The sequence below is a fragment of the Salvelinus sp. IW2-2015 genome, linkage group LG9 (genome assembly GCF_002910315.2).
Source record: "Salvelinus sp. IW2-2015 linkage group LG9, ASM291031v2, whole genome shotgun sequence".
NCBI classification, from domain to species: Eukaryota; Metazoa; Chordata; class Actinopteri; order Salmoniformes; family Salmonidae; genus Salvelinus; species Salvelinus sp. IW2-2015.
The window spans coordinates 15,251,133-15,395,311 of record NC_036849.1 but is presented as its reverse complement, the minus strand read 5'-3'; the positions used below and the strand labels follow the sequence as shown (position 1 = coordinate 15,395,311).

The window sequence follows — 144,179 nt, the reverse complement described above, 5'->3', positions numbered from 1 at the left end:
GAAGATCTGGTTGGAGAGCTGCACTACTGTCTGCTTCCCATGTTGAAGGAGTACGTTATGGTTTCCCAGGTGCGTATTTTCACATTTAAAGTGAATTCTAAATTCCTTTTGGATAAAAAAAAAATGATATACTAGGCCTACTCTCTAGGTCTCATCAGTTGGAAGGACATATAAGCAGAGCATTTGCCCTTAACTGCAAACCATCTCTCTGTGTGGTCATAAAATAGTCTAATTTTCCTTTAACGTGACATAATTAATTTACAGGACAGCCAAACCCTTGTCCACAAGCTGCATGACAAGCAGCTTGAAGTGATCACCACTTTCATGGCATGCTTCCTCAAGGCTGAGCATCACCACACCCAAGAAGCTCATGGAGATGGACTTCATTGACAAGATGCTTCTTTCCAGAGAATTGTATGTTGGACCAGTGTCTGAGAAACTTAAGGCAGAACATCCAGGACACCCTGTTAGTAAATTTATAATAATAATGAGAAATTCAACTTAAAACACTTTTTCGCTAGGTAAGATGTTTTCATTTACAATCTATTTTGTCATAATGTTTTCCAGATTGTGCAGAAGTTTCTTAACGCGGTGAAGACCGCATACATGACAACTGCAGCCTACATGCAGAAGAAAATGCCCCTGGACAGCATGACCCTGCAATTGCTCTCTGCACAGGACCCAGTGGTGAGAGGCCATTCACAGACTGGCATCCTGTTGAAGCGGCTTGCTAGGATGATGTTCCATCCGGATTTCAGCTTCCACTGGAAGTCGTGAAGTTTAATGTGGACTCTACCCTTCCCCCTTACAAGGATGGTGAGGACAACATGGTCAAGTGTTGGGGCCTGAACCAGATTATACTAGTGTCTCCCTCAATCTTCCATGGTCCTATGGTGGAGTCTTCGTTTAATGTGATCAGAGACATCATAGATCAAAAGAGCATGAACATGGCTACCTTCAATGCAATTCATACCACCAAATAAATCCACAGGTCCAGGAGTCTGACAGTCTTACAGATGTTCCAGAGAGATGATGTCAAGTGGAGCAAGGGACTCTAAGAACATCCGCACTGCAGGAATGAAGGATAAAGCTCAGAGACAGGAGAACCTGATGAAGAGGGAGGGGTATGGTTGCTAGCCAACATCCAGTGCCCAACAGACCAGGAAGACTGCAGTGGAGGAGGAGAAGCAGGCCAGACAGGACACAGCTAAACAAAGAAAAAGAGCAAAATAAGTTTTAGTCGAAGCTAAAAGGAAGGAAGCTAAAATGTGGACTGTAGGTGAGAGTAGGCTAGATGTGAGTGATAACCTGTTACTGTTTATTTTGAGCTTCAAAATAAAATAATTTCTTAAAAATGAGTTGTGTGTGAGTTATACTGACAGGTCAGATTTTACTAAAAGGAGACTGAGTTGTGCTTAATGTTGGCTAAGAATTTATTTAGCAGATGGGTAGGCCTTGACCTTCACCTTGCAATGCTTCATTAAACCCACTGGAAAATGTATTTCCTCAAGAAAATAAGCAAATCCTAACTCTGTCTGGGGAGACTGAGATTTATCATGTCATGATAAACCATAAACCAAGACCAAAGAGCACAACCCACTTTTCTACCCCAGGACACTATGTTCTCTGTCTATTGTGATTTGGAAAGTTAGGAGTATTGACAGTATTCCACTATGTATTATGCACTTGATACTCTCTGAGAATATGCAAATTATATGCAACTGGACAGTCACCAGTTTGCATCCCTGCTCTATGCTCGTGTGGCGTATACGCCAGTGTGTATGCATGCTGCTGGTTGTATGTGAACTGCATGCCCAGACAGGGAGGCAGCCTGTTGCTGATTCACAGGTGGGGTCAGTCCTCTGCTGCCTGCCTGGTTCTATACAGAGAGGTTGAGACTAGAGTGACGGACGGAATGCAGCCTGACAGGAACCAGAGCCTCAGCCAGGGTGTGTCCCTCCCTCCTGAAGGTCTGTCTGCCACGCGAGTGCCCTATTGGGCGTGGGTGGCATCACTTCACTGTCCTCTCTCTTCTCCACTCAGGGCCACTCTTTAGTTTGCTTGCCTGCCCGTGAATGAGTCACACTTTCACCATTACCAGCCAGTGCCGCTGCAGAGCAGAACACAGCAGAGCTCTGGGCGAGCAGGGTGCAGTAGTCCGCTCAGGTTATGTTCTGTTCTTCCTCTCTCAGGACGAGGTGAGTTGCTGTCTGCTGTTGACGTCCTGTAGTTCGAGCGTGACTGGCCTTTTATCATTCTGACTATGTTCTGCCTGTGTGTCTTGCTCTGCATTCAGGCCCAAGTGAGGAGGATGTGGTCGGGCAGCACTACTGTGCCCTATGTGCACTATATTCCATCCATGTTCTTATATAAACACCTGCATAATAAAAGGCGCAAATCTGATCTGACATACTGTGATTTCCTCATATTGGACACCATTTTAAATGGTTAAACCTAAATATTGTTGTCTTTGTAAGTGCCTTTTTAAACTGTGATTCCGTTTTAGTGACAGCTTTTTACCTGTAATCTCCTCTTTAATTAAAGGGGATGAGCTCTGCTCCCCTCCCCGAGTCCGACGGACCCCGACATCATGCTAGGGCCAGGCAGGGCCTGTTATTTTCTTCAATAACAACAGTACGGGCAGGGCATGGGTATACTAACATTTTGAAGCTCAGCCATTTGCGTGTGCTGTGCTGTACAGTCATATCTGTTTAAGATCATAACATGGTGTCAGAAGTGATTCAACCTCACGACCAGAGAGATTATTTCACAGAAAATAATAATGTTCCTTGAGTTTCGTAAGAGTTTAGTGTGACAAAGTAGCTAACAGCTAACTGCTCTCTCATGTCTCTTCATTGAGCAGAGCAGCCCAAGCGGAGCCGTTACTATGGATACTCAGAACCGCCATGAGCAGAGCACAGGGAGCGAGTGACAGAGAGGAGCAGCAGCAAATGGATTTACTAACAGAGGAAGTTATTTCTGGTTTCGGGCAGGGCTGGGCCTTAAATTTGGTAGAAGCAATCAGGCCTGAACGTTGTGGCCATGGGTAGGTGTTCGGGCTTAAATTCATGCCCGTTCATTGCTCTAACGAGCACATCACCACATTGAAACGCAGAGCCTTAATACATTGAAATGGTATCTACCATCCTGTGACGTGATCACAGATCTGACATGACTGGATTGATGAAAGCTTTGTGAAACCCTTCTGATTTCACCTCTCAATTCATGTTGGATCTTTGCACACTTGGAATACTTACAAGGAGTAGAGGAAGGATGCATTTTCAAATGATTGTAGTCGCGTCTGGGACCATGTAGACAACAGGAGGAAGTAGCTGTTGGCTGACTGAGGAGGTGTGTGTAGTTGCCTGGTGTTAGGTGAGCTGCACTTATTCTATCCAACCATGTGGTGGCGACTGGCGATTCCTCAACCCTCCGTGCGGCACCACACGCCCTCATCTATCATCGACTGACTGACCTCTGACCTCTGAGGAGCACTCTATGTACGCAGTCAGTGAGAGTGAAGAGACTGAGGGTGGCCTTTCAGACTTCACCTGCTAGTCACAGCCAGGGAAATATGTTTTTCCTGTAACTAACTAGATCTGAGCCTCCTATGTTGATTCAGTTTGTTTAAATTCTTTTGCTATTTCTTGAAGGTGGAAAGGGGACAGATTTTCACCCCATGTCAACAAAGACAATAGAAATAAGCATTCATAGTTTGCTAGGCTGCAGAGCCCATGGTCCCAACAAGGGAGACTTTTTATTCCTAAATGTTTCAGGTAGTTGTTCCAGGCCTGCGTGGATGTCTCCCTCAGTGTGCAAGTCAAGAGTTGTTGTGGTAGCTCTTTAAGAGTCTCCACAGGAAGTTAGAGGGATGGTGAGAGTGACAGAGAGAACGAGGGAGTGGTGATGAGTCTGGCATGGAGCCTGAAGAAAGAATTAGTGTCCTAATGCTTCATGGCAGAGGAAGAGGAGGACGAAGAGGATTTTCCAACGCTTGGCCAGGTCATGGCAAACCCTTTCCCGTCCTTCCACATCTACTAGGTGGAGTGGAGACTCCCTCTGTTTACCGGAATCTTCAAGGTGGAGTGATGCCTACGTTAAGGATGTGCGCTGGCGAGATGCCTGTTTTTTAGGACCACCTCTGTGTAGTACGGAAGACAGATCGCTCTCTCTGACTTCGTGAGCCGAATTAAAAAAAAAAAAGAAAAGAAAAGAGGGGAGTAGAAATAGAATGAAGACCGGGACATGGTGAAAGGGGAGTTAGGGGAACAGCACTGGCCGTAGAGCTTCTGCCAGCCCCTCTGTCTGGTGGTTCCTGGTCTCTGTTTGGTCAGTGCGGCCCCCCCAACGCTCCCTCTCCCCCCTACGCCCTCCCCTCAGGGGTAACCTGATCCACCAGTTGTCTCTTTATAGATTTCCAGTCCCACTCGCTCCAAACAAGCAGCATAGGGGGGAGTGTGTGCCCACTACAACAAACTACTATTTTTCACACCATCAATATTTGAATAATTTTGCCCCAACAGAATATTTTTTGGGGCTGGTGGACTCTACAGAGGAACAGAAACCAGAGAGTGAGTGTCCGTGATTCTGCTGGTGGTGGAGGAGTGTTATAATTAACCTACTAAGGGCCCTCTCGGAGGCATGGCTGGCTGTGTTGGTATGTCTGTCTGTGGGGCTGAGTGGAGAGTATATAAATGGAGTGGTAATGGCAGGGGGACATGGAAAGACGGTTTGACTGAGCTTTTGAAGTCAGATGTAGGATAAGGGTGGAGCGGCCTGTGCAGCAATCATCTCTAAGGAGTGCTGCTGTAGAGATGTGCAGTACTGTGGATGAGCAGTGCAGTAGCTTCGCCATACAGCAGCCTTCCTTCTGTTGGCTTTCTGTCTGCCAGAGGATGTTGTGGTAGCCAGGCAGGTGTTACAGCAGGCAGCATATTGACTGTGTTGTCATGGTCAGTGCCACTGATTGCAGGGGTTTTCAGAGTTATGCTTGTTAAGGGCGTGGTGTGGTGGCTATTGCTGGTGGAATGCTTGCTATGTGATTCACCTGCGCACGCTGCTGCTGGCCCTCTCTCACCTGACCCTGTGTGTGAAGAGTGCCTTTGTATGGACAGCCCCAGATTACCCACACTGCCTTTGAAAGGAGGCACACGGAGAAAGACTCTGCTCTCTGCTACCAAGAGGTGACCGTAGCTGTACAATGCCTGGGAGGCTTTCAATGTCCAAAGTTAAAATGACTTGTATGAACTCCGTCGGCCTTGTTACTATAGTGGAGAGCAAAGTTAGCACAGTGTGATTACATCTGTCAATGATTGACAGTACATGGCAGTGTAGTTCATAATGAGGCTCCTTGAAGCTGCCATATGAGAACACAGAGAGAGAACAGAAAATAATGTCAACTTCTTTCATGGTGTCATTCCATTGTATAGCATACTGGTTGATTAAATTAACAAGTAGTAGGAACTTGTTTTTAAAGGAATTAAATATTTTGATTATAGAAAAGTCTGAATGATGAGATGGATTCAAAGATGGGCACACAAACAGGAAGTGCTCAGGTGGGAATTTAATCCCTGTGGTCCAGAGTTGGTTGCGTTTCTGCCAGACCATACTCCGACCAACCATTACCTGGTTTGTTGTCTAATCTTCAGCTCAGAGACGATGTAGACGGTGTGTGTGGTTCTCCATCTCTGACACAGTGTTGATGTGATGGTCTGCCTCCCTGTGTATACATACAGTACATATCATACATATCGACCTTCAGTCTCTGACAGTGTTGGCCTGGTCACCTGCTGAGCCCATCTGTTGGAACCGCTCACTCTCTCCTGCAACCGTAACCCAAGCCCGCCAGAGTGTATAGTGTGGCCGGGATTTTCCCCTTAGACAAGCAAGCAGGCAGACTGTGTGTGTGTGTGTGTGTGTGTGTGTGTGTGTGTGTGTGTGTGTCGGCTGCTCTGAGGGACGTAATTGTTACTCTATACCTACACTCACTTCCTGGATTTGTGTTTCCATCTAAAAATGGTGACCACTAAGAATAAATAGTCTGCTACGTTCTGAGTAAACTCCACGGATGATGGGTTTTTATTAAGTCCTGAAGCAAAGTACTTGGTTTGAGTCTTACGACCTGGCAAAGTGTCCATTTGCGTTACTTCCATGTGAATTTCAACTCATAGTGTCTGTTAGCTTTAGCATCACATGACTAACACTGCTGGTCGTTCAGTTACAGGGATGGCCTCCCAGTTACAGTATTACGGAGTACTCTGTACGGTACTACGGAGTACTCTGTACGGTACTACGGAGTGCTCTGTACGGTACTACGGAGTGCTCTGTAACAGGGTACTACGGAGTGCTCTGTACGGTACTACGGAGTGCTCTGTACGGTACTACGGAGTGCTCTGTACGGTACTACGGAGTGCTCTGTACGGTACTTAGAAATGTTGCTACTGCCGTTGCTATTGGATTTTCTCTGCCTGCAGGTGTCGTTGTTTAACCTATCTTTTTCAGTCAGGTAAAAAAGGTGACTGTTGGGCAGGACAAGGGGACTGCGACACATTGGGCTGAGATGGGTATGTCAATCATGACTGATGTCATATTACCATGCGGTAGAGCAGCATTGCACAGCAAATCCAAGTCTCCACATAGGGCTCAGACACCAGTAGTGTTTACTGGCCGAGAGTACTTGGCACATCTGGATGTCATTTGTGAACCGAGTGGGCACCAATTTTACATATAGAATCGTGGGAAAATGTCGCCAGTCAGACGTCTACCTCGGGTGGTCCTTAAAACACAGCGCGCTGAACGATCGGCAGACGTCCGCTGGATCCACATTGGGTGAAATGTGTGCGAGCTTTTAGAGTACGTGATGTTCCTGAGGCTCCAGTCTCTCATCAGTAGATGTCCTATGAGAGGACCCTGGTTATCTGGATATGACGAGAGGCTTGCTTGCACCCTGCTCAACAGCTTTAAGTGATTATGAAATTGACTTTGAACATTTCCTGTGGTGAGCCATTAAAAGACTCTCTCTCTCTCTCTCTCTCTGAGAAGCTCAGCTTTCTGCACATTAATTAAGCAGCAGTGTCTTTATTTAGTCTGCCAGGGGAGCTGTGATGATGCTCCCATCCCTGTGCTGAGGCTTGTCAGAGTGTGCTAGACTGAACTATTCTGTGCAGAGTGCTGACCTAGTCTGGGGCTGGGAAGGGTGATGTGGTTTGCTGTGCTCAGTTCTGCTGGTATGGGCTTAGCATCTGAATTGTAGATGTCATTATTTTAGATATGAAGGTAAATGTTAGGGAATCAGGCTAGATTACATGGTGCTGAATGCTGATCTTTCCTATGTTGTTTCTTTGGGACAATTGGGATTGAGACCTGCTGAATGCTTCTTCAGTGGTTTGAGTCTGGGCCCAGCAGCCCAGGGTTGTACTAGGGTAGTCTAACAGGGATGGGTTGGACTCTCACCTATTTTCTAAACTATACATACTTTATTACACATTGGAATTGTGGACTTTACTTGTGTTGGTGTGTGCCAGGGGCTGGGCAGAGAAATGTACTCGGTATTGTGATGAACTGGTATCTCAATTGTGTTGTCCAAGACTGGGTGCTCCATGTCGTTCTAGGACATGCTCCCTGTCATGGTCTGTCGTGGTCAACTGAGCCGTGTGCTCACTCCTGGTTGGGCATTGTATACTGTATTGTTATGGATAGGGCTGTCGTGTTCAGTGCTGTTTAAAAAAATATTTATTAGGATTTTTATTATTTTCACCCTACCACCCCTTCCCTGATTGGAGTAAATTAACGGACAACAACACTTCTGGTACTTACAGCGATTTTCGCTCACATGTACTGTACATGTAGATAAATAATTATACATATATTCCTCATTTCCTCTTTCTGCAAGTCTTAGATTTTCACCGACTGGCCAATCCACCATTTATTTTGATCTTAACCCCAACCCTCAGATGTCCACAGACAGGTTCATCTTTCCCAGTACACTACCATTTTGCTATTTCCTTTTGCATCCCTCCATTTTACTGTGATGTCTTACGAGGGCCCTGAACCTTCCTATTTGTAACATTTCTACTGATATTGCCCCAAAGATAAGTGCTTTACCCCAGGAGCATATTGATATTTCCCATTGACTGATCGTGGGTTTTCAGATCCCCTAACAATACAGTTTGCAGGTCCATCTAAACCCTGATATTATGACATAAAAACCATTCCTGGATCTGACTGCAAAAGCGAGCTATTAGATAAAAATGTTGCTACAAAAATAATGCTCAATATATGGGGAATTGAACAGTCAGCCTTGTGCAGACTCTGCCACGAAGAAACACTCACTAGAGCATCTTTAATGCTCCTGTCCATCGGTGGCTCGCTTTTTCAGTCAGATCCAGGAATGGTGGTTTTATGTCATATCAGGGTTCAGATGGACCTGTAAACTGAGTAGCAGAAAACATGCTCTGGTGAGTCTGTTTCTTCATAGCAGAATCTGCACGCGGCTGACTGTTTAATTCCCCATATGTTGAGCATTGTTTTTGTGGCAAGTTTATCTAATAGCTTAAATTTAAATGAACGGATTGATGTCGATTGTTGTTTTATATATCAGTTCATAAACCTGATGCCAAGGTATTGGTAGATCAGAGACCTGTTTCCCAACGGACTTGGATTCTATGCGGCACTGCGGTCAAACCTGTTGACTTCGATTTATACTAATAAGTATAAGCCATTTGTTTTTTAATGGGTGGTAATGCGTAGTAGACAGACTCATTCTTTCATTTCTTCTTTAAGTAAGTGCCTCTTAGTTGCTTTTGTGAAAATGTTACTTGTTTACAATGTCCTTCATGAATATTATACCCTTGAAAATGTTTTCAGTAAATTGGAGTTTAGCCATATTATTTGCTGTAATATTTGATCTGCCTTTTCTGGAGGATGAAATGTAAATTGTAGCCGACTCTGTATGGCTTCATTTAAAAGGAGGATACTTCAAACAGGGATCCTTTGTCAATCTTCAAAAAGGCAAAGAGCCAAATCTTAAACAGGATGGGCCTCTTTTAGTAGCCTGCTGGAAAACTAGTTTGGATTAGGATATAATGTTGGTATAATGGAGGCTTTAAAAGGGGTTTAATGACTTAATATTTAATTGTTTTAACCCTCCAAACCCATTTTCGTTATAAACAGTGCATCTGCAAAGTATTCAGACCCCTTGACTTTTTCCAAATTTTGTTACATTACAGCCTTACTCTAAAATGGATTTAAAAAAAATTGCCCCCCATCAATCTACACACAATATCCCATACTGACAAAGCAAAAACAAGTTTTTAGGAAGAAAAACAACTGACTAATCACATTTAAATAATATTCAGACCCTTTACTCTGAAGCACCTTTGGCAGCGATTACAGCCTTGAGTCTTCTTGCGTATAATGCTACAAACTTGGAACACCTGTATTTTGATATTTTTTCCCATTCTCTGCATATCCTCTCAAGCTCTGTCAGGTTGGATGGGGAGTCGCTGCACAGCTGTTTTCAGGTCTCTCCAGAGATGTTCGATCGGGTTCAAGTCCGGGCTCTGGCTGGGCCACTCAAGGACATTCAGAGACCCGAAGCCACGCATGTGTTGTCTTGACTGTGTGCTTAGTGTTGTTGTTCTGTTGGAAGGTGAACCTTTGCCCCCAGCCTGAGGTCCTGAGCACTCTGGAACAGGTTTTCATCAAGGATCTCTCTGTACTTTGGTCCGTTCATCTTCTCCTCGATCCTGACTAGTCTCCCAGTCCCTGCTGCTGAAAAATATCCCCACAGCATGATGCTGCCACCACCATGTTTCACCGTAGGGACGGTGCAAGGTTTCTTCCAGACGTGACGCGTGGCATTCAGGCCAAAGAGTTCAATCTTTGTTTCATAATACCAGAGAATCTTGTTTCTCATGGTCTGAGAGTCCTTTTTGATGCCGTTTGGCACACACCAAGCGGGTTGTCATATGCCTTTTACTGAGGAGTGGCTTCCACCTGGCCACTCTACGATAAAGGCCTGATTGGTGGAGTGCTGCAGAGATGGTTGTCCTTCTGGAAGGTTCTTCCATCTTCTCAGAGGAACTCTGGAGCTCTGTCAGTGACATAGGGTTCTTGGTCACCTTCCTGACCAAGGCCCTTCTCCCCCGATTGCTCCGTTTGGCAGGCGGCCAGCTCTATGAAGACTCTTGGTGGTTCCAAACTTCTTCCATTTAAGAATGATGGAGGCCACTGTGTTCTTGGGGACCTTCAATGCTGCAGACATTTTATTGGCACCCTTCCCAAGATCTGTGCCTCGACGCAGTCCTGTCTCCGAGCTTTACGGACAATTACTTCAACCTCATAGCTTGGTTTTTGCTCTGACGTGCACTTTCTACTGAGGGACCTTATATAGACAGGTGTGTGCCTTTCCAAATGATGTCCAATCAATTGAATTTACCACAGGTGGATTTACCAAGGATGGTCAATGGAAACAGAATGCACCGGAGCTAAATTTCGAGTCTCATAGCAAAAGGTCTGAGTATTTAGGTAAATAAGGTTTTTATGCTATTTTTTATACGTTTGCAATAATTCTAAAAACCTCTTTTCAATTTGTCGTTATGGGTTATTGTGTGTACATGGATGATGAAAAAAATATTTGATCCATTTTAAAGTAAGGATGTAATGTAACAACATTTGGATAAAGGGAAGGGTTCTGAATACTTTCCAATTGAATCTGTAAATGTGCCTGTAGCTTTATCTGGTTTGCCATTCCAAATATTTTTTCCTTGCATTTCAAAAAGGATTCTCCTGGATTTGGTAGAGCAATGAATAATTATCTAGAAATTTTGCAGTTGAGATATTTAATCAGGGTGATTTTCTTGTAGATGGACAGGTGTTTCACTCTCCATGCTTCCAAGATCCTATCTATTTTGCTGAGTTTTTTATCAAAGTTAATAGTTGCAAGATCGCTCTTCTAGGAGACTTTCTCACATCAACTGATGAATAACACTTGGATTAATGGCACCACAAGAGCGTTTGTGTGTTGGCTGTGTGCTGGGCCCGGCCGGGCGCTCCTTCTCCCTGGAGGGATTACTCTCTCCTGTGTGACTCTCTGCTCTATTAATAGCTCCCTTTAAGGCCATTCACATGCTACTCCTCTCCTATATACCCAGGGGTTGGATGGAAGACCATCACTGACTGTACTGGTGCACTAATTATATGAACCAACCAGGAACGGGACAGGCAGCAGCCACAGACCCTACACCAGACCCTACCACAGACCCCTCCACACACACACACCACACACACACACACACACACACACACACACACACACACACACACACACACACACACACACACACACGGTGGGGCAGACCTAACAGGAGAGGCATTGTACTAGACTAACCACGCACTCACCCTGATGGTCCTAGCTATCTGTGATTTAAACTTGGATTGGTATAGGAACAAGAGCATTAGGCCAGGGGGTGATGTCTGATTCTCTTGGAAATGTCGAAATCGGACAAAATATTGTTCCAGGGAGGGTCGCCATCAGACCAACAACTCTCCCAGCAAATCAAGATTTGGGGTAGGCGGGGCAGGAATACAGGCAGAAATTTTGCTCATGTTTAGCTAGGGCATTTAGTGTATATGGCAGCAACGTCACCGGTGACACGCGTCCCATTTTCGACTCGTACTCTATCCCAACTGACGCCGGAACTTCTACAGACGTGTAAGCTGGTGCATTGGTACATTGTCAGAGGCAACCTGTCCAAGTCAGACACCTGTTTGGATATGTAAAGCTGGGTGATATGGACAAATATCAATTTCGAGATAAATTGCCTGAATTGATGCCCTAACGATAAGTTTATAACATTAATGTGCACCGTTTGTTTTGTCCTTTTTAAATGTGCTCCTGAGTGGCACAGCGGTCTAAGACACTGCATCTCAGTGCAAGAGGTGTCACTATAGTACCTGGTTCGAATCCAGGCTGTATTACATCCGGCCGTGATTGGGAGTCCCATAGGGCGGCGCACAATTGGCCAAGCGTCGCCCGGAGTAAGCCATCATTGTAAATAATAATTTGTTCTTAACTGAATTGCCTAGTTAAATAAAGGTTACAAATGCTCAATGCAGCCATTTTTATATCGATGTCAAATAATTTCTGGGTAACAGTTAAGTACGTTAATGTAATAGATTTCCATTCAAATGGGCAAAACTAGCTTTTTACTAAAATTATTTATCACGCAATAATTTTGCTAGGGCTGTCAAGGGAGTGGGAAGGGGAAACTGAAAACTAGCTGTTATTGGCAGAGCGGTTTGGAACTCTTTGTTATCGGTCTAGTAACCATTTTACCGTATGGTTATGTCACCGTTGAAAGCCGACACTCCCACCCATGCAAAACTGCTGATTTTTTAGAAGGTCCTGTGTAGATTTATATTTTCAACCATCAGCTATCAGGAAGTAACTCTGATTTTTTAAATTTAAAAAGTCACACTTTTACACTTTTTAGTTTCATCGGCTGTTGTACAATATGATAGAAAACACAGAAACTGAATTTGGACTCCACTGGGCATTTAAAGACGTCCAGCAATTTTACTTTTACTGTTGGAAACGATATTCCAAGTATAAATACAGTAAACACACTAAAGGATTACAAGGCTACTATTCTTTTACAGGCCTGGTAGACTTGTTCTGTAACACTGGCCTCTCCTGTGCTCTGTCTTACCCATGCTGCTTGGCTGGCTGAGATATTGCCCTGTGTAATGTCATGTTGACAGAAGCTTGGCCGAGGAAGTCCGGGTAGATAGTTGGTGTCTTAGCGATGGTCCATGATAAGGTCACTTTTAATAATACTGCCTGTGTGTTTTATACCACCTGTTTAAACTGCAGGAACAGACTAATGCACTATGTAGGAGACTCAGAAGACTAGACTACCTAGATATAAGTACTAGTACATATAGCCTTGGTTGAAGCTCTTGGGCAAACTGGTCTCTGATGGAAACCTCTTTACATGATTAAATTTTTATTGATCAGTTTCCCATTCCTCTGGTCTGTATGGTCTTTGTTCTTCTACCTGTGCTACACTGTTTACTGTGGATGTTACTCTTATACATGTTGACTAGAGCCACATTCTGCAGTGATGAGTGACCTGTAGGGTCAAGTGGTGTGTGCATGCGTGTGGGCACAGAGATGATCAAATGTTATTTGTCACATGCTTCATTAAAGGTCTCCATCTCTACTCCAGCTTTCTTTTATTATTGGTTTCAGGGCTCTGTTCAGGTATCCTCTCATGTGATTGCTCTGTTTTTGCCATGTTGTCCTCTTCCTCTCTGCTAGAAGTCTCCCTATTCTGACATCTCTTTCTCTCCCTGTGTGTAGACGTGCCGGCATCGGAGCAGCCGGAGCTGTTCCTGAAGAAGCTGCAGCAGTGCTGTACTGTGTTTGATTTCATGGACACGCTGTCTGACCTGAAGATGAAGGAGTACAAGCGCTCCACGCTCAACGAGCTGGTGGACTATGTCACCGTCAGCAGGGGCTACCTGACAGAACAGGCTTACCCGGAGGTGGTCAAAATGGTGAGGCTACAACACACTAAACAGAACATGCACTCATGCCATAAATATACTCGCTTCCAGCCAATTTAAGTTAATATTTATCATATTTATCAACAATGAACCTTAATCAACGTTTCTGTTTCACATCCATGTTGAAGTGCCTGAGTTGCCTATAAAACAGATTTTCATATTACTCACTCCATTCACATGTCCACTGCCTTAATCTTCAGGGAAGTCAGTTGATTGTGTATTGTTCTCTGTCCTGTCTCCCAGGTGTCTTACAACATATTCCGGACCCTTCCACCCAGTGACAGTAATGAGTTTGACCCAGAGGAGGATGAACCCACACTGGAGGCCTCATGGCCACACTTACAGGTAACACTGAGGCTACAATTGATGTGTGTGTGTGTGTGTGTGTGTGCGTGTGTGTGTACTGCCTTCTATTGGAGACTGAGTGTCGTTCCCCTCTGTAAAAACCTACCTGGAGTCCTTGGTATCTTGATGTTTATCTTTAATGCATGATGATGTGGCCGGTGACACTTTGCTTCTTGAAAGTCCAATATCTAGAAAACTTGACTGCTGACAGGCATAACATTTTGGGACTGTATCAACAGTGGACCAATAAAAAAAAAAATATATATATATCGTTTTTGAGTTGAGTTCCCCTTTAAGTCCTGGCTCTGACAGTCCCTTGTATGGTTAAGGTATGGCTACAGGTCTAGTGTCAGGGGCTCTATCTCTCACCCCCTTTTCTGTGTACCTGCTGCTGTGCCTCCCAGGACTCCTTTAGAAATGAGATGAACATCTCAAGGAGATTCTTCCTGGTAAAACTTTTCATTTAATTGTATTTATCTTATAACATTTCCAAAAACAGCCAAATTCATTTAACCAGTTTAAATAATATTTATATTAACCCGCCCAGTCATAAGCCCCTCCCCCCCTGGCCATCATGTAACCCTGGTTACCACTAAAGGTAATAAGGACCCTACCCAAGGTGTGCCTCTGACCTTTGACCTCCTGTGACCTATTGACCTCCCAGTCTGTCCTGCTCCAGTCTCTCCATAGCCTTACCTTTGCGTTATGAAGACTCCGTTCCTTAACCTCTTCCACCGCTCTTTCGCTTTCTCTGTGTCATAGCTGGTGTATGAGTTCTTCATACGATTCTTGGAGAGTCARGAATTCCAGCCCAGCATTGCCAAAAAGTACATAGACCAGAAATTCGTCCTACAGGTGAATGATGTTTTAAAATTATTATTATTTTACATTGGAGATGCTGTAGAGATGCACTTCAAAAATGTAGACTAATGTTGTACAAGTTTGAGTAGTTTGTAGTTGTTTAATCTCTCGTTCTCTCTCGCTCTCTGTAGCTCTTGGAACTCTTTGACAGTGAGGACCCTCGGGAGAGAGACTACCTGAAAACAGTCTTACACAGAATMTATGGGAAATTCCTGGGGCTGAGGGCTTTTATACGAAAACAGATAAATAATATTTTTCTACGGTAAGACGGCGCTCTTCATTCTCACTATATTCATACTGACATGGTACTTTCACGGATGTTTCACTAAGGTTTATTCTCTCGCTCTCTCTCTCTCTCGTAAAGTTTTGTTTATGAGACTGAGCACTTTAACGGGGTTGCTGAGTTGCTGGAGATCTTGGGAAGGTATGTGACACTGGTTTGACCTGTGGTTAGTTCTGACGCCTTTGTTCTCTGGCGCTGTCTTAATGGAGTAAAACATGTTTTACTTCTTCATCCTCCCTGGGCACTGTAGTCAAGGCTAAGGCTTGTTGGTTACCTTGCATAAAGTAGCTACAGTACCTGTGTAATTTGTTGGCCCATGTAAAGCGATTGATCGTTAATGTATGTTGGCCTCTGTCTTGGTAACATTTGATTCTCCAGTAGACTCAATAGTATATTCTGGCCTCTTTGTATGGACATGTATAATTTGCCTTACTGGCTTAGCTCTGCTTTTCTCCTCTCTCTCTCTCTCTTGCAGCATAATCAATGGTTTTGCCCTGCCGCTCAAAGCAGAGCATAAACAGTTCCTGGTCAAAGTGTTGATCCCCCTCCACACTGTCAGGAGTCTGTCCCTCTTCCACGCACAGGTAGTGTCTGTGTGTGTGTGTGTGTGTCTGTGTGTGTGTGTGTCTGTATGTCCAGGTGTGAAATCATGATAGTGTTGGTAATGTTCTACATGATTGAGTCTGTCTCCCAAATACTGTACGTCTCTGTCCAGTGAGTTGATCCTAATTAGTATTTTCCAACTATAACATTGACAATGTGTTCACATTCTTTTCTTTATTGTGACCTCCTATTTCCAGTTGGCGTATTGCATTGTACAGTTTCTAGAGAAAGACCCAGCGTTAACAGAACCAGTAAGTGCCCCCCCATGGTCACACCAACCCTCTAATCAGAAGGAACTTTGAATGATCAGGATTTCTCACTGTCTCCATTCATTCATCTACTTCCCCCATCTCTCGCTCTCATCACAGGTCATCAGGGGCTTACTGAAGTTCTGGCCAAAAACCTGCAGTCAAAAAGAGGTAAGAGCCCTGGCCGTTGTCCTAACTGGGGCTGGAGCAGTCACCTGCTGCTGCTGCTGCTGGGAAGTGTTAATGGGAGTTTAGATGTGGTACCTGGATAGTAAGGATGTGTGTGTGTTGTCCTGCTCATGTGTGTATGTAACTGTGTATGTTCTCAGGTGATGTACCTGGGTTAGGGTGTGTATGTAACTGTGTATGTTCTCAGGTGATGTACCTGGGTTAGGGTGTGTATTTAACTGTGTATGTTCTCGGGTGATGTACCTGGGTTAGGGTGTGTATGTAACTGTGTATGTTCTCAGGTGATGTACCTGGGTATTAAGTGTGTTTTAACTGTGTATGTTCTCAGGTGATGTACCTGGGTTAAGTGTGTGTTTGTAACTGTGTATGTTCTCAGGTGATGTACCTGGGGAGCTGGAGGAGATCCTAGACGTGATCGAGCCGACACAGTTCGTCAAGATCCAGGAGCCGCTCTTCAAACAGATATCCAGATGCGTGTCCAGCCCACACTTCCAGGTCAGTCAGTCTACACAGAAGAACACATCTTGTCAGTTTTTTAGGGTTCATCTCAGTATATCTATGACTGTTGTGCTGTGTAGCCTACTCCTATGATTGTTATCTTGGCATGACAATGACCATAGGAGTTTGCTCGACAGCACAACACTGATGATGGTGAAGACATCAAAACTATTAAATAACACACATGGAATCATGTAGTAACCAAAAAAGTGTTTAAAAAAATCTAAATATACAGTGGGAGACAAGTATTTGATACACTGCAGATTTTGCCGGTTTTCCACTTACAAAGCATGTAGAGTCTGTCAGAATCGGAATCTAAAACAAAAACAGAAAATCACATGTGTATGATTTTTAAGTAATTAATTAGCATTTTATTCCATGACGTAAGTATTGATACATCAGAAAAGCAGAACTTAAATTTGGTACAGAAACATTTGTTTGCAATTACAGAGATCATACGTTTCCTGTAGTTCTTGACCAGGTTTGCACACTGCAGCAGGGATTTTGGCCCACTCCTCCATACAGACCTTCTCCAGATCCTTCAGGTTTCGGGGCTGTCGCTGGGCAATACGACTTTCAGCTCCCTCCAAAGATTCTATTGGGTTCAGGTCTGGAGACTGGCTAGGCCACTCCAGGAACTTGAGATGCTTCTTACGGAGCCACTCCTTAGTTGCCCTGGCTGTGTGTTTCGGGTCGTTGTCATGCTGGAATACCCTGCCACAAACCATCTTCAATGCTCTTACTGAGGGAAGGAGGTGTTTGGCCAAGATCTCGCGATACATGGCCCCATCCATCCTCCCCTCAATACGGTGCAGTCGTCCTGTCCCTTTGCAGAAAAGCATCCCCAAAGAATGATGTTTCCACCTCCATGCTTCACGGTTGGGATTGTGTTCTTGGGTTGTACTCATCCTTTTTCTTCCTCCAAACACGGCAAGTGGAGTTTAGACCAAAAAGCTCTATTTTGTCTCATCAGACCACATGACCTTCTCCCATTCCTCCTCTGATCATCCAGATGGTCATTGGCAAACTTCAGACAGGCCTGGACATGCGCTGGCTTGAGCAGGGGGACCTTGCGTGCCCTGCAGGATTTTAATCCAGACGGCGTAGTGTGTTACTAATGGTTTTCTTGAGACTGTGGTCCCAGCTCTCTTCAGGTCATTGACCAGGTCCTGCCGTGTAGTTCTGGGCTGATCCCTCACCCTTCCTCATGATCATTGATGCCCCACGAGGTGAGATCTTGCATGGAGCCCCAGACCGAGGGTGATTGACCGTCATCTTGAACTTCTTCCATTTTCTGATATTGCGCCAACAGTTGTTGCCTTCTCACCAAGCTGCTTGCCTATTGTCCTGTTCACCTACTCTGCGTCTCACAAAGACACAGCGGTTGGAACCAAAAACCTCAAATTTGGACTCATCAAACCAAAAGGGCAGATTTCCACCAGTCTAATGTCCATTGCTCGTGTTTCTTGGCCCATTTTTTTGGCTTTAATCTGAGGTGCAGTTAACTCTAATGAACTTATCCTCTGCCAGCCAGCAGGTATGCTCTGGGTCTTCCTTTCCTGTGGCGGTCCTCATGAGAGCCAGTTTCATCATAGCGCTTGATGGTTTTTGCAACTGCACTTGAAGAAACTTTCAAAGTTCTTGAAATGTTCCGTATTGACTGACATTCATGTCTTAAAGTAATGATGGACTGTTGTTTATCTTTGCTTATTTGAGCTGTTCTTGCCATAATATGGACTTGGTCTTTTACCAAATAAGGCTAACTTCTGTATACCAACCCTACCTTGTCACAACACAACTGATTGGCTCAAATGCATTAAGAAGGAAAGAAATTCCACAAATTAGAGGACAAGTAGAGAGGACAAGTACATTAGAATGTCTAGTTTGAGAAAGACGCCTCACAAGCCCTCAACTGGCAGCTTCATTAAATAGTACCCGCAAAACACCAGTCTCAACGTCAACAGTGAAGAGGCGACTCCGGGAGGAGTTTTCCCCCGTCAATCTACACACAATACCCCATAAAACAGGTTTTTAGAAATTTTTGCAAATGCATAAATATTATTTTACCTTATTTTACATACAGTTAGGTCCATAAATATTTGGATATTGACCAAGTTATTATTATTTTAGCTGTCAACCACAGCATATTGGAGTTTAAATGAAATAATGAATATGAGCTGGAAGTGCAGACTTACAGCTTTAATTTGAGGGTATTTACATCCAAATCAGGTGAACGGTGTAGGAATTACAACATTTTTTATTTGTGGTCCCCCTCTTTTTAATGGACCAAAAGTAATTGGAAAATTGGCTGCTCAGCTGTTCCATGGCCAGGTGTGTTATTCCCTAATTAGTTAATTTACAAGTAAGCAGATAAAAGTTCTAGAGTTGATTTCAAGTGCAGCATTTGCATTTGGAATCTGTTGCTGTTAACCCTCAATATGATGTCCAAAGATCTGTCACTGCCAGTGACGCAAGCGATCATTAGGCTGAAAAATCCAAACAAACCCATCAGAGATAGCAAAATCATTTGGTGTGGCCAAATCAACTATTTGGTACATTCTTAAAAAGAAAGAACGCACTGGTGAGCTCAGGAACAACAAAAGGCCCAGAAGACCACGGAAAACAACTGTCGTGGACAGTATTCTTTACCTGGTGAAGAAAAACCCCTTCACAACAGTTGGCCAGATGTAAACCATTGGTATGCCTCATAAACAGTAAGACCAGATTAGAGTTTCCAAATAACATCTCAAAAAGCCTGTACAGTTCTGGAACAACATCCTATGGACAGAAGAGTATGGAGAAGGGAATTAATTGCTCATGATCCGAAGCATACCACCTCATCTGTGAAGAGTGGGAATGTATGGCTGCCAATGGAACTGGTTCCCTTGTATTTATTGATGATGTGACTGCTGACAAAAGCAGAAGGATGAATTCTGAAGTGTTTTTATAGCTATATTTTCTGCTCCGACTCAGCCAAATGCTTCAAAACTCATTGGATGGTGCTTCACACTGCAGATGAACAATGACCCGAAGCGTACTGCGAAAGCAACCCAATACTTTTTTAAGGCAAAGAAGTGGAATGTTCTGCAATGGCCAAGTCAGTCACCTGACCTGAATCCAATTGAGCATGCATTTCACTTGCTGAAGGCAAAATGCCCCAAGAACAAGCAGGAACTGAAGACAGCTGCAGTAAAGGCCTGGCAGAGCATCACCAGGGAAGAAACCCAGCATCTGGTGATGTCTATGGGTTCCAGACTTCAGGCAGTCATTGACTGCAAAGGATTTGCAACCAAGTATTAAAACTCAAAATTTTAATTTATGAATATGTTAGTTTGTCCAATGACTTTTGAACCCCTAAAATTGGGGGGCTATGTATAAAAATTGTTTTAATTTCTACACGGTTCATACAATAATTTTGACAACCTTTAAATTGAAGATTAAAGTCTACACTTAAAGCACATCTTGATTGTTTCCTTTCAAATCCATAGTGGCGGCGTACAGAGCCAAAATTATGCAAATTGTGTCACTGTCCAAATACTTATGGACCTGACTAAGATCCAAATCAGAGCATGACAGACGTAGGTTTACCATGTTGAGAAATAAGGTGATGAAAGAAATCAGACAGGCCAAGGCAAACTTTTTTATTAACATAATTGGTGAAGCAAAGGGAAATTCTAAACTGATCTGGGAGAATCTAAAAAAGTTAACAGGGAAAGACCATAGTAACACTGCAAAAAGACTAGAAATCATGGTGAATAACAATCTAACACAGGATGCAGTTGAAATAGCAATAGCCTTCAATTCCTACTTTATTGACTCTGTCAGGGTACTGACACAGAACCCCTCCACTGGTTTCTTGGGCTCAGTGCGAGTAAATGATGCTCAACCTGTCTTCATCATAAGGGAGGTTTCTGAGTCAAAGGTGGACAAGGTGATTAGCTCACTAAAGAACTCTAAAGCTAAAGATGTGTTTGGGATGGACTCTACCTTTCTTAAAAACTACAAAGAGTCACTCATTGGCCCCATTACTAAGGTCACCAACACATCTATTGGTCTCGGTGTGTTTCCAAGGGTATGGAAGTCGGMYATAATAACGGCCATCTTTAAATCAGGCGACCCTGCTGACGTGAGTAACTACAGGCCCATTAGTATACTACCTGTGGTGTCAAAGGTTGCTGAAAAGTGTGTAGCAGAACAACTGATTGCCCACCTCAACAACAGCCCCTTCACATTACATTCCATGCAGTTTGGCTTCAGAGCGAAACACTCCACAGAAACGGCCAACTGCTTTCTTTTGGAAAATGTGAAGTCCAAGATGGACAAAGGGGGCGTTGTTGGGGCTGTGTTTCTGGACCTAAGTAAGGCTTTTGATACTGTTAACCATGAGATTCTCATCACAAAATTGTCCAAGTTCAACTTTTCCCCCGATGCCTTGAGATGGATGAAATCATACCTTGAAGGCAGAACTCAGTGTGTCAGAGTGAGCAATGAGCTGTCGCCCACTCTTAGCTATGATGTGGGCGTGCCCCAAGGGTCAATACTGGGGCCCCTCCTGTTCAGCCTGTACATTAATGATCTGCCTTCTGTCTGTACTGGGTCTGAAGTTCAAATGTATGCAGATGATACAGTGATATATGTGCATGCAAAGAGCAAACAACAAGCTGCACAAGAACTCACTACTGTACTGGTCCAGGTTACAAAGTGGCTCAGTAACTCGTGTTTGCATCTCAATGTGAAAAAAAATGTTTGCATGTTCTTCACAAAGAGGGCAACAGATGCTACTGAGCCAGATGTCTATGTGTCAGGGGAGAAGCTCCAGGTGGTATCTGATTTTAAGTACCTTGGCATCATACTTGATTCCAACCTCTCTTTTAAAAAGCATGTGCAAAAGGTAATTCAAATAACCAAATTCAACCTAGCTAATTTCCGATTTATACGAAATTGTTTGACTACAGAGGTAGCAAAACTGTACTTCAAATCTATGATACTCCCCCACTTAACATACTGCTTGACTAGTTGGGCCCAAGCTTGCTGTACAACATTAAAACCTATTCAGTCTGTCTACAAACAGGCTCTCAAAGTGCTTGATAGGAAGCCCAATAGCCATCATCACTGTTACATCCTCAGAAAGCATGAGCTCCTGAGTTGGGAAAATCTTGTGCAATACACCGACGCATGTCTTGTATTCAAGATCCTAAATGGCTCACAGAGAATCTGCATTCTCTGTGAGAGCTTCCCATGTCTGGAATACACTGCCATCAGACACACATAACTGCACCACATATCACACTTTCACAAAATGCTTGAAGACATGGCTAAAGGTCAATCAGATTTGTGAACATGGTCCCTAGCTGTGTGTTGCCGCTTTCCATGTCTGTTGTCTGTAACTTGTGAGGTGTGGAAACACTTTGTTGCTTTTATGAATTTTGTCTTGTTGCTTTTTGTTCTATGTTGCTCTGTCTGTATGCTACGTCTTGCTTGTCCTATGTTTCTATGTCTGTATGCTATGTCTTGTTCTATGTTGCTATTGTCTATATTGTAATTGTTTTTAATAACCTGCCCAGGGACTGCGGTTGAAAATTAGCCGGCTGGCTAAAACCGGCACTTTTACTGAAACGTTGATTAATGTGCACTGTCCCTGTAAAAATAAAAATAAACTCAAACTCAAACTAAGGATTCATACCCTTTGCTATGAGACTCCAAATTTAGCTCAGGTGTATCGTGTTTCCATTGATCATCTTCGAGATGTTTCTACAACTTGGAGTCCACCTGTGGTAAATTCAATTGATTGGACATGATTTGGAAAGGCACACACCTGTCTATATAAGGTCCCACACTTGACAGTGCATGTCAGAGCAAAAACCAAGTCATGAGGTCAAAGGAGTTCGTAGAGCTCTGAGACAGGATTGTGTCGAGGCACAGATCTGGGGAAGGGTACCAAAAAATGTCTGCAGCATTTGTAGTGCTATCTGCAGAGTTTGCTCGGTACATGTTGCAATTCTTCAGCCATTCCTGGACCTGTTCTTTTCTGCAGATCCTCTCAAGCTCTGTCAGGTTGGATGGGGAGCCATGCTGCACAGCTATTTTCAGGTCTTTCCAGAGATGTTCGATCGGGTTCAAGTTCGGGCTCTGGCTGGGCCGCTCAAGGACATTCAGAGACGTGTCCCGAAGCCACTCCTGTGTTGTCTTGGCTGTGTGCTTAGGGTCTTTGTCCTGTTGGAAGGCGAACCTGAGATCCAGTCAAGGATCTCTATACTTTGCACCGTTCATCTTTCTCTCGATCCTGTTTAGTATCCCAATCCCTGCCGCTGAAAAACATCCCCACACCATTATCCTTCACCGTAGGAATGTTGCCAGGTTTCCTCCAGACGTGACGCTTGGCTTTCAGGCCAATCTTGGTGTCATCAGACCAGAGAGTCTTGTTTCTCATGGTCTGAGAGTCCTTTAGGTGACTTTTGGCAAACTCCAATAGGGCGGTCCTGTGCCTTTTACTGGGGGGCTTCCGTCTGACCACTCTAACATAAGGGCCTGATTGGTGGAGTGCTACAGAGATGGTTGTCCTTCTGGAAGGTTCTCCCATCTCTACATTGGTACTCTAGAGCTCTGTCAGTGACCATTGGGTTCTTGGTCACCTCTAACCAAGGCCCTTCTCCCCCGATTTCTGTTTGGCCGGGCGGCCAGCTTTAGGAAGAGTCTTGTTGGTTCCAAACTTCTTCCATTTAAGAATGATGGAGGCCACAGTGTTCTTGGGGACCTTCAATGCTGCAGAAACGTTTTGTTACCCTTCCCCAGATCTGTGCCTTGACACAACCCTGTCTCGGAGCTCTATGGACAATTCCTTCGACCTCATGGCTTGGTTTTTGCTCTGACATACACTGTCAACTGTGGGACCTTATATAGACAGGTGTGTGCCTTTCCAAATCATGTCCAATCAATTGAATTTACCACAGTTGGACTAACATTTAAGTCATTTAGCAGACGCTCTTATCCAGAGCGACTTACATATTGGAACGTTCATACATATTCATCCTGGTCCCCCCGTGGGGAATGAACCCACAACCCTGGCGTTGCAAGCGCCATGCTCTACCAACTGAGCCACACGGGACTACAATCAAGTTGTAAAAACATCTCATGGGTGATCGATGGAAATAGGATGCACCTGAGCTCAATTTCGAGTCTCATAATAAATGGTCTGAATACTTATATAAATAAATTATTTGTTAAAAAAAATATATATAAATGTACAATATTTCTAAAAAAATGTTTTTGCATTGTCATTATGCGGTATTGTGTCTGGATTGATATCCAGACACAAGGTATAATTTAAATGGAAAAATTCCAATGTTGAATCCAGTGTTGTTTTGCATATCAGTTCATAAACCATGTGCCATGGAAACTCTTTTTCAATCTATAGTGCACACGTACATTTTTTGGTAACTGGTATACTTTTTTACTCATCACAATTTTCTTTAACCAATTTTGGTCTTTAGCTGCATATGTGACAACTCCACAAGTCCTATTCATGAGATAATTTACAAAAAAATTGTTGTTGAGTTGAACCACAATATTTGTTTGTATTATTTGTTCTGTCTTTTCTGGTGGATTAAACTGAAATTGCAACCATCTTTCAATGGCTGTTTGTATTCAATCTCTGTGTGTTTCTGTCCCTGGCAGGTGGCGGAGAGGGCCCTGTACTACTGGAACAATGAGTACATCATGAGTCTGATCGAGGAGAACTCCAGCGTCATCCTGCCCATCATGTTCGCCAGCCTCTACAGGATCTCCAAAGAGCACTGGAACCCGTGAGTCCACCTCAGCACACCCCTCACACATAGATTTATCCAATCAGAAAACTTGATTTATCTTCTTGTATTTATTTGGTTGTATATTGTTTAGACTCTTGGCTCATTATAGAAAAAATGAAGTGTAAAAGAGTTCATGTTGGCTGTGTTTTACATGTTTTACATTTTTCTTGCAGGGCGATAGTGGCGTTGGTGTACAACGTACTAAAAGCCTTCATGGAGATGAACAGTACCTTGTTTGATGAACTCACAGCTACTTACAAGTCAGACCGCCAGCGGTAAGATATGCAGCATCACTAAAGGATCGTATGTGGTGTGGTCAGAGCACTGTTGTAGTTTTTTAAACACCCACTCACTCGTATAGGCCATGCTCACTACACGGGTTCATACCAAACATTTACAGTTTTTTATATACAGAATCTCACTTTCTCTCATATACTGTGTGTGTGTGTAATATTGTGATTCTTAACTCTGGCAGCATAAGACATTTTGATTGGGTGGTACTTGGCCAAGAGTTGTTGTGGTGGTAAACCCAGTAGTAATCTCTCAGTAATCTGCAGCTAGTCCCCCCTCCCCCCCTGTGTGATCTGTACTGTCTGCAGTGAGAAGAAGAAAGAGAAGGAGAGGGAGGAGCTTTGGAAGAAGCTGGGGGACCTGGAGCTGAAGAGGGGCCTTAGGAGCGATGGGATCATTCCCACTTAACGAAGCGCCACACTCCCCTCCCATCCATGTCCACCGGAGCGCGCCCTCTGGAACGACATGGAGCAACCGTGGTTTTTTTCTTTTTTTTCCCTTTTCTGTATTGTGCGACTTACTTTACGGTAGATTCACACGTCTGTTTCATTATTTCAACATCACTGTAAATAACTTTTTCTTTTTCCCTTAAACTGATATTACTGCGAAAAAAATTATTAAAAAAAGGAAGAAAAAACGAGAAAAAGAACTTGTGTGGGAAAAAAAGACATTGGACAGTAGGACTTGAAATGAACTCTTCTTGGAAAAAAATCTACAGCGAAAGAAAAGATTGTTTTAACCTTGCCCTTTGAGAACCCCACTTTCCCTGAATACAAACCCATTTTCCATCTCTACAAACCCATGCTCTTTCTCTCTTTCACTCTGTCTCCTGTGGTGCTTCTGTACCTCTCTCCCTGTGTGGGACGTCCTGACTGAGTGAGATACTTGGGAGGCTCCGCCCTGACCAAGAGGACACCCCTTCCCTCCGTAAGGACCAGCCTCTGACCCCTCCTGACCTGCCTCTCTCCATGCTCAAGCTAAGCTAGTATTATGGACCCATTAGCCATGAGGAAATGAATTGAACCCCTCGTCTTTCTCGACCCTTCCTCCAAGAGGCAAACATGTTAAGGGCCTGTATGTACAGGGAGTTAAAAAGAAACGGTAAAGGGAAGGTCTTCATACACACACTTACATCCACCCTCTCGCACCATTTTCTCCCCACTTCCACATTTTGTTTCTGTTCACTTATCTGTGTGCATCTGGCTCCCCAATGATTGATTGGTTTCTGTCAGTTCAGTTGTCTCTCTTTGGGTTTGTGGACTTTGACGCTGCAGTACCAGGCAGCCTGGTATCAGTCTGGCACTGGTACCCTCCAGCCACACAGCAAATACGAAAAAAGTAAAACGATTGCGAGCTGTAGAGAAGCGCCAAACTCTCCTATTGTGAAAAGGAGCATCCGTCCCGGGTGTACTCTTCACAGTATTTCAAAATTGTATATTGTTATTATATGCAGTACACTGATATCTTGTATCTTGTAGTAATTTAGCATATATTTTTGCTTAGGAACAGTCGAGGAGTATCCAGTATATAAGAGGTATTATAAAAGGTAAGACTTACTGGTATTTATGATAGTGTTTTCCCCTCTTTCTTTTTTCTCTTTTTGTTTCCTTCTTGGTTTTTAGCTCTCATTTTTGATTTTTTTGATTAAGCTTCTTTGACCATCAGATCTTTTTTTTAGTTGTGGAGTGAGGGCAGGGCAGAGAGAGGAAAGGCAGGGAGCAGTTGATATCCTGTTCAAATTTACAGTAAGTTCAGCATTGTTGACCCCATTGTTGACAGAATTAATGTGTGCTTTAGGATGGCCAAGATATATGATTAAAATGAAGAAAAAAAAGGGTTGGAGAAATACAAATGTTTAATTATTTTAAAAAATAAAGAGATATTAAATTAAACCTGTTTTGTGATAAAGCCCAGATGCTGGATTGCCTTATTTTCAGACCGTAGACTGCTGTTTGTTTTGTGTCTGTGTTTGATGGAGAGGTGAAAGGATGAATGAAGGAGTCTTGTGCTTTTGATTGTTGCTAAGCTACTCTGAAATGGTGCTGTGCAGTTCATGACTAATTGATTCTGCTTGTCGCTTGGATAGTCAAGCGACAGCTGTAAAGCGGCCTGCAGTCAACGAAGAGCGTCTCAATATCCTTTGATATGACGAATGATCGATTAGAAGAGTTTACTTATTGTTTGTGTTTAATTGACTTGTTCAACAACAATTAGCAGAACATATGAATTTTGTTTTTCCATTTTCAAGTAAAGATCATTTTACTTGACCACAAATGTAAATCTATCTTGGAGTGCCACAGGAGGGCAGCAAGACTTCACATCTGATGGACCCCATAGCAGCCATTGAGTCACTATGTAGTTGATCGTATCTGCTATGTCATTTGTGAGCCTTTTCAGCCCTGTTACAATATCAGTGAATAGTGTAGATTTCTGCACCAAAGTTATCAAAACACTTAACTAGGTCTGTATTTAATTTGTCGTTTAAGGTGTAATGTGATCTGACCTGTGTGGAAGGTGGTTGTAATGTTGACCTGGTGCGCGCACACCATCACACTCAGACTAGTCACTAGTGTATTGTCCTTGGGTAACCACTGAATGTTTTGTTGTAGATAGCTGGTAGGCAAAGTTTTACGAGGACAATGGAGCTTTACTTTTTAGATTTTCTGCCAAGATCATCCCCAAGGAAAATGCATGTGTGGTGTTTTCATCTACAGGTAAGAGATGATCTGTCCAGTGTTCTATATGAAAATGAGAATAACAAATTATTATTACATAGGAGCAACCTTTCTCTATTGTCAATGGCAATTTTTCTGGGGAGTTTTTTAGGCAGTCTGATTGGTTTAGCGTTATTTTGGTTAGATTCTACTTTTATTTAGGGTATTTTTACTGTGTGTCTAGTGGTGTTTATCTTTTCCACCGCTATCGAGGCAGAGCTCAGAGTACACCTTAAAAAAAAAAAGTCTTAGTCCCTAGTTCTGACTGCTCGGTTTGAAAGGGCCAAGCGGCGCTGCTGTGATTGTGATCTGCTCTAAGTGTGGCTCTTGTTTTTCTACTCCCTGTCATTTTGACTGTGTTCCTAACAATGTTCAACATGGGAACTGGATTCTCTTGGCTTAATCTGCCTGGAATTAGATGGATTCTAGTAGGATTTGGCAGCTGTAGACGGAGAGGACTGTTTTGGCTTAATAACCAGGGACAGTGCATTGTCAAAGCCCCGCTCCCATGTTTGGGCACAAGGTAATGCCCTGGGAAACAGTAGCAGGCCAATTAGGAAAGGAAGGGTGACAACGCTTTATCTCATTACCGTCACCCAACGGGCACACATCTGGACATGGGGGGGGGGGGGGGTCTTGAAGGTCCAATGCAGCCATTTTTATTTCAATATCAAATCATTTCTGGGTAATAATTAAGTACTTTACTGTGATTGTTTTCAATTAAAATTGTCAAACATGAACAAAAATGTAATCTTACAAAGACCAATTTCTCAAGCAAGAATTTAGCTTGGGCTGTCTGGGAGTGGTCTGAGTGGGGAGACTGTTATTGGCAGAGGTTTAGAACTATCTTATTGGTCTGGTAACTAATTTACTGCCTGGTGATGTCAACAGGCTGTCCAAAACTCCATCCCTCCAAAACAGGCAGAAATTTCAGCCGGTCTTTTCAAAAAGCTCTTACACTTAAAGGGCATTATCATTTGAACAATTTCACAGAATTATTCCAACCTCAGTGTGGAAACATAAAACACTTATTTATATATAACACAGTAAAATCACGTTCTGACTGCACTGGGCCTTTAAAGACTGCCACCTTTTTCTTATTTTGTCAAAGCAATTACTGGAAGTCATTTCCACTTCTCAACCCTTGAGTGCACACTTGGCCTGAACTGGGGTGAGGCTGTGACACACTGAGGGCATTGTCATAATTAATTATAGTGCTGATAATTCAGATTACTGATTTGCCCCCTCTTTCTACACACCCAGCTCATTATTACTCTGTCTTGCTCATCAAATGCATGCATCAATGCCCTCTCCTGCAGGCTGTAGGGCAACACCCTCATAAATGAATAAAAACAGAGTAGACTAAAAGCATTATATTGTTTACTTCAAACATCCCTTCCTGAGGTTGTTTAACTGGTGATTGTATCTCATTGTTGACTTTTGGAACTCCGCCTTTGTTTCCTACAACTATAGATGAGTTTAAATCAGGCAACATCAGCACAGACCTGCGGTGGTGTGTCTTCACCAGGAGGGGGAGTCCCTACTTTACACAGACTCAGGTATGCCAGGTGTCACTCAGAGCCTGTTCAGCCCAAGTGGCAGAGGAGCTAGACGGAGCTCAGACACAGATAGATAGGTTGAGGGTTTTTCCTGAGTCATATTTCCATGGATTCACGCCCTTCCTAGACAAGGAGGACATTTCTGCCAATAAACAACAAGGTATACAGGTGTAAGTAAGATCTAACCTTTTTCTGATGTTCTGTTTGAGCTTTCTGTGTTTCTGTCAAGCCGTCACTCAGCCCTCCCTCTCTTTGCTTAAGCATTACTGGCCCAGTGTATCTATATCATACAATAGGATCTCCATGAGTAATGTATGTAGCCTATTATAATCCCATTCATCCCTTATTGTTCTCACTTCTCAGCTAATCTCGGTCTTCTGCTGTAATGCATGTAGGAGGAAAATAAGTCAAAGATTTAAATCCACATTAATATTCAGTGTAGAGGTATTATGGGAATCTAATGCCATTGATTTCACACTGGGCAGTATATCAATCAAATGTATTTATAAAGCAACTTTAAAATCAGCAGATGCCACAAAGTGCTTATACAGAAACCCAGCCTAAAACCCCAAACAGCAAGCAATGCAGATGTAGAAGCATGGATATCATGTCTGGGAAATAAAATCTGTTTTTGTAAAGATTTGAAAGTAACAAACCTGTTGGTTTATTTGTGTTTCAAACCATTGTGTAGGTGCTCAGATAATGCAACATAACAAACCCTTACCGTCTGTGTCCAGGCTTTGTTTCATAATATTTGGTGTTTTAAACTCATCTTCATACAGGAGATTCAGATTATAGCTTTGCCTTTGCTTTCTCAATAATAAGAAAAATAATGCATGATGCGCAATCACCACCCACTTGGGTACCAGAAACAATACAGAGGACCTCGTGCGCCACACCTTCCTACTGCTTATCCATGAGGTAAGTATTGTAGAGAAACTCAATAAACTACTGCTTGTGCAGGAAGGGCCACGATGTGCTGTAAAACTACTCATCATAGTGTTTATAGAAGTCACCCTGTTACCATGACAAAACCATGTTAAGAAAAACAAGAGCTGCTTTTGTCTACAGTCACTGTTGGGTTTGGCTGAGTCTAGAACATTGTGGCCTAACTCAACTGCAATACCCCCCAGTGAAGAGACTTCTATCTGCACTATTTTCAAAGATACATATTTTATGTTCCTGGCAGATTTATACACAAACCGAGTCAAACAAGGGATGAAAAGTGTCAACGCCAGCAGTAGAGACATTAAGTTTCTCTGTTCGATCCTTTGATGTTAACATCATCCCATTGTATTTGATGTCAGGTATCCCAGGGACTCTCAGGAGATGGTATCCATTTCCATTCATCACATAATGTAGTTGATAACATGTGTTCAGTGAGGTGGTCTGAATGGCTTGCTCTTTTAACTTCATCCCGTAAGCATAACATATTCACATAGTTTCCTCTCTATGGGCGCAGATGGAATTTATATCTGATATGTTCTTATCAACAGGGGGGGGGGGGGGGGGCTACCGGCATCATAGCATCTGGCTCCGAGGATCATCATCCCTTAGAGACGAGGTCCCTCCCCAAACTATTTTAATAAACGTTCATACTTTCATTTAGTCTTTGTTGTTCATTCAGTTAGCCTGTCATTGATTGAAAGTATGTTAAACATGTAGAGGTGGGTATTGGATACTGTCTGCTTAGTAGAGGTGAGGGGAATTATTTACTTGTGTTAGGTAGGTCATAATTCACATGTAGTAAATGTTATTCAAGTATTTGTAAGGTGGTAACTGTATAATTGATGCGTGTACATAGCTCTGAAAGGAATGCTGTGAAGTTGTAGGACCTAACCAGGCCAGTGGAAGTCACAGTGCTACTGTGGCTTCTTTAAACATCTGATTGGTTCCTCAAAATAAATATTTCAAGACACTAAATGCACAGTGCGGAGGTACAGCCTGTCAGAATATGCTAAATGTTTTCTCTCCCCCCTGTTTACCTTACTATCTAACCAAGTAGCCAGTTATTCAATTGTTTTTCCTAGGGAAAAGGAAGATCCCGGTAATTTCTCACTTAATCACTTAACTCACCACCAGTGGTTGAAGGAACACGCACCACAAAACACCTCCCACCCTGCCCCATACAGCTCTGTTTTCATGTTGTGCTGATGAGATCTTTGCTTTGAAGACTGTTGGCTACACAGTATGTGACGAAAGGTGTGATTCATATTGCATCTTCTAGATCAAACTTGTGCTCACCGTGACTACTGGCATATGCTTATGCTGCTGTTTCACTGACAGACTTCAGAGTCTAGTTCCCTAGCAGCTGTAGACATGATCCCCAGAATACGCCTCTATGTTGTGGGGTGGAGTTTGACTCAATTAAAGCTGCTACATCATGACTCCAATTAATTAATTATGTATTGTATTCTGACTGGCACAGGGAGGCATGTAAGTCTTTAATACAGACCCACAGACTAGTAGCAGTGTAATTAGCACTAATGAGAAGACATGATATTTGGCAGGTTGCTCTCAAGTAGCACATCCAGTGACAGCTTGCGGCTCAATCTGAAAATTCTCGGTTGTAGTCCTATCAAAGTAGTGATGTTTACAATTGCAGCTGAAGTAAATACGTTTGAAATGCCATGAACTATGTTGTTATTCAAGGAGCGACGATCTGCGGTATCTGGCACACACACACTTTACAGCGAGGAAGCAGAGACATGGGTCATCTGTACACAGTGTTTGGAGCACATCTCTTACTGACTAATGCAGCAATTTAGACCCATTCAGACTCTGAGGGCATAAATGGCAATACTACAGAGAGAATAGTCAAGTTAAACAGTTTGTCTTTCTGATCAATTTACTACACCTACTTTCTGAACTGTTCAGGGAAACCGTTGCATCTTGGGACGTGGGCATTGACTTCTCAATTGAATTGTTTTTCATGGTCTATTTTAGCTTTGATGGAGCTGCTGGCACTCCAGTAGAAGGAAGCAAAAGGGGCCTTGATATCCAATCCTCCTTTTAGCCCAGAAAGGACCAACGAGGGGACCATGGAACAGCTTAATTAATTCTCAGATCAATGAGGAAGAATGGAGACAGATTTCACCAGATGTGCTGCATTGATTAGGGGAGAAGTTTGATATTTTTTCCCAGTCCCCAAATGAGGCATCAATGTCATCTGCTTTTTGTTTTAATTTGTCTGACATTTACAGCTTGTATAATACAATCGAGGGAATCTTGAATCTCTCACACCTGGAAGGGATTTCTAGAACAATGTTTCTCGCTTAATTCATATCTTCCTGACTGTGGTCGGATAACTTTGTGCTTTGTGTGCAGCTTCCTCCTGGGGAGGACAATGATAAGTCCAGAAATAAATTTCTCAGGCACATACAGTACACGGATGTATGCCTTGTTGTGTGAGTGGACTTTCAAAGATTTTTTTGACTCTTCCCACTGAACAATGTTGAATCCTGTTGAATGCTGATTGGGTGTAATTGGTGGTTAGTGAGGCATGGTAATTAGTGTGATTACAGTAATCAAGTCCCTGCAGAGATGTCCAAGTGCCCGACACATGTGCCTCTGCACTCTCCCCAGCTTTTTCAATTCAGTTCACTGTAAGAAACTTTTATCAAAAAAGTGTTACATCGGAGTCAAGAGGTAGAGTTGAATAAATAGTGCATATTCGGTAAGAGGTGGATTTTTAATCTGGATTTTCCTTGTTTCTCCTGACAGGTTCTTACTGTCTTGCTTATATCTTACAGTGACGTTTGGACTCCTCTCCACCTCAATCACATGTCAACGTCTCAGAGCCACTCAGAATTGACTTGAGGGCTGAGAGCTGGCTATGCAGCATGTTCAGCTGCATGGTGGTGGCACACATTTCATTTCTGAGTAATAGGGTTGAAGAGATGATCCATTCCTGTACGACTGCCTGCCTGTGAACAGGATCCTAGGTCTATTAGTATTACAACTCAGGAAGGCAGCTGTCCAACCTGCACTGTCACATATGTCTGATACTCTGTGATGCAAGTGGGCCAATTAGAGACGTCCTGTGGGAACACTTGGCAGTGCACACACTCCCACCCCTACCCGCTTTCTCACACATATTTATTTGGATATCTCTTCTGAAGTGCTTCTGCTTCTGACATTCTGTTTGACAGATTGAAGATATTCAGGCGTCTGCTGTTGAACAGACAGGGGATTTCTATGAAGATGTATATAGCCTTTGTAGCCTATAATAGAATGAAAAAATTGGCATAAACCTTTTAGTTTGCCCTGTATGTATTTTATATTCAGCCTGAGCCATATTGAAAGACCAACCTGCGTCATGGCATGAAAAACAGAAACAAAACACTGTCACACTGACTGTCACAAGTGACAGTCCATACAGTGCAAGTCCCTTATGCAACACCTGTTGCAGTTATGTGTTTCTTGGTGGGGGACTCAGTTCCCCTGGGTCCTATTACCAAGTACCAATTGGGGACTCAGTAGATACAAGACTTCTAATGTGTTTTCTGCGTTCACTGGAGATGACTCACCGTTTCAAAGCAGTCTTCTCAGTCAACACAATCCAATGTCTCTTAGATCATCTTCATAACATCTATTAAGTTGTTTACACTGTATTGTCTGGGCTCCCGAGTGGCGCAGCGGTCTAAGGCACTGCATCTCAGTTCTAGAGGCATCAACCGGCTGTGATTGGGAGCCCCAAAGGGCTGCGCACAATTGACCCAGCGTTGTCCGGGTTTAGCCGGGGTAGGCTGTCATTGTCAATAAGAATTTCTTCCTAACTGACTTGCCTAGTTAAATAAAAAAAATACATTTTTGTCTAGTTTGCCTATTTAATGTTCTCCACATGGAGGCACATTGTTTTGTGGATATGTTGCAGTAATTGTTTGAAAAGGTGTCAGCGCGTCAGTGAAAATAGTTCGCCAAAAAGCAAGTGTGTTAACCGTTTCCCCCTGCATACTGGGAAACCTAGATGTACACCGCAGAGATCCCCCGACGCCTATATTAAGGAGCGTGTTGTGTGTGGTGATACGCATGCGTTATCACACCCCGGGAGCCTGCAGAATGCAGCGCTTCGGAGGCGCGCGTCTGTGCCACAGTGCGCTCTCAGCAGCTGAAGCGCAGTGTTACAATGAGCTTCTCCATCCCACCGGCTAATACCCACCCACACTGCCGTCCTCCGATAAGCAGCATCAAAACCGCCCACCACCTCACAACCACCGCCTGGCCCCAGGATGCCCGGGGGAAAGAGAGGGCTTGTGGCACCGCAGAATACTTTTTTGGAAAACATTGTCCGGCGCTCAAGTGGTAAGCAATGTACCTGTTCGTGGGTTTCCATAACAAACAGCTTTAAATAGTTTGGATGATTGCCTTCCTTTTTTTGTTCAAAAGATAATTCTAGTCTATTCATAATCTAATCATTGTTTTTTATATGACTTGCCTTTATTGTTAAAATTATCTGGTAGTTTGTTTACAAAGTTTATTCGATGACGTCATGCCAAGGCGATTTGGTGTTCATCATGGTAGTGCATAGGCTGCTGAATTTGATATACTGCCAGTCATGTTGCACGGAAATTATATTTCATTGAGGTCAATATAAAATATATTTATTTTCAGATATCATGTAAATTGTTTTAGTGATTATTTGTAAGTTCAATTGTAGGCCATATCAAAAATAGATAACAATAGCTTAATTTGCAATCCATTTAGCAATCATTAGACTACTCTCTTATATTTATTTGGCTATTTGTGGTGTGTGTATATCACTTCTTGGCAAAGTGTTCAGCTATAGGCTTTATACATTTGCAGTAAAAAGAATCAGCATGCAGGATGCAGTAAAATTTATGTCATTACTTAGGGGCAATCTGCAATTGCTACATACATTTTGGGATTTATAAATGAATGATTTGTACTCATTGATTCTTGAAGAATATAACTTATAAATGCCGCATGAGCTTAGTTCAACTGTTGTACCCCATCACAACCCAAAATATAAGCTTGTTTTACTCCAATGTTTCTAAACAAAGTAAATGTAAACAAACATTTACAAAGTAAATGTAGCCTCAAAACATGGTTAAAACTATAATTATGAAATCATGGATGATCAGTCCTCGCATGCTTTGCTCTGTCTATAAATTGTTATTTCTCTCCAAGTTTCTGCGTACAGAAACGTGATGATCCATATTGTGCTATTAACAACCTGAGAAATGAATCACTCTCTTGTCTATCAGCGAAACGCCAGTGAAACTGCAGCAGCTGAGGTATAGAATCTCTAATGCAGAGAAGCTGCTGTGGACTTGGCAGCAGAGTTAAGACATATGTGCTGTAAACTCTCCCTCTGATTAACTTATGGTTGTTGTTGTGGACGTAGGACAAGCTACTGAGTGTAGTGTCATAATTATATGGACCACAAAAGAGCGAGACATTTGATGGACACGTCATCACTGTGTTAGGCTTCATTGTGTGGGGTCACTCTCATCACGCATCGCCAATGGGTTGTGACAGACCATCTGAGTGTTTGCAGACATTTTACACCAGAGCCATCCCCCTCACCACACACCTGTTTACTTCGACCTTTCCTCACAGAGACCAGCTTCCTCCTGGGGAACGCCCAGATCGTGGGGTGGCCTGTAGTATACAGTAATGATGGATTCTGCAAGCTCTCTGGGTTCCACAGGGCTGAGGTTATGCAAAAGAGCAGCACTTGCAGGTAAGGATGGTTGTTGTATGGTAATATAGTAATTATTTTATTATGCCCCTTTGTATGTGTACTGTATCTGCCGTTATAGATGACCACTAAACCACTGTAGAATACTTTGAAAAGTGCCTTCATTAAAGTGAAGTAAGTCAGTTTATCACCTGAGCTGTCTGAACATCACATTGCAAGAGACTCACTGAATCTGGTGTTCCACTAGTACTGAATGAGTCCATGTACTGCCTGCTGCTTATAGAAAGAGTTTCAAATGGAACAAATGACTGTTGCAAAGGGAAACCAGTCAGTCCCCCCAAGGTGAGGCCATCTTTAAAATACAACTCCAAAAGCTTCACTTGAGGTTTTCCTGGCCTTCGACCAGGGCTAAGGGCTTGTTAAGCCTGGGGCTAAAGTCGTCCTTAACATGTGATTCTATGGGAGTGGAGGAGCATTGGCCTTAAAGGGTAGGTAGCATAAATGTAACCACATGTAACATATGGATTTTCATTAAAATACACATCAAAGGACCTCCCGAGTGGCGCAGTGGTCTAAGGCACTGCTTCACAGTGCTACAGACCCGGTGTCATTCCCGGGCTGTGTCACAACCAGCTGTGATCGGGAGTCCCATAGGGCGGCGCACAATTGGCCCAGCATCATACGGCTTAGGGGAGGGTTTGGTCATTTATTTGGCTCATCGCGCTCTAGCGACTCCTTGTGCCGGGCCGGGCGCCTGCAGGCCGACCATGGTTGTCAGTTGAAAAGTGTTTCCTCCGACACATTGGTGCGGCTGGCTTCCGGGTTAAGCTGCAGGTGTTAAGAAGCGATGTTTGGCGGTTAATGTTTCAGAGGACGCATGACTTGACCTTCGCCTACGATCCTGTTAGGGAGTTGTAGCAATGAGACAAGATCAAAAAAGGGGGTACATTTAAAAAAAGAATAATTAAAAAAAGAATTTGCATCAAAAGTCCCAGCGCAAAGTTACACCTCACTTTTTTTACCCCTTCTAGTTATTACATAAAACTGATCCGAATGATGAAGAATGACGAAATCAGTCTGGAAAAAACATTTGTGGGGTGTGATGTAATATGGAGGTCCTGGCAAGCCAGCCTATTCCCTATAATGTAAACTCCAACATAAATAACTTTGTTTGCACTCTACAGCCAACTTAAAAGCAAATATTGTATGAATACATTGTTACAAGTCAGCTTGTAAGATTTCTAACCAACTAGCCTGCTAACATTAGCCCTACTAGCCTTCTAACGTTATCCCTACCAGCCTCCTAACATTAGCCCTACTAGCCTTCTAACGTTATCCCTACCACCCTGCTAACATTAGCCCTACTAGCCTTCTAACGTTATCCCTACCACCCTGCTAACATTAGCCCTACTAGCTTTCTAACGTTATCCCTACCAGCCTGCTAACGTTACATTAGCACTTCCTGAGTCAGCAAGTTGCTATCAACAACTAGCTCACAGATACATTAAAATAAAACCAATGTTTTTGAAATACATAACCACAGCTAACCAGTTATCAGAGAATTGTAAGGGAGTGTGTACGCTTATTACTATGAAATTATTAACGGGGCTATAAATCAGCATGAAACTGTAAAATAGTTACAATTATAACTACGATCAACTTATGGGCAATTAAGTTCTCAAAATATCAGGCAATGTATTCTTAGAGACAGTAGATATCTTTACAAAACAAAGATATATTTGTTTGCAAGTGCATCGGTCATGTTGTACCGACGGTGACTATTAAAACCTTCCCCAACCAGAAACCATGGATTGATTGAACTGACAGCGTGAACCACTGCTTTTAATCATGGCAAGGTGACCGGAAACATGCCCGAATACAAACAGTGTAGCTATTCACTCCGCAAGGCAATCAAACAAGCTAAGCGTCAATATAGAGAGAAAGTAGAGTCGCAATTCAATGGCTCAGACACGAGACATGTGGCAGGGTCTACAGTCAATCACGGATTACAAAAAGAAAACCAGCCCCATCGCAGACACCGATGTCTTGCTCCCAGACAAACTTAACAACTTCTTTGCTCRCTTTGAGGACAGTACAGTGCCACTGACACGGCCCGCTGCCAAAACCTGCGGGCTCTCCTTCACCGCAGCCAATGTGAGTAAAACATTTAAACGTGTTAACCCTCGCAAGGCTGCCGGCCCAGACGGCATCCCGAGCCGCGTCCTCAGAGCATGCGCAGACCAGCTGGCTGGTGTGTTTACTGACATATTCAATCAATCCCTATCCCAGTCTGCTGTTCCTACATGCTTCAAGAGGGCCACCATTGTTCCTGTTCCCAAGAAAGCTAAGGTAACTGAGCTAAACGACTATCGCCCCGTAGCACTCACTTCCGTCATCATAAAGTGCTTTGAGAGACTAGTCAAGGATCATATCACCTCCACCCTAGACCCACTCCAATTTGCTTACCGCCCCAATAGGTTCACAAACAACGCAATCGCTATCACGCTGCACACTGCCCTAACCTGTCTGGACAAGAGGAATTCCAAATGTTCATTGATGACAGCTCAGCATTTAACACCATAGTACCCTCCAAACTCGTCATTAAGCTCGAGAGCCTGGGTCTCGACCCTGCCCTGTGCAACTGGGTCCTGGACTTTCTGACGGGCTGCCCCCAGGTGGTGAGTGTAGAAAACAACATCTCCACCCCGCTGATCCTCCGCACTGGAGCTCCACAAGGGTGTGTTCTCAGCCCTCTCCTGTACTCCCTGTTCACTCATGACTGCGTGGCCATGCATGCCTCCAACTCAATCATCAAGTTTGCAGACGACACTACAGTGGTAGGCTTAATTACCATCAACGACGAGACGGCCTACAGGGAGGAGGTGAGGGCCCTCGGAGTGTGGTGTCAGGAAAATAACCTCACAGTCAACGTCAACAAAACAAAGGAAATGATTGTGGACTTCAGGAAACAGCAGAAAGAGCACCCCCCCCCTATCCACATCGACGGGACAGTAGTGGAGAAGGTGGAAAGTTTTAAACTCCTCGGCGTACACATCACGGACAAACTGAAATGGTCCACCAACACAGACAGCGTGGTGAAGAAGGCGCAACAGCACCTCTTCAACCTCAGGAGGCTGAAGAAATTTGGCTTGTCACCAAAAACACTCACAAACTTTTACAGATGCACAATCGAGAGAATCCTGTCGGGCTGTATCACCGCCTGGTACGGCAACTGCTCCGTCCACAACCGTAAGGCTCTCCAGTGGGTAGTGAGGTCTGCACAACGCATCACCGGGGGCAAACTACCTGCCCTCCAGGACACCTACACCACTTGATGTCACAGGAAGGCCAGAAAGATCATCAAGGACAACAACCACCCGAGCCACTGCCTGTTCACCCCGCTATCATCCAGAAGGCGAGGTCAGTACATGTGCATCAAAGCTGGGGCCGAGAGACTGAAAAACAGCTTCTATCTCAAGGCCATCACTGTTAAACAGCCATCACTAACATTGAGTGGCTGCTGCCAACATACTGACTCAAATCTCTAGCCACTTTAATAATTAAAAAGTGGATGTAAGAAATATATCACTAGTCACTTTAAACAATGGCACTTTATATTTGGCTCATCGCGCTCCAGCGAGTCCTTGTGGCGGGCCGGGAGCCTGCAGGCTGACTTCGGTCCTTAGTTGAACGGTGTTTCCTTCGACACATTGGTGCAGCTGGCTTCCCGGTTAAGCCAGCGGGTGTTAAGAAATGCGGCTTGGCGTGTCATGTTTTGGAGGACACATGACTTGACCTTCACCTCTCCCGAGCCAGTTGGGGATTTGCAGCGATGAGACAAGATCAGAAATCACAAAATTGATTACGTTGGATTATGTTGGAGAGGCTTCCATTGTGGGGTATGCATGGATGTCCGAGCTGTTTGCTACTGGTTTAAAAAGACAGCTCGGTGCATTCGGCGTGTCAATACTTCTTACAAAAACAAGTAGTTATGTTCTGTTCTGTTAGACAGGTAACTCTTTATCCACAATATAGCATGGGGATGTAAAGCCATAACACATACTTTTTTCCAGCAGCAGACTATGATCGATAATGTCAAAAGCTGCACTGAAGTCTAACAAAACTGCTCCCACAATCTTTTACTATCAATTTCTCTCAGCCAATCGTCAGTCATTTGTGTTTGTGCCGTGCATTTTGAATGTCCTTCCCTATAAGCATGCTGAAAGTCTGTTGTCAATTTGTTAACTGTAAAATAGCATTGTATCTGGTCAAACACAATTTTTTCAAGAAGTTTACTAAGGTTTGGGACAGGCTGATTGGTCGGCTATTTGATTAACTTAGGCCAGGGCAATTGTTCACACACAGTGCATTCCAAAAGTATTCAGACTTCTAAAAACCTGGTTTTGCTTTGCCATTATTGGGTATTGTGTGTAGATATATGAGGGGGAAAAAACAATTGAATCCATTTTAGAATAAGGCTGTAACAACAAAATGTGGAAAAATTCAAAGGGTCTGAATACTTTCCAAATGCACTGTATTGTGCACATAAATGGAGGGTACTTTGTACACTCTCATAACATCTTCCACTGCATGTGTGAAGATTGTGATCGCACAGATCAAATCAAATAAAGTTTATTTGTCACGTGGGCCGAATACAACAGGTACAGTGAAATGCTTACTTACAGGCTCTAACCAATAGTGCGGAAAAAAAAGGTGTGTGTGTAGGTAAGTAAAGAAATAAAACAACAGTAAAAATACATTTGAAAATAACAGTAGCAAGGCTATATACAGACACCTGTTAGTCAGGCTTATTGAGGTAGTATGTACATGTAGGTATGGTTAAAGTGACTATGCATATTTGATGAACAGAGAGTAGCAGTAGTGTAAAAAGAGGGGTTGGCGGGTGGTGGGACACAATGCAGATAGCCCGGTTAGCCAATGTGTGGGAGCACTGGTTGGTCGGGCCAATTGAGGTAGTATGTACATGAATGTTTAGTTAAAGTGACTATGTATATATGATAAACAGAGAGTAGCAGCAGCGTAAAAGAGGGGTGGGGGGGGGGGACACAATGCAAATAGTACGGGTAACCATTTGGTTACCTGTTCAGGAGTCTTATGGCTTGGGGGTAAAAACTGTTGAGAAGCCTTTTTGTCCTAGACTTGGCACTCCGGTACCGCTTGCCATGCGGTAGTAGAGAGAACAGTCTATGACTGGGGTGGCTGGGGTCTTTGACATTTGACATTTTTAGGGCCTTCCTCTGACACCGCCTGGTGTAGAGGTCCTGGATGGCAGGCAGCTTTGCCCCAGTGATGTACTGGGCCGTACGCACTATCCGCTGAAGTGCCTTGCGGTCGGAGGCCGAGCAATTGCCGTACCAGGCAGTGATGCAACCGGTCAGGATGCTCTCGATGTTGCAGTTGTAGAACCTTTTAAGGATCTCAGGACCATTGCCAAATCTTTTTAGTTTCCTGAGGGGGAATAGGCTTTGTCGTGCCCTCTTCTCGACTGTCTTGGTGTGTTTGGACCATTCTAGTTTGTTGTTGATGTGGACACCAAGGAACTTGAAGCTCTCAACCTGCTCCACTACAGCCCCGTCGATGAGAATGGGGGCGTGCTCGGTGCTCCTTTTCCTGTAGTCCACAATCATCTCCTTAGTCTTGGTTACATTGAGGGATAGGTTGTTATTCTGGCACCACCCGGCCAGGTCTCTGACCTCCTCCCTATAGGCGGTCAGTTGACTGTTGTGTCATCAGGAAACTTAATGATGGTGTTGGAGTCGTGCAGTCATGAGTGAACAGGGAGTACAGGAGGGGACTGAGCAAGCACCCCTGCACACACCCCCGTGTTGAGAATCAACGTGGCGGATGTGTTGTTACCTACCCTTACCACCTGGGGGCAGCCCGTCAGGAAGTCTAGGATCCAGTTGCAGAGGGAGGTGTTTAGTCCTAGGTTCCTTAGCTTAGTGATGAGCTTTGAGGGTACTATGGTGTTGAACGCTGAGCTGTAGTCAATGAATAGCATTCTCACGAAGTGTTCCTTTTGTCCAGGTGGGAAAGGGCAGTGTGGAGTGCAATAGAGATTGCATCATCTGTGGATCTGTTTGGGCGTTATGCAAATTGGAGTGGGTCTAGGGTTTCTGGGATAATGGTGTTGATGTGAGCCATTACCAGCCTTTCAAAGCACTTCATGGCTACGAATGTGAGTGCTACGGGTCTGTAGTCATTTAGGCAGGTTGCCTTTGTGTTCTTGGGCACAGGGACTATGGTGGTCTGCTTGAAACATGTTGGTATTACAGACTCAATCAGGGACATGTTGAAAATGTCAGTGAAGACACCTGCCAGTTGGTCAGCACATGCCCGGAGCACACGTCCTGGTAATCCGTCTGGCCCCGCAGCCTTGTGTATGTTGACCTGTTTAAAGGTCTTACTCACGTCGGCTACGGAGAGCGTGATCACACAGTCGTCCGGAACAGCTGATGCTCTCATGCATGCCTCAGTGTTGCTTGCCTCGAAGCGAGCATAGAAAAGATTTAGCTCGTCTGGTAGGCTCGTGTCACTGGGCAGCTCGCGGCTGTGCTTCCCTTTGTAGTCTGTAATAGTTTGCAAACCCTGCCACATCCGACGAGCGTCGGAGCCGGTGTAGTATGATTCAATCTTAGCCCTGTATTGACGCTTTGCATGTTTGATGGTTCGTCGCAGGGCATAGCTGGATTTCTTGTAAGCTTCCGGGTTAGAGTTCCGCACCTTGAAAGCGGTAGCTCTACCCTTTAGCTCAGTGCGAATGTTGCCTGTAATCCATGGCTTCTGGTTGAGGTATGTACGTACAGTCAGTGTGGGGACGACGTCCTCGATGCACTTATTGATAAAGCCAGTGACTGATGTGGTGTATTCCTCAATGTCATCGTAAGAATCTCGGAACATGTTCCAGACTGTGATAGCAAAACAGTCCTGTAGTTTAGCATCTGCTTCATCTGACCACTTTTTTATAGACCGAGTCACTGGTGCTTCCTGCTTTAATTTGAGCTTGTAAGCAGGAATCAGGATGATAGAGTTGTGGTCGGATTTACCAAATGGAGGCCGAGGGAGAGCTTTGTATGCGTCTCTGTGTGTGGAGTAGAGGTGATCTAGAATTTTTTCCCCTCTGGTTGCACATTTAACATGTTGATAGAGATTTGGTAGAACTGATTTAAGTTTTCCTGCATTAAAGTCTCCGGCCACTAGGAGCGCCGCCTCTGGGTGAGTGGTTTCCTGTTTGCTTATTTCCTTATACAGCTGACTGAGTGTGGTCTTAGTGCCAGCATCTGTTTGTGGTGGTAAATAAATATCCACGAAAAGTATGGCTGAGAACTCTCTAGGCAAGTAGTGTGGCCTGCAATTTATCACAATATACTCTACTTCAGGCGAGCAAAATCTAGAGACTTCCTTAGATTTCGTGGACCAGCTGTTGTTTACAAATATGCACAGACCGCCCCCCCTCGTCTTACCGGAGTGTGCTGTTCTATCCTGCCGGTGCAGCGTATATCCCGCTAGCTGAATATCCATGTCGTCATTCAGCCACGATTCCGTGAAACATAGAACATTACAGTTTTTGATGTCCTGTTGGTAGGATATTCGTGATCGTACCTCGTCTAATTTATTGGCCAATGATTGCACGTTGGCAAGTAATATTGACGGTAACGGCAGCTTTCCTACTCGCCTTCTGCGGGTCCTGACGAGGCATCCGGCTCTTCGTCCTCTGTACCTGCGTCGCTTCCTCTTGCGAATAACTGGGATGTCGGCCCTGCCGGGTGTTTGGAGAATATCATGTGAGTCTTGCTTGTTGTTGAAAAAATCTTTGTCTAATCCAAGGTGAGTGATCGCTGTCCTGATATCCAGAAGCTCTTTTCTGCCGTAAGATACGGTTGCAGAAACATTATGTTCAAAATAAGTTACAAATAACCCGAAAACCCCCCCACATAATAGCACAATTGGTTGGGCGCCATTTCTTCAGGCGCCATTTAAGCGATATCAAACAGTATCCTTTTTGTGGATACATTTTTGGTAATAACTGTACACACACATCTCAACACATTTAACCATGTCATTTTCAGTCCGTTTACGCTGTTTGCTTCATCAGAATCCTGCTCTGTTCATGTCTCCAGCAAAAGTTGGAGTGCTCTTTGGTTCAAACCTGCCACCCTTGTTGCTGATAGTAGAAGCTTTGATGAAGACTAGAGGCACAGATAGAACAATGAGACAATGAGATATTTCACCAGATGTATAAATGTGAAGCATCCGCTTGGCGTTTCCACTCACTACCAAATATGGTGGTGAGAAGAAGCCTAGTGGCTGGCAGTTGGAGAAGATGGAACGATATGGATTTTGGCTGACATTCTGCAAATGTTCTCATCGATGAAACATTTGATCTCAATACAGTTTTCTGTTCCCAAAAGTATAATCTATTATGAACAGAGTGGACTACGTTTTGTAGAATTTTTACTCTTTGCCAAAGTTTCCAAAAATTGCTTGTCTAGAAGGAGTACAAGGGCGAATTTAGTTATTGCACACGCTCACTTCAGAGTAGGTGTTCCCTACGGAAATATGCAAATAAATGCTAGAACGTGCCAATAGGATCTCGCTAGCTCGTGCTTAGCTCTGCCCCCCTCCTTGCTTGTTCTGCCCACTATGACCAATTTGTTCCTATTGGAAACGACAGGCTGTGGTCTTTCTTGGGTTAGTTATAAACATCTTTGCTAGAGGTGTGAGATGAGCAAAAGAGGAGAAGGCCGACTCCTGCTGTGAGCTTGCTGAGAGTGGCCCTCCATCTTCCTTTGTTCTCTGGCCAGTGAAGAGAGGGAATCCTTGTGTATTGTTATTGTGGTTGGCATCTGGCCTGGATGTGTTAATTTGACGCTTCTCTACAGAACTGTATATGCAGTTAACGTTATCTTAGCCAGCGAACTAGCCAGCCAGTTAACATTATAAAAATGAAGACCAGCGAGCACAGGCAGTAACCCACAGAACATGACTAAAACAAAACCCGTCAACAGATAAAAAAAACAAAAAAAGCTAAGACAGAGTGGAGACTTACATATTGACGGCTGTGGCCCATCATGGCAAGGACTGCAGGCTGAGTTAGCAAAAACAAAGAGAGAGCCAGCGAGAGAGAGGCACTTCTGGTGTGATAAGTCTAGCTAGCTTTTTAGCCAGCTAACTAGTCTTGCCAGCTAGCATATCCCTGCAGAGGAAACTTCCACCAGATATGAAATGTCAAGATGTCTGACAAAAGCAGCGACTCCGAGCATAGCAGGAACTCTGTTTCCCTTGGGCCTGACCATTTTGGAGAACCTGATGAAGATGAGGTGGTGGCAGAGCAGGCAGGGATCACTTTCCCGTTTCGATTTGACCCTGAAGCATGGCACAGAGAGCTTGCTGGTGCTGAACTTGTAGTGCGCGATGCGGCTCCACGTGTAGGGAATGTTGATTGGTAATATGGCTTGCTAGTTTGCTACTGAGAATACACCCTATAATATCACTTATTACGTAACTCCTAGTGGGTGGTATAATGCAACATTCTGGCTTCCCCACAATCTACTTGGATGTCAATGTGCTGCGCACGGCCTACAATACTTATTGGCAGGACCATATGCTGACACCGAGTCCATACTCAACACGAGTTAGCTAATCTTTAAATAAAATCATCAATCGAATGCAATCAAGTAATGTTACACCACTCCCCCTACCAATAGTAATAAACTTTTTCCCTTTATTTTTTAGAAAGTTCAGACACAGGCAGTTGATCAGCTGGATTTGGAGCTATCTGGGGCGGCACAACCGTGTGCCACTTCCAGCGTGTGCAGTCAATGGGATAAGAAATAGGTTCACAAAATGAGGAGAACATGTCCTACACAGGCTTCAAGTGCCCCCCACTTGGGGCTCCCGAGTGGTGCAGCAGAAATCAGCTTAGGGCTAGATGCAGGTGTGTTGATGGCAGCGTGACATTAGAAGGCTGATGTTGGACTGAGGTGGTAATCAGTTTCCTAGAGAAAGAGACAGGGAGAAAGACAGAAAATTATTCTGAAGTTACTCAAACATTTAGACTTTGAATCAACTCCACATCAAGTAACTGATGCAAGCAGTAAAATTAGATTTAGAAAAACACCTTATGGAACAGAGGGGACTGTGAAGCAACACAAACATAGGCACAGACACATGCATACAAACACACACACAATAGCATATGTACTATACACATGGATTTAGTACTGTAGATATGTGGTAGTGGTGGAGTAGGGGCCTGAGGGCACAGTGTGTTGTGAAATCTGTGAATGTATTGTAATGTTTTTAACATTGTATAAGCTGCCTTAATATACAAATATTACGACACCGTATTTTACCAATGAGATAACAATACTTGCTGCATGAGTACTGTCTCAAGTCATTCCAGAGCAGGCTGGAGAAGCTGAGGCACGAGGAGAGCCACCCGCATGTAAAAAAAAAACAAAAAAAAAAACATTATATAATCCCTCATTGCCTGGTCCTTCGTGGGATGCTGAAACTGGCGTACAGAGTGGTGGAGGTGATTCCAGGATCCTGGTGTCTGACTCGTCCTCCGGGAGTAGGGGGGGACAAACCACAGCTTTCACTATTTTGGCAGCGTAGTCTGTAAATACACAAATAATAACAGGCATTTCAACATTTATATAATTTGACTTAGGTAGTTTTGGTCTTCATTGGCCTAATTGTGTATCCAAAATTCTTGGCCATTGGGAAGGAGAGGGAGTACCTCAGCAGGTTGTCTTTTGTCACTGCCTGCATCCGTCCACTGTTCTCATTTTAACGCAAGGCTGGGGCGGCAGGTAGACTAGTGGTTAGAGCGTTGGACTAGTAACCAAAAAGTTGCAAGATCAAATCCTCGAGCTGACAAGGTGAAAATCTGTCATTCTGCCCCTGAACAAGGCACTGTTCCTAGGGCATCATTGTAAATAAGAATTTGTTCTTAACTGACTTGCCTCGTTAAATAAAGGTTCAAAAAAAGAAAAAAGGCTGCAAGAGCTAAAACAAAAAAGGATAAAAAAAGAAGCACAGGAAACATTTGAGTTGGGTTCCAACTGAGAGACACAAACAATGGAAAGGGTTTTGATACACTTGACTGTAATAATGACAGATTCAGTAGTATTGCTTTACCAACACTGCATGCATTCCCTTGTGGGAGAAGGTAGCGCTTCGACAGGAAGTGTAGCATCAGAGAGTGGTACTCCTCTAGCCCTGATGTCTGGTAGTCAGTGGATAGTTGCGAGATGTCCTTCAGGATCAAGGCCACATGTAGAATCTTCTCCAAACCCATTGAGGTCCCAGAGTCTGGAATTTGATTTAAAAACAGAATGAACTATTATATTGTAAGATCATAAGGTGAATGCAAATGTAAGATTGGCTGTTCTGTAAAAATCCATGTACTACACGTAGGATATGTACACTGACTTAGTTCCAGCCACTCGTTTGTCCGTTCCTCTGCTTGCAGTGGTGTATGATGACACAAAGGCATGAGTGGCATCAGTAGGTTGGTATGCTGGTTCTGAATGTGGTACAGCGTAACGTTTCCATTTTGGCACAATAATTCCCCTGCTTTCTTCAGGAGTCATGACCAGTAGGGGTGGTTGATAGTGGAGTTCCGCCACTGCCCAACATCAGCACACCCTCTCGAGTGGTGTCAATTTTCTTGTATAGAGCTAATCACAGTAGAAAACGGGTAATAAAAATGTACACATGGATGAGTAGAATAGTCATACCCACTTATACAGTATAATGACACAAAGTTAAATATTTCTTACATTTAGCCAAATATCAAAGCGATGCTTTGTATCTGGCATGTTCTCCCAGATCCATTTAACGATCTGTCTGTTTGGGTCAGTGATGAGGGTTCCAACCACCAGCTCAGCACTGCTTAGTCCTCTTCAACCCCTCCAGTTCACACCACGTGGCGCTCTTCACCTCATTACTCTTAGATACAAACAAAAAAATAAATGCACTTCAATGCAATTAAGCAAATCAGATTTGACACATCAATGTAACAAATTGTTGCATGATTTTACAGTATAAAAATAGACAACATACGGTGCATTTGGAAAGTATTCAGACCCCTTGACTTTTTTCACATTTTGTTACTTTACAGCCTTATTGTAAAATGGATTACATAGTTTTTTCCCCCTCATTAATCTACACACAATACCCTATAATGACAAAGCAAAAACAGGTTTAGAAATGTTTGCAAATGTATTACAAATAAAAAAAACAGAAATAAGACATTTACATAAGTACTCAGTACTTTGATGAAGGACTATTGGCATTGATTACAGCCTTGAGTCTTCTTGGCTATTCAGAGACTTGTCCCGAAGCCTCTCCTGCGTTGTCTTGGCTGGGTGCTTAGGGTCGTTGTCCTGAGGCCCTGAGCACTCTGGAGCAGGTTTTCATCAAGGATCTCTCTATACTTTGCTCTGTTCATCTTTCCCTTGATCCTGACTAGTCTCCCAGTCCCTGACTCTGAAAAACAACCCCACAGCATGATGCTGGCATGACCATGCTTCACCGTAGGGATGGTGCCAGGTTTCCTCCTGACGTGACGCTTGGCGTTCAGGCCAAAGAGTTCAATCTTGCTTTTATCAGACCAGAGAATCTTGTTTCTCATGGTCTGAGAGTCTATAGGTGCCTTTTTGCAAACTCCAGCGGGCTGTCATGTGCCTTTTACTGAGGAGGGTTTTCCGTCTGGCCACTCTACCATAAAGATCTGATTGGTGGAGTGCTGCAGAGATGGTTGTTCTTCTGGAAGGTTCTCCCATCTCCACAGAGGAAATCTGGAGCGCTTTCAAAGTGACCATCGGGTCACCTCACTGATCAAGGCCCTTCTCCACCAATTGCTCAGTTTGGCTGGGCGGCCAGCTCTAGGAAGAGTCTTGGTTGTTCCAAACTTCTTCCATTTAAGAATGATGGAGGCCACTGTGTTCTTGGGGACCTTCAATGCTGCAGATATACCCTTGACACAATCCTGTGTCTGCGCTCTAAGGACAATTCCTTCCACTTGGTTTGGCTTGGTTTTTGCTCTGACATGCACTGTCAACTGTGGGACCTTATATAGACAGGTGTGTGCCTTTTGAAATTATGTCTAATCAATTGAATTTACCACAGGTGGACTCCAATCAAGTTGTAGAAACATCTCAAGGATGATCAATTGAAACAGGATGCATCTGAGCTCAATTTCGAGTCTCATAGCAAAGGGTTAGAATACTTTTGTAAATAAGGTATTTCTGTTTTTTATATTTAATACATTTGCGAATGTGTCTAAAAACCTGTTTTCGCTTTGCCATTATGGGGTATTGTGCGTAGATTGATGAAGGGGAAAAAAAATATTTAATACATTTTAGAATAAGGCTGTAACGTAGCAAAATGTGGAAAAAGTCAAGGGGTCTGAATACTTTCCGAATGCACTGTAAATGTATTAGATTAAAACCTCTTAGGGCTAGGGGGCAGTGTTTGGAAGTTCGGATGAATGATGTGCCCAAAGTAAACTGTCTGTTACTCAGGCCCAGAAGCTAGGATATGCATATAATTGGTAGCATTGGATAGAAAACCCTCTGAAGTTTCTAGAACTGTTAAAATAATGTCTGTGAGTATAAAATAACTGATATGGCAGGCGAAAACCCGAGGAAAATCCATCTGGAATTTTCTTTTTAGGTCTGTCACGTAGAGTAGGCCAGAAGGCTAAACTGGAAAACCTAACCTCTATCAAAATAAAAAGATGGCGGAGCCACAAAGTTCTTCTGTGCAAAGGTGTTAATTTACAAGGTGATTCCGGAACAAAAACAACAGTACTGCCATCAAACGTCTACCTTATGGTACAGCTTAAAAACAATGCTGCCCCATCCACAGCTCGAACCAAAATGCCTCTCCATGAACTGAAAGAGAGGCTCCTTTTGTAGGGCTAGCCCCTCCCCTCAGAACAATTAACACTGATTAATTAAGCAATTAACTATACAAACCTACATTTTCCATGAACTAAACATTCTAAAGGATATACATTGCAACACGGTTTTAAACAATATCACAACATAACATTTACAACATTACATCACTACTGACAGTATCTTTCAATATGCCCATATGCCCATTTACATTAATGAGCCATTTGGGACAGGCACTATAAAGTCAGCCCAATCCCTTAGCCCGGGTCCTTTTCCAGCATACCCGGAAGCTACAGAGATGGAAAGAGAGAGGAACAGAACGAACAAACAAAGCGCTCATCCACAACATTTATAAGTATAATAAATATTGCATATCTTAAATATGAACACTGACAAGTATGAAATGTATGTACCAAGACAGAAGTTAATTTATGTGTCGACCCACATTGTTAACTTATCTTATAACGGAGCAGGGAGGAGTGATGAATGTGTGCGTGCGTTAAAGAACCAAATGCTGCCCGCGGCCAGTGACGGACTTCTACGTCACAAGGTCACAGGCCATTTCAATGCTAGTCTATGGGATACACAAATAAATAGCTCCCAGATTGCAGTTCCTATGGCTTCCACTAGATGTCAACAGTCTTTAGAAAGGGTTTCAGGCTTGTTTTTTGAAAAACGAATGAGTAGTTGTAGTTTTTCCCAAGGTGTCTCTCATTAGAAAAGTAGTCTTGTTGCGCGTGTGATTGAGGTGCGCGCTCTTCGTTATTTAGCTTCCCCGTTGAACATACTATTCTCCGTCTTAAATTTGATCGTTTATTTAAATATTAGAGTACCTGAGGATTAATTAGAAACATCGTTTGACTTGTTTGGATGAACTTTACTGGTAACTTTTTGGATTCGTTTGTATGCATGTTGAACAAGTGGATTACTGAATCAAGCGCGCCAACTAAACGGAAAGTTTTGGGATATGAAGAAGGACTTTATCGAACAGAACGACCATTCATTGTGTAGCTGGGACACTTGTGATTGCAAACAGAGGAAGATCTTCAAACGTAAGTGATTTATTTTATTGCTATTTGGGATTTTGTGACGCCTGTGCTGATTTGAAAAAGTATTTTGATGTGAGGCGCTGTCCTCAGATAATGGCATGGTATGCTTTCGCCGTAAAGCCTTTTTACAAATCTGACAACGCGGTTGGATTAACAAGAAGTTAAGCTTTTAAATGATGTCAGACACTTGTATGTTCATGAATGTTTAATATTACAATTTTGTAATTTGAATTTGGCGCGCTCCAGCTTCACCGGATGTTGTCAATTTTGATCCCGATAGCGGGATCCGTGCGCTAAGAGGTTTTAACAATTTATATATTCAGGATCTTGTTGATTCTCTTTTCAACAGCAGTGAATGTCCCAAACTTTGGAGAGTGGCCAGACTATCACTCCGGGACTATCCCTCCATATGTTGCCAAGAACAGATCTCCACCCATTTCTTTGAGGATTTCGATGGTGCCACTCTGCTCGACATCCCATGTCTTGAAGACTGCTGGCTCAAGGTGGCTATGCTGGTGACAGAAGAATGTGCTGAGATGAATGGTGGCCACTCCCATCATGCAAAGCATTTGGAGGACATTGGTCGGCATACAACTTGACACCAAAATGGCAGCAAAAAGGAGCAGATTGCCTGCTGGCACCCTCCCAATCATAGGCTGGCTGGATCATTCTCTCACATGGTTGCGCGAACTGCAGATCTGTGTGATGTTGAGCGCTGTTCGTCTGGCTGTTGACGTAGTCTCTGGAATCTCCACTCCCAACACAGACTTGGAAAAGCTTCATCAGTTGGGACTGGAACACAAAACAAGTATTTCCTCGTCCAGACTGGCTGAAGCTTTGGGCTCCCTGAGAGTGAATAAAATATATGTCAGACCTTATTAGAATGGCAGACATTTTTACAGATGCTGTAGGGCAAACCAAGTTGTGTTCACAATTTACAATATCCACGTCACTACTCACCCAATGATCACATCATCTTCCTCTTCCTCAGCTTTTATTCTAATCAATTGTTAGTATTGACAGCTGGTTCACAATAACTGCCTGGTCATGACGTGAGGTGAGAACTATAAATGTGACATACGAGAAGACAAAACAACATATCAAATCCAAAGTAACTAGGGCAGATATATAAGATGATGACTCACCAATGCTTCTTGTATGTGGCATTACAAATGACACCTGTGTGCCTTTATGACACATTCCAGTTACATGCTAGCATGGCCAGCAGCTAACTGGAACTAGCCTGCTGGAACTAGCTAAGTAGCACCGGTTGTCCATATGACGTTGACAAATAGTGCATTGTGAATAGTTCAGAAGATCTCTTGGAAATAAGTTAAGAAATACAGTTGAAGTCGGAAGTTTCCATACACTTAGGTTGGAGTCATTAAAACTCGTTTTTCAACCACTCCACAAATTTCTTGTTAACAAACTATAGTTTTGGCAAGTTGGTTAGAACATCTACTTTGTGCATGACACAAGTCATTTTTCCAACAATTGTTTACAGACAGATTATTTCACTTATAATTCACTGTATCAGAAGTTTACATACACTAAGTTGACTGTGCCTTTAAACAGCTTGGAAAATTCCAGAAAATAATGTCATGGCTTTAGAAGCTTCTGATAGGCTAATTAACATAATCTGAGTCAATTGGAGGTGTACCTGTGGATGTATTTCAAGGCCTACCTTCAAACTCAGTGCCTCTTTGCTTGACATCATGGAAAAATCTAAAGAAATCAGCCAAGAACTCAGAAATAAAATTGTAGACCTCCACAAGTCTGGTTCATACTTGGGAGCAATTTCCAAACGCCTGACGGTACCACGTTCATCTGTACAAACAATAGTACGCAAGTATAAACACCAGCCGTCATACCGCTCAGGAAGGGGACGCATTCTGTCTTTTAGAGATGAACGTACTTTGGTGCGAAAAGTGCAAATCAATCCCAGAACAACAGCAAAGGACCTTGTGAAGATGCTAGAGGAAACAGGTACAAAAGTATCTATATCCACAGTAAAACAAGTCCTATATCGACATAACCTGAAAGTAAGCTCACCAAGGAAGAAGCCACTGCTCATGGGGACAAAGATCGTACTTTTTGGGAGGAGGCTTCGGGAGGAGGAGGCTTGTCGGGAGGAGGAGGCTTGCAAGCCAAAGAACACCATCCCAACCGTGAAGCACGGGGGTGGCAACATCATATTGTGGGGGTGCTTTGCTGCAGGAGGGACTGGTGCACTTCACAAAATAGATGGCATCATGAGGCAGGAAAATTATGTGGATATATTGAAGCAACATCTCAAGACATCAGTCAGGAAGTTAAAGCTTGGTCACAAATGGGTCTTCCAAATGGACAATGACCCCCAAGCATGCTTCCAAAGTTGTGGCAAAATGGCATAAGGACAACAAAGTCAAGGTATTGGCGTTGCCATCACAAAGCCCTGACCTCAATCCTATAGAGAATTTGTGGGCAGAACTGAAAAAGCGTGTGCAAGCAAGGAGGCCTGCAAACCTGACTCAGTTACACCAGCTCTGTCAGGAGGAATGGGCCAAAATTCACCCAACTTATTGTGGGAAGCTTGTGGAAGGCTACCCTAAACATTTGACCCAAGTTGAACAATTTAAAGGCAATGCTACCAAATACTAATTGAGTGTATGTAAACTTCTGACCCACTGGGAATGTGATGAAAGAAATAAAAGCTGAAATAAATCATTCTCTCTACTATTATTCTGATATTTCACATTTCTTAAATAAAATGGTGATCCTAACTGACCTAAACAGGGTATTTTTACTAGGATTAAATGTCAGGAATTGTGAAAAACTTAGCCAAATAAATGTATTTGGCTAAGGTGTATGTAAACTTCCGACTTCAACTGTATGTAAAAATGCTAAACATAACTATGTTTGTAGTTATAGGTAACCAGATCATGACTACAAATAAGTTACTAATTGTTTGACCACACTTTGATGTTACTCTGGTGAGTAAAAACTAATGCCTCCTACCCTTTACCCTCAGGCTATCTAAACTCAGCCTTGATCAGGGAAGGGTAGACTAGTGGTTAGTGGTAAGCTCAGGAACCACAGCAGCAGGTGTTCCAAAGGCACAGTCATTTTCTTAACTGGTCCCACACCAGTATTAGGAATAACATTCAGAGCCTATGAAGAGGAGTAGAGCTTTTATGAGTTAGATCATTAATTGATTAATAACTGTCATAATTGATGCCGTATGACATCTGGCATATAGACCTGTGGTTAGGATCAAATGACTAATCCTTTTGATTTTATTCGTCACTTTTCTTCCAGTTTTATGTATGGAGAGCTGACGGACAAGAAGACAATAGACAAAGTCAGAGAGACATTTGATAATTATGAGTCCAACTGCTTTGAGGTCTTGCTATACAGGAAGAACAGTGAGTGTTCACATTTAATTGTTCACATTGTATATGTACTGTATATTCTATTCTATTGTATAAAAAGGAAAATGTAAACAAAATGCACCTTATGAGAAAAGCAACTGTTACTACTACATTGTAAAGAATCCATTCTGTCTGCAGGGGCGCCAGTGTGGTTCTATATGCAGGTGGCCCCCATCAGGAATGAGAATGACAAAGTGGTTCTCTTCCTGTGCACCTTCAAAGACATCACTGTCTTCAAGCAGCCCATCGAGGACGAGTCCACTAAGGGTAAGGACGAGTCCACTTCGGGTAAGTCTCTCTGTGGGTCTCGATCATGCTGAACTGTGGCTGTTTGCATGTTATGAAGAGCCAGTCTATGAATTACTGGAGATAAAAAGGTCTTGTGATTGTTGTGGGCAGAACCTACAGAAGATGTGGATGTTTTTACCCTCTCCTCCTAGATGAGTGATGCACGTTGTCAGGACTTTGCCCTGGGTTCTGTTCTTAGCAGTGTTAAGCGGGTGTGTTTGCCCTTTGACAAGAAGAATGCTGTACCCCTGAGGGACCACTCCCCCCCGCGGTGCAGACTCCCCATCACCATGCCTCGTCAGAGACTTACTTACTGGTGGGAAAACCAAGCTCATGGGATTGGAAGATGACTAACACATGATGATCAACACATGATGATTAATATGGGCTTTACATGCTGTTAATGTTGGGAGCAGGTTGACCAGAAACAATACCATGACAGTCAGGGATATTGTCAAAAGATGACGTTTTGTTGAACATTTTACAGGACATGCAACTTGTTGTTTTTAGTCAAGTTAAGGGACTTTCATCTTTTGTAAAAAAACAAAAAAAACAAATACGAGTCAATTTACATGTATACATTCCATTCATACATTTTACAAATAAAATTATACAGTCTCAATTTACAATGTAACATTAAAAGTTCAGTATGTAAACTACTAACATGAAGCCATTGAAATCCTCCGGGGTGAAATGAGCACCGCATTCAGTGCCCGCGGTTCCCTTAACGTTACTCTAATCCGTTTATATTTTCCACTATTTTGTATTTTATTAGGAGCTTATTAGCATCTGTTCTCTAATTGCTTGTGATGACCTTACCATAGAATGACTGCTGTGTGTCCAGACCTTGTCAAGGGGTCACTGATTAGGAGTGTACCCAGAGCAGAGCTGTAGTGTGGACTGTCCAGTGTTATGGGATGGGATGGCAGACATGGATGGGTCTGAAGGGTATGGAAGCTGAATGCTGACACTATAGAAACACAACCTCCTCATGCTATAGCTCAAGCTGCTCCCACAGCTCAACACCCATTCACATCAGCTGAGGAGGAGACACTCCATCTAGACTGATTAGCCTTTCCACACGTATTCGTCCACGCTTTGAATTCAAAAGTGTTAAGTATTCACTGTCAGTGTTTCCCCTGGGATTTTTGTTCAGTAGTGGTGGCAAGGGTAGCGTGCGGAGGTCTCTTATGGGGAGGTTGCATTGCTACTAGTGTTAGGGCAATGACATGCTAGCTGTTCCCATAGACTTCCAGTCATTGAGCCGACGACTATCTCATATTGTTTGCATTGGTGGCAACAATTCAGCAGCCACTGCTGCTAAAGATTTCGAGGGGGTACTCTGACTGTATTTGAGCAGAAATTATTTGATCATCATATGCAGTTTGTTCGGGGGTGATGCTTCGCCACATTGTATTAGGTTGTTCTGGTCGGGTTGTTTTCTCGAGGGCTAGCAGAATGCACATTAGCCTTTTTTACAAGGCTATTTTGGGATATTACAGTAAAGATTGGGGGCTCTTTACATGGTCGGTGTGGAGTGCTGCTTTGCCCAGGCGGTATACAATGAGTTACACAACTCCTAACACTCTCTTCATCCGAGGGGAGGTCAGTTGTATCTGTTGCAGTGCCATTGTGAGTAGGCTGCCGCTGTGGCCTGTGTGGGTCTCTGCCACTGGTCTCCTTTCACCTTGCTGCCCTTTGGGAAAAATTGCTGAATTAACCTACTTTTGAAAGGAAGTGAAAGAGGATATGAGGTTAGAGACCCTGGAGCTGAGGGCTATTTCAGATCCCTGTTTCTCTCTGTGGTAATGGCACCTGAAAGGGTTTGACTGGTCTTATATTTCATCCTGTACAGTCCTCACATTATTATGGTTTATACAGCCAGCGTGAGAGTGGGGCTGTAGTTATAATATATGCAATTTAGCAGAAACTTTTATCCAAAGCAACTTACAGTCATGCGTGCATACTGGGTCCACGGATTCAAACCCACTATCCTGGCGTTGCAAGTGCCGTGCTCTACCAATTGAGCTACAGAGGACCCAGACCTTTGCTGTGCATGCCTAGTGCCTACATCATCACTGTGACTTTGAATCCATAGCTGCTGGTTTTACAACAAGATAAAGTCATCTTTAGATGAAGTCATGTATTAATGTATGGTTAACAGCGGATGCTTTCAGTGTTTCTCAAAGTGTATATCATTTATGTACCCTTTCCATATGACCAAGCTGTGCTAAATGTGTCAATGTTTTTGATGTCTGCAGGATGTACCAAGTTTGGACGGCTGACCCGTGCGCTGACACATAATAACCGCAACACCAGTCACCACACGACACCACAGGAGCTCACTCCTATGAGCAACCATGAGGTCAGCCAACCCAAGCAATCCCGTCTGGCAGAGGTAAGTGCTGTGTCACATGTAGAGCTGGGAATAAACCAGGTTAGGGCTGTGGTGTAGGGAGTTAGACAGACAATCATCATCCTGATCACCTCTTCGATCACATTCAGGTCCTGGGCCTAATGCAGAGAGAGAGGACAGACTATTAACACACAGGGGCTAAACAGAGAGAAAAACAGAGATGGCCAAAACGTTTTATTTTATTTTATAACAAACAGAAGAGAAGATACAAGAGAGGACGTTTAGGTAGAAAATTGATTGACCTAATGTTCGACTGTACACACATACAAACACACACATACACACCTCCCCATACATACTGTACGTTCAAGTTTTATTACTCGTATGTATGGGATACTCTTGCTATACACCATAAGCATAACATAAGAAGGCACAATTTATAGTCCAATATTTACATGTGTTTTGAAGAAGAGGGGGATTGCGGGTCAAGTGTTTAAATTGTGAAGTATTTAGCTATTATAATAAGTCTGTTGGCAGCAGTTGTGATGTGTGTGTAGCATAAATGTATATGAGTGGATGTCTGTGTGGGTGTGTGCGTGCGTGAGTGAGTGCGTGTGTGTGTGCTAAGGTGTGGAAAAGAGCAGGTGGTCAGTCCAGTGAAGGGTGTTCCGCAGTCTGATGGTTTGTAGATAGAAACTGGCTCAGAGCCTGTTTGCATCAGACCTCATGCTCCAATACTATCTGCCAGATGGTAAGGAAGTGAACAGCTCATGACTAGGGTGTGGGGGGTCCTTGATAATGCTGCGGGCCTTCCTCAGGCACCATTTTGAGTAGATGTCCTGGATGGGTGAGAGCACGATCCAAGTGAGGTGCTGGGCCTTGCGGTCATGGACGGAGTAATTTCCGTACCAGGCCGTGATGGAACCTGTCAGGACTCTCTCAATGGTGCAGCGGTAGTATTTGGAGAGGAACCGGGGTGCCATGCCAAATTTCTTCAGCCGCCTCAGGAAGTAGAGACGCTGTTGCACATTTTTGACAAGAATGGTGGTGTTGTTGGTCCATGTCAAGTAGTCGGTGATGTAGATGCTAAGGAACTTAAGTCTCTCTACTGCAGTCCCGTTGACAATCAACTCCTTTGTTTTGCTGACATTGAGAGAGAGTTTGTTGTCCTGGCACCACAATGCCAGTTCACTTACCTCCTCCCTATAGGCTGACTCGTTGTTATTGGTTATCAGGCCTACAACTAAGCTGTCGTCAGGAAACTTGATGATGGAGTTGGTGTCGTGCAAAGCCACAGTCGTGGTCGAACAGGGAGTACAGCAGAAAGTTGAGGAAACACCCCTGGGGGACCCCTGTGTTAAGAGTCAGTGTAGAGAAGGTGTTGTTGCCAATCCTCACAGCCTGTGGTCAGCCCGTCAGGAAGTACAGAATTCAGTTGCAGAGGCTGGTGTCCAGACCCAGGGCTCTGAGCTTGGTGTTGAGCTTGGAGGGAGCAATAGTCTTGAATGCTGGACTGTAGTCAATGAACAGCATTCTCAGATGTGTTACGGCCGTTTGAGTAGCGATGGAAATGGCATCTTCCGTGGATCTGTTGGAGCAGTAGGCAAATTGGAGTGGGTCCAGTGTGCCTGGCATGCTGGCCTTGATGTGGGCCATGACCAGCTTCTCGAAGCACTTCATGATGACGGGGGTGAGTGGGAAGGCGTGATAGTCATTTGGGCATGTCACCTTATTTTTCTTGGGCACTGGGGTGATGGTGGTCTCCTTGAAGTAGCCTGGGACAGGTACAGGTTAAAGATGTCAGAGAAGACAGCTGGTCAGCACACACTCTGAGGACGTGGACAGGGATGCCATCTGGGCCGGCGACTTCGTGAGTATTTACTCTTTTGAGAGCTTTCCTCTTGTTAGCCTTGGAAGCGAAAGCACCTGGTTGTCCGGAGCAGCGAGATTGTTCCTGGATGGCTCGGTATTGTCTGCCTCGAAGCGAGCATAGAATGTGTTAAGCTCGTCTGGAGCATAGAATGTGTTAAGCTCGTCTGGGAGGGAGGCTTCGGTGGGCAACGCACAGCTGGATTTGCCTTTGTAGTCTGTGATAATCTGTAGTCCTTGCTACATGCGTTGCGAGTCTGAGTTGTTAAACATCAATTCAAGTTTAATCCTGCAGTATGGGCTCCCAGCAAGGTACGGATATCTTTGTTCATCCAGGGTTTTTGGTTAGGGTATGTCCGGATTGTTATTGTGGGTACAACATCATCAACACATTTACTAATGAAGCCTGTGACTGACAATGTATATTCCTTAATGTTGATGGATGAGTCCTGGGTGGGGGAATCTTTGAAAATATTCCAATCACTATTCTCAAAACGGTCCTGCAGCATTGAGTCTGCCTTCTCTGTCGTCCGCGACAATAAAGAATGCTTCCGGATGAGAGGATTCTTGCTGGCTAATGTTCTTGTACAGTTCGCTGTGGGCTGCGGCTGTACTGGGCATCATTAATATTGCATGCATAGCAGCGAGACGGAGGCAGTGTGCCGCAAGCACTTTCACTGTCTCTGTCTGCTGGAAACTCAGATGACTTGTTTTGGGACGAGCCATGTTCAATTTACCTGATCTTTTCCCTAGCTAAGTGACCTTACCTGGCTGGCTAAACATCTATTGATGTTTCAGGGCAGTGGATTATTTGACAATAACCTTAGTGTTGGATTCTCAACCCTGCCCCTTTGGTAAGTAACGATGAACAACATCTACATTGCATTCGGAAAGTATTCAGACCCCTTGACTTTTTCCACCTTTTCTTATGTCACAGGCCTATTCTAAAATTGATTTAAAAAATAAATCTACACACAATACACCATAATGACAAAGCGAAAACAGGTTTTTAGAACTTTTAGCAAATGTATAAAAAAACGAACTGAAATACCTTATTTATATAAGTATTCAGACCCTTTTCTATGAGACTTGAAATTGAGCTCAGGTGCATCCTGTTTCCATTGATCATCCTTGAGATGTTTCGACAACTTGAATTGAGTCCATCTGTGGTAAATTCAATTGATTGGACATGATTTGGAAAGGCACACACCTGTCTGTATAAGGTCCCATAGTTGACAGTGCATGTCAGAGCAAAAACCAAACCATGAGGTTGAAGGAATTGTCCGTAGAGCTCCGAGACAGGATTGTGTTGAGGCACAGATCTGGGGAAGGGTACCAAAACATTTCTGCAGCATTGAAGGTCCCCAAGAACACAGCGGCCTCCATCATTCTTAAATGGAAGAAATTTGGAACCACCAAGACTATTCCTAGAGCTGGCCAAACTGAGCAATCGGGGGAGAAGGGCCTTGGTCAGGGAGGTAGCAGGGACTGAGAAACTAGTCAGGATAGAGGGAAAGATAAACGGAGCAAAGTACAGAAAGTTCCTTGAATGAAACCTGCTCCAGAGCGCTCAGTACCTCAGACTGGGCCGAAGGTTCACCTTCCAACAGGACAACAACCCTAAGCACACAGCCAAGACAATGGACGAGTGGTTTCGGGGCAAGTCTCTGAATGTCCTTGAGTGGCCCAGCCAGAGCCCGGACTTGAACCCGATCTAACATATCTGGAGAGACCTGAAAATAGCTGTGCAGCGACGCTCCCCATCCAACCTGACAGAGCTTGAGAGGATCTGCAGAGATTAATGGGAGAAACTCCCCAAATACAGGTGTGCCAAGCTTGTAGCGTCATACCCAAGAATACTTAACCCTGTAATTGCTGTCAAAGGTGCTTCAACAAAGTACTGAGTAAAGGGTCTGAATACTTATGTAAATGTGATATTTCAGTTGCAAACATTTCCAAAAACGTGTTTTTGTTTGTCATTATGGGGTATTGTGTGTAGATTGATGAGGGGAAAAAACAATTGAATCAATTTCAGAATAAGGCTGTAACGTAACATTTTTGGGAAAAAGTGAAGGGGTCTGAATACTTTCCGAATTAAATTTATCAACATGAAATTATACTTACTGTTAATTCATGCAAAGGGGATTGTGATTTGGATTTTGTGATTTGCTTACCCCTACCGGTCTCTCTCAGACAGAGAGGTAAGACAAAATCAAAACTCAGAAAAGAAGGATGAGTTTTACTATCTCTTCTCATTTACATAACCAATAACAAGATGTCTGAGTGGGTTTGTAATATCTGGGGAACATTCAATAGATTAGGCAGGTGATTCATCTGAAGAGCATCTGATGTCTCATATTGAGTATGCGTAATGTCAGATGTGCTGCTATTTCTCTGAGAAGGTTTTTGTGTGCTTAATTGTTCTCAAGTTCTCATTTTGCACAGCGCTTCTGGTCTTGACTGAGGCCTGTTTGATTGGCACATCTGATGATGAGGATTAGATGAGAATTGTAGCCTCTGTTCATCTTCTCAGCGAGCACCCAACCCGCTTTTATAACATGGAGTCAGGAAGCCCCATTCCTGATATAGTCTGTATGAGATGAGAACAATCAACTTTAACATGGAAAGTGTCTCCTCCTCCTATAACTGTCAGTCAGTCAGTCAGTCTCTCTCTCTCTCTCTCTCTCTCTCTCTCTCTCTCTCTCTTCTTCTTCTCTCTCTCTCTCTCTCTCTCTCTCTCTCTCTCTCACTCTCACTCTCATTCACTCACTGTGTTCTCTCTCTCTCTCTGGTGTTGCGCTCAGTTCTCCAGCTAGGCTCAGACATCCTCCCCCAGTACAAACAGGAGGCTCCTAAGACTCCCCCTCACATCATCCTCCACTACTGCACCTTCAAGACCACCTGGGACTGGGTCATCCTCGTCCTCACCTTCTACACGGCCATCATGGTGCCCTACAACGTGTCCTTCAAGACCAAGCAGAACAACATCGTGTGGCTGGTGCTGGACAGTGTGGTGGATGTCATCTTCCTGGTGGACATCGTACTCAACTTCCACACCACCTTCGTGGGGCCCGGTGGGGAGGTCATCTCAGACCCCAAGCTGATCAGGATGAACTACCTGAAGACCTGGTTCGTCATCGACCTGCTGTCCTGCCTGCCCTATGACATAATCAATGCCTTTGAGAATGTGGATGAGGTACGGTAGGCTGGCTCGGGGAAGGGGTGGGGTGGGTTTAGGATCTTTGAAATTGTATTTCTTTTTTGTAATTATCTTTTTATTAGAATGTTATTTTCTTTTAATAGGGGTTACATAGACAACCAAACAAAGTGCACCACAGACTAAGTACAATAAAAGGGATAAATAAGGATACAGCAAAACATTATACAAAAAGGCAGTCATAAAATGGAGAGAAAACAATATATACAAACATTACAATTATAACATGGGCATTTATGGGAGGTTTTCTACATAAGACAACAATGGAGACCAAATTTTCCAAAATGTATCAGACCTCTGGTGTAAATCAAATGTACACTTCTCTAGAGGTAGGAAAGCAGAAGCTTGAAAGCCACATTCTCGCAGATGGTACTTCAGGTGTGGACCATAATAACAATATACATTTTTTGGCTAAGAAAACAAGGGTATTGAACAGATGTTTAGAGTCAGGGTCAAACATGACGTTACAATCAAAATAGAGCAAATATAACTCCGGTAAAAAAGCTAATTATCTACCCAAGATATTCTGGATGTGTAAGTGAATATCATTCCAACAAGACTGGATTATGCTACAGTACCAAAAAACGCACATGAAGGTGCCAGTATCCTGTTTACATTTGAAACAGAAATGTGATGCATTGGAAAACATTCTGTGAAGGCGGACAGGTGTACAGTAGGTTCTATGCATTTTTTAAAAATTTAGCTCTTGTATGCTTATGGAGGTGCTTTTGGGGTAGACCCTTTTGCAGATAGAAGCCCGTTCTTCCTCACCAAATGCATATCCACTGTCTCTCTCCCAAACATGTCTCAACACATCATAGGATGAGGCACTTCTGTTCAATAAAATAGAATATATGTGGAGATTAAATCTCTCCGAACGGTAGGATTCGTAAATAGTTTTTCAACTTCAGTCATTTGAAAACGTAGTTTATCGACTTTCTTCTGACCCTCTATGAAGTGTCTAAGTTGTAGGTATTTGTCAGTTGTACTTCTAACAGTTGCTTCTTATGTCGGCTCTGAAATCCAGAAATGTGGGCTTCTGTCAAAACCAGTTTGCCTGATGAGCTCGAGACGATTTTCAGTCCTCCAGGAGAAGCAATTATCAATACTCCTTCAACCCAATCATATAGAACACAATGAATTGGATTTTAAACAGAAAAACTTATGGACTGTGTTACTGCTTTTCTAGTGTTCAATGATAGGTGCTCCATCACCATCATTTCACTAGTATAGCTCATAAAACACAGTTTTAGGAGAGAGTTAGTGAGTGTGTGTTTGTTTGTGTATCCAGGTCAATGATACTGTACTTTGCTGTGTAGGTTATAAAAAAATACATGTTTAAATAGGTTATATATACTGTAGACAATGTTCCCTCAAATTTGTTCAGCACTGAGTAAATTTCAGGTCTGCTGAGCACAAACTTGAACATTGTGAATGTTCTTTGCAACTTCCGGCGCGTTGTTTACTGTGAATACTGAGGCTGTACCAGTTTTAAGTTACTGTTCTAACAGTGGCCAAGTAGGCTAATGTGGCTACTTTATCGTAATGTAGGCATACCAGAGTGGCCTACCATAAAACATTTGAGAAAATGCATCCCATAACATTTTAACATGAAAATAGCTGTTCCATCGTTCAGCCTACAGTAGGAGCCAATGTGTGGTGTTCAATGTAGGCCTACATTCCATGAGACTTTTGAAAAAAACATGCAGGGCTTCAAATCAAATCAATTTTTATTGGTCACATACACATGGTTAGCAGATGTTAATGTGAGTGTAGTGAAATGCTTGTGCTTCTAGTTCCGACCATGCAGTAATATCTAACAAGTAATCTAACAATTTCACAACAACTACCAACAAGTGTAAAGGAATGAATAAGAATATGTACATATAAATATAAATATATGGATGAGCGATGACCGAACGGCATAGGCAAGATGCAGTAGATGGTATAGAGTACAGTATATACATACGAGATGAGTAATGTAGGGTATGTAAACATTATATAAAGTGGCATTGTTTAAAGTGACTAGTGATACATTTATTACATCTCATTTTTAATTATTAAAGTGGCTAGAGATTTGAGTCGGTATGTTGGCAGCAGCCACTCAATGTTAGTGATGGCTGTTTAACAGTCTGATGGACTTGAGATAGAAGCTGTTCTTCAGTCTCTCGGTCCCAGCTTTGATGCACCTGTACTGACCTCGCCTTCTGGATGATAAAGCGGGGTGAACAGGCAGTGGCTCGGGTGGTTGTTGTCCTTGATGATCTTTCTGGCCTTCCTGTGACATCGGGTGGTGTAGGTGTCCTGGAGGGCAGGTAGTTTGCCCCCGGTGATGTGTTGTGCAGACCTCACTATCCTCTGGAGAGCCTTGGGGTTGTGGGCGGAGCAGTTGTCGTAACAGGCGGTGATACAGCCCGACAGGATTCTCTCGATTGTGCATCTGTAAAAGTTTGTGAGTGTTTTTGGTGACAAGCCGAATTTCTTCAGCCTCCTGAGGTTGAAAAGGCGCTGTTGCGCCTTCTCCACCACGCTGTCTGTGTGGGTGGCCCATTTCAGTTTGTCCGTGATATGTACGCCGAGGAGTTTAAAACTTTCCACCTTTTCCACTACTGTCCCATCGATGTGGATAGGGGGGTGCTCCCTCTGCTGTTTCATCTCCTTTGTTTTGTTGACGTTGAGTGTGAGGTTATTTTCCTGACACCACACTTGATGATTGAGTTGGAGGCGTGCATGGCCATGCAGTCATGGGTGAACAGGGAGTACAGGAGAGGGCTGAGAACGCACCATTGTGGGGCCCCAGTGTTGAGGATCAGCGGGGTGGAGATGTTGTTTCCTACCCTCACCACCTGGGGGCATCCAGTCAGAAAGTCCAGGACCCAGTTGCACAGGGCGGGGTCGAGACCCAGGGTCTCGAGCTTAATGACGAGTTTGGAGGGTACTATGGTGTTAAATGCTGAGCTGTAGTTGATGAACAGCATTCTTACATAGGAATTCCTCTTGTCCAGATGGGTTAGGGCAGTGTGCAGTGTGGTTGTGATTGCGTTGTCTGTGGACCTATTGGGTCGGTAAGCAAATTGGAGTGGGTTTAGGGTGTCAGGTAGGGTGGAGGTGATATGATCCTTGACTCGTTTCTCAAAGCACTTCATGATGACGGAAGTGAGTGCTACGGGGCGATAGTCGTTTAGCTCAGTTACCTTAGCTTTCTTGGGAACAGGAACAATGGTGGCCCTCTTGAAGCATATAGGAACAGCAGACTGGGATAGGGATTGATTGAATATGTCCGTAAACACACCAGCCAGCTGGTCAGTGCATGCTCTGAGGATGCGGCTAGGGATGCCGTCTGGGTCGGCAGCCTTGCGAGGTTTAACACGTTTAAATGTTTTACTCACGTTGGCTGCGGTGAAGGAGAGTCCGCAGGTTTTGGCTTGACATACTCCACTTGTCCTTCAGACAAAGATGTAACTGAAAATGTTGTGTTGTTTGATGCAAGAAACCACTTTACAAAATAAAATGTATTATTATTCCCATACCATTATTACAGAGAATCAGACAAATTATGCTACGCTCTGCCTATTGGCTACTTAGCTGATTCAAGACGTCACAAAATACAACACTTCCCCTTTAAGACATAAAAAAGCTCTTTACCTGACTCGCTTCTCAAAGATGGCTAGAAATGCAAACATTTTGTGCTCTTGTTGGAAGCAACCACTCCCCCATTGTTGCTATAACTGGGCTAATAACTCACTAACTAGCAAAGAATATGAACAATTGTGCACACGTGGCGACCTGCAGCACATGACCACTCATACTGTAGCCTAAACACAGTTCAGTTCAAAGTGAATGGCACAGATCCATATATGCCAATGGCTATTGGCCTACTGCAGCTCTGATTGATTATGGTGCAACTTAAGGGGAAAACTCTAGAAGTTGAGTGAAGTTCAATCTCGTGCTTCTCTGTCCGGGCTGATATTGCATCTGTGCAGCAGCAGTCTGAGGGCAGTTAGAGGGAACATTGACTGTAGGTTATATAAAATACATGTTTTCTGTATTGATGGCTGACATGCCCAGGTTTCTAGAATAAGAGAACTGGTTCCCTGCTGTTATTTGAAGCTGATGTGAAGGCGTGAACTATGTCTTGTATTGGTGTCTGTTCAGGATACAGTAGGTGAATGCTGTATGTCTCCTGCTGTATGTTAGTTCAGGTTTGTGTGTCTCTGTGGGTTTTCTCCGGTGCACCTGATAGTTTCTGAGAGCTCTGTCTGGGATGTGGCTGTGAGGTCCACTTGCTCACAGAGGGAGAGGGGCAGGAGTAGCCATGAGGGGCTGATAGGAAATCAATAGGATTCAAATGCACAACCACAAAACTCAAAGTGACGATTTGTCTCTGTGTCAAGATGTGAGCTCATATTGAGGGAAAAGGGTAATGTACAGCCCGGGTGTGGTGACCAATGTGCACAGTGTATTGTAGTGTGTTCCCAAGACCTACCGTCACTCTGAAACATGCAGTGTAGAGAGAGAGAACATAGAAAATATAATAGAGGAGCTAGAGAGTGAGAGGTGAGAGAGAGAATGACAGGGAAAGACAAAGAGATGTCAAACAGGAAGACATAATAAGGATAATTTTATTTTATGTCTGGGTTGTTTTTTTGCCCTTTTTTCTCTGGAGGTTTACATTGTGATGACAGTTTTTGCCTTTCAACATTATGGCTTTATAGTTGATTTTAAATCAGGTGCTATGCAGAATATCAAGTGCTTTGCTGCACATTGAAATGTCTTTAGTTGCTGCAGGTGCTTTGATATATGTTGAGCTTTATTCGCTGTACGCTAGTGTTCCCCAAGTGTTAATTTATTTGTCCACCCAAGTTTTCAGAGCAACATTTTCTTTTGCCCATAAAAGACTAAAATCACCAGGAAATCAGCTCAAAGGGATTTTAATTCAGGAAATCCATTTCCATGTATTCTACTGAATCTATACAGTTACATATTGGGATATTAGTTTTGACGATATCGCAATATTAGTTTTGCACTATTCGGCAGTACCTGCACCAAAACGCCAGTATTTTTCATTCATAGCTTGTTCTCCATCTTCTTTTTAAATAGTGAGGCAATTTGTTTTCCTCACATTTATTTCCATGACTGATCAAAACACTTCTCAGGGATCGCTCTTGTTCTTCTGCAGCAGACATATGGTGAGCGATATGTTTGGAACATCGAACCGCAAAAAAATCACAGTATCAAATCGCAAACATTTCGTATCGGCACCTAAGTATCATGTTAATATCGTATCGTGAAGAACCTGGCAATTCCCAGCCATAAAGTATTCCAACGCATAAATAGAGAGAGCTATGTGATCGTATCCAAATGTAATCAAGGTTTCAAATTATTATGTTTTTGTCAAATACTATATATGTTTGGACTTCTTGCAGTCAATGTGCATTGTACAAATTATTTATAACTATGTTCCAGCCCCCTGACCATCTGCTCAAGAAAAGATTGGTCCACAGCTGAATGTAATTGGGGACCCATGATGTACACTATAGTGAGTGGGATGCTTTAAGATTTCATAGAACACAACAGAAGAATCGGCATCCAGATATTTTACGCACAGAATCCCGCTTGTGTATAAGGCATCACAGTCACATTCTAGCAGCAAGGACTGCTGAGGTTCCCTGAGGTCATAGAGGGGAGGAGTGGGCTTGGAGAGGAGGAGGGGGCAGGCAGCCCCCTGTAGTCTGGGCTGCTACCTGCTGGCACAGAGCCCCAGTAAAGTGCACTCAGACGCACTTTTCCTGTCTGCAGGGGCCATGGCAGCACTGGCTAATCCAGCGTGACCTTTTTATGTGCCATGCATGTTGCAATGAACAAAAACAATCTGACAGGCCCAGGGGAGCCTTGCCCTCAGCACTGTGGAGGCTTGGTTTAGCATTATTAGCACTCACTCAAGCTGGCTGTGGAGGTTGGGGGTTAGCAAAAGCCTAGCACTAAGGCTGGCTGTGGGGGTATGGGTAAGCATTAGCCTAACGTTTAGGGCTGTGGGGGTTAGGGTAAGCATTAGCCTAGTGCTAAGGCTGGCTGTGGGGGTATGGGTAAGCATTAGCCAAGTATTTGGGGGTTTGGGTAAGCATTATCTAAGCACAGCAGTTCGCAAGCTAGGGATCGCAACCCCATGTGTGGTCGCCTGATATGAAAATGGGGTCATGGGAAAAAAAAAATATATGTATATATACACAGTGCCTTGCAAAAGTATTCATCCCCCTTGGCATTTTTCCTATTTTGTTGCATTACAACCTGTAATTTAAATGGATTTTTATTTTAAATTTCATGTAATGGACATACACAAAATAGTCCAAATTGGTGAAGTGAAAAAAAAAAAAAAACTTGTAAAAAAAAAAGGGGGAAAAAAGGAAAGTGGTGCGTGCATATGTATTCACCCCTTTGCTATGAAGCCCCTAAATAAGATATGGTGCAACCTTCAGAATTCAGAACATAATTAGTTAAATAAAGTCCACTTGTGTGCAATCGAAGTGTCACATGATCTGTCATATGATCTCAGTATATCTGCTCCGAAAGGCCCCAGACTCTGCCACACCACTAAGCAAGGGGCACCACCAAGCAAGCGGCACCATGAAGAACAAGGAGCTCTCCAAACAGGTCAGGGACAAAGTTGTGGAGAAGTACAGATCAGGGTTGGGTTATAAAAAATATCTGAAACTTCGAACATCCCACGGAGCACCATTAAATCCATTATTAAAAAATGGAAAGAATATGGCACCACAACAAACCTGCCAAGAGAGGGCCGCCCACCAAATCTCCTGGACCAGGCAAGGAAGGCATTAATCAGAGAGGCAACAAAGAGACCAAAGATAACCCTGAAGGAACTGCAAAGCTCCACAGCAGAGATTGGAGTATCTGTCCATAGGACCACTTCAAGCTGTACACTCACAGAGTGGGGCTTTATGGAAGAGTGGCCAGAAAAAAACTCATTGCTTAAAGGAAAAAACAAGACAACACGCTTGGTGTTCGCCAAAAGGCATGTAGGAGACTCCCCAAACATATGGAAGAAGGTACTCCGGTCAGATTAGACTAAAATGTAGCTTTTTGGCCATCAAGAAAAACACTATGTCTGGCGCAAACCCAACACCTCTCATCACCCCGAGAACACCATGATGCTGCATGATGCACCATGATGCTGCATAGTAGTGGCAGCATAATGTTGTGGGGATGTTTTTCATCGGCAGGGACTGGGAAACTGGTCAGAATTGAAGGAATGATGGAAGGCGCTAAATAAAGGGAAATTCTTGAGGGAAAACAGTTTGTCTTCCAGAGATTTGAGACTGGGACGGAGATTCACCTTCCAGCAGGACAATGACCCTAATTATACTGCTAAAGCAACACTTGAGTGGTTTAAGGGGAAACATTTACATGTCTTGAAATGGCCTAGTCAAAGCCCAGACCTCAATCCAATTGAGAATCTGTGGTATGACTTAAAGATTGCTGTACACCAGCGGAACCCATCCAACTTGAAGGAGCTGGAGCAGTTTTGCCTTGAAGAATGGGCAAAAATTCCAGTGGCTAGATGTGCCAAGCTTATAGAGACACCCCAAGAGACTTGCAGCTGTAATTGCTGCAAAAGGTGGCTCCCGAGTGGCGCAGCGGTCTAAGGCACTGCATCTCAGTGCTACAGGTGTTACAACAGACACACTGGTTCGAATCCAGGCTGTATCACATCCGGCTGTGATTGGGAGTCCATTGGGCGGCGCACAATTGGCCCAGCGTCGTCCGGGTTTGGCTGGGGTAGGCCGTCATTGTAAATAAGAATTTGTTCTTAACTGACTTGCCTAGGTAAATAAAGGTTCAATAAATAAAAATACAAAGTATTGACTTTGGGGGGTGAATAGTTATGCACGCTCAAGTTATCTTTTTTTGTGTTATTTCTTGTTTCTTTCACAATAAAAAATATTTTGCATCTTCAAAGTGGTAGGCATGTTGTGTAAATCAAATGATACAAACCCCCAAAAAATCTACTTTAATTCCAGGTTGTAAGGCAACAAAATAGGTAAAATGCTAAGGGGGGTGAATACCTTCGCAAGCCACTGTGTATATACATATATACAGTACCAGTCAAAAGTTTAGACACCTACTCATTCAAGGGTTTTTCTTTATTGTTACTATTTTCTACATTGTAGAATAATAGTGAATACATCAAAACACATATGGAATCATTTAGTAACCAAAAAAGTGTTACACAAATCAAAATATATTTTAGATTCTTCAAAGTAGCCACCCTTTGCCTTGATGACAGCTTTGCACACTCTTGGCATTCTCTCAACCAGCTTCATGAGGCTACTTTGAAGAATCTAAAATATATTTTGATTTGTTTAATACATGATTCGATATTTGTTATTTCATAGTTTTGATGTCTTCACTATTATTCTACAATGTAGAAATTAGTAAAAATAAAGAAAACTCTTGAATGAGTCGGTGTGTCCAAACTTTTGACCGGTACTGTATATAGGGCAGCGCACAATTGGCCCAGTGTCGTCCGGGTTTGGCCGGGGTAGGCCGTCATTGTAAATATGAATTTGTTCTCAACTGACTTGCCTAGTTAAATAAAGGTTAACTAATATATTATAATATTGTCTTTGTATCTCAAAATTATTGTAAAGTGGTTAACCTTAAAAATGTAATTGAAAATTAATCAAATTTCAAAGATACAATTCAACCAGAGAGAGCCCTTAGATCATGGGAAAAGGCTGCACTTGACCGTTGCACTTGTATCATTCCCACGGTGAATGGCTAGGCCCCTACGCTATGAAACCACACACTATTGTAGAGACTTTATTACCGGATGCAATTGATATGGTGAAAACAATGTGTGGGGAGGCAGAGGCATAGAAACTCACATCAATACCTTTGTCAGATAAAACAGATAAATGAAGAATTTGTGCTTTTGCTAGCGATCATGAGGAAACTCTGACTGAACGACTCAAACTCCATAGTTTATGCTCTCCAAATCGATGTTAGCTGTGAGGGCCGAGATGCTCATGCTTTGACTTATGTTCGCTATATATGTCGGGGCATGTTATTCACAAGGACATATTGTTCTGTCTCACGATTCCGGAGCATGAAACGGCACAGGGGATGTTCAGTGTGCTGAGCGGCTAAATTGATGAAAAACAGATTCCATGGGATCGAATGGTGGGCTTTTGCACAGATGGGGCTACATCTATGGCGGGACGGCAGGCAGGCCTCTGCACTCTTGTTTTTAATATGTCTCCTTCTGCGATATGGATGCATTGTATGATACACCAATAGCAATTGGTGGCAAAAGAGCTGAGCACAGAACTCTGAGATGTACTGCAGCAGGTAACTTTGATTGTAAACTACATCCAACCACATCTACTGTGCACACACCTGTTCGCAAAATATGAGATCAGAGCATGACAATGTTCTATTTCACACCGAGGCTTGGTGGTTATCGAGGGGGATTGTTGGCAAGATTTTTTGGCGCATTGAGAGAGGAACTGTTGTCATTCACAATGGATGTAAAAAAAAACAGACTTGGTTGACTTTGTGCCTCCTTACCTGTGTAACAGACATATTAGGGAAACTGAACAAACTGAACGCAAGCATGCAGGGGAAATACAAAAACATTCTACAGATGAGTGACAGAATCAGTGGACTCAGAGGAAAGAATTCTTATTGGAGAGAGAGTCTTTCAAAAGCTAGCCATGCCCCCTTCCCTCGGCTGTGCATGTTTCTAACAGAACACCGCATCAGTAAGTGTCCCACACAGGTGACGACTGCTCACCTCCAACGCTTGGAAGAGCACTTTGGGACCTGCTTCCCAATCTGTTTGACTGTGTTCCTTGCTCAGTTGACATGCCGGTAAGTGAAATCGAACAGCTGATTGAGCTGTCATGTGACCAATTGTATTCACAGGTCACTATGGAGGAGTTTTGGTTCCTGACTCAAAGGGAATACCCTGCCATCTCCCTCTGAGCATTAATGCCACGTTCACAACAACTGGGAACTCGGAAATCTCCGACTTCCGACTGTAGTGCGTTTAAAGCAACTGGGAACTCTGAAGAAGATTAGCAAAGACTGAGAAAAATAGTTTGGAACGGTCATCCAACTCGGAAGACTTCCGGCGCCGATAGAGATGGCAGCCTCGCTTCGCGTTCCTTGGAAAATATGCAGTATTTTGTTTTTTTACGTGTTATTTCTTACATCGGTACCCCGGGTAATCTTAGGTTTCATTACATACAGTCGGGAGGAACTACTGAATATACGATTAACGTCAACTCACCATCGTTCCTACCAGGAATATGACTTTCCCGAAACGGATCCAGTGTATTGCCTTCCACACAATACAATGGATCAGATCCCAGCCGGCGACCCTGGGCGACGCCGAAAAAGGGGAAAACGTGGCGGTCTCGTGCGTCTAGTGCTTCAGGACGTACGCGCACATCGGCTCCACTCCCTAGCATACTACTCGCAATGTCAGTCTCTTGACAATAAGGTTGATGAAATCCGAGCACGGGTAGCATTCCAGAGAGACATCAGGGATTGCAACGTGCTCTGCTTCACGGAAACATGGCTAACTCAAGGGACGCTAACGGAGTCGGTGCAGCCAGCTGGTTTCTCCATGCATCGCGCCGACAGAAACAAACATCTTTCCGGTAAGAAGAGGGGCGGGGGTATGCTTTGATTAACGAGAAGTGGTGTGAATCATAATAACACACAAGAACTCAAGTCGTTCTGTTCACCTGATTAGAACTCCTACACAATCAAATGTCGACCGCATTATCTACCAAGGGAATTCTCGTCAATCATAATCACAGCCGTATACATTCCCCCCAAGCAGACACATCGATGGCCCTGAACGAACTTTATCTGACTCTTTGTAAACTGGAAACCACACCCCTGAGGCTGCATTCATCGTAGCTGGGGATTTTAACAAGGCTAATCTAAAAACAAAACTCCCTAAATTCTATCAGCATATCGATTGTGCTACCAGGGCTGGAAAAACACTGGCATTGCTACACTAATTTCCGCGACGCTTACAGGCCTCCCCGCCCCCCTTTCGGAAAAGCTGACCACGACTCCATTTTGTTGATTCCTGCCTACAAACAGAAACTCAAACAACAAGCTCCCGCGCTCAGGTCTGTTCAACCGGTGTCCGACACATCTGATCCACGCTTCAAACTGCTTCGATCACGCGGATTGGAATATGTTCCGCATCGCGTCAAACAACATATTGACGAATATGCTGATTCGGTGAGCGAGTTCATTAGGAAGTGCATTGACGATGTCGTACCCACAGCAACGATAAACATTCCCAAACCAGAAACCGTGGATTGACGGCAGCATTCGCGTGAAACTGAAAGCGCGAACCACTGCTTTTAACCAGGGCAAGGTGACCGGAAGCATGACCGAATACAAACAGTGTAGCTATTCTCTCCGCAAGGCAATCAAACAGGCTAAGTCTCAGTACAGAGACAAAATCGAGTCGAAATTCAACAGCTCAGACACAAGAGGTATGTGGCAGGGTCTACAGTCAATCACGGATTACAAAAAGAAAACCAGCCCCGTCGAGGACCAGGATGTCTTGCTCCCAGACAGGCTAAACAACTTTTTTGCCCGCTTTGAGGCAACACAGTGCCACTGACACGGCCCCCTACCAAACCTGCGGGCTCTCCTTCACTGCAGCCGAGGTGAGTAAAACATTTAAACGTGTTAACCCTCGCAAGGCTGCAGGCCAGACGGCATTCCCAGCCGCGTCCTCAGAGCATGCGCAGACCAGCTGGCTGGTGTGTTTACGGACATATTCAATCAATCCTTATCCCAGTCTGCTGTTCCCACATGCTTCAAGAGGGCCACCATTGTTCCTGTTCCCAAGAAAGCTAAGGTAACTGAGCTAACGGACTATCGCCCCGTAGCACTCACTTCCGTCATCATGAAGTGCTTTGAGAGACTAGTCAAGGACCATATCACCTCCACCTACCGGACACCCTAGACCCACTCCAATTTGCTTACCGACCCAATAGGTCCACAGACGACGCAATCGCAACACACTGCACACTGCCCTAACCCATCTGGACAAGAGGAATACCCATGTGAGAATGCTGTTCATCGATTACAGCTCAGCATTTAACACCATAGTACCCTCCAAACTCGTCATCAAGCTCGAGACCTGGGTCTCGACCCCGCCGTGCAACTGGGTCCTGGACTTCCTGACGGGCCGCCCAGGTGGTGAGGGTAGGTAAAACATCTACCCCGCTGATCCTAAACACTGGGGCCCCACAAGGGTGCGTTCTGAGCCCTCTCCTGTACTCCCTGTTCACCCACGACTGCGTGGCCATGCACGCCTCCAACTCGATCATCAAGTTTGCGGATGACACTACAGTGGTAGGCTTGATCACCAACAACGACGAGACGGCCTACAGGGAGGAGGTGAGGGCCCTCGGAGTGTGGTGTCAGGAAAATAACCTCATACTCAACGTCAAACAAACAAGGAGATGATTGTGGACTTCAGGAAACAGCAGAGGGAGCACCCTATCCACATCGACGGGTCAGTAGTGGAGAAGGTGGAAAGTTTTAAGTTCCTCGGTGTACACATCACGGACAAACTGAATTGGTCCACCCACACAGACAGCGTTGTGAAGAAGGCGCAGCAGCGCTCTTCAACCTCAGGAGGCTGAGAAATTCGGCTTGTCACCAAAAGCACTCACAAACTTCTACAGATGCACAATCGAGAGCATCCTGTCGGGCTGTATCACCGCCTGGTACGGCAACTGCTCCGCCCACAAACCGTAAGGCTCTCCAGAGGGTAGTGAGGTCTGCAGACGCATCACCAGGGCAAACTACCTGCCCTCCAGGACACCTACACCACCCGATGTACAAGGAAGGCCATAAGATCATCAAGGACAACAAACACCAAGCCACTGCCTGTTCACCCGCTATCATCCAGAGGCGAGGTCAGTAAAGGTGCATCAAAGCAGGGACCGAGAGACTGAAAAACAGCTTCTATCTCAAGGCCATCAGACTGTTAAACAGCCACCACTAACTTTAGCGGCCGCTGCCAACATACTGACTCAACTCCAGCCACTTTAAAAATGGGAATTGATGGAAATTATGTAAAAATGTACCACTAGCACTTTAAGCAATGCCACTTAATACAATGTTTACATACCCTACATTACCATCTAATATGTATTACTGTACTCTATATCATCTACTGCATCTTGCCATCTTTATGCAATACATGTACCACTAGCCACTTTAAACTATGCCACTTTATGTTTACATACCCTACAGTACTCATCTCATATGTATATACGTACTCTATACCATCTACTGCATCTGCCATGCCGTTCTGTACCACCACTCATCCATATATCTTTATGTACATATTCTTTATCCCTTCACACTTGTGTGTGTGTGTAAGGTAGTAGCGTGGAATTGTTAGGTTAGATTACTGTTGGTTATTCTGCATTGTCGGAACTAGAAGCACAAGCATTTCGCTACACTCGCATTAACATCTGCTAACCATGTGTATGTGACTAATATAAAGTTTGATTTGATTTGATTTGAATTCCAACTCGGGAACTCAGGTCTCTTTCTAGGACTCTGACTTTCCCAACTGAAGATCACTGAGGTCATGATTTGACCTCCTACTTTTCCAAGGTCCCAGTTGTCTTGAAAGCACAAGAAAAACCAACGATACACTTCGTCGGCTCATACAATATATGTGTGAAGCTGGATTCAGTGCTCTCGTCTACCTTAAAACCAAATATAGATCCAGGTTGGGTGTGATAGCAGAGATGTTATTTTTATTTAACCTTTATTTAACTAGGCAATTCAGTTAAGAACAAATTCTTATTAACGATGACGGCGTACACCGGCCAAACCCGGACGACGCTGGGCCAATTGTTCGCCGACCTATGGGACTCCCAATCACGGCCGATTGTGATACAGCCTGGATTCGAACAAGGGTGTCTGTAGTGATGCCTGTAGCACTGAGATGCAGTGCCTTAAACCGCTGCACCACTTGGGAGCCCAAAAGGGAAAGAAGGTAGAGACAACAATACATAATGCGAAGCAGCCACAACTGTCTGTAAGAGTGTCCATGATTGAGTCTTTGAATGAAGAGATGGAGATAAAACTGTCCAGTTTGAGTGTTTTTTGCAGCTCGTTCCAATCGCTAGCTGCAGCGAACTGTAAAGAGGAGCGACCCAGGGATGTGTGTGCTTTGGGGACCTTTAACAGAATGAGACTGGCAGAACGGGTGTTGTATGTGGAGGATGAGGGCTGCAGTAGGTATCTCAGATAGGGGGGAGTGAGGCCCAAGAGGGTTTTATAAATAGGCATCAACCAGTGGGTCTTGTGACGAGTATACAAAGATGACCAGTTTACAGAGGAGTATAGAGTGGAGTGATGTGTCCTATAAGGAGAATTGGTGGCAAATCTGATGGCCGAATGGTAAAGAACATCTAGCCGCTCGAGAGCACCCTTACCTGACGATCTATAAATGACGTCTCCGTAATCTAGCATGGGTAGGATGGTCATCTGAATCAGGGTTAGTTTGGCAGCTGGGGTGAAAGAGGAGTGGTTACGATAGAGGAAACCAAGTCTAGATATGTGCTGAGAGAAGAACAGTGAACCGTCTAGCCATACTCCCAAGTTCGTATGAGGTATTTGTATTTATTATGGATCCCCATTAGCCAATGCAGCAGCTACTCTTCCTTGGGTCCAGCAAAACTAAGGCAGTTTATACAATTTTAAAACATTACAGTACATCCACAGACTTCACAACCCACTGTTTGCCCTCAGGCCCATACTCCACCACTACCACATATCTACAGTACTAAATCCATGTGTATGTATAGTGCTTATGTTATCGTGTGTGTGTGTGGTGTGTGTGTGTGTGTGTGGTGTGTGTGTGTGTGTTGTGTGTGTGTGTGTGTGTGTGTGTGTGTGTGTGTGTGTGTGTGTGTGTGTGTGTGTGTGGTGTGTGTGTGTGTGTGTGTCTGTACCAATGTTGTGTTGCTTCACAGTCCCGCTGTTCCATAAGGTGTTTTTTTAAATCTGTTTTTTAAATCTAATTTTACTGCTTGCGTCAGTTACTTGATGTGGAATATAGTTCCATGTAGTCATGGCTCTATGTAGTACTGTGTGCCTCCCATAGTCTGTTCTGGACTTGGGGACTGTGAAGAGACCTCTTGTGGTATGTCTTGTGTGGGGTATGCATGGGTGTCCGAGCTGTGTGCCAGTAGTTTAGACAGACAGCTCGGTGCATTCAACATGTCAATACCTCTCATAAATAGAAGTAGTGATGAAGTCAATCTCTCCTCCATTTTGAGCCAGGAGAGATTGACATGCATTTTATTAATGCCTCTGTGTACATCCAAGGGCCAGCTGTGCTGCCCTGTTCTGAGTCAATTGCAATTTTCCTAAGTCCTTTTTTGTGGCACCTGACCACACGACTGAACAGTAGTCAAGGTGCGACAAAACTAGGGCCTGTAGGACCTGCCTTGTTGATAGTGTTGTTAAGAAGGCAGAGCATGGCTTTATTATAGACAGACTTCTCCCAATCTTAGCTGCTACTGCATCAATATGTTTTGACCATGACAGTTTACAATCTAGTGTTACTAATTTCCACATTATTTATTACAAGTTTAGTTGAGGTTTAGGGTTTACTGAGTGTTTTGTTCCAAATACAATGCTTTTAGTTTTAGAAATATTTAGGGCTAACTTATTCCTTGCCACCCACTCTGAAACTAACTGCAGCTCTTTGTTGAGTGTTGCAGTCATTTCAGTTGCTGTAGTAGCTGACGTGTATAGCGTTGAGTCATCCGCATACATAGAAACTATGGCTTTACTCAAAGTCAGTGGCATGTCGTCAGTAAAATTTTAAAAAGCAAGGGGCCTAAACAGCTACCCTGGGGAATTCCTGATTCAAACTGGATGATATTTGATAGGCTTCCATTAAAGAACCCCCTCTGTGTTCTGTTAGACAAGTAACTCTTTATCCACATTATAGCAGGGGGTGCAAGTTTTTCCAGCAGCAGACTATGATCAATAATGTCAAAAGCTACACTGAAATCTAACAAGACAGCTCCCACAATCATTTTATCATCAATTTTTCTCAGCCATTCATCAGTCATTTGTGTAAGTGCTGTGCTTGTTGAGTGTCCTTTCCTATAAGCATGCTGAAATTCTGTTGTCAATATGTTTACTGTAAAATAGCATTGTATCTGGTCAAACACAATTTTCCCCAGAAGTTTACTAAGGGTTGGTAACAGGCTGATTGGTTGGCTATTTGAGCCAGTAAAGGGGGCTTTACCATTCTTGGGTAGCAGAATGACTTTAGCTTCCCTCCAGGCCTGAGGGCACATTTAGGCTTAGGCTATTAGGCTTAAATGAATGATGTGGCAAATATGAGTGGCAATATCATCTGCTATTATCCTCAGTAATTTTCCATCTAGGTTGTCAGACCCTGGTGGCTTGTCATTGTTGACAGACAACAATAATTTTTTCAACTCTTACACACTGACTTTGCGGAATTCTAAAGTACAATTCTTGTCTTTCACAATTTGGTCCGATATACTTGGATGTGTCGGGTCAGTGTTTGTTGCTGGCATGTCATCCCTAAGTTTGCTTATCTTGCAAATGAAAAAGCCATTAAAGTTGTTTGCTTTGTGATGAATGAGCCATCTGATTCAATAACAGTAACGCAGAGTTGGCGTTTTTTCCCAAAATTTCATTTAAGGTGCCCCAAAACTTTTTACTACCATTCTTTATATAATTTGTCTTTGTTTCATAGTGTAGTTTATTTTTCTTATTTAGTTTAGTCACATGATTTCTTAATTTGCAGTATGTTTGCCAATCAGTTGGGCTGCCAGACTTAATTGCCATACCTTTTGCCTCATCCCTCTCAACCATACAATTTTTAAATTCCTCATAAATCCAAGGGGATTCAACAGTTTTTACAGTAATTTTCTTAATGGGTACAATAAGTAGTTTCATAAATGCGTCAAGTGCAGCATCTGGTTGCTCCTCATTACACACCACAGACCAGCAAATATTCTTCACATCATCAACATATGAATCACTACAAAACTTCTTGTATGACCTCTTATACACTATATTAGGCCCAGCCTTTGGAACTTTGGTTTCTCTGGATATGGCTATTATATTGTGATCACTACATCCTATGGATTTGGATACTGCTTTAAAGCAAATATCTGTAGCGTTAGTAAAACTATGATCAATACATGTTGATGATTTAATTCCTGTGCTGTTTGTAACTACCCTGGTAGGTTGACTGACAACCTGATCCAGGTTGCAGACACTGGTTACAGTTGGAAGTGTTTTCCTGAGTGGGCAGCTTGATGATAGCTAGTCAATATTTAAATCACCCATAAAATATACTTCTCTATTGATATCACATACATTATCAAGCATTTCACACATATTTTCCAGATACGGACTGTTAGCACTTGGTGGTCTATAGCAGCTTCCCACAAGAATGGGCTTCAGGTGAGGCAGATGAACCTGTAGCCATATTACTTCAACAGTATTTAACATTAGATCGTCTCTAAGCTTTACAGGAATGTGGTTCTGAATATTGACCACAACACCGCCTCTGTTGACATTTCTGTATTTTCGGTAGATGTTATAACCATTTATTGCTACCACTGTATCATCAAAGGTATTATCTAAGTGAGTTTCAAAGATAATCAGAATATGAATGTCATCTGTTACAAGCAAGTTATTGTCTTCATGGACCTTGTTTTTTGGGCTGCATATGTTAATTAATATGGGCTATTTTTAGCACTTTTCTGGGTGGCTTGATTGTTTTTAATGCTTTACTGGGAAGCTTATCAGAGGTAGACTTACTCATGCTATTTACATTGGAGCTGATAGTGCAGGGTGAGCTTCATAAAGTGGTCTTCCTACTATTGCACACCGCCTCAGTGCTAACAGTGTAACTCTGGTTTATAGGCTCATGATTACTGCTTACAATAGCTATAGGATAAACAGATGTATTCGGTGCAATTAGGGGTACATAAATTAAATTACTTACATTGTGTTTGCCAATGCCCCTAAGATCATGTACATTTGATGCAGAATTATGACGACTCATTGTCACAATGGTAGGGATTAACTGAGCTGGTCTTGGATCATTTACCAGTCATTGTTTCAACGCAGCCTTGAAAAGCGTGGACAGAGTCCAGGAGCCAAGATGATTTGGATGGACTCCGTCATTCCTGTAGAGCATCTTCTGTTCCCAGAAGGTGTCAAAGTTATCAATAAAAGTGACTCCGGCAGAGCTTCAGTAGTCTTTTAGCCAGATGTGTAATGCCAGCAGTCTGCTGAATCTTTCACACCCGCGGCCCAACGATGGTACTGGACCTGAAATTATTGGCTGTTTTTTGAAGTCTTTTAATGCTAAAATCAGTTCTTTAAAATCCTTTTTCAAATGTTCTCGAGCCAGCCCTCCTGATGTCGTTTGACCCCACATGGACAATGACAGTGTCAGCTCCCAGCATCTGTGGTAGAACAGTCTGAAGCAGCCAGCGCTAAACCCACAGAGGTAGTTATCACACCGGAGGGGAGAGGGGCATTCTTCTTACCAAACCACATGACCTTTGTTTTGGAGGTGTTCAGAACAAGGTTAAGGGCAGAGAATGCTCATTGGACACTAATAAAGCTTTGTTGTAGAGCGTTTAACACAAAATCCGGGGTGGGGCCAACTGAGTTTAAGACTGCATTATCTGCATATAAATGGATGAGAGAGCTTCCTACTGCCTGAGCTATGTTGTTGGTGTAAATTGAGAAGAGCGTGGGGCCTAGGATCGAGCCTTGGGGTACTCCCTTGGTGACAGGCACTGGCTGAGACAGCAGATGTTCTGACTTTACACACTGCACTCTTTGAGAGATGTTGTTAGCAAAACAGGCCAAAGACCCCTCAGAGACACCAATACTCCTTAGCCGGCCCACAAGAATGGAATGGTCTACCGTAACAAAATCTTTGGCCAAGTCAATAAAAATAGCAGCACAACATTGCTTAGAATCAAGGGAAATGGTGACATCATTTAGGACCTTTAAGGTTGCAGTGACACATCCATAACCTGAGCGGAAACCAGATTGCATACCAGAGAATACTGTAGACATCAAGAAAGCCCGTCGATTGATTATTGACAAGTTTTTACAACACTTTTGATAAACAGGGCAACATAGAGATTGACCTATAACAGTTAGGATCAGCTTGATCTCCTCCTTTAAATAAAGGATGCACCGCCGTGGCTGCCTTCCAAGCAATGGGAACCTCCCTAGAAAGGAGAGACAGGTTAAAAAGGTCAGAGATAAGCTTGGCAATGATAGGGGCAGCAACCTTAAAGAAGAATGGGTCTAAACCATCTGACCCAGATGTTTTTTGGGGGGTCAAGTTTCACCTCTCTGGGATATGTGGGATGGTAGCGTCCCACCTGGCCAACATCCAGTGAAAATGCAGAGCGCCAAATTCAAATAAATTACTATAAAAATTTTACTTTCATGAAATCACACATTCAATATACCAAATTAACTTCTACGCTACAGATCCCTTTTACGGGATCACTTTCCTAAACAACCGCTAGAATTGCAGGGCGCCAAATGCAAAAATATTACTAAAAATATTTATAATCATGCAATCACAAGTGAAATATACCAAAACACAGCTTAGCTTGTTGTTAATCCACCTATCGTGTCAGATTTTGAAAATATATTTTACAGCGAAAGAAATCCAAGCTTTTGTGAGTGTAGCTTTCAATGCTACAACAGCTAGCCCCAAATTAGCATGGTCACGAAAGTCAGAAAAGCAATCAAATGAATCGCTTACCTTAGATAATTTTCGGATGTTTGCACTCACGAGACTCCCAGTTACACAATAAATGTTATTTTTGTTTGATAAATATTACTTTTATAACAAAAAAACACCATTTGGGTTGCGCCTTATGTTGAGAACTACAGCCTCGTTCCGGTCCTGAAAGGAAGATGAAGATTTCCAAACGTATCAGATTAAAAGATATTACTAAAAATATTTATAATCATGCAATCACAAGTGAAATATACCAAAACACAGCTTAGCTTGTGTTAATCCACCTATTGTGACAGATTTTGAAATATATACTTTACAGCGAAAGAAATCCAAGCTTTTTGTGAGTGTAGCTTTCAATGCTACAACAGCTAGCCTTATATTAGCTTGGTTAGCTTGGTCACGAAAGTCAGAAAAGCAATAAAATTAATCGCTTACCTTTGATAATCTTCAGATGTTTCCACTCACGAGACTCCCAGTTACACAACAAATTTTATTTTTGTTCGATAAATATTACTTTTATCACAAAAAAACGCCATTTGGGTTGCACATTATGTTGAGAAAACCAAAGCCGTGTTCCGTTCGACAAATTCCAAAAAGTTTCCGTAATGGTCGTAGAAACATGTCAAATGTTTTTTATAATCAATCCTCAGGTTGTTTTTAACAAACATAATCGATAATATTTCAACCGGACCATAACCTATTCATTAAGAGACAAACGGAAAATGGAGAGCTCCTCTCGCACGCGCAGGAACTATTCGGAGGACACCTGGTTATGAAAAATCTCGTTCATTTTTCAAAATAAAAGCCTGAAACTATGTCTAAAGCCTGGTCACAGCCTGAGGAAGCCATTGGAAAAGGAATATGGTTGATACCCCTTTCAATGGAAGAAAGACGGTCCAGGAAACACAGTTTAAAAAAAAATATATCACTTCCGGGTTATATTTTCTCAGGTTTTCGTCTGCAGAATACGTTTTGTTATACTCACAGACAATATTTTGACAGTTTTGGAAACTTTGGAGTGTTTTCTATCCTAATCTGTAAATTATATGCATATTCTACGATCTGGGCCAGAGAAAATGTCCGTTTACCTTGGGAACGATATTTTAAGAAAAAAACAATTCTGACCCCTAGCGTCGCTACACCTGTTGTGATTCCAGCCAACGTGTCAGATTTCAAAAATGCTTTACGGTGAAAGCAAACAATGCTATTATCTGAGGATAACAACCAAGCAAACAAACACAGACCATCATATTTCAACCCTCCCGGCACGACACAAAACACAGAAATAAAGATATAATTCATGCCTTACCTTTGACGAGCTTCTTCTGTTGGCACTCCAATATGTCCCATAAACATCACAAATGGTCCTTTTGTTCGATTAATTCCGTCGATATATATCCAAAATGTCAATTTATTTGGCGCGTTTGATCCAGAAAAACAACGGTTCCAACTTGAACAACGTGACTACAAAATATCACAAAAGTTACCTGTAAGCTTTTTCCAAACATTTCAAACTACTTTTGTAATACAACTTTAGGTATTTTTTTACGTAAATAATCGATAAAATTGAAGACGGGATGATCTGTGTTCAATACCGGAGGAAAACAATGTGTAGCATGCTTTCTGGTCACGCGCCTCTAACAAACAGTACACTTCACTGGAGCCTCATTCTGAACATGGCTACTTCTTAATTTCTCAAAGGAAAAACCTCAACCAATTTCTAAAGACTGTTGACATCCAGTGGAAGCGATAGGAACTGCAGGAAGGTCCCTTAGAAATCTGGATTCCCAATGAAAACACATTGAAAAGAGAGTGAAAAAAAAAAAGAATGGTTTGTAATAAAATCAGGGCACGGCTGAGGACAGGGAGAGCTCTGCAATGTTGATTTATGACAATTGAATGTGCATTAGATGGCAACAAGATCATATTGTACAGCAATTTCATTAGGTAACATGACTACAAAGCCGGTGAGAGATGGTTAGAATAGGATGGTAGGCCAAGAGTCTGTGTAACCAGTAGAGTCAGAGTCCCGAGTGTGGGAACAAACAGTCTGTCCCACGGTTGGGTAAACAAGCAAGTTCATAGTCAACAAAGCATGCAGGAGACATGAGGCAAATAGCATAAAGCACAATAAAAAAATATAACGACTTGGGGCTAGCCATTGTAAGTTCAGAGTCACAAAGATGAGATGTGCACTGTTGACCAGGCCCCCTGACTTTGAGAATCTCTGACGCGACATGCATCAAGCACACCCATCTCATTAGTGGTGGTGAGAATGTCAGACTAATTTGCAATTGACTGCCATAGCCCAAAATAAAAAAGTAAACATTGGTTGTTAATTCCATAATTTTTGGGGTAAGCATTAGCCTAGCGCTAAGGCTGGCTGTGGGGGTTTGGGTAAGCATTAGCCTAGCACTTAGGGCTGTGGGGGTTTGGGTAAGCATTAGCCTAGCGCCAAGTCTGACTGTGGGGGTTTGGGTTAGCATAAGGCCAATTTAGCGCTCAGGTATAATATTATAATGCAACCTGCTGTCTTGGAGTAGGAAAACTAGGGGGAAACAAATGCATTAAACCCTCCCAAGGGAGAAGAAGCATGTTACCTGGTAAACAGAGTACTCCATCCCTATTAGCTGCCTTATTGGCTTGGATAGTCAATGCCTCAGGATGAAAACCTCTCTGGACTCTACAGGAGCTTTGAATCTTAATCGAATGATCAAGATCATGGTGGCAATTTGCTATCAATTTGATTAACTGCACACTATGTCCCAGAATAATTATTTTATTCAATCTATTTACTTTTCTTCTCCTCAATCTAATATTGCTCCTATTTTGTATTTGTATTTATTAGGGATCCCCATCTGTTGCCAAGGCAGCAGCTACTCTTCCTAGTGTCAAAACACATTAAGGCACTTACATTACATATAAAACAAAAGATTAAACAGTAGGGGCATACATACCCTAGGCCCAGGGGTACACTACCCTCCATTTCTCACGTTCATGCATGACTGCTCCCTATACATGACTTAACAAGGCTGATCTGTAATAAACAGGTGCTTACCAGCAGTAATCATTCATCATCATGTGTTGCTGCTTTTTACGACCCATGTTGTTATCTTTTCATCTGATTGCCCTATAGGTGAGGATAGTTATATGCTCCTCATTTACATATGAGCTTAGCTGAGGTCTCCGGGGAGGCCTTTGATGCTGTGGGAGGAAGAGAGGAGAGGGGAGGGGCCGAGGGGAAGCGATAATGGGACGGTACAGCTCCTCCGCTGACTGTTTTCGCCTTTTATGTGCTTTTATGTTGCTGCAATACTTCACCTGATAAAAGCAGTGTATTGAGATTCATGTTTGTAAACATTACACTATCTATGGATGTTGTTTTGTTGTTGCCTTGTGGAGACTCCCCTGCCTGCCTACCACCCGTTCCTCAATGTCTACACAAATAAAGTGGATACAGTAGTACAATAAACATGCTCCGGTCTACTGAAGGTTTTTCCGTCTTTACCATATAAGCAAAATCCTTTTGTTTGTTGTCTGCTTGTTTTCTCAGCCAATTACTTCTGTGTCCTTTCTCTGGGAAAGTTGTGTTATTACAGAGACAGTACAAAGGCACTTTGGAGAACGTGTCACTTATGTCAGAAGAGATAAAATGCTGAACAAGCTGTTAGATTGGGATATAACAGAATGTTTGTGTGAAGTGAGATATGAAGGCTAAATTACATCTGTATTGAGTTTTTTTGAGGCATTATATTCTGTTTTATAAACTAGTGGGAAAGCTGCAATTATGATTACTTTTATCCTATTCAGCTCCACTCATAGGACAATGTTGTTTAGCCTTAGATTACATTTACTGAGATGGAAATGTATCCATGCTTTTGTACCCCAGGTCCAGTTGGGTTGATTACATCATGCTAATTTGAGGGCCGAGGGGTTAGTGCTACATGTCAGCACATACCATATAGTTTTGCACAATGACCCTGACCCTAACAAAACCTTTACCATGTCCCCTTCTTCTCTGTGTCTCCTCCAGGGTATTAGCAGTCTGTTCAGCTCTCTGAAGGTGGTGCGTCTGCTGCGTCTGGGCCGGGTGGCCCGTAAACTGGACCACTATCTGGAATATGGAGCAGCTGTATTGGTCCTACTGGTGTGTGTGTTTGGCCTGGTGGCCCACTGGCTGGCCTGCATCTGGTACAGCATTGGTGACTACGAGGTCATTGACGAGGTCACCAACACTATCAAGACGGACAGCTGGCTCTACCAGTTAGCTATCAACCTCGGCTCGCCGTATTGCTTCAATGCCAGCGGCTCAGGCCAATGGGAGGGTGGCCCCGGGAAAGACTCTCTGTACATCACGTCTCTTTACTTCACCATGACCAGCCTGACCACCATCGGGTTCGGCAACATTGCCCCCACCACGGATGGAGAGAAGATCTTCTCTGTGGCCATGATGATGGTGGGCTGTAAGTAATGGGCTTGGTTGTTTTCCCTTCTACATGGTGTTGGATGGCTAGCTGGTTGATTGGTTAGATGGTTGGATGGCTAGCTGGTTGGTTGGTTGGATGGCTAGCTGGTTGGTTTGTTGGTTGGTTGGATGGATGGATGGTTGTTTGGCTGGTTAGTTGATTAGTTGGCTGGGTGGGCAGCAGCTCCAGGGAGATTGCTGATAGTACAGAGTGATGATGGAGAGAATAGATCTTCACGATTACGATAGCGAGCAATGATGACACGTTGATGATTAATGACACAATACTCCCCATCGTCTGTCAGCATAATCTTGGGTGGCAATCTGAGCAACAAAGAGAGAGATGAGGATAGGCTGCTCTCAGATAGAGCGAGAGAAACATACTGTAGAGAATGCTTTATTCCACTGCTGTAAACAGATCTGATGGTATTTGGGTCTCCTCTATCTGCCAGCTCTGCAAGTCCTCTGGGCTGTCCTGTCCTGTCCTGTCCTGTCCTGTCCTGTGATAGTCAGGGGCTCACACTGTGTCAGTATGATTCTGTAGACTGTCAGAGCCAGGCTAGCCAATAAACAACAGAGCAAAATGATCTGTTTCCCTCTGAGTTGTCTGGGCATAGCTGATAGTGTTGGCATGGTGTGCCACTGTGCCACAGCCACCTAGCACACAAAACAGACAACACTGTGTCGTTTGTGTTTTGGACCCATGTGAGTGTGAGTAGTGGAGCTGAACAGAGATAAGATTGGTTCAGCAGCCCCAGTCAGAGGAGCTCACTCAGTGAAGTGATCACAGGCTTATTAATTGGCACATTTTCCCATTACTCTGGATAAGGCCATTCTTACCTCCTGCTCATCCCCCTCCCACCTCTTTCTCTGGCTGTCAGAAATCACTTTTAGATTAATGATCCACTTAGCTATCAGGAGCTGATAGGAGGGTGAGTTGTACAAATTGTATTAACATGCATGTACACGCCCACACTTACAATACATGCAATGCACATGTTAGCACCTACATACACTTTTGCAAACATTATGCCATTACTCATATACTGTATGCACATGAAAAGTTTATTTCCAAAATGCTATATCCAACCATTTTTTAAATTTGTAATTTCTCATCAGAAATGAGAAATGAGAACACACCTTAATGTGTGATTTTTTTATTAATGGATTTTAAATGTGTTCTTTTGCAAAACACTATATATATCCATTGTTTAGCTGGAATGTAATGTTTGTATCCTGTATTTTTGACTGATATGTGGTTAGCTCACCTAGCTATCTTAAGACAAATGCACTTACTGTAAGTAACTATGGATAAGAGAATCTGCTAAATTGCAAAAATGTCAAATGTAAATATTTTACATACAGATTTCATATTACTGTATTGACTTATATGACTGTGTAAAACCTCTCAGTACTACTTATTTCTCTGAGAGTGAGGCGGATATATAGCATTTAGCAAAAAAACATGATTATTTGTCTCTCTGAAATGAAATCATCAAGTGATTTTAAATAAATACATGTCTGTCATTGAACAACCCCATGCCATGATTGGATAGTGAAAAAGCACACCAATCTCTTTCATAATTATTCCTCACAAGTCCAAAAACGAACAGCTTAATTAAATAGTACCCGCAAAACACCAGTCTCGTCAACAGTGAAGAGGCGACTCCAGGATGCTGGCCTCCTAGGCAGAATTGCAAAGAAAAAGCCATATCTCAGACTGGCCAATAAAAAGAAAATATTAAGATGAGCAAAATAACACTGACACTGGACCGATGAACTCTCCCTAGAAGGCCAGCATCCCAGAGTCGCCTCTTCACTGTTGACATTGAGACTGGTGATTTGCGTGTACTATTTAATGAAGCTGCCAGTTGAGGACTTGTGAGGCATCTGTTTCTCAAACTAGACACTCTAATGTACTTGTCCTCTTGCTCAGTTGTGCACCGGGGCCTCCCACTCCTCTTTCTATTCTGTTTAGAGCCAGTTTACGCTGTTCTGTGACGGGAGTAGTACACAGCGTTGTACGAGATCTTCAGTTTCTTGGCAATTTCTCGCGTGGAATAGCCTTCATTTCTCAGAACAAGAATACACTGACGATTTTCAGAAGAAAGTTCTTTGTTTCTGGCCATTTTGAGCCTGTAAATGAACCCACAAATGCTGATGCTCCAGATACTCAACTAGTCTAAAGAAAGCCAGTTTTATTGTTTCTTTAATCAGCACATCCATAATTGCAAAAGGGTTTTCTAATGATAAATTAGCCTTTTAAAATGATAAACTTGGATTTGCTAACACAACGTGCCATTAGAACACAGGAGTGATGGTTGCTGATAATGGGCCTCTGTACGCCTATGTAGATATTCCATAAAAAATCAGCCATTTTGAGATACAATAGTCATCTACATCATTAACAATGTCTACACTGTATTTCTGATCAATTTGATGTTATTGTAAGGGACAAAAATATTTGCTTTTCTTTCAATAACAAGGACATTTCTAAGTGTATATAATTGCCTCTACATCATCTTGAATACATGCCAGTACAACTATAAATGCACACACTTATTTGCATTTGTCGGTTCATGCACACAGGCACATGCATACACACACATGCATGCACACAAATACAGTACAGTTGTGACTACATAAGTTGTAATAAAAGTAGAGAAATTAAAGCACATTCCAACCTCACTGCTGTCTGTGTTTCTGTGAGGTTGAGGTTTTATTATGAGAGGTAAATCAAAGACATGGATTATTAGTCGACCCTATCCCAGTCACTGGGAATTATGGGAATTACCTGAGCTCAGCTCGTCAGCAGGCGGATGGCAAGGGCGCTGGGCGGAAGGATGGAGTAAAGGACGGGTTTTGCCTGAGGAGCCTGCGCTTGATGGCCGAGTCTGTAAAACAGTAGAGACTTCTTCTCCCCAGTGAGTGAGGGAATGAGAGAGGAGACAAGAGAGGCAGAGCAGTGAACTATAGAGCAGTTTTATTTGAGCAGAATCGCTTCGGCGGATGTAAAAGTGTATTGAAAACCATAACACATGATTGGGGTTGTGTAAGGATCAGGATTAATTCCATCAGTTGCAAAGAGGAAGCTTCAATATCTACTGTTTCTGTGCCATGATGTCCATAGATCTCACCAAGCAGATTGGCATTTATGTTTTCCCCCAGTCCCCCTCCCCATTTGAGGACTCATTACCCAGTGATCAGCCCAGAGTCAGGCCTGAGAAACAGTGATGGGGCGTGGGTGGAGGAGGTCTGAGGGCGTTGACAGAGAAGCAGCTCGGAGTGTCTCTCCCCCTTGGGCTTTTTAGCTCCCATGCCCTGATTAATGGAAAGAGAGAGGGGGAAGAAGGATAGAGATTTCAAGGGACAGACACAGAAGCATAAAAATATACACAGTAGGTTGAAGAACAAGTGATGACAAAGAGAGAGAGGGAGGGAGCTGTGTTGTCCTGCCTGCCCTGATCCATCCTGCAGTGGAATTGGAGAGCTTTGCTTTCTCTGGCTGCTCTGTCTGCAGGGCGATTAGTCTAATCCATAAAGGGGTGTCGTTCTCTGCACTCTCTGCTCTCTCTCTCTCCAGGAGTCCTCTAAACTGACTCATCCGGGTCACTGCTAATCCCACATCAAGTGGCCCAAATCAGGGGAGGCTCAGCCCAAAACCAGCTCCTTTACTCTGGAGGTGACTGCTGCCTCTGTGTCTGTATCCTGTGAGTGGGTGCCTGGCTGCTTCCATATCACGGGCGTGCACGTGTGTGTGCACAAATGCATGTTCGGGTGTGCGAGAGTGTGTGTAGAGGTTCTGTGTGTGGTTGGGTGAGTTTGTTTAGTTTAGTTGATTAGGATCCACATTATACGATGCAGTCGGAAAGTATTCAGACCCCTTAACTTTTTCCACATATTGTTACGTTACAGCCTTATTCTAAAATGGATTCAATAGTTTTTTTCTCTCATCAATCTACACACAATATCCCATAATGACAATGCATATAATTTTTTTGCAAATGTATAAAAAAACAAGTATTTACATAAGAATTCAGACCCTTTACTCAGTACTTTGTTGACACACCTTTGGTAGCGATTATAGACTCGAGTCTTCTTGGGTATGATGCTACAAGCTTGGCACACTGATATTTGGGGACTTTCTCATATTCTTCTCTGCAGATCTTCTGAAGCTCTGTCAGGTTGGCTGCACAGCTACTTTCAGGTCTCTCCAGAGATGTTCGATCGGGTTCAAGTCCGGGCTCTGGATGGGCCACTCAAGGACATTCAGAGACTTGTCCCAAAGCCACTCCTGCGTTGTCTTGGCTGTGTGCTTAGGGTCGTTGTTCTGTTGGAAGGTGAACCTTCTGAACCCCAGTCGGAGATCCTGCACGCTCTGGAGCAGGTTTTCATCAAGGTTTTCATCAGACCAGAGAATCTTGTTTCTCATGGTCTGAGAGTCCTTTAGGTGCCTTTTGGCAAACTCCAAGTGGGCTGTCATGTGCCTTTTACTGAGGAGTGGATTCTATCTGGCCACTCTACCATAAAGGCCTGATTGGTGGAGTGCTGCAGAGATGGTTGTCCTTCTGGAAGGTTCTCCCATCTCCACTGAGGAACTCTAGAGCTCTGTCAGAGTGACCATCGGAATTTTGGTCACCTTCCTGACCAAGCCCCTTCTCCCCTGATTGCTCAGTTTGGCCGGGCGGCCAGCTCTAGGAAGAGTCTTGGCGGTTCCAAACTTCTTCCAATTAAGAATGATGTAGGCCACTGTGTTCTTGGGGACCTTCAGTGCTGCAGCAATGTGTTGATACTCTTCCCTAGATCTGTGCCTCAAAAAAATCCTGTCCTGGAGCTCTACGGACAATTCCTTTAACCTCATGGCTTGGTTTTTTTCTCTGACATGCACTGTCAACTGCGGGACCTTATATAGACAGGTGTGTGCCTTTCCAAATCATGTCCAATCAATTTAATTTACCACAAGTTGACTCCAATCAAGTTGTAGAAACATCAAGGATGATCAATGGAAACAGGATGGACCTGAGCTCAATTTCGAGGCTCATAGCAAAGTGTCTGAATACTTATGTAAATATGACCTTCTAGGCAGAGTTGCAAAGAAAAAGCCATATGTCAGACTGGCCAATAAAAAGAAAATATTAAGATGGGCAAAAGATCACAGACACTGGACAGAGGAACTCTGCCAAGAAGGCCAGCATCCTGGAGTCGCCTCTTCACTGTTGACGTTGAGACTGGTGTTTTGCGGGTACTATTTAATGAAGCTGCCAGTTGAGGACTTGTGAGGCGTCTGTTTCTCAAACTAGACACTCTAATGTACTTGTCCTCTTGCTCAGTTGTGCACCGGGGCCTCCCACTCTTTCTATTCTGGTTAGAGACCGTTTGCACTGTTCTGTGAGGGGAGTAGTACACAGCGTTGTACGAGATCTTTAGTTTCTTGGCAATTTCTCGCATGGAACAGCCTTTATTTCTCAGAACAAGAATAGACTGATGAGTTTCAGAAGAAAGTTCTTTGTTTCTGGCTATTTTGAGCCTGTAATTGAACCCACAAATGCTGATGATCCAGGTACTCAACTAGTCTAAAGAAGGCCAGTTTTATTACTTCTATAATCAGGACAACAGTTTTCAGCTGTGTTAACATAATTGCAAAAGGGTTTTCTAATGATAAATTTGCCTTTTAAAATGATAAACTTGGATTTGCTAACACAACGTGCCATTGGAACACAAGCGTGATGGTTGCTGATAATGGGCATCTGTACGCCTATGTAGATAATCCATACAAAATCTGCCGTTTCCAGCTACAATAGTCATTTACAACATTAACAATGTCTACACTGTATTTCTGATCAATTTGATGTTATTTTAATGGTCAAACAATGTGCTTTTCTTTCAAAACAACGACATTTTAAGTGACCCCAAACTTTTGAACGGTAGTGTATATAAATATTTACAGTTTGAAAGCGTATTTTACACACACCTTAGCCAAATACATTTAAACTCAGTTTTTCAAAACTCCTGACATTTAATCCTTGTAAAAATTCCCTGTCTTAGGTCAGATAGGATCACCACTTTATTTTAAGAATGTGAAATGTCAGAATAATAGTACAGAATTATTTATTTCAGCTTTTATTTCTTTCATCACATTCCCAGTGGGTCAGAAGTTTACATACACTCAATTAGTATTTGGTAGCATTGCCTTTATATTGTTTAACTTGGCTAAAACATTTCGGGTAGCCTTCCCCAAGCTTCCCACAATAAGTTGGGTTAATATTGGCCCATTCCTCCTGACAGAGCTGGTGTAACTGAATCAGGTTTGTAGGCCTCCTTGCTCGCACATGCTTTTTCAGTTCTGCCCACACATTTTCTATGGGATTGAGGTCAGGGCTTTGTGATGGCCACTCCAATACCTTTTGTTAACTTTGTTGTCCTTAAGCCATTTTGCCACAACTTTGGAAGTATGCTTGGGGTCATTGTCCATTTGGAAGATCCATTTGCGACCAAGTTTAACTTCCTGACTAATGTCTTCATGTTGCTTCAATATATCCACATAATTTTCCTGCCTCATGATGCCATCAATTCTGTGAAGTGCACCAGTCCCTCCTGCAGCAAAACACCCCCACAACATGATGCTGCCACCCTCGTGCTTCACAGTTGGGATGGTGTTCTTCAGCTTGCAAGCTTCCCCCTTTTCCTCCAAACATAACGATGGTCATTATTGCCAAACAGCTATATTTCTGTTTCATCAGACCAGAGGACATTCCTCCATGTGCAGTTGCAAACCGTAGTCTGGCTTTTTTATGGCGGTTTTGGAGCAGTGGCCTCTTCCTTGCTGAGCGGCCTTTCAGGTTATGTCGCTATAGGGCTCGTTTTACTGTGGATATAGATACTTTTGTACCGGTTTCCTCCAGCATCTTCACAAGGTCCATTGCTGTTGTTCTGGGATTGATTTTCACTTTTCGCACCAAAGTACATTCATCTCTAGGAGACAAACCGCGTCTCCTTCCTGAGCGGTATGATGGCTGCATGATCCCATGGTGTTTATACTTGCGTACAATTTTTTGTACAGATGAACGTGGTACCTTCAGGCGTTTGGAATTTGCTCCCAAGGATGAACCAGACTTGTGGAGTTCTACAATTTTATTTCTGAGGTCTTGGCTGATTTCTTTTGATTTTGCCATGATGCCAAGGATAGAGGCACTGAGTATGAAGGTAGGCCTTGAAATACATCCACAGGTACACCTCCAATTGACTCAAATGATGTCAATTAGCCTATCAGAAGCTTCTAAAGCCATGACATCATTTTCTGGAATTTTCCAAGCTGTTTAAAGGCACAGTCAACTTAGTGTATGTAAACTTCTGACCCACTGGAATTGTGAATTATAAGTGAAATAATCTGTCTGTAAACAATTGTTGGAAAAATTACTTGTGTCATGCACGAAGTAGATGTCCTAACCGACTTGCCAAAAATATAGTTTATTAACAAGAAATTTGTGGAGTGGTTGAAAAATTAGTTTTAACAACCTAAGTGTATGTAAACTTCCGACTTCAACTGTATATGTATGTATTCAGTACCAATCAAAAGTTTGGACACACCTACTCATTCAAGTTTTTTTATTAAAAAAAAATATATTTTCTACATTGTAGAATAATAGTGAGACATCAAAACTATGAAATATCAAATATAGAATCATGTAGTAACCAAAAAAGTGTTAAACAAAGCAAAATATATTTTATATTTGAGATTCTTCAAAGTAGCCACCCTTTGCCTTGATAGCAGCTTTGCACACTCTTGGCATTCTCTCAACCAGCTTCATTAGGTAGTCACCAGGAATGCATTTCAATTAACAGGTGTGCCTTGTTAAAAGTAAATTTGTGGAATTTCTTTCCTTCTTAATTAATGCGTTTGAGCCAATCAGTTGTGTTGTGACAAGGTAGGGGTGGTATACAGAAGATAGCCCTATTTGGTAAAAGACCAAGTCCATATTATGGCAAGAACAGCTCAAATAAGCAAAGAGAAACGACAGTCCATCATTACTTTAAGACATAAAGGACGATCAATCCAGAGAATTTCAAGAACTTTGAAAGTTTCTTCAAGTGCAGTCGCAAAAACCATCAAGCACTGTGATGAAAATGGCTCTCATGAGGACCGCTACAGGAAAGGAAGACCCAGGTTACCTCTGCTGCAGAGGATAAGTTCATTAGAGTTACCAGCCTCAGAAATTGCAACTCAAATAAATGCTTCACAGAGTTCAAGTAATGGACACATTTCAACATCAACTGTTCAGAGGAGACTGGGTGAATTAGGCCTTCATGGTTGAATTGCTGCAAAGAAACCACTACCAAAGGACACCATTAAGAAGAAGAGACTTTCTTGGGCCAAGAAACACGAGCAATGGACATTAAACTGGTGGAGATCTGTCCTTTGGTCTGATGAGTCCAAATTTTAGATTTTTGGTTTCAACCGCCGTGTCTTTGTGAGACGCAGAGTAGGTGAACGGATGATCTCCGCATGTGTGGTTCCCACCGTGAAGCATGGTGGAGGAAGTGTGGGGGTGCTTTGCTGGTGACACTGTATGTGATTTATTTAGAATTCAAGGGACACTTAACCAGCATTGCTCCGACAGCATTCTGCAGCGATACCCATCCCATGTGGTTTGGTGGGACTATCATTTGTTTTTCAACAGGACAATGACCCAACACATCTCCAGGCTGTGTAAGGGCTATTATTTCATCGTTTTGATGTCTTCACTATTATTCTACAATGTGGAAAATAAAAACCCTTGAATGAGTAGGTGTGTCCAAACTTTTGACTGGTACTGTACATATACACTAATTGTACAAAACATTAAGAACACCTTCTCTTTCCATGACAGTCTGACCAGGTGAATCCAGGTGAAAGCTATGATCCCTTATTGATGTCACCTATTAAATCAACTGCAATCAGTGTAGATGAAGGGACAGGTTAAAGAAGGATTTTTAATTCTTGAGACAATTGAGACATGGATTGTGTATGCATACCATTCAGAGCGTGAATGGGCAAGAAAAAATATTTAATTGCCCTTGAATGGGGTATGGTAGTAGGTGACAGGCGCACTGTTTTGTGTCAAGAACTACAACGCTGCTGTGTTTTTCACGCTCAACAGTTTCCCATGTGTATCAAGAATGGTCCACCACCCAAAAGACCTCCAGCCAACTTGACACAACTGTGGGAAGCATTGGAGTCAACATGGGCAGGCATCCCTGTGGAATGCTTTCAACACCTTGTAGAGTCTCTGCCACGACGAATTAAGGCTGTTCTGAGGGCAAAAGGGGGTTGCAACTCAATATTAGAAAGGTGTCCTTAAATTTTTGTACACTCTGTGTATATATACATCGAAATCCCGATGTGGCCCTCGAGCTAAAAACTCTGTCCGGCCCTGAGTTAGAAGGCCTACTTCTCTGCTCTTGAGAGGAGCTGGCTACTGTACCTGTAGACTTTTAGCAATTGTGCTAAGCTAACGATGTGCTAATTTACATTATCTCCAAACTGCACACAGAGACATAAATATGGTATCCATGAGGTCATCTGACTCTGGGTAAGTAGGAAAATGACCTAAATTTAAAGATCTCACAGTTTCCCTTTAATCCCACTGGCATGGTGACCTTGCACTTTCTCTCTAAATGTTTGGGAATATTTGTCACGTTCGTCGTAATGTGGAAGACAGGAGGACCAAGGCGCAGCGTGATATAAATACATTCTTCTCTTTTAATGAAACGAAGAACACTTAAACAAACTTACAAAACAACGTGCCACTATATAATAAACAAGTGCAGACACAGGCAACTTACACATAGACAATAACCCACCAAATACCCAATGGAATATGGCTGCCTAAATATGGTTCCCAATCAGAGACAACGATAAACAGCTGCCTCTAATTGAGAACCAATCTAGGCAACCATAGACATACAAACACCTAGACAAGTGAAACACCCCATAAACATACAAAACCCCTAGACAAGACAAAACACATACATCCCCCATGTCACACCCTGACCTAACCAAAATAATAAAGAAAACAAAGATAACTAAGGTCAGGGCGTGACAATATTTCTAGCTGAGGTTTTGCGTCAGAGTTTAGGCTCTCCCTCCTTTTGGAGCACAGCATGTAGACCGTGGTTGGGGGGACTTCCTCTATGAGTCTTACATCGCAGGGCTAAGAAGGGGGTTCCACTGTCATTATGACCTGCCTCATTTGACACGTTGGCATGCCAACTGGTCAGGGGGACTTAGCTCAAGTGTTTGAGTGTGCAAGGGTTATGCAAGTGTTTCGTAAAATAGTTGATCCTCTACTAAACAAAATCACCAGTCTTGCATTACAGTATTATGCAATCCTTAATCAGTAACTCATGAATACTAGTTTCATATTTGCACTCTCCATGCAAATTACCCAAGGGTTGCATTTGTACTGATTCTGACACCATTTCCATAATTATCACCGTTCTAATTGTCCCTGTGGGCTATCTCCCTGACTCATTCATTTGTGATTCTCATTTTCCATCGACCCAATCTTCCCATGTGAAAAGTCCTGAAACACGGGAAATCAATTTTTTATTATAATTATTTCATTTCTCACAGCGATTTATGCAGGGCTGAACGGGTAGAGTCTGCAGTCTGACTTGCAGTGGGGGATAACTGAATCCAGCAGGTGCCAGGCGTGATGGATTGGACCTCTTAAGTGTAATTGCAGACAGTGTGAGTTGGGGTCTGGCTGCACGTGTCATGAACGTTTATTCATAGCACTGATACAGGATGAACCCAACTGCTCCCACCTGCTCTTCTTTAAGGGTTCCTTTATTCAAGGAGCTGTGAATAATGCCTTTAGAAGTAGGAGCCTTTAGAAGATGTCCTTCTCAGTTTACACAGCCTACAAAACCCCTCCCAGTCCCTCAGACACCTAACCTGACCTGGAGTTAAATGAAACCTGAATTAATGTCCATGTCTGTAGCTACACTATCTGATGCTACCAGAATGTAGCCTTGTGCACAGTAAAGCCATCAAATAAATGGGGTGTTACTTCAGCTTACGTTGCTAGTTTCCGCTCGTTACAGTATATACCTGCTGGTGTGATCCGTGTGTGAGTGATGAGGGTGAGTGGTCCCAGTGTTTACCTGGCCAGGTGGTTCTCTGAGTGGTCCTCCATGACTTCATTATGGTTCTCCCCTAAGCCTCTGACGGAGACCCCCTATGGCCTTGTTACCTTCAACAGCAGACCCACAGGACTGGTTATATTTGTTTCGCAGCTTAATTCAATCCCCCAGGTGTGCTGCCACTGTTAAATTCTTCTCACAACACGCAGTGTGATTAGCACTCCTGCAACATTCATGCAACAAATACAGCAAGGTGGTCGCTCGTGGTCATCAGTCTGGTTATTATTTGAATCATGATCAATGAATGGAATTAAAGGATTGAATGAGGCGATTTATCTTTGTTCATAACATTTTATTTATTGGCAGTGTCTGTGTGTTCTAATGGAAATTCCTCTCAAATTCACAATTTTTTCAGTGAGAGAAAAATTTACATAACCATTTATGATATTAGTCATTGTTCAGTATGACTGATATAAATGACTGTTATGAAAAAGCGCTCTACTTTTGATGTGTTGTGTTATGAATGTTCCCCTCTGTGTATGTTTACTGTGCCAGTGTAACTAGTAAAGAGCAGATGTTCTACTACAGATCAGAACTCCCCCTCCCCCCTCGGCCTCTACAAAAGCCATTATCTTCTCTAAATAGCATCAAATTGACTATTAAGTTGACCTAATGAAAAATAAACCCCACAATGTCAACGCTAAATAATATTTCTTTACTCAATGAGAATTCTGATGATAGAAATTATAGTTCCCTCTTGGGGGTGAGAGTATGACTTATGCATGCTGCCTCTGCACATTGTTCAGTCAATTATTACTTAGAGACACTGCAAGAATGTTTACTTAGAAAGGGAAGGCCTGATACACAATTACACCTTGTCAAAATAGATTTACACGGTTGTGGTACTTTTGGAAAGAAAAGTAGTTTCAATTGGCTGTTAGTGCCAGTGATTGGCTGCTTGACCATTGCGTCATAGACATTTATTGGACATTAATGTGTTGAGTTGTGGTTTTGGACCAGGCTCTGCAATGTAGTCTCAAGGCAATTCGTATTATTCTGTTAAATAAATCTGTGACACTCCATTTAGTATGATATGTTATGTTACGTTAGGTTACATTATGAATGGAATAGTGGTCGTACAATATCATACGAATTAGAGGACGTATAGTATCATACGTCTTACCAGGTCATACAATAGCATACGAATTGGATGATGTAAGTTATCATTTATTTTATTAGATTTATTTAACCTTTATTTAACTATGTTCGTAAGTCATCATACCTATTGGAGCATGTATAGTTTTGGAGTCTTTCTCTGAGTCCAGGTTGCTTGTAACAACAAAGGAGAATTATGAGAATAATTTATGTGAAAGGTTAGGGGAACTAAAACGACAATGTAGCATGTTGGTGATTTGGGTTAGAATAAGGGTTAGGGGGAAGGCTTAGCTAAAATGCTACAGTTGTCCCCGACGCAACCTCGAACACGCAACCTTTGGATTGCTAGACGGTCGCAGATTACACCCACCCACCCATGCTTCCCAACCAACCTCCCTACTTTCGTTTCTGTCTAAAGTAACTAAACCATTGTTTGGTATCATATGTCTTAGAGGTGCTCAGAAATATGTCAAGTATGTTTCGTTTGGCTCTGAGGCCAGGCTGGCAAGCACAGAGCTAAGGCCATGCCCTCTGACTTGGTCTTTGACTTGAAGAGATAAGGTAGAATGCCAATGCTATCTTCAATTTGTGTTTTTGAGTTACATTAACAAGTATCCAAATACCTGGATTTATTTCCAGAGGTATTTTAGATTTAGAAACTAGACTTTTAATCTGAAATGTACAAGTTGGTATTGTCACCCTGCGGTCTGTTGAAGTTGACTTAACAACACTGTCAGCAGTCGTTCACAGGTGCATTGATGTCAGGTGTGAGGTGCAGCTGTTTGAATCTGTCTGCATTGAGAGGAGAGTAGTTATTAATAATTCCACAGGGAAGGAAGGAACATGTGCCCTTCCTGCCTGCTGAATCATTCTCAACAGCCAGCCTGCCAGCCTCTTTTCTCTGGATCATGTGCCAGCGCGGATCCCTCCCCCATTGTTAAGTCTTTAAAGTTGTTATTTCTTGTCTTTTATTGTCTTTTTATTGGCTGGGAGAAGAAGACAGAACTATTTTTGGGTAAGGTCTCTATGGTAACAGTGAGCTAGGTTACAATCACAGCGTTGGAGGCTGTCAGTAAGCCTTGTGGAGCGCTAGTGGTTCTGGAACTCTCCCCCTTCTTTCTCCTATGGAGTACATGAACACCATTATATACACAATCTGTCACCTGTCATTACCACTCACTTCAGCTCATTTCATCTTATGACAACTGTATTCCTTTCTTCTCCAGTTTTTCTGTACGTCACCATCTTTGGAAATGTGACCACCATCTTCCAGCAGATGTACACCAACACCAACCGCAAACACAAGATGCTGACCAATGTGAGGGACTTCCTCAAGCTCTACCAGGTGCCCAATGGGCTGAGTGAGAGGGTGATGGACTACATTGTCTCTACATGGTCCATGTCCAAGGGCATCGACACTGAGAAGGTGAGCCATGCCCCTGAGCTTGGACCCAGGAGAGATAGGCCTAACAACACCAGGGCTGCCTGCGGTTACAGGACAGGAAGGATGGGATCTAACAACACCAGGGCTGGGGTTAGAGCATAGATGCAGTAGTAGTATGGTTATGAGATAACTGCAGAAGTCTTGTAGAACACATTGGATTCTAATGAATGGGACTACACAATACCGCAATGGCTCAGTACAATGGTGAAACCCATACTATACCACAAGAATTTCGCTACACCCTCAGTAACATCTGCTAAACATGTGTATGTGACAATACAATTTGATTTGATTTGAAAGTAATACAAACAACCTGAAAGCCTGATGGACAGGTGTCTGTCTGTCCTCTCTCCAGGTGCTGTCTATCTGTCCTAAAGACATGCGAGCAGACATCTGTGTTCACCTGAACCGGAAGGTGTTCAATGAGCACCCWGCGTTCCGCCTGGCCAGTGACGGCTGCCTGCGCTCGCTAGCCGGGGAGTTCCAGACCATCCACTGCGCCCCCGGGGACCTCATCTTCCATGCTGGGGAGAGCGTCGACACACTCTGCTTTGTGGTGTCAGGGTCACTGGAGGTCATCCAGGACGACGAGGTCATCGCCATTCTAGGTGAGCAGCAGAGTGCATCTTGCGCCTCTCCAGTTTCCGCACCAACGTATTGGCTAGTTCTTGAGTTTGTCTGTGGATTAGTGGTGTGCGGGTCAGCTGTTTGTTCACCTGCAACAGCCCGCAATTGCTAAAAACTCATCTGCAACCACCAACTTTAATGTGAAAATCTGAGGCCTTTGACAGCGTGTGCAGGATTTTGTTTTGCCTTATTTAGATATGTTTCTGCTTATAATGTCTATAGTTAGATACATGCAGTGGCGATTTTAGCATGTAAATCTTGGTGGGGCAAACTATAAACAATGCATGCCAGCAAAGCCACAACACAACACTAAACAATACATTAATTGCACTATAACGGTGACAAACGGGGTCCACAAACTGTTAGGACCTACATAAAGCTGTCCCAACAGCAGTCCCAGCACCTTACCACTGCTACACTTGGCTATCAGCTGAGCCTTGTCTGGCAGTGAAACAGTTCATTCAGTCTCATTTACTGCATTTAAAAAAAACATAGCTGATATGGCTGACTTGTTTAAACAAATATGGTTTCTACTGACAATTGAGATGTACAAACTATGGCATAAGGGGACGACGAGTGGATAAGAGGGAATCCGTCATTCCGATTAAGATATTAATGAGCAAGCTAGGACGGACGGAGTCAATATAAATTTGTTCAGCACTTTTGAAATGTACAGCGACAGAATTCCGAACATGGGCCGTTCTTACAGTATTCTCCCTATACAAGTCAGAACCATAGGATAAATAAAGGGGGCATATAAGTAGACAATGAAAGCTCTCTACAATATTCAATGATTACATTTCTCTAAAACAGGCTATAGGCTACATGTGCACCACCAAGTCAGAACAGTAGGTGAAATTAAGAGCTGAAAAGGGACCAAATTATTAGGGTGAGGAACATGGGCTACTAACAGCTTACTACACAACATACTGTACACTTAGTATTACTTTCTTTGCTACAGTATATATATCTCCCTGGCATATTACATAATTTATGCAGCAGCATACAATACTTTTTTGGACTCACCTTGTTGTGCTGTGCTCACTTGAACAAGAACATGGCACGGCGGTTCTTCGTGGGCAAATTTTGTCATCAAACTTTGTAATCAAAGTCTGCCATTTTCTGGATTTATGGTGCTTTGAATACAACTGGGAACTCTGAAAAAACAAGGTTGAATCATGATGACGTCAGTGATCTTCATGTCGGAGCTCTAGAAAGAGGCCCGAGTTCCGGACTTGCAATTCCGAGTTGGATGACCGTTCAAAACGTATTTTCCAAGTTTTTTTCCAAGTTTCTCGTTGTCTTGAACTCACTTAAGTCAGACTGCCTAGTTCTGAGTTTCCAGTTGTTTTGAGCGTGGCAGAAGTCATGCTGGATTGACAGTATGGCCAATGTTAAATGTTTATCCTTTTAAGTTTTGTAATGCTTGCAGTTATCCACTGATTCCTTCCAAACCTCTCATTGTTGAATTTGCGAACTTGTGTGTAACGTTTATGTCCAATGGCCGTTGAGCACCGATACGTTTTATCTATAATTTCTCTTCATTATTTATCTTCATATGCCTAGGATTAAAAATCATTTGCCAGTAGATTGTCGACTTGATTCATGATGATGACTGCTAGCTTGCTAGCTAAGATTTTGAAAGTATGATGTTGATATGATAAGTGCAATCAAAGCTAATGTAGAAAAAACGATGTCAAATCTCGTTATATCTGTGGCCAATGACCTTGAGCCTTCTTGGATGGGCACTTTTAATGTAACTTTATGGCAGCACCCAAGGTGCTTGAATTTTCGAGCTCTACCCTTAGATTGGGCGGTGATGTAGTGTCCCCATGAGTGACAGAACACTGAGCCAAGAACAGGCGCAACTAGAGAACATTAACCAATCACGGCACAACTAGAGAACATTACCAACCTACAGTCCTGTATTTTCTGCTGGCTGCCCCACCACCACATAAATCACTGAGCTAGGCTGAAACACCTGCATTTTGGAGATGCCTTATTCAAGAAAGCAAAAGAGAGACCAAGTTTGTATGCGGCTTTATTTACTCAATTATTATTTATTTTTTTACATTGTTTGCTAACTGATATTTGACACGAATTAAGGTGTAAAAATAACATGCAAAGCAGGCAACCCCTAGGTGGGGCTCAAAACAGGTGGGGCAGTGGCCGCCACTGGATACATATAGCTCCTCTTTTGTCATTATATGTTGACCTAGAAGAATAAATAAAACCTTGCTCAACAGAATATTGTAATCGATCGATAGAATGAATGCTTCAAACTAGGTGACATCGGTAAAGTTTTCTCTGTCATATTTCGCGGAGCAAAGATGTTTAGGTACTTGGGAGAAAGTACAATAAAGCAATAACAAACGGGAAAGATTTTCTGTACAAAGAGTCCAAATGACATCAGTTCGACCGGTTGTAAGGAAAAAGAAAGCTGTGAAAACGACCGGATGTGTTCTGATAAGATTTCAGTTTGGCTTCGATACATATTTTATATGGTCAGCTTCTATCAGCTTTTATGATGCTTTTATGATGAATACAGCACCTCTACAGATCGTATCTAACATTTTACTACAATAAATGCTTAATTCCGCAGTAGTTATTATTAAGCCTGTAGCCCTATTCGAGAACGTGTATTTATTCCAGAGGGCGATTCGGACGGGATAAGTTTTTTTCCGATACGTTTTTTTCCAAACTGCCCCCTGTAACTCTTTTTTTTATTTTTTATACATTGACAGTTATGACGGAAGCCTGAAAGTGTGAAGATATTTCAAAAAGTCCAGGCGATAACAGGCTACACTGATAACTCGAGTTTCTAAACCATACCAAATCATCTTTGGTATAGTGTCGACAACATTTGAATTGAGGAAGTGTGATCATAATCATTAGGATATTTTAGCGATCCGCATTCTATATGTGGGGGCAGCCTTCAGATGTGAGCTAAACTTGCACCTGATATGAGTTGTTAGGCTATGGATGAGAAAGTGAACTTGTTCCAAACGTTTAGCTCAGTTGTATGCTGCTTTGCGATCTAATAACAGCAAGGGTTGCATTAAATAGGCGCAATATTTTTTTATGATGCATTTGACAGAGTTCAATTCAATCGCGCAAAATAAAATAAAATATTATTTGTCACATGTGCCGAAATACTACAGGTGTAGACCTTACAGTGAAATGCTTACTTACAAGCCCTTAACCAACAATGCAGTTTTCGTATAAACAAAAGCATTCAGACATTCCTCTCAAAGCACAGGAATGTCGATTCGCTCGTGAGTAGTATTATCAGAGGACTTTGGAGTTTGCCAAAAAACAGTAGGTTATATTCTGGTTAATCAATGTCCAGATTTCAGTTTCTATTTAACCGATCTAAACAGTAGGCTACAGTTTCCTTGAAATGCCATAGGCCTATTTGAAGTCTTGTGACTGTCGAATTTGTATAGTTTCTCACATTCATCACACAATAACATAGCCGGCACTGCTATCATCTTTTTTTTACCACTTCACCAAATATTTTCCAAACATTACTTTTTTTGGCCTTCCCTTTTCTTAATTTTTAACTCTCCTTTCGCGGCTTTTGTCTTATTGAATTTAAGTTCGACAATGTAATTTTTGCCTCCGTGATTGATGTTAACTTTTTCTGCCAGTTCCCAAAAGTATGCAATTTGGCGCGCGTACAGTTAGACCCTAAAGTTTAGGCTTATGCACTAATACCAGATAACCTAAAAGAATGAAAGAAAAAAGGCAATGTAAACTATATAAATTACGCAATAATTATGCATTAATGGATTTTTTTATGGTATTGTTTCTCTTAATTCAACCCGCCCTTCAGCCACACAATATTTAATGACACTAAACTCGTCCACCCCGCGATAACCGCAGGGACTATCACTATTGTGGATGATGTTGTTTCTGGGGTTTGGCTGATGCCTTGTCAACTCAAACAGCAACAAAAAAATAGGCATATACAATAGAAAGGAAGAGAGAAGCGAAAGATAAAGACAGAGTTGGACACCAGCAGAGCTGTAGTGCCAGCGGGTGTTTTCGCAGGCTATTTTATTGCTTTTCCACTTTAACTTCATTAGGAGCTAGAGTAGGGCTGTAGTTAGAGCTTCATAAAAAGTATATTAGCCACAGATGAATTGCCTCACAACATGGAGGACATTAATCAGCAGCTCAAATGGACACCGACGTGAGGCGTCTGTCTTGCCACCACAGGTGGTCCCGGGATCACATTTACAGACTTCGTAGGGGGCATGGATGGTGGGGGGGGGGGGGGGGGGGGTGCATGCTTTGTGCTGCTGTGATGATTTAGAGCAGATCGACACTGCAGGAGACCCACGGTGGGGGAGCCGTGGGGGGGCGCAGCACGAGAGGAAGAAGGCACATTAGTGTAACATCCTCCTGAGAGCATTAACTCTCTCTGCACAATGGTAGTCTGTACGTTTGTTCTATCATGTTTAATATTGTTGATGGTAAGTTATGAGCACTACTCATCTGTCACGCCTCATTTGGTGCCAGATATGTTGCTATTCACCCTGCTCAATTCCACTTTACTGTAGGTATGTGATTCTAGTCATAGACTGGTTGCAAAACTTGACAATACTATGGTGGCAGGGTTAGCTGACTGCTGTATGTCTCGTGGGCAAACAGTGAACACCTCCCTTTAGCCTTGGCCAACTCTGTGCCTGCCTCCCCCTGGAGGTAGAGGTGCTAACAGGCAAGAGAAATAGCTGGGGCTCATAGCTGACGAGGGAGAGAGACAGATACAGAGCGAGACAGAAAGAGAGACCCCTCTGATTTCCCCTGGCAATCACTAAGCTAACTCTTAGCTGTGGATCCTTTCTCTCTTCTTCATTAGCAGCCCACTAGCAGAGGAGAGGAGCTGCCTTCAACACTCCCACTGTAACACGCCTATACTTGGACAACCTGCAGAATCACATACCTTTAATAATCCATTCCACTGGCCACAGGGCTACAGCAACTTTCCATCAAACAATATTCCATCGGCCTTATCAGTTTATGATTTTCTCCTCTGTTCTGGCTTAGTTGTGTTTCGCGAAACGATGATTGGACTAATTTCGCAATCTATTATTCATGCTGCTTTATGAGAAAGGGAATTTTAGTGGGGAAAATTATTCACACAGCAATATGTTCTGGCCCAGTGAACTGATTGGATATGCAGTAAACGGAGGGAGATGAGACTGTATCAGTCCGCCTCAGCACTGTGCTCTAGTCACAGAAATCTGCTAGCTTACATAGAGCTCTAGTTGTCACCATGACCACCATTGATCACACAAACATGAAACACTGAATTCACTCCCATCCACCTCCACAAAGGATGATTGTAGTGTGAGAGTAGCGCTGCATTGATCTCCAACCACAGACAGTAAGACACCTCTTCTCAGGTTGATGCTGACCTCTAACTCCTCTAGAGCCACCAGGCTGATCTCTCTGACCTTCTCCATATCGGCTCCAATAATTGGTGGCGTGCTGTGCCTCTAAGGGGGGGCTTCCAGCACCGAGCATCCAGCACGACAGGACTCTTTAGTTGGATGGTTCCTCAGACCCAATAGGGAAATGGTATTCACACACAAGATTCACACATCCTGTCTGTGTTGTGGTTCTGATGTTTGGGTTCTCTGCTGTATGGTAGCCTGGTTGGACTGAGTTTCATTGGTTTTCATTTGGTGATACTAGTGCAATCCCTTCAAGTGAACCATTGATTTGATATTCAACTGACAGTTTATGATAATTTTAGATGGTTGAAATGAGAATAATATGTTTTTATTGGTCTTTACTGCCTGTAGAGTAAATCAGCTTCTAACATTTTACTGTGCTCTGAGTAATGAGTATCTTTGGTTGCTAAGGTCTCAGCCAGATAACCTCGTTGCTAAGGAAACCTTGAAACCTCAGATCTCAAAATATCCATAACATCTGTGACTGGTGATTTCACTGAGAAAATACTAAATATTGTACTATTTTGTCTCCCACACAAATCTCTCAATTTATCTTTCCCCTCTCTCAGGTAAAGGAGATGTGTTTGGAGATGTGTTCTGGAAAGAGACCACTCTTGCACACGCGTGTGCTAACGTGCGGGCGCTGACGTACTGCGACCTGCACGTCATCAAGAGAGAGGCACTGCACAAGGTTCTGGAGTTCTACACAGCCTTTGCGAACTCCTTCTCACGCAACCTTATCCTCACCTGCAACCTACGCAAGCGGGTATGAGTTACGCAGTGACACGCACGCACGCACGCACAACACACCACACACACACACTCACACTCACTGACAACCACATGTCAGTCCTCCTCCTTTTTCCTCCCTCTTCTGTATCCTATTTTCTCATCTAAAACTTTTGCAGAGCGCTTTTGTTGCCTTTCTCCTTGACTGCAGATAGTTAGTTCTCCGATCACTAGTGCTGAGCATTAACTGAAATTTCAGTTTTATTTGAATTCCTTTTCTTTCTTTTTCTTTTTCGTTGAGCTCAATGTGCACATTGCACAGTTTCTCTAGAGATAAATCATATCAAGCCTGAACTCTGCGATGTTGTAGTTTCCAACAGGCCAATATTCTATATAGTTTAGAGCAGAAAATGTGGTAATTAACTACAATCACCATAATCCATTGTATGCCTACTTGTCCGGTCTGTTTTTAATTTTATTTACTTCTGCTACATTAGATCAGTGTGGGACAGACACTGAGCGAGAGATTCGAGAGAAGAATGCGTGATCGAGAGAGATAGAGAGCAGTGTCTTCTCTTGGTATCTCTACCTGAAAATAGATGATCTAAGTGACTGATAGTTGGTATTCAGTAGCCATAAAAGTATGTCTAATTAACTTTGAAGCATTACTAAAATAATGATTTTGTCAGACAGCATAGGCAGCAGCTCTATAGAGATGAGATGATGACTTGGTAATCAAATAAAACAAATGTAATATACACAACTGAAATATTTTATTAAATATATTAATGTGAATAAATTATGGTTAGTAAGTGATAAGCCGTTATGGGCAGTCACTACCATCATGGGACTTTATTAATTGTTTTATTCAGTGTTGTTTGGGACTGCTCGTTCAACTCAATGTGTCCCTTGTACTGTAAAATAAATTAAACACCCTCCCCCCTCATAGAATTAACTCAAAACCATGTTTACGACCACAAATAGCATTAACTGTAGTGAGTATCTATCTACTTTGCTTTTGTGGCACAATCGATGCCACGTAGTGCTACGGGTCAGAAGGTTGAGGGTTCGCTGACCATCACAGGGGAGCTCACTCTCTCTGCCTGTTTCATTACTTCACAATCAGAGCTGGCTGCAGACAATGATCAGCTAGGGGGAAGTTAGATTTTCAGCATTTTGATGCCATCTTTATACTTAAATAAAATACTGTATATGCAGTTCATTTTTCACCATCAGGTTTCTGTGCCAATGTACCACATAACCAATAAAGAAAAAAAAACATACTGACGTGGTTTGCGTTTTCAACACCACAATAAATAGATGTCAATCTCGACAAACAGAAAACACATCCCTCCTTACCTTGTAGCCTTACACAGTATCGAAGGCTTGGCTTGACGATCTCTGAATGTCGTTAAACTTTTTTGATTTGATTCATCAATGGCCTCTGCACAGTTTGGATTGATTGATTGATTGATTTTATTATAAAAATACATACAGTATATACACAAATCATTTTAAAAGTTACCATGATTGCACAATAAAGTCGGGGACTTATTTCCATTGTGGTCCCTACATTTTCTGCAGCATATGCTACAGTAATATAAGGACTGAACGCACATCTAATGTACACATCTCTGGCTTTTGGGGTCACCTTATTTTTTAACATAGCTACAGTACATCTATGGGCTTTTATGTTTTTCTGTCATGTGTAATGTGTGGTAGCCTTTCATAGGCTGGCTATTGGATAACGGCACAATCATTTTGGTTTTTTTGGGCTTGGGCTCATAAAATGTCATTAATGTAGGGCTCATAAAATGTATTTAATGTATGGCTTATCAGGCTCAGGTAGCATCAGGCTTGAATTTTCATGCTGACCAAAGCTCTAATCAAATCAAGACATATTAGAATACTTCTGTTTTGGGAGGGAAATACCGGCTTACCTGAGAGAAAAGTGATTATTCTTGGATGGAACATTTGTAAAATAATGAGAAAATATTCAACCCTAGTCTGGAGCTTATTCTTTAGATGTTTGGGGCTGCTGGTGAACCATGATGTGCAGGCATAATCAAAGTGACACTGGACTAGCGCACTTGCCAGAGTCTTTAGGGTGTCTATAAGTTCCCATCCAATTGGCGACAGATTTTAATATAAATTTTCTGAAATCTGCATAAAACAATATTCACATTTTGGGGTTTACTTTAGGAGAATTTGGCGCCGCACAGCGTGACTGGGAAGATTTTAATTTACCAGACATTTGAGAAATTTACCAGACATCCATATGCATTCAGATCCGAATTGGCTCAGCCAGCACCATCAAAAAACAAAGTATATTTGTCACGTTCCTGACCTATTTCTGTTAGTTTGTTGTATGTGTTAGTTGGTCAGGACGTGAGTTTGGGTGGGCATTCTATGTTGTCTGTTTCTATGTTGGTTTAAGGGTTGCCTGGTATGGCTCTCAATTAGAGGCAGGTGTTTGGCGTTCCTCTAATTGAGAGTCATATTTAGGTAGGTTGTTTCACAGTGTTCGTTGTGGGTGGTTGTCTCCTGTGTCAGTGTTTGTCGCACCATACGGGACTGTTYGGTTTGTTTGTAAGTTCGGTCTTTTGTGTAGTCATTTTCCTGTTCGTGAGTTCTGCGTTTTATGTAAGTTCGCATGTCCAGGTTTGTCTACTCCGTTTTGTTGTTTTGTTAGTTTATAGTCAAGTTCGTGTTTTCGTCTTTTCTGTAAATAAATATGTCATCACAACCCGCTGCGCCTTGGTTCAATCACTACTCCTCCTCTTCGTATGAAGAGAGAGAGGAACGCCGTTACAATATTGGCCAAATGAGCCACACTTACGTGTCCTTAAACAGCCTATAACAAATGACAAAAACACTATTCCTTATCTTTCTATATATAGTATATGCAAAACTTTATAGACATTTTTTTTTTAAATAGTTTTTTAGGCTACTTTCCTAAAACAATAATTGTCCACCTCACAGTCCAGCTGTCAGAGATTTGAGCACTAAATGCATCAGGGAATTGCATGTATAGGCTTAGGGTCCACTGTGTGATATTAATATTTAACAACAAGCTTAGGCCTAGCCCCAGAGAGATAGAGAGAGAGATAGTCGCTTTGGATAAAAGCGTCTGCTACAGTAAATGGCATATATTATTCTATATTATAGAGATATGCTGGCGGCTTGCTACGGTACCGACATGCATGTCTTTATGTCAGATGGCATACGAGCAGGCTATTATGCTGCGGCAAAAACAGCATTACAGTTGGAACAATTAGGCCAAAGAAAATGGCATAACAGAATGAAGCAAAACACTTGCAAACTGGTTTAAACCTTCACAGGATATATCACAGCAATTACCAACAAAGGCAAGTGCCTACCATACCCAACAAATGACAGAAATAGGCTCTTATAACCTACAGTATCTTAAAATAAATACGGAGTACACAATTAAAAAGACAGATCAAATTTAATTTGTCCAATGAAAATGTCTCAACAGAATTAAACAAAATAGGTTCAGCATATTTACAGAACTGGTTTCGATTAATAAATAGCCTTACAATGATATACAATAATAATAATAATGATAAAACAAATGATTTTAAATACATTTAAGTTCCAATATTGCATCCTACCTGAATAGGGAGTTGCACAGTAACCTACATTCTTCTCATCTTAGTCCACTATCATATTAAAACTTATATTAAATTACCCTTGAAGGCTTTTCACTATAGGCATACTCTTTTTCCTCTAACTTTTGTTTTACACAATCAACAGTAGCCTAAGCCAAGGCTCCTCTGTTTTTCTCTCCCCTCAGCAGCAGGCGCACCTGTGCATAAGGCGAGAGAGAATGGTGCTTAAGCCAAATTGTTATTAACTTTTCTTTTTTTAACTGCCAAATCCTGGAGCATTTTCCCATCAGAGTTGTGTTTTCATCAAATTGACTTGTTACAGATAAAAGTCTCTGTGTAAATACATAAAAAATACAAGTTCAATGGATTTCCATTGCTTCTTCAACTCTAGGCAAGCTGATGGTTTTGTCACTAAGCATGTTGCGTACAGTAGGTGTAGGGAATGTGCCCACTCTGCTATTGGCACGTGCGCTCTAGCCAACAGCTTGCAGATACAGTGCCTTCGGAAAGTACTCAGACCCCTTGACTTTTTCCGCATTGTGTTACGTTAAAGCAATTTACACACAATACCCGATAATGACAAAGTGAAAACAGATTTTTCAAAATGTTGCTAATTTATAAATAAAAACAGAAAAACCTTATTTACATAAGTATTCAGACCTTTTGCTATGATACTCGAAATTGAGCTCAGGTGCAACCTGTTTCCATTGATCATCCTTGAGATGTTTCTACAACTTGATTGGAGTCCACCTGTGTTAACTTCAATTGATTGGACATGATTTGGAAAGGCACACACCTGTCTATATAAAAGGTCCCACAGTTGACAGTTCATGTCAGAACAAAAACCAAGTCATGAGGTCGAAGGAATTGTACGTATAACTCAGAGACAGGATTGTGTCAAGGCACAGATCTGGGGAAGGGTAGCAAAAAATGTCTGCAGCATTGAAGGTTCCCAAGAACACAGTGGCCTCCATCATTCTTAAATGGAAGAAGTTTGGAACCACCAAGACTCTTCCTAGAGCTGGCCGCCCGGCCAATCTGAGCAATCGGGGGAGAAGGGCCTTGGTCAGGGAGGTGACCATGAACCCGATGGTCACTCTGACAGAGCTCTAGAGTACCTCTGTAGAGATGGGAGAACCTTCAGGAAGGAACCATCTCTGCAGCACTACACCAATCAGGACTTTATGGTAGAGTGACCAGACGGAAGCCACTCCTCAGTAAAAGGCACATGACAGCCCACTTGGAGTTTGCCAAAGGCACCTAAGACTCTCAGACCATGAGCAACAAGAGTCTCTGGTCTGATGAAACCGAGATTGAACTCTTTGGCCTGAATGCCATGCATTACGTCTGGAGGAAACCTGGCACCATCACTACGGTGGAGCATGGTGGTGGCAGCAGCATGCTAAGGGGATGTTTTTCAGAGGCAGGGACTCGGGGACTAGTCAGGATCAAGACAAAGATGACCAGAGCAAAATAGAGAGAGATAGAGATCCTTAATGAAAACCTGCTCAGGATCTCAAACTGGGGGTGAAGGTTCACCTTCCAACAAGACATTGCCCCTAAGCACACAGCCAAGACAACGCAGGAGTGGCTTCGGGACATGTCTCTGAATATCCTTGAGTGGCCCAGCCAGAGCCCGGACTTTAACACGATCTAAGAGACCTGAAAATAGCTGTGCAGCAACGCTCCCCATCCAACCTGACAGAGCCTGAGAGGATCTGCAGAGAAGAATGGGAGAAACTCCCCAACAACAGGTGTGCCAAGTTTGTAGCGTCGCACCCAAGAAGACTTGAGGTTGTAATCGCTGCTAAAGAAGCTTCAACAAAGTACTGAGTAAAGGATCTGAATACTTATGTAAATGTGATATTTAAAAAAAATAAAAAATAAATTGGTCAAGGGGTCTGAATTCTTTCCGAATGCACTGTATGATTGCTAGTTAGCCTATTACAGATGCGGACAAAGGATCCACCTACCACTATTGTCACTATGAATGGTGGATAGAGGGCAGGACAGACCGTTAGACTGATAGACTATACTGACCTGTGGCATAGTAAAAGTTAGCACACGGAAAAGCGTAGGTCATAAGGGAAGTACCAAAACACCTTGATACAGGGGAGGAGCATGCAAGCAGATGAGGAAATTTGTCTATATGGAAGAAATAATAGAGTAAATCCTGCAAAAGAGCGAATTTACTCCATGGAAAAAACACACTACCCTCCTCTTTGACCAATAAAACCCCCCCACAAACCTCCCCAAAGCAACAAAAACTAGTTTGACAACCCTCCCCTATTTTGGACCACCCCTCCCCCCAGTAAATTGTGATCTGTCCATTACAGCATTCAACCCACATAATACATAGTGTATTTAATGTTTAAAAAATAACCGCGATTCATTTTTATAAATGGAACCGAAACCGAACCGACCTCAAAAAACACTAATTGTTCAGCACTTCCTATCACTCTTGAGGGAACTCTGGAATGTAATTCTCACATTATTAGGTTATTAATCCTAAAGGTATTTACCATGTTTATTCTCTCTACACCCAATAGGTCTTTTGTCAGAGCCATTTTCACATAATGAATTATATATTAAATACTAATAGACTCCTTACTTACTGTGGCCTTTTAGCAGTTAACACCCACAGACATGTTGGCGGCCTGCTATCTCCCAGTGAGAAATAGCAGAGGTAGCCTTTACCCTCAGAGCTGATACTCTGTTTATGCATGTGTGTGTGTGTGTGTGTGTGTGTGTGTGTGTGTGTGTGTGTGTTGAACTGCGGCTATATTAAATCAATCAAATGCATCAGCCGATGTCACAAAGTGCTATACAGAAACGCAGCCTAAAACTCCAAACAGCAAGCAATGCAGTTGTAGCAGCACGTGGCTAGGCTAAAAACTCCCTAGAAAGGCGGGAACCTAGGAAGAAACCTATAGAGGAACCAGTCTCTGAGGGGTGGCCTGTCCTCTTCTGGCTGTGCCGGGTGGAGATTATAACAGTACATGGCCAAGATGTTCAAATGTTCATAGATGACCAGCAGGGTCAAATAATAATAATCACAGTGGTTGTAGAGGGTGCAACAAGTCAGCACCTCAGGAGTAAATGTCAGTTGGTTTTTCATAGCCAAGAATTTAGAGTTCGAGACAGCAGGTGCGGTAGAGAGAGAGAGTCGAAAACCGCAGGTCCAGGAAAAGGTAGCACGTCCGGTGAACAGGTCAGGGTTCCATAGCCGCAGGCAGAACAATTGAAACTGGAGCAGCAGCACGACCAGGTGGACATGAGGCCAGGTAGTCCTGAGGCATGGTCCCATGGGAGGGAGAGAGAATTAGAGGGAGCATACTTACATTCACACAGGACACCAGATAAGACAGGAGAATTACACCAGATATAACAGACTGACCCTAGCCCCCTGACACAAGCTATTGCAGCATAGATACTGGAGGCTGAGACAGGAGGGGTTCGGAGACACTGTGGCCCCGTCCGACAATACCCCCGGACAGGGCCAACCAGGCAGAATATGACCCCACCCATTTTGCCAAAGCACAGCCCCTCCACCACTATAGGGATATCTGCAAACCACCAACTTACTACCCTGAGACAAGGCTGAGTATAGCCCATGAAGATCTCCCCCACAGCACGAACCCAAGGGGGCGCCAACCCGAACAGGAAGATCACGTCAGTGACTCAACCTACTCAAGTGACACACCCCTCCTAGGGACGGCATGGAAGAGCACCAGTAAGCCAGTGACTCAGCCCCCGTAATAGGGTCAGAGGCAGAGAATCCCAGTGGAGAGATGGGAAGCGGCCAGTCAGAGACAGCAATGCCTGGTCTCTGTTTTGAGTTTGTGAGCTGGTACCATGGCTGGTGCTTGAGAGTGTGTGTAATGAATTGGTCTGATGGAGCACTGATTGAGTTCCATCTCCATGACTCATTATCTTATTAGTCACAATGCAGTGTGAGAGATGTCACACAGCCATCAGGCACATGACGACGGCTATTTGGGTCAGCCCTGGACCTGTACTGAGGCAGGCCTGCTTGCTATTCTGCACCTGGAGTTCGTGACATACTGTATGTCTGTCATTCAGTCCATTAGTGACTATGGCTGGTGTAAATAAGTGTGGAAGGTGTTTTTCTAGCATTTCAGCATACACAGTGTACTTTCATAACGAACAGAACTTTTGTCTTTCTCAAATAATCTCATAAATGCATACTTTGTGGGTATGCAGAAACAAATACTCAAACTGTTGATCCTTTTGATTATAAAAACATTGAATTCATGTATTTTAAGTTGTTCCTTCACCTGATCCAATTATTTCATACAACACTTGACAAATGATTTCAAAAGACAAAGTTGAATGCTCACGTTAAAAATGGGGCCCTGTGAATTTTCAACACAAAGCACCTTTCTCTCTCTTTCTTAGTCTGAGCGATTGCTTCTATCTTGGTAAGATGAGCATTAAGTTACCTAACCATTTTCTCATTTAAGAAAACACTTCAGGGCTTTTAGACTCTTTACCTGACTAAAGAGAGCTATATTGCTTTAAAAAACACATGCAAATCTGCTCTTTTTCTTTTGCCTAAAGGGGCCACTGCACATTGTTAAGCAAAATCTATACTGTACTTCTGCAGCGCTTTAAGGTTCTGGTTTTAAAATGATCCGTTTTGAATATTTTCACAGTGCGTGCTGTCGAATACTAGGCTACCAATACTTTTCAGAGAATTCTAGATCTCTGGAGTATTCCTCTTTTACATTTAGGTTGAAAGCCTAAGAAGCGAACATCCACAGAGTGCACCAAATATTTACAGAATATCTGTGTCGTTAGGGGCTCTTTTCTATGGTTTATTTTTGTTAGCTGGGACAGCTTGTGGGCTTGGAGGACAATGGTATGAGACGCCTGACCCTGCAGACAAGGATACTTTTACCAGCCGACTGATGTATTAGTAATGAGAGTTTCCACAAAAAACCCAGACCAAAAAAATACCATGATTTTGGGGATTTTCACAAAATGTAATCAATCCATAGAATAGTCTTTTGGAGGAATGATTGTTGACATATTTAACATTTGTATCTAAAAGCATAATTGAGAAATAATGAATCAAAGCATAGTTATTACATTTTGCCCTTACCCATTAAGACTCCTTAATGTTTTATCTGTAGAGGCTGTAAAGGAAAAATCGGTGTCATATGAGTTGTAATATGAGTAGTATTTTGATTTCAATAAAAACATTTTAAATTAATTTATGAATATTGAAAAATATAAACATGAATATTGAAAATATTGTCTGAAAATATGTTTATTTGTTCATTTTCAACACACTGATACAGCCTAACTGATAAAACTGCACAGTTTTGATTTGTGATTTTCAAATAGAGCAGTGGTCACCAACCTTTTTTGAATCAAGATCACTTTCTGAGTCAAAATGCAAGCCGAAATCTACCGCTGTGATTTTTTTGGAACATGACTTAACATTAACCTATTAAAAACAGTACTGTGAGGTTTGTGCAGTAGGCTATAGGCCCAATACATTATCACCGCATATAGGCTTTTCTTGAATTGCCCTGCCAATGCATTGGTGTTCGGACCATTTTTAGGTAGGCTATATGATCACACCGGTAAGAGCATACATTTAAATAATTCGCTTTTTATTTTTTATTTTACTGGGCTGATGATCCCTGCATCTGATGGTCAGTCTCAGCGGAAGGAGAGAGCAGCAGACAGAGGTTTTGTCTCTCAACATCCCTCTGCTCTCCCTTTCCTCTGCTGACACTGACCAAAAAGGGACACACCGTCTTCCAGCTGATGGGGGAACTCGAGTCGCACTGCATTATTTCTGCCTCATGCACAAATTCATGTTGTTACTCCTATGAAGTGAGAAAGTGAAATATTCCTTGATACTAAAAAAGACCCAAGCTGCTAATAATAACAATGCAAGCCTATTGATACACTTTCCTACTCATTCATTACAGTTGCAGTGCTGGTTGTAGCGTGAGTTGAAGTAGGAAGAACACATATTTCATGGATTATAAAAGTTTTGAACAAAAAGTGTGGACAGTGCTGAGTGAGAACTTAAACATAAACTCACTCATAAAAACAGCAGCTCTGCTGTATTCGTTGACAGTCTCTCTCTAGTCGTGGTTTTAAACTTTTTGAAATCTCACAATATCAACTTTGCTGTAGCTTCCTTTTACACCTGCTACATTACTCCAGACACGGTAATCTGAGCCATCCGATTGGCCACAGGTAGGACTATAGTGTACCAGATCAGCTCTCCGGGCCCCCTCCTGGACAGCTGAATCGGGTGCACCTACAGTCAAAAGCGCGAGATAAAAAAATTGGAACGCAAGGCCTTATTTTTTATTTTTTTACAGAAACGGTTGGAGATCAACTAGAAATGACTTGGAGATTGACCAGTTGCTCGAGATCGACTGGTTGGTGACCACTGAAATAGAGTACAGTCTTGACATCACGATATATCGTCTTGTATTTCACGATATATCGTCAATGTCAAATATAACCCTAGTAAGCAATGTAACCAATCACAGCCCTCCTTTTACACATCCTCCAAATCACCAGCAGATGGTGACCATTTTTTAAATCAATTTTCATATTCACTTAGTTGGTAATGCTTACAAATACCACTAAAAGTAGCAGAGATCCCACTCCCAAACTTTTCATAGACCCTTCAAACATTCAGCTTCCAGCTGCGTACCCTTTCCAGCACCAGGGTCAGCGCACTCTCAAATGTTGTTTTTTGCCACCATTGTAAGCCTGCCACACACACACACACACACAATACGATACATTTATTTAACATAAGAATGAGTGTGAGTTTGTCACAACCCGGCTCGTGGGAAATGACAAAGAGCTCTTATAGGACCATGGCACAAATAATAATATAATAATAATCAATAATTTAGCCATCTTACATATTAAACCTTATTTGTTCATCAAAAATGGTGAATAACTCACCACAGGTTAATGAGAAGGGTGTGCTTGAAAGGATGCACATAACTCTGCAATGTTGGGTTGTATTGGAGTGAGTCTCAGTCTTAAATCATTTTCCACACACAGTCTGTGCCTGTATTTAGTTTTCATGCTAGTGAGGGCCGAGAATCCACTATCACATAAGTACGTGGTTGCAAAGGGAATCAGTGTCTTAACAACGCAATTTACCAAGGCATGATACTCTGAGCGCAGCCCTATCCAGAAATCTGGCAGTGGCTTCTGATTAAATAAAATGTTCACAGAAGAGGATGTCAATATTGCAGAAGAGGATATCTTCCTTAATTAACCCCCATAAACGTAACGGACATATACCAGGAGCTGTGCCAGGCCCGCCACGTCTGACCTGCGGTTTTCGACTCATCCAGCTGTAACGCCTAGGATTCACTGGCTTGTATGCGAAGCAGTAATTGTTTCAAAACATTTCCTGCCATGTCACTGATGCGTTGTGAAACAATGTTGTTTGATGAAGACATTGTCTGTATAGTTTTTTGGGCCTTTTCCCCCAGCATTGTCCCAGCCATATCCGCGGCAGCAGGAAGAATTAAGTCCTCCACAATAGTATGGGGCTTGCCTGTCCTAGCCACTCGGTAGCTCACAATATAAGACGCTTCTAGCCCCTTCTTATTAATGGTATCTGTTGCTTATATACATGTCATACTACTCAAAAGACGTCTTAATTCTCACTCCAAAAACTCATTTTTCAAATTGGCATGTTTCGTTTCTAAATGTCTGCGCAAGAGTGAAGGTTTCATTGAGTTGTGAGATAGTACTTTTGCACATATAACACACTGTGGCTGAGGAAAGGCACTACTCCCAATATAAGTGAACCCCAAATCAATGTAGTTCTCATCATATTTGTGCCTCTTCGATGGTCCAACATCCCTGTCTGTTGTTCGGTGCTTTCCTGGGTAAGAGGGCAGTAGCTCTTCAGCTGCATCAGATTCACAAATCAAATCAAAGTTTATTTGTCACGTGCGCCGAATACAACAGGTGTAGACCTTACAGTGAAATGCTTACTTACAGGCTCTAACCAACAGTGCAAAAAAGGTATTAGGTGAACAATAGGTAAGTAAAGAAATAAAAACAACAGTAAAAAAGACAGTGAAAAATAACAGTAGTGAGGCTATATACAGTAGCGAGGCTATAACAGTAGCGAGGCTCTATACAGGCACTGGTTAGTTGGGCTGATTGAGGTAGTATGTACATGTAGATATGGTTAAAGTGACTATGCATATATGATAAACGGAGAGTAGCAGTAGCGTAAAAGAGGGGGTGGCGGGTGGTGGGTGGCGGGACACAGTGCAGATAGCCCAGTTAGCCAATGTGCGGGGGCACTGGTTGGTCGGGCCAATTGAGGTAGTATGTACATGAATGTATAGTTAAAGTGACTATGTATATATGATAAACAGAGAGTAACAGCAGCGTAAAAGAGGGGTTGGGGGGGGGGGGCACAATGCAAATAGTCCGGGTAGCCATTTAATTACCTGTTCAGGAGTCTTAAGGCTTGGGGGTAAAAACTGTTGAGAAGCCTTTTTGTCCTAGACTTGGCACTCCGGTACCGCTTGCCATGCGGTAGTAGAGAGAACAGTCTATGACTGGGGTGGCTGGGGTCTTTGACAATTTTTAGGGCCTTCCTCTGACACCGCCTGGTGTAGAGGTCCAGGATGGCAGGCAGCTTAGCCCCAGTGATGTACTGGGCCGTATGCACTACCTTCTGTAGTGCCTTGCGGTCAGAGGCCGAGCAATTGCCGTACCAGGCAGTGATGCAACCGGTCAGGATGCTCTCGATGTTGCAGTTGTAGAACCTTTTGAGGATCTCGGGACCATTGCCAAATCTTTTTAGTTTCCTGAGGGGGAATAGATTTTGTTGTGCCCTCTTCACAACTGTCTTGGTGTGTTTGGACCATTCTAGTTTGTTGGTGATGTGGACACCAAGGAATTTGAAGCTCTCAGCCTGCTCCACTACAGCCCCGTCGATGAGAATGGGGACGTGCGCGGTCCTCCTTTTCCTGTAGTCCACAATCATCTCCTTGTCTTGGTTACGTTGAGGGATAGGTTGTTATTCTGGCACCACCCGGCCAGGTCTCTGACCTCCTCTCTATAGGCTGTCTCGTCGCTGTCGGTGTCGTCTGCAAACTTAATGATGGTGTTGGAGTCGTGCCTGGCCCTGCAGTCGTGGGTGAACAGGGAGTACAGGAGAGGACTGAGCAAGCACCCCTGAGGGGCTCCAGTGCTGAGGATCAGTGTGGCAGATGTGTTGCTACCTACCCTCACCACCTGGGGGCAGCCCGTCAGGAAGTCTAGGATCCAGTTGCAGAGGGAGGTGTTTAGTCCTAGGATCCTTAGCTTAGTGATGAGCTTTGAGGGTACTATGATGTTGAACGCTGAGCTGTAGTCAATGAATAGCATTCTCACGTAAGTGTTCCTTTTGTCCAGGTGGGAAAGGGCAGTGTGGAGTGCAATAGAGATTGCATCATCTGTGGATCTGTTTGGGCGTTATGCAAATTGGAGTGGGTCTAGGGTTTCTGGGATAATGGTGTTGATGTGAGCCATTACCAGCCTTTCAAAGCACTTCATGGCTACGGACGTGAGTGCTACAGGTCTGTAGTCATTTAGGCAGGTTGCCTTCATGTTCTTGGGCACAGGGACTATGGTGGTCTGCTTGAAACATGTTGGTATTACAGACTCAATCAGGGACATGTTGAAAATGTCGGTGAAGACACCTGCCAGTTGGTCAGAACATCCTGGTAATCCGTCTGGCCCCGCAGCCTTGTGAATGTTGACCTGTTTAAAGGTCCTACTCACATTGGCTATGGAGAGCGTGATCACACAGTCATCCGGAACAGCTGATGCTCTCATGCATGCCTCAGTGTTGCTTGCCTCGAAGCGAGCGTAGAAGTGATTTAGATCATCTGGTAGGCTCATGTCACTGGGCAGCTCGCGGCTGGGCTTCCCTTTGTAGTCTGTAATAGTTTGCCAGCCCTGTCACATAAGACAAGCGTCGGAGCCAGTGTAGTATGATTCAATCTCAGCCCTGTATTGACGCTTTGCCTGTTTGATGGTTCGGTTCGTCGGAGGGCATAGCAGGATTTCTTGTAAGCTTCCGGGTTAGAGTCCAGCACCTTGAAAGCGGCAGCTCTACCTTTTAGCTCAGTGCGAATGTTGCCTGTAATCCATGGTACATACCCCTTCTGGTTGGGGTATGTACGTACAGTCACTGTGGGGACGACGTCCTCGATGCACTTATTGATAAAGCCAGTGACTGATGTGGTGTATTCCTCAATGTCATCGGAAGAATCCATGAACATGTTCCAGTCTGTGATAGCAAAACAGTCCTGTCGTTTAGCATCTGCTTCACCTGGCCACTTTTTTATAGACCGAGTCACTGTTGCTTACTGCTTTAATTGTTGCTTGTAAGCAAGAATCAGGAGGATAGAATTGTGGTCGGATTTACCAAATGGAGGGCGAGGGAGAGCTTTGTACGCGTCTCTGTGTGTGGAGTACAGGTGATCTAGAATTTTTTTTCCTCTGGTTGCAAATTTAACATGTTGGTAGAACTGATTTAAGTTTCCCTGCATTAAAGTCTCCGGCCACTAGGAGTGCCGCCTCTGGGTGAGCGGTTTCCTGTTTGCTTATTTTAGTGTCCATGCTAGCTGGGCTAACAACAAATATAGAATTTGATATAGCATTGGATGTGCTCGTGGATGCAGAACAACTTGTGTCGTCGACAGGTGCAGGTGTAGTACTGCTGGTAGTAGCAGTACTACCAGTAGAGCTGGTATGTCTCTCTATGGACACGGGCCTTACTTTTTTTAACCATTTATCAATTTTTGAGCAAACGGAATGAGCAGCAGCTACGTTTGGCTACATATGGACCGTTTGTGGAATTCCCGCGGGAGAGTAACGGTTAATGTGATTGGATGTTCATTATTTGACTAGTACCTGTATTTGACATTGTGTTGTTTTTCGCTGAACACTAGATGGTTTATTTTATTTTTGGCAGTGCAACGAGGCTACTTAACCCTTACCCTAGCCCTAACTCTAACCTTTACAAAGGGTTGTGAGACATCACCCAAATGTATAGCCCCGTTGGAAAATCGAAATGGACTGTTTGAAAATGTGAATCACATTTTTATTTGGCGTACCTCCGACGGCATTACCCCAGTTTGGAATAGCCGCCATAGAGTATATTTTGTTCGACAATATATTGAAAAATTGGTCACACTTTATTTGGGTAGTCCATCTGCAGATGCACTACAGATGGTCATGCTATCAACATTTATCTGTTGATAAGCATCTGACTATCTGTTGATAAGCAGCTGCTTGCTAGGGTTACGGTAAGGGCTAGGGTAAGTTTTAGAATAAGTGTTAGGGTAAGGGTTAAGTTTAGGGGTTAGGATAAGGGTTAAGGTTAGGGTTAGGAGATCGCTTATTGAAATGTTACAGATAGTCCACCTGTAGATGCTCCACAGACTATCCAAATAAAGTGTTACCGAAAAATGTGCCAAATCATAAATGGTATATTTTCAATATTCATGTTTATATTTGTCAATATTCATAAATTAATGTAAAAAATTACTAAATACTTCACATATTACAGAGCAAACGTTAAAGCTTCATATGACACCAAAGTTTGCTCTGTAGCACCTACACAGATGAAACACTATGGAGTCTTAAAGGAGGCCTTGGTCATGCCAAAAGGTCATAAATATGCCAAATGATTTCTCAATTATGCTTTTAGATACAAATGTTAAATATATGTCAACAATTCTTCCGCCAAAGAACTATTCTATGGATGACATTTTGTGAAAATACTCAAAATCATTATATATTTTTTGTCTGGGTTTCATGAGGAATCACTGTGACTATGGAGAAGTGTGTGTGTGCGTGTGAGAGAGAGAGAGGATATGCTGGGGTAGGGAGTTTAATCCAGAAAAGTGAAGTCCAGGCTGAAGTCCAGAATGGTGATTTGTTGTAAGTGTTTTCCTGATTTCAGCAAGAGAACAGCAGGTCTATGTGTGTGTGGAAGGCAATGCAGTGATCAGGTGAGATGGAGAGAGCTGAGCAGGAGGAGGAGGAGGAGGGGAGATGAGGAAGTCATCCATGCAGAGAGTCTCATTTTCTCTGTTCTGTCTGGTAAATAATGAATTGCTCAACTTAAGAAGAAAATTGACCCACTTTTTTATGTGGAGTAGAAGAAGCCAGAGCTAGAGAGCTACATTAAGAGAGACAGGGTAGATTATCTCTGCAGTCTCTACATCAGAACAGAAAAACATAGACACTTTGAAATGTTCAAGCGGCCATGGACACTCCATGTACTGCTCTCTAATCCACTCTGTGCTTTTTAAGATGCTTCTTCACCACACAAGTCTAGATTGAGCTCCTATTGCAATATCTCCTAGCCTCCGTTATGACTCACCTTAAGGCCTGTGTGTGTGTAGGTATGTGTGTGTGCCACATGTGCGTGTGTGTCTCCGTGCATGTGCGTACATGTGCTTTCCAGTGTGTGTGTGCTTCCTCGTATACGTGTGTGCTTGTGTGTGGCCCTTCCCCCTCCCCTGGCATGTATATTTGTGACCGGAGTGGGAGGAGGATGACAGGCTGGATCACCTAGGGAGCAGTGATGTGTCATCCATTCGCCTACAGAGACGCTTCCCAGAGGGGGAGTACAAGTCCCTTTCTCTCCCTTTCTCTCCTGCCCCCACTCCCAGGGCCTGTGTGATGGGGCTGCCCAGAGACAGAGAGAAGGCGGTATGGAGAAATGGACAAGCATCTCTCCTCATATTCCAGGAAAACGTGACAGAATGACAGAGTTTGGTCTGGAGTTCTGACTGTGCCTCCACAGCTCTGCATCATCTATCCCTCTTCAATATATGAATGTGGGATTTCAGCCTCACATCCAAGTTAGCAATACATTTTGATTATGAGTTTGAACCGAAGGGTTGGCATGCGGTGCGGGAGTCAGGGGTACAATTTGGATCCTGTATTCATTCTGATTCTGTGATTGTGCGAGTATTGTTAGAGAGCCAACAGAGTATCTATCACATACCCCATGCTCCAGGAACATCCACTCTCTAGCTTACTGGGATAAATATAACTCTGTAAGATAACTCTAAATCTAATCAAGAGGAGAGATGAGACCACCTACACACTCCCAGACCATCCAGCTACCAGGATTAGCTTCCCTGACCAATATCTCCTCCCAGGAATTACACAATTACAGTACCTCCCACTCCCTGGCCCTGCATTCTCCTGCAGGCTTGGGACGTTTTTGAAATAGGGGGTGTACTTGGAGAAGTGTTTCACTGCAGTTATATCATGTTTTATTACTCTGAGTGCTTTGCATAATTTATATTAGTAGAAGGTCTGCATGCTGGCAGCTGTATATTTAAGTGCTTGGACCTTTTTCAGTCAGCGTGCTGACTAGGCTTGGCTCTGCCACTGGAGCACTGCTGATTAGATACATTTTTACCTCAGCACCTGAAAGTGGAGAAATTAACTAGGCTTTTGATTATCATCTCTGTCATAATGAGTCGGGGGAGAGGAGTGACTTGTGACATAGCTCAGCAGCACGCATCTCAGCCATCTCAGTAATTGGCAGCACATCCTACAGTGTTTTCCTACAATACTGCATGGAGGCAGGTTTTGATAGTGTTGTGGTGGCAACGTGTGACCTATGACGTCAGTGGTACACTACCTTTCTAACAGGCTTGTTTGTCATTGGCACAGTGCTGCACACTGTAGCCTATCAGGTTTATCAGGCTTACCAAGACCACAACCGCAACAATGAATGAGCCTGACTGGACAATTCCCAGTGCACTATCATTAATAAATGAAGATATCATGTTGATAGGGATGTCAGGAGAGGGAGAGGGAGAGATACAGAAAGAGAGAGGGATAAATGCAGAGAGAGAGAGAGAGGGGGCGAGAGAAAGCGAGGATAGGAGAAAAGAGACATCAAGTGTGAGAAAGCAGAAAGGGGGTGGTGTGTTGGAATTGAGAGGGAGATAGATAGAGGCAGGGTTAATCATGGCCCTCAGTACAAGGCAACCAATTCCTCATGGGCCCTATTTGATATTGAGTTTTGGAGATAAGACAACAATCGTTGTTTCTCGATTTCTTTCTGTCTCTGTCCCCTCTCCCTCTTTTTCTCCACACTCTGTCTAGCACTCTCTCCATCACTTCTTTCTCTTGAGCCAGAGGTAGATTATTACAACGGAGCCTCAGAGAAGAAAAAGACAGTTCAAAGGCAGACCAAACACACCCTTGTAGTGAGCGGTTCATAAGGACCTTGAACCCTTTCTCCCCCTCTGGCCCAAATATTACTTCATCCACTGTGTAAACATAGGATTGTACTATTTTTATTTCTACTTTGAACCAGGGTAGGAGTTTATTGATTTGAGGTTCATTGTATTTCTGTTTTTCAACGAGCTTTGAAGTCTGCTCCAAAAATAGAGCCTACGCAATGCTGCTTGGAATAATTTCCCCCTCAGTCTGCCGAACTGTCTGCAAGAAAAATGCTTGTTGATATACATAGACTGTATAGTATAGTATATTCTAGAATAGGCCGCAAGGGGCTGTGTATTTCTAAGTTATTCTTTCTTTCTTTACATATTTTAGAGATTTCAGTGGCAGCCGTTCTTCTAGTTTAAAAAATAAAAACTTCTAATGGGGTTAGAAAGGTTGGATTTGTATTAACAACAAACTTATTAGAGTTGAGAGAATCAGGTCATCCTGGTGTGTTTGTATTTTCTCCATCTTGGTCAGGTTGTTATTGTAAAAGAGAATGTTTTCTCAATTACTTACCTAGTTAAATAAAGGCAAAATAAATCAAATATGTTTGTGGAAGTTAGTTTTTGTTTACTGCGATTAGTCTCTGTAGGGTAGAACAGGTGTAGTCGGTCTGTTTTCAGGCTTCAATTATCAACTCACCCTTACTGCCCCTCTCTAAAAAAACTTTAAAGTACTCCAGGCCCTCTTTTCATCTGAATAATTAATCTGTCTGTTTGTGTCTGTGTCCGTGTTTCTTGTTGTTTTATGTTTGATGGCTATTTTATGTTCTGTACCGTCTTGTGGGGTGAGCTCATAGCTGCTCCCCTTCCGGCTACACTGCTAATTCTCCTCTCCATTACCATACACATCACGACATCTGCATACTGTCCTGTCTCTCTAGGAGCTCAAAGCCCCTCTCTCAGAGGAAGGCAGGATGAACTTGGAGGGGACGATGCCTAAATGCACATCCATTTTGTCTCCCATAAATGTTTAGACAAATAATGCTTGTGTATTCCTGATATCATTAACTTATCGTTCCCTTAACTGATATCCCCAATTTTATGTTTGAATGATATGACTTGAGTTCCCACATAGGTGGAAAGCTGCCGTATCTAAGAATAACTCAGGCAGAATGACTGTAATGTGGTCAGATATTGTGAAGAGTACTCCTCGGTAAACCGTAATGAATAGGCCATTCATCCCTATTGATAGCGATGGTTTGTCATTTGTCCTGCTCTACCATATGGATGTAAAATAAAGTAAAAAGTTCCATAACAGACAGATGGAGAGAATAATTGGGTCAGTGAAATTAGGTTGAATAATGAAAATAAGTCAAGCCACTTGTCTGAGAGCCGTGTGGTCAAAGTTTGTGTCTTGAGTTTTAGCTTCCCAAGGATGCCATCCATACTACCATGACAACCTTGTTTCTTTTCCAAGCCTAATTGCCTCTCACTCAAGAGGTCCATGCAAATCGGTATAGCACTTAACCTGTCAATCAAAGTTGAGACCTTTTTCCCCCCTTAACTTTATTCAAATCTACCCACCTACTCAAGCTGCCCAAGTCATGGTCTCTAGAGATTCTCTGTTTGACAGAGAGAAAAGCTAACCTGTTATGCTGTAATTAAAAGAAGTGGGAAACACTATTGTCTTGTGTAGAAAAATGGACACAATTTTGCTGTCCCTGCACTGGATGAACCAAGACAGTGACTCATCACATAAATGTAGACTACATTTCAGAAAAAGCTTTAGTTGTCTTGTAATGAATAGTCACTGCCTCCCAATTAAGCCTACAGTACATACTATCTGCAGGTGATGTGATTGACAAGTCCTTTCTTTCCCCTTCCTTGTCCCTACACTAGCCCACTGACCCAGCAGGGGGCTTGATACAATGACATTAAGTGACATTATGCAGCCACTTCCAACAGAGGTGCCGGGTACAGCGAGGAGGGGACTTGTCCTGACAAGGCTGAGAGAAAGAATGTGAGGGAATAATATAATAATATATTCCGGCCATGCTGAAGAGCCACATGCCTGGACTGTCAGCTGCAGAGGGACCATTATTATTTTAACCAAGAATAATACTTCAGTCTACTGGCTGGCTGAGGTCCCTGTCATTCCCAATTTAATTAGTATCTAAGCGCCAGGCAAAGCAGGTTGAATAATAGACTGAGGCACAGTCAGGAGTGCAGATGGATATTTTCATAGAGATCCCTTCTAAAGCCAGACTTGACTGCACTGCGCTGTCAATGGGACACGTGATGAATGGATAGCCAGATAGGCAGACAGACAGGTGCTCTTTATCAGTTTGCATATAAATCCCCCTGGTTCCTTTGTTGTTTTCAGAGTCATATACAGTGCATTCGGAAAGTATTCAGACTCTTTTCCATATTTTCTTACGTTACAGCCATGTTCTAAAATTGATAGTTTAAAATAGTTTTTTCCCCTCATCAATCTACACACATTACCCAATAATAACAAAGCAAAAACAGGTTTAGACATTTTCACAAATGTATAAAAAAACTACTGAAATATCAAATTTACATAAGTATTCAGACCCTTTACTCAGTACTTTGTTGAAGCACCTTTGGCAGCGATTTAAGCCTTGAGTCTTGGGTATTTAACCTTTATTTAACTAGGCAAGTCAGTTAAGAACAAATTCTTATTTACAATGATGGCCTACACCGGCCAAACCCTAACCCGGACGACGCTGGGCCAATTGTGCACTGCCCTATGGGACTCCCAATCACGGCCAGTTGTGATACAGCCTGGAATTGAACCAGGGTCTGTAGTGATGCCTCTAGCACTGAGATACAGTGCCTTAGACCGCTGCGCCACTCGGGAGACCACTCAGGGGTATGACGCTACAAGCTTGACACATCTGTATTTGGGGAGTTTTTCCGTTCTTCTCTGCAGATCCTCTCAAGCTCTGTCAGGTTTGATGGGGAGCATCGCTGCACAGATATTTTCAGGTCTCTCAAGAGATGTTCGATCAGTTTCAAGTCGAGGCACTGGCTGGGCCATTCAAGGACATTCAGAGACTTGTCCCGAAGCCACTCCTGCGTTGTCTTGGATGTGTGCTTAGGGTCATTGTCCTGTTGGCAGGTGAACCTTCGCCCCAGTCTGAGGTCCTGAGTGCTCTGGAGCAGGTTTTCATCAAGAATCTCTCTGTACTTTGCTCCGTTCATCTTTCCCTCGATCCTGACTAGTTTGGCCGGGCGGCCAGCTCTAGGAAGAGTCTTGGTGGTTCCAAACTTCTTCCATTTAAGAATGATGGAGGCCACTCTGTTCTTGGGGACCTTCAATGCTGCAGAATTGTTTTCGTACCCTTCCCCAGATCTGTGCCTCGACACAATTCTGTCTCGACAGGTGTGTGCCTTTCCAAATCATGTCCAATCAATTGAGTTTACCACAGGTGGACTCCAATCCAATTTCAAATAACCTGTTTTCGCTTTGTCATCATGGGGTATTGTGTGTAGATTGATGAGGGAAAAAAATTATTTAATCAATTTTAGAATAAGGCTGTAAGAAAATGTGGAAAAAGTCAAGGGGTCTGAAAACTTTCCAAATGCACTGTATACAGAATAATGTATTACTTTTCATTCATAAATAATGTATAAAAATGTGAAATTACTCTTCCGTTTTTTGTACTCTGCAGGTAATTTTTCGTAAGATCAGTGACGTGAAGAAGGAGGAGGAGGAGCGCCAGCGTCAGAAGAACGAGGTTCAGCTCACCATCCCCCAGGACCATCCGGTCAGGAAGCTCTTCCAGAAGTTCAAGCAGCAGAAGGAGCTGCAGAGGAATCAGGGGGCGTCCTCCCAGCTGGACCTGGAGAAGAACCAGCTCCAAGTGGAGCACCACCTTCACCCCATCCCCCACAGCCTGCAGCTGTCCCACTCCAGCCTGCAGCACTCCCTGCCCCTCAACATCCAGCGGCCCGGGCCCAACTCCTCCCTGCAGGGGCTCCAGAACGGGGCTCCCCCTACGGGCTGCAGCAGCAGTGTGCTCACCGTGTCCCAGGTCACGCCCATGCATTCTAGTCCTGCCATGGGGGAGCCGCCTCCAGTCCGGCTCAAGTTGAGCAGCAGCCCTGCTCTGGTAAAGCCTCCTGCTGCCAGGGGCTGGGGGCGCCTCAAAAACGTGGCTGCCCCACCTCCCGTGGTCAGGAAGGAGGGACTGAACAATGTAGCTAAAGCCGTTTCTGTGGAGATGCTATCTCAGAAGGGCAGGGGTCAGGAGGCGGGGCTCAGAGGAGGAGAGGGAGAGGACAACCGCCTCCATAAGACAGACTCCTGCGACAGTGGCATCACTAAGAGTGAGCTGCGTATAGACAGGGCCGGGGAGGCCCCCCTGCCACACCCGTTCGGCCCCATCCCAGAGCAGGCCCTGCAGGCTGTGCTGCAGGAGACCCGGCTGGAGCTCCGGGGGGACCTCCAGATTCTGGGGGGCCGGCTGGGGGCCCTGGAGAAACAGGTGGCTCAGATCTTCAAACTGCTGACCTCTACAGAGAAGAGGAGGCCGTCTCTACCTCTGGCCGCCACCCCCAAAACCAAAACCAAACGTCAGGACATCTTCACTGTCTCCAGACCCGTTTCTCCTGACTTAGTGGACGATGACGGGCACATCTGAAGAGGACATAACACCACTGTTCGACGTACCTTAACATTTGCACACAAACTTTTAACTCATGTCCATCATGAGACCTTTCTTGATTGTAAATATTTCTCTATGCATGTCCAGCTGGATTCTGGCTTGCCAAAGAAACTAACAGTCTATTCAGGGGCGCAACTTTGGTTTTAGAAGTGGGGGGGACATAACCTGGCAGTGGGTCTGGGGGCATCTAAAAGCTCATTTCCTGCATTTCTACTAGGGCTGTTCCCGATAACAAACAAATATTGGTCGATCAAGAGTAGTCTTTTATTTCGACCAATCAATTGGTTGAAATGTTTAAACATGTATTTTTACGCATATAGACTCACCCTATGTGTTCTAATAAAATCAACTAGGCTATAAGTACTGAAATTGTCTGATACTTTGAGCTGTTTGATTAAATAATTACGACACGCAAATGACTCAACAGGGAGCCAGAGATCAAGATAGCCTAACCAGAAGAAAAAATAATTTTTCCGACCCTCTTCTCGTTGCTGCTGGCCTTCGCAAATTCTGCTTTTATAGTCCTGAAGTTGCTGGTAATAGGCTACACCAGCGGTCGGCAACCTTTTCCATTTGAAGTGCAAGTTTATGATACCATTTCTACCAATCTGCGTGACTGTTATGATTTTTATATGCACATTTTCGTGGAACAGTTTCATTTAATTCATAATAGGCTTTGTATCTCAAAATCTTTGTCTGTGGTTAATCTACAGTCTATCTAAATCTAAATGAAAATGATACATATCTAAAAGTAACTTTTATTGCTATTGCCAACTATGTAAAAATAGCCTATTTAAAGCCAACACATAAAAACATTGCAGCCTGCAGGTAGAAAATATCCTGATAAAAATAAATATCCTATAAATCACATTGGCTACGCATGGCTACGCATGGCCTGTCTATCAACTGGGTCGCCTGAAACTCGCACTAGCAAACTTGAAACATTGTGTAAAATATTCTGGGCCCTCAGATTTTGTGAGCTCAGTGAGCTCGGTGAGCTCGGGACAGACACAGCTGTACGCTATTTGTGCAAGGGATAAGAAGTAATTTTTTTATGTTTCCACTGGACCAGAGCATTACATTTTTCCTTTTCATGCTGAGAAAGGGAGAGAGCTGGAAATGTTGTTCAAATACTTAGAGGAACTATTGTCATTATCAGTTGATTCTAAAAACAGACTTTGTTTACTTGCTGTTTGTTTGTGGTGAAGAAAAATGACTTTGAGAATCTCCACAGACCATTAGTGGTGGTGAATTAAGAGAATCAGAAATACTATCAGACATCCCCAAGTGGGCGCATTTATAGGCCTACATTTGCTCGCAGGCCAGGTGGGTCAGAAGTTTACTTACACTCAATTAGTATTTGGTAGCATTGCCTTTAAATTGTTTAACTTGGGGCAAACGTTTCGGGTAGCCTTCCACAAGTTTCCACAATAAGTTGGCTGAATTTTGGTCCATTCCTCCTGACAGAGCTGGTGTAACTGAGTCAGGTTTGTATGCCTCCTTGCTTGCACATGCTTTTTCAGTTCTGCCCACACATTTTCTATAGGATTGAGGTCAGAGCTTTGTGATGGCCACTCCAACACCTTGACTTTGTTGTCCTTAAGCCATTTTGCCACAACTTTGGAAGTATGCTTGGGGTCATTGTCCATTTGGAAGACCCATTTGCGACCAAGCTTTAGCTTCCTGACTGATGTCTTGAGATGTTGCTTCAATATATCCACATAATTTTCCTACCTCATGATGCCATCTATTTTGTTAAGTGCACCAGTCCCTCCTGCAGCAAAGCACCCCTACAACATGATGCTGCCACCCTCGTGCTTTACAGTTGGGATGGTGTTCTTCGGCTTGCAAGCYTCCCCCTTTTTCCTCCRAACATAACGATGGTCATTATGGCCAAACAGTTMTATTTTTGTTTCATCAGACCAGAGGACACAGAAAGTACGATCTTTGTCCCCATGTGCAGTTACAAACCGTGGTCTGGCTTTTTTATGGCGGTTTTGGAGCAGTGGCTTCTTCCTTGCTGAGCGGCCTTTCAGGTCATGTCGATATAGGGCTTGTTTTACTGTGGATATAGATACTTTTGTACCTGTTTCCTCCAGCATCTTCACAAGGTCCTTTGCTGTTGTTCTGGGATTGATTTGCACCTTCTCTCCAAAGTACGTTCATCTTTAGGAGACAGAACCCGTCTCCTTCCTGAGCGGTATGACGGCTGCATGGTCCCATGGTGTTTATAGTGGCATACTATTGTTTGTACAGATGAACGTGGTACCATCAGGCGTTTGGAAATTGCTCCCAAGGATGAACCAGACTTGTGGAGGTCTACAATTTTCTTTCCTGAGGTCTTGGCTAATTTCTTTAGATTTTCCCATGATGTCAAGCAAGGAGGCACTGAGTTCGAAGGTAGGCCTTGAAATACATCCACAGGTACACCTCCAATTGATTCAAATTATGTCAATTAGCCTATCCGAAGCTTCTAAAGCCATGACATCATTTTCTGGAATTTTCCAAGCTGTTTAAAGGCACAGTCAATTTAGTGTATGTAAACTTCTGACCCACTGGAATTGTGATACAGTGAAATAATCTGTCTGTAAACAATTGTTGGAACAATTACTTGTGTCATGCACAAAGTAGATGTCCTAACCGACTAGCCAAAACTATAGTTTGTTAACAAGAAATTTGTGGAGTGGTTGAAAAACGAGTTTTAATGACTCCAACCTAAGTGTATGTAAACTTCCGACTTCAAATGTATAATGGGGAATTGAGAGACACAGCAAACAATGCACACAAAGTTATGAAACATTGAATACCCACGAAAGGGCGGGAGAGAATGCATTCTGGAGAAAGACGTGCCTTGTGCATCAGAGCCACAATCCCCATATTGTTGGACCGTATAATCCCTGCGGCCTCCTTAATGGATTAGTCCACTGAGACAGGCGCAAATCAGACACGTGTCTTGTGTGCCATAATCTATTTGCTACTGCTGGACTAAAAAAAATCTCATGTTTTCAATACAGACCCCCTTTGTCATACAGTATTTCATATAAGACACCCAGACTTTATGAAAGTTGCACAGTATACACTTAATCTTGTAAGAAATCAAATATATTGATACATAACTTGACATTTCTGTCATCCATTGTGACATTGTGGGAGGATAACCAACCTTCCAATTAATGGCAATGCATTTCTTCGCTGCTATAAATGCTGAGTTTCACAGTTTCTTCTGATAACATTCTCCAGTATCAACATTTCCAAGCAAACAAAAACAGGGAGACGGGTGAATCTGTAGACATGCTGAGATAAAATAACATTCTCTGACAGAATTCAGCCAGCCTTCACAAGATCATAACATAACAAATATGTTCCCTTTTGTGTTTTACACATCCAGCAGAGGAATTACATTTCTGAGTGCTTGATATTCAGTTTCACTGGCATATCGTATGTTCTATGGATGGTCTTAAACTGCAGTTATTTATGTCTGAGATTATATGAACATGACTGAGCATTCAAACATATCTGTATCCATTCATCATCATCAATAGTGTTTCCCAGGTCTCCCTCACATTTTTGTTTTGTGTCATCAGGAAAAGCCTCTATCAAACTTTGATACAGTTTGGAAATAAACTTGAAGTTTGTCAGACTGCCTTAAAATAGTTTAAATCTTTGAAGCTTCTGGATTGTCCAGTGTTTACTGCACAGAGAGAATAAAGTGTTGTATCTGCAAAAGTTCACACGAGCGCCGTCACAAACTGGACTTCCCTAGTTGCCTGACACAGCTGAGACCCCTGTCATCATCTGATCCTGATAAGATGAGGCATGACAAAGAATTACCTTTGTGTACATTAAAACATGATATTATCCAAGAATAGAATCAATGGTTCAATAATTTAAATTCCCAGATCTCAGACTGTAGTCTACCCATCAAATCAAGATGGAACTTTGTATCCATTCACTGATTGTTATAATATACTGCAAAATTCACCTGAGCTCCGTAGACTGGTCTTCCCTGGCTGTCTGATCCTGCTAAAACATGATGAGCATAGTATTGTGTACTGACTGTGCACCATGACAGTGTAGCCTGTAGTTCTGTTTATACCATGTCAGTGTGAAAAGTAGGGAATTAGCTAGGAAAACTGACAGATCAATAATGTTACATTGCTATACTGAGTCTAATAAGAACTCACATCGCACTGTCAAAAACATCAGAATATCAGTTTTCAGTTGTTTGGCCGCTGGTTTCATCATTTGATTTAGGTCTAGTGTGATTGAGGCATAAGTAATAGCTAAAGTTAGTGAGCTATCCAGCTAACGTTAGCCAACGTTAGAAGAAAACTAGCAAAGTTAATTTACTTCTGTTGAAACGGGACAAAAAGGCTACAAAACAATTCATACACATAACAGCTGTTAGATATAGTAACCTGACACATAGCTAGAGACTAGAGCTTAACTGGCTGTGGTAGCTACTAGCTAGCTGGTTCATTCTCTTCAGACAGAACTTAAGTCGAGAGGGGATTAAATATTACTGTAGCCTACGTTACAGGTCAGTTACACTACTAGCTCAGCACTGGTAATATAAGTCAAACAGCAGTTACCTTGCCAGCTACATCAGTCAAATAAAGAGTAGCCAGTTTCTCCTCTGCTTGCTTTTACGACTTGGAGAAAAATTGCAACACACACAGAGACAGCAGCTGCAGACAGCAGCACCGTGCCTTTCAGAAGCTTTCCCGTCCGCATGGTCTTTGTTGTCCGCATGCGCCTAAATCCAGCCGGCTGAACCCGCCAAACAGCCTACCCGACCGCTCTGAGGCGTCCGCATGGTCCTAAAGCACACCGATGCCGCTTTTAGTATCACAGTGCAATGGTAAAACTGGGGGGCAGGGAGGTTGTGATGCCATTTCRGAATGTGGGGGTCGTGTCACCAGTGAAAGTTGCGCCCCTGACTTTATTTACTTCTTGCCTGTATATTATGCAGTTGACTGCATGCAAATGTGTTGAAAGAGAACCAAGATTTTATTGATCTACTCTATATATAAATATTTTTTAATTATTGACAATTTTCAATGTTGACATTCAGGGTATGTATAGAGGTAGCACTATTAACCATGACTTACCAATGGTTTCTGAAACACTGCATTGATACTTGGCGAATGGGGAAATCAATAAGGTTAATGCTTTTCCCACAGAAAGAAAGTCCAGTAGCTATAGGCTAAACTTATCTGGTCGTTCTGGATGATATGAGTGCCAATGCAAGTGATAAACTGATATTAATGATTGAGTGTCAATTATTGAGCACCGTCATGATTTTTCTCTTTCAAGCCTTGGTCTGTTCCAGGAAGTTGTTGCTACATGCTGTACATTGATTTATATTTTTGATGATTGACATATACAATCCTGCTTAAAAGTATGTGAACCCTTTGTGCAATGACAGATTTTTAAATTTTTTACCATGAAATCTTAATTTAATCAGAACCAGCCTTTTGATCTGACATAACAGGTTTATATTTACCAATACCATATGTTGGTGTAGAGGAAATCATGCGTGTAGTAGAAAAACAAAATTAAAAAGGGATTAGAGCAGGTGCAAAAATAAGTGAACCCCAAGTTGCATTGGTTAAATCAAGTAGGTAAGTAGAATCAGGTGGGTAAATAATTGGGTACCAAATTAACCAATCAAAGGAAAGATCATTTGGAAAGAGTTTGGGCGGGACTCTGATAAATAGACATAAGACACCTGGTCAGTTTGGTGTTACCCATTCAGGTGAATGCAAAGCACACCATGCCGAGAGGAAAGGAGCTCTCAGAGGACATCGGGATGAGGGTAGTGAGAGCACATCAGTCTGGGAAAGGCTATACAATTATCTCAAAAAGATTTGAGCTCCATCAGGCCACTGTGAGGCAAATCATTTACAAATGGAGAGCATTTAACATGACAGCAACTCAGCCTAGAAGTGGAAGCCCTTCCAAAATATCCTCAAGAGCCACAAGAACAATAATAAATCAGGTAAAAGCCAACCTAACCATAACATCTAGAGATTTGCAGACCTCCCTTGCTCAGGTAACTGTGTATGGTTCAACAATAAGACGAACACTGAATCGAAAGAAGCCTCTGCTATTAAAAAAGAACCAAACTGCCCGTCTTAACTTTGCCAGAGACCACCTGGACAAACTTGAAGGTTTCTGGAAGTCCATTCTCTGGACCGATGAGTCCAAAATTGACCTTTTTGGTCACACCGCTATGTTTGGCGAAAACCCAACACTACCTACCACCAAAATAACCTTATCCCAACAGTCAAGCATGGTGGTGGGAATGTCAAGATCTGGGGCTGCTTTTCCTCTGGACCTGGACGACTCCACATCATTAAGGGAACCATGAATTCTGAGGTATACCAGGAGATTCTTGAACGTCAGGCCATCAGTCAAGGAGCTAAAGCTGGGCTGAAAATGGGTCTTACAACAAGACAACGACCCAAAGCATTCAAGCAAATCTACCAAAGAATGGCTCAGGAGAAAGAAGATTTGTGTTTTGGTTTGGCCAAGTCAAAATCCTGACCTAAATCCAATCGAGATGCTGTGGCAGGACCTGAAGCGGGCAGTTCATGCCAGACACCCCTCAAACCTCACTACAATTGGCTGAGTAGTGTAATCAGAGTCTGATTACTGGCTATAGGAGACGTTTACTCCAAGTTATCGCTGCTAATGGAGGTTCCACAAGCTATTGACTGAAGGGGTTCACATATTTTTGCACACATAAAATCTGAGTTTCTGTTAAATAAACCACTTTTGTTAAAAAAAACAATGAAAATATATAATATTTTTTTGTTTCTGTCATTTACTTGGAATGTCTATTACACATTTTTTTTATTTTATAACAAAATAATGACTAGCCTTATAGGGTTCGCATACTTTCAAGCAGCACTGTACAGTATACCCCCTATCACTGTCTGATTTCCTGTAGAGAGAGAGAGATTTTTTTCAGAAGTATTTTAGCATTAATAGCATAACAGTTACTTCTCGTGTCTATGCATCATTTAGGTACATGTTATGTACCGACCGTATGTTGCCATGATGTATAAATAAGGCTTTTTAAGTTCACCCTGCTGCATGAACTAGATGTGCAGACTGACTGCAATGTGGTAAATAAAGTAGGGACGTCTGAGACAGACTGACAGCATGGCTTCTGGCACATAAAGTTTAATGCACACGAAAGTCCACTCCCATCCAGTGACACACAGTTCCACGGTCCCTACACATGACACGAGACAGCCTCCACACAGTGACACGGTGTGTCACAAAGCCTGAACCAAGTTCTATTATTGAAGATGAGTTTGTTGAGAGCACCGTCACCACTAAAGGCTCATCTCAATAAAAATATGAAATACATTTATGAAAATGCATTTGTAAATCTGCAGGCTGAGGAGCAGTTTTATGACCCAGGGTACTGTAACTGCTGTATACACATATGCAACACTTGATCTCTTGATCTGGGTCTGATTTCCCAAGATGGTTTCTCCACAGAGGCAGATCAGTTGCCCTGGCTGCCAGAACATCAAGCAGACAGAGCATGGGAGGCTTTAGTTCTCCTGTGGTGGGTGCCTGCCTGCCTCTCAGCCTCTCCCCAACTCAACTGCACTGCAGCACTGGGCTGGCTTCTGTTTAAAACTCACCTCTTCTCAGCTAGCCTAGCCTGCTGCAACATGCTCCCTCTGTGGCACAGCTATTCCAACAGAGATACCTACCTGGGGTGTTTAGTACCAATGGGGATGTCTTTTGTCCATTTTACCACCACGTTCATGGTTATGAAGACGCATTGAATATCGCAAGCTGTGATTTTCTGGGGTTGAGAACAGATTTTTTCTCAATGGCACTCGTAAGCTCACAGCAGAGTCTTATATAAAGTATGCATGTGTATGGTTCTCGCTCTAAGTCCACTGATGAATGTCTGTCTGCCTGTCCTAGTACTATGTAATAGTACAGAGATACATTAGGATGCAGTGGTTGCATTCAGTCGAGGGATTTGTGCATATAAGTCATTCATACTGTAACACTCTTGTATACATCACATGTCATTTGAAAGTTTCTCTCAAATGACTTAAACTGACTTGATTTTCATGAAGAGACACAGGGAGGAGGAGCAGTGGGAAGGAGAGAGTTTCTCCTGGTTCTTCCTTTAGTCTTGATTTGACTTGTGACTGAAAAAAAAGAGCCCGGCCAGTCTTCCCTTCATCACAGGGAGAGAACACATCTCAGTCTCAGACGCCTGAATGTATAGCTGCACCCGCCACCCCTCTCTCAGCTGACACTGCTCTCTCCTCTCTTCTATCTCTCCTTCTCACACCTCACACTGGTCGCTCGCTTTCTCTCAATCCCTATCCTTTTATCCTTCTCTCTCTCTCTGTCCCCCTCTTCTTTCTCTCTCCTCTCTCTGAAGAACTTCTAGCGAAACTCACTGATTGTGTCTTGAGCATGCTAATATCTAGCGTCTCTCTCTCTCTCTCTGTTTGTGGTGACTGGATACCTCTCCATATGGGGACAGGACTGGTATGACTGGGAAGCATCTGGTCACACCTGGACTATAATTTCCAATTCATTTCTACTGGAATGTTACTGTTGTCTATCATTTGTTAAAGCAATGGCATTAATAAGTGGCACTGATGATTCCCACTATGGCTCATGTATTGTTTTACAGTTGCACACCTTAACTGTAGCGTCAGCTAAATAAACTACTGTCTGGGGCTTTCTAGTCTATTTGTCAACTTTAAAATGTGCTTCTCTACAGGGAAGGAAATGTATTATTACTGGGAAATCTACAGAATGTCAGAATCACTCGTTCAATGTATTCCCTCTTTATACTTTCAGATGGCTAAGCAGACAACGATTTACCCACTGATTTATGTATACACTAGATGAGATGGCTAAGCAGACAAATATTTACCCACTGATTTATGTATACACTAGATGAGATGGCTAAGCAGACAAAGATTTACCCACTGATTTATGTATACACTAGATGAGATGGCTAAGCAGACAAATATTTACCCACTGATTTATGTATACACTAGATGAGGCTTAGAGGGTGCTGTGTTGAAGCCAATGTGTCTCCATCATGGCACTACCCCACCTTTGTAAAAAAAATATTTTGGAATAGAAATGTATGCCACATTTATTATACTACAGACACCTTATTAATGCATACTTTTAAATTATATTATGTGAGCTAAACATAAAAAAACAAAATATACAGTATTTAAAAACATTTTCCTTAAAGTATACTTTTTTGAGATTACTAATGTTACTAATGTCCCTACTACAACAACAAAAACTACTTAAATACAGTACATGCACTTTTGTCCTTGAAACATTTTATTAAAATACTGTAGAATTCCATTAATTCCTATAAAGGACTGTTCTGACTGGGGAGTGCTAATATGGCTGAACAGTGGTTTCAAAGCCTCTCAATGGCCAATACATGGCATCAGCAATCCAGGGTTTATATACATCATTGGTTTTACTGCAAAGTCCAATCTGTGACACCATATAGTAGTCAAATCTGAACTCCCAGAAATTAGATTTGCCAAGCTGATACTGTCTGTGTGTTATTAGTTATTTCTGTGTTGCGTGTGTGATTTGAATACTACTGGTCGGATACAGGGTTCTGATTCTAAGAGGAATCCGTGTAATCTGCTGCAATCTTCTAGACCGAAACAGTCCAATTTAACCCATTTAAATTAATTAACATAAATTGCATTGAGGTACCTCGAACATTTTTTGTTTTTATGTTTTTTAGAAAACGTTTTGAGATACTTTGTCAGGCTTGATTTGGCAAGAGGTCTGCATTCCAATAATCTGTCCAATCAACTCCTGTGTTGTGATAAATCGTGTTGACTCTAGTAAGCTCATTAACGCTGGAGCTACAGTCCTTGTTCAGGCACAGGTAGGGTGCAATGAAGGGTTCTAATCGGAACCGCCAATTAAAACTGAGCAGGTTGACAGGAATTATCATGGTTAATTTACCACCATTTGTGTGTATTGACACCAAGCCGAAGAGAAACAGTCAAGAGAAATTAGCTTCTCAAGAGCTACTAAAAATAAAGCTGCAATTGATGACTCCTGTGGGAGTGTGAAAAAGTAAGATGTAATGACTATTTTCTGTAATAGTTTTTGGTCACAGAGTCTGAACCCATTACCCTTGGTTAAGTGCTCTTAAAAACTGAGCCGGTCTTCTTCCTCTGAAACTGACATTCATCAATATACTGTAGGAGCATCATGCCATTGAATTCTCTTGAAATATTATTGATTGTGGCTAAATTTACTAATTTAAAGCATTTTAGGTGTACCTTCTCTTTGGTGTACTCTAAGTAAAGACATTGATTATCAGACCTAAGATCGACAAAGAAAAAGACCAAGCTCCCTTTCCACTCAGTAAGGACCACTATAGATCATCCACTAAAACCACCAAATACAGTATGTGGTAATTATTTTACAGCGGTCAGTTAGAGGTGGATTTGGGTTCAGCATGGCTTTTGCGAAGGCTATCAATGTTCATGTTTTTGTTCGAATTTTCCTTCTGAGTGAAAATCTTATCACAGAATCTCAGCAGAGGAGGGGTTCACTGATGTAACTGAGGTCTGAATGACAAAGTTGTTGTCATCGGCTTCGCCATCATAATCAACATCATCACCTTCATCCTTATCATCGTCATAATCATCATCTGTTTCTTCCTCTCAGATCCTGCCTCCTCTTTTTCCATTAGGACATTGCAGTGTGGTGTGTTGTACAGTGCCCCCCCCCCCACACCTCCCCCTTCAGTCCTCCTGCCAGGAGCTGTTACAGGTCCCCCTTCCACCCTCCCTCCTCTCCTCCCTCTCCCCCTCCCTCCCCAGCCAGAGGAGGAAGCGACGGTAATGTCAGAAACGATTAGAAAGACAGGGGCCGTTACAGCAGCTCTCGACAGGGCCACAGAACTGTGCTTTCTTGAGATACACAGCCAGGTCTTCTAATCTCGCCTATTTATGTTGTGTTTGACAGTGCTGTAGATGCCAGTGTGTTTGATTAGGAGACCCAGGAGACATGGCCAGCTGACACAGAGGCACAGGTCTGTTCACTGTTCCAGGTTAGGCGCACTGGGTCAAACGTTTTGGCACTATGTATTTTTTACCTTGTCCAGATTTACAGATGTGACGTGGAGTCAAACAAGGATTAATGATGGTAGAACTGTTGGTGTTTTTTCCATGATCATGTATAACAGAGACCTCTTCATTTCCTCTCAATGATATTTTCCATTCTAAGATGGTGGAACTCTGTTGATCCCTTATGTGGCCTTTTGGATGATCCTGGTGCCACAACATGAAAGCCCAAAAGCAATAATCACAGAGAGACTGTACTATTATATAATATCTGGGGGAAGAGGGTGATATGTCTGTGTTTATGTTACGAGTCTTGAAGATTTTGTGATGAACCCAAGAGGCACTCTAAATGAGTCTGACACCCCTGACACCATAGGGGGTGTGTGTGTGTGTGTGTGCTGTGTGTGTGTGTGTGTGTGTGTGTGTGTGTGTGTGTGTGTGTGTGTGTGTGTGTGTGTGTGTGTGTGTGTGTGTGTGTGTGTGTGTATTTTTGTTGTATTTTTTTTTATTCGGATCCCCATTGGCTGTTGCCAAAGCAGCAGCTACTCTTCTTGGGGTCTTTCTTTGTGAGTGTGAGTGTGTGACACTGTGAGCGAGGGTGTGTGTGATGCTGTGAGTGTGTTTGACTGTCTAGGGAGTGCTCCACAGCCTCCTAAACCCCACCCACACAGTGAAGATGCTCCAAGCATGAGAGCTCAAACACAGCCCTGAAGCATCTTAGTGACACCGGTTATATAATGCTCCTTCTCATGCATATTCATAATGCTTAGAAAAACAAGTTTCTATCCTCTTTATGAATGATTTCAAGTTCATTATCAACCACTATGCTTTGAATTTCTTGACTCGTCTTATTCTTTTCGTCTGCTTTTTCAGTAAAGAGAGCTGAGTGAGCTATATCTTATTGAAATAAACTATTCCGAATCAGATTACATAATGTATTAACATGTTTCAAGTTTTTCCAAGTTGTATAATGACTTGAAAAAGAAATAGAAAGGCGATTTCCATTCTCTCCATAGAATAAATGTCCAGCGCTGCTCTCCCTGTACAGTACTAGTGATGGCAGCAGTCAGACATAGGTGATACACTCAGTGGTGCTGGTCAGACACACTCCACAGCGGTGGTGTAAAGTACTTAAGTAAAAATATTTTAAACTACTGCTTAAGTCGTTTTTGGGGGTATCTGTACTTTACTATTTATATTTTTGACTACTTTTACTTCACTACATTGCTAAAGAAAATAATGTACTTTTTTACTCCATACATTTTCCCTGACACCCAAAAGTACTCGTTACATTTTGAATGCATAGCAGAACGGGAAAATGGTCCATTCACACACTTATCAAGATAACATCCCTGGTCATCCCTACTGCCTCTGATCTGGTGGAATCACTAAACACACATGCTTCGTTTGTGAATTATTTCTGAGTGTTGAAGTGTGCCCCTGGCTATCCATAAATTTAAAATACAAGAAAATTGTGCGGTCGGGTTTGCATAATATAAGGAATTTGAAATGATTTTTACTTTTGATACTTAAGTATATTTGAGCAATTACATTTATTTTTGATACTTAAGTATATTTAAAAACAAATACTTTTAGACTTTTACTCAAGAAGTAATTTTCTGGGTGACTTTTACTTGAGTCATTTTCTATTAAGGTATCTTTACTTTTACTCAAATTTACTTTTTACTCAACTTTTTCCACCACTGCTCCACAGTCACACCTCAGGGCTACAGGGTAGGTATACATGGGGTCCATGTTGGCTGAGCAGTTAGGCAGCTGCACCGTCACCAGGTGTGTCTTGTTGCAGGTACACACACGATGGTAGGACTATGTAGGGAGGGTCCAGGACAGGCTTCTGAAGAGACACACACAGAGACAAGGTTCATTTCGATTAACATGTTCGTTCATTCAACAAGCTCCACAATTACGCTACTCCATTGGAAGTACAGTTTATGATAAATTAGTTTATAATAAATTAGTTTATTACTTACTTTATTTTGTCACTGTTCGATTTAGCCTCTAGCCGGGATACAGTGATGCATTGTTCTACAATAATCATCATACTGTAGTTTAGTACTCATAATTAAAATGTTTACAGAGTTTGCTGACATCTACTGATTTGTAACCGTTATCTGCAGTCTGACCGCATAGGACTCTCTCCTGCTCTCCGTCCTCACGTCCCAGGTCTCACAGCGCCCCCAGCAGGTGTCCGTGGTGATGTGCAGCCCGCCACAGCCTGGTTTCCTGGCCTGGAAAGTAAACTCCGGACAGCACAGCCAATGAAGCGGGGCAGGTTGACGGATGAAGCCTGGATTGGTGTAATGCCATGACTACAGCACTGTACAGCACAGCAGCACATAACACAACCTGCACAGACACCACACCACAGGGTTATCTCTATTGCCTAACATTACACTCTCTCTATATCTCTATATCTTTTATCGAAGTCTTCAAATAGTTTGTGTATAGCAAGTTAATGTGGTGAGTATTTTTGTACTTTATTGTTGGTATTTTAATGAAAAATGTAAAAAACTATTAAGCAAAATTTTTAAAAATTAAATATTCCAGAGATCTCTGTGATTGCTGACCCTAACTCCATAAAGAGTAAGTGTGCCTGATCTAACTAAAGTGTTATAACGCACCACTGAGCACCTCTCCTCTGGGTCATCTGGGCTCACAACTGGTCTCACTGCAGTAGATCTCCACTGAAGAGGACTACCACTGAACCTCTGAATCAGGAGCTGCAGTAACTCAGGTAGCTGTGATGTCTCTGACAGCACCTGCTAATGGATCCCAGGGAGGAACTTCCAGCTATTTATCCCAGCATGTCATGTCAATCAGGAGCCAGTCAGGAATTAGTAACCTGACTGGCTCTTGCCAGAGAGTCAGGCTCCTGTCTGATCCCCCTTAGGCCTTTCTACCTCATCAGCCCAGTCACCTGTAAACTACAGGCCATTAGCCTGATTAGGGACTGTGGCTGCTTCTTTGTTCATAGCTATCCAAATGGAAGAGGGGGGAAACACAATCATACATGTAGATCTACACTCAGGCTAATTTAGCTGATGGACCTCAGGAGCTGTTCTTACAGGTGAGATCCTTTCCCTGGACCTGCTAACTAACCTGTGTTTTCTTATCCATTTCAGTACAAGTCTGTAAATGTAATTACATTTTGTAAATATTAATTTATATTTTCACAGAGCACTTACTGTAGCTCTAATTTGGATGTTTAGTGTGTGGAGCCCATGGAGACAGGAGTATTTTACGGTCTGGTCTGATATGTGTCAGCCACAGTAACGGAGATGAGAGCAGGGAGAGAGACGAGAAGACCTGAGGGTTTATTTGGATGAGTAAATACTTCGCTCATCATGAAATGACCGTCTCCCTCAGGATAATGGGGATTGGAGCAGAAGAACTCAAGTACTTTACGAAATGAACCTCAACCTCCACCCAATTATAGTTAGATTAGAGTAGCAGGGAGGGAGGATGAGTCAGGGATGACTCCACCTGATCTCAGTCATCTAAGCCCCTCCTCCCTTCCTGGACATCACATATTACCTGGCATTTTCTAAAGAGTTCTAAAGTTCAAGCCATGTTTAAAGCTCAAATCAGGTTTTCTAATACCTGTATATCTCTGGCTCTGGTTAAGATGATAATACAGTAGTGACCTCTTGTTCCTGCTGGCAGGACTGACTATTCCCACAAATCAAAGGACCTCATCCAACCATAGATGTTTAGTTAATGATACTGTATGACTTGTGGGGTGGAAAAAAATGTGCAATTCTCAAAAACTATACAATGATAATGGACTGGCTGCCTTTGCTGTTGTCAATAACTGTACAAAAGGCCAGGTGTATATTATGTTTATTTATTT

The 144,179-nt window shown here is 42.9% G+C and overlaps 2 protein-coding genes and 1 pseudogene across 3 annotated transcripts in view; 2 read left to right on the top strand and 1 right to left on the bottom strand.

Moving 5' to 3' along the window:
• The window catches only part of ppp2r5eb (protein phosphatase 2, regulatory subunit B', epsilon), a 33,619-nt gene extending 8,361 nt beyond the window's left edge, over positions 1-25,258 (top strand). The window contains exons 1-13 of one of the 2 annotated variants that reach the window (XM_070445150.1): positions 4,432-4,571; positions 13,364-13,560; positions 13,813-13,914; positions 14,677-14,769; positions 14,907-15,037; positions 15,140-15,199; positions 15,534-15,642; positions 15,859-15,912; positions 16,030-16,098; positions 16,492-16,593; positions 24,271-24,398; positions 24,575-24,676; positions 25,001-25,258. In XM_070445150.1, coding sequence (XP_070301251.1) covers positions 13,435-13,560; positions 13,813-13,914; positions 14,677-14,769; positions 14,907-15,037; positions 15,140-15,199; positions 15,534-15,642; positions 15,859-15,912; positions 16,030-16,098; positions 16,492-16,593; positions 24,271-24,398; positions 24,575-24,676; positions 25,001-25,100 — 1,176 coding nt within the window. In that variant the 5' untranslated portion in view covers positions 4,432-4,571; positions 13,364-13,434 and the 3' untranslated portion in view covers positions 25,101-25,258. Of the gene's footprint in view, positions 1-4,431; positions 4,572-13,363; positions 13,561-13,812; positions 13,915-14,676; positions 14,770-14,906; positions 15,038-15,139; positions 15,200-15,533; positions 15,643-15,858; positions 15,913-16,029; positions 16,099-16,491; positions 16,594-24,270; positions 24,399-24,574; positions 24,677-25,000 lie in introns of those variants that run through there. The other variant, XM_023994418.3, reaches the window with a different exon arrangement.
• Positions 25,259-34,091: 8,833 nt separating this feature from the next.
• kcnh5b (potassium voltage-gated channel, subfamily H (eag-related), member 5b) lies at positions 34,092-129,368 on the top strand. The gene is made up of 11 exons (XM_070445167.1): positions 34,092-34,269; positions 35,548-35,671; positions 53,910-54,016; positions 54,161-54,310; positions 56,572-56,712; positions 61,340-61,731; positions 85,653-86,082; positions 99,590-99,789; positions 100,163-100,415; positions 106,466-106,662; positions 128,190-129,368. The coding sequence occupies exons 1-11, from the start codon at positions 34,197-34,199 to the stop codon at positions 129,159-129,161; spliced, it is 3,039 nt and encodes a 1,012-aa protein (XP_070301268.1). The 5' UTR covers positions 34,092-34,196; the 3' UTR covers positions 129,162-129,368.
• A 12,006-nt stretch (positions 129,369-141,374) lies between these two features.
• Positions 141,375-143,446, bottom strand: LOC111969006 (glycoprotein hormone beta-5-like; annotated as a pseudogene).
• Between the last annotated feature and the right edge of the window lie 733 nt (positions 143,447-144,179).